At 43.4% G+C, this 144179-nt stretch overlaps 1 protein-coding gene across 1 annotated transcript; it reads right to left on the bottom strand.

The window, feature by feature from the left end:
- Nucleotides 1–16871: 16871 nt before the first annotated feature.
- LOC130283175 (uncharacterized) lies at nucleotides 16872–19675 on the bottom strand. Its single transcript, XM_056532378.1, has 3 exons — nucleotides 19633–19675; nucleotides 19225–19266; nucleotides 16872–17513 (listed from the first exon to the last, which is right to left on the bottom strand). Exons 1-3 carry the CDS (start codon nucleotides 19673–19675, stop codon nucleotides 17026–17028), a joined length of 573 nt encoding a protein of 190 aa, XP_056388353.1. The 3' UTR covers nucleotides 16872–17025.
- Nucleotides 19676–144179: the final 124504 nt, after the last annotated feature.

Genomic DNA, 144179 nt, shown 5'->3' with positions numbered 1-144179 from the left:
TATATTTTTATGTAAAAGACACACCGGAAAGATATATAAGATAGAGATACATGTATTGAGATCTTTGTCCTCATATTGTTATCAATGTGTTATTATGCATGAAAACTATTTTATAATATAAATCCCTTCCAATAAAGAGTTTTGTATTTATTCATCAAAAAGGGGTTAATAAATTATATTTATACTATAAACCCAATAAGTAATAATTTTTTTTTTGATTTTTTTTTTTAGTTGATGCTATTCTGTGCTGTAAGATGTTGCAGATGGCAGTGGTCCCACCGTCCACTTGTCTGATTCCTTCCCCACCCAAGGGACGGCTTTGGTACGTCCCATGGTCTGTGTCCCCCAATGGAGCCGATAGAGAAAAGGAGATTTTTTATGCTTACCGTAAAATCTCTTTCTCGAAGGATCCATTGGGGGACACAGCCCCCACCCTTTTTTCTGGTGTTCCTACTTCAGTTATCTGTCCGAAGGTGTGTTCAGTTGCCTTTTCTTCTGATTGCTCGGAAAGTTTGTGGTTTTCTCTTGACCTGTCGGTCTTCTCCTATTGCTCTGGGACAAAAACTGATTACCTCAGGTGCCTGTGGGCGGGTATATCCTGCTGGGAGGAGCCGACTTTTCTTGTTGCCATAGTGTCGAACCTCCTAGTGACAGCAGCATACACCCTTTAGGCGAAAAGTCTTGGAAACAATGGCTGGTCAGGGCAATGGAGACATTGCACCTACATCTCACGGCCACATGAGCCCTGTGGGGGCTTGTTGGATTTGGTCCTTCGTACCCACACGCTGGGGTCCAGGACACTCAAAGTTTGATTTAAATTTCAAATCCAAAAATGATGGCGTTGCTGGGCCTGGGTCTGGGAATTTCACATTTTCTCATAGGTAGCACCCGCTATCCAAAATCTTTTAAAAAAAAATCTGAAATGGTTGTGTTTTTTGGGGGGGATTGTGATGCCCTGCTGTATACTCGTGCATCAGCCAACTACAGGCTGTGTCATTCAGGCAATATATAGTTTTCTAATGGCGCTGCTGGGCCTGGGTCTGGGAATTTAAAATTTTCTCTTAGATAGCAACTGCTATCCAAAATCTTATTCATAAATTTCTAAAATTGTTGTGTTTTTTGGGGGAAATTGTGATGCCCTGGTGTGTACTCATGCATCAGCCAACTCCAGGCTGTGTCATTCAGGCAATATATGGTTTACTGATGCCGCTGTGGGGCCTGGGCCTGGGAATTTAACATTTTCTCATAGGTAGCACCCGCTATCCAAAATCTTTGGTTTAAATTTCTTAATTAATCTTTTAATCTTAGGAATTGTGAAGGCCTAGTGCCTACTCATGCTGCTGGCAACTCCGGGCTGTGCCAATCATCCACTATATGGTCTCTTCATGCTGCCAACACCTCCACGCTGTGTCATTCAGTCACTATATGGTCTCCTGACACTGATGCCACCACCAGGCTCTGTCATTGTGCTCATCTCTATTTAGAAAGTCCCCAGGGTGGCGGAACAAAAAAAAAAAACACATAGCATACTATTTTGGAAACTACACCCCTCAAGGAATGTATCAAGGTGTACAGTGTTAATACCTCACAGGTGTTTGACGACTTTGCGTTGAAGTTGGACGTGAAAATGGAAAATTTTATTTTTAACACTAAAATTATGGTGTTACCCCAAATTTTTCCTTTTCACTTTTCATCGCCCTAAATGTGGATGTTAAAGCGTACCCGTCAGATCCAACAACATTTTTTTAATATATATATATATATATCAATCAGTACCCAATCCTGTACATCTTGTACATCTAATTTTTATGTGTCTAGCACCTTTATTTTTTTTTTTTATTACACTTTTAATTTAGCTCACTAGTCTGAATTTCTCTCAAAGGGAGGGGGCGTGGCTTCACTGTGCAGGTCTCTGCCCCCTCCCTCAGTATACTGTCTGCTCACATCTCCCGTAGCATTAGCAAAACTACAACTCCCAGCTTGTCCTCACTGACAGTAGCGGGACACAAGCGGACAGTGGGAGGATTTTTCCTCCAGCTGTGAGCCCTGTGTTCACAGCTGTCAATCAAGGAAGTGTGTCCATGACGCATGGACACAGCAGGACTTTTGGAGTATGTGTCCAAGCAGGCAGGGGGGGCAGTTCTTTGACTGGCTTTTTCAGTATGAAATACTGAAAATTTTCTAATGAAAGCAAATGCAAAACTTATTGGTTTTGCATGCTTTACAACGTATCAAAAGTTTTTATATCTGACAGTGCCCATTAAAGTGCTCTGCTGGCGCACTACAGGTCTCAGGACAGAAGGAGCGCCACCAGACTTTTGGAGAGAGAGTTTTGCTGAAACTGAAGTCGGGGGCCAAGTGCATTTGCAAACCCCCCACATGTGAATCCATTTTGGAAACTACACCCCTTACAGAATTTAATAAGGGGTGCAGCAAGCATTTACACCCCACTGGTGTTTGACATATCTTTGGAACAGTGGGCTGTTTTTTTTCATTTTCTTGGACCACTGTTCAAAAAATCTGTCAGGGTGTAAATGCTCACTGCACCCTTATTACATTCCTTGGGGGTGTAGTTTCCAAAATGGCATCACATGTGGGGTGGGGCACTGTTCTGGCACCACGGGGCTTTGTAAACACACATGGCCTTTAATTCCAGACACATTCTCTCTCCAAAAGCCAAATGGAGCTCCTTCTCTTCTGAGCATTGTAGTTTGCCAGCAGAGCACTTTACATCCACATATGGGGCATTTCCATACTCAGAAGAAATGGGGTTACAAATTTTGGGGGGCTTCTTTCCTATTACCCCTTGTGAAAATAAAAAATTTATAACACTGCACACACTGATCTCTCATGCTGATCACTGGCGTGTATTAACACGCCTGTGATCAGTGTTATTGGCGCTTGACTGCTCCTGCCTGGATCTCAGGCACGGACTAGTCATGCGTAGATCGGACACCGAGGAGGCAGGTAAGGGCCCTCCCGGTGTCCTGTAAGCTGTTCGGGACGCCGCGATTTCACCGTGGTGGTCCTGAACAGCCCGACTGAGCAGCCAGGTCACTTTCACTTTCAAAGCTGACCGACGCGTCTGAAGGGTTAATACAGGGCATCACCGCGATCGGTGATGCCCTGTATTAGTCGCCGGGACCGACCTGATATGCGTGATCCCGCGGCATATCGCGGGAGTCGGCAGAGGACGTAAATATACATCCTTCATCGTTAAGGGGTTAATACCATCTGTCTTTGGATGCCAATAAGGCTTTTGACAGGGTGGAATGGGGCTTCCTGTTTAAGGTATTGGTAGAATTTGGCTTGGGAGAAAACTTTTATTAGAGAAGTTCGAACTATTAATAGTGAACCCACAGCTAAGATTAATATAGTGGATTGTCCCCAAGTTTTAGCCTTAGTCGAGGGACCAGACAGGGGTGCCCTTGTCATCCCTGCTTTTTGTATTATTTATGGAGCCATTGGCTGTAAAAATATGAAGTACTGATAGCTTTGAAGGATTTGGAATAAAGGAGAGTGAGGAAAAAATCCTTCTACAGGTATATGCAGATGATGGCCCTGATTTATCAAAAATGTAGGGTTGAGTTTGTTTTTTTGGTTTCAACCCGACCATCTTTTTCCCTATCAATTTATTATTGTGTCGCACGTTTTGTCGCAATCAAGTTTTTTTTTTGTCGCAGGCAGGTTTTTTTGTCTCAGCTTTCTAATTCTCGCGTTATTAGCAAATTTCCTGTCAGAAGAAATAACTAATATATTTTTTTTTAGTTTAGAAAACAATGCATAATGACTATGGACATAAGAGCATGTATCGGGGAGTTTAGAAGCCTAAAAAGGGGCGTATCCCTAACAAAACCAAGTTTTCCAACTGATTTATTAAGAAACCGACCAGACTTTTAGGGTTTCAGTATACTTTTTTTCCCACTGCTTGAAGCAGTGGTAAAAAAAGGACACTGAAACCCTAAAAGTCTGGTCGGGTTTCTTAATGAATCAGTTGGAAACCTTGGTTTTGGTCGGGAAACGCCCCTTTTACGGCTTGAAAAATCCCCGAGTCGGGTTCGTAGGAAAGGCTTGTCGCAGTTTTTCGCACGATGTCTGCGCCTTGTCGCAGACATCTTGCGCCAAAAAAATTAAATAAAATAAATGAGGGCCAATGTGTTTTGTTTGTGCACAACCCAGAAAAAGGTGTTTTAGGAGTAATGGGGCATATAGAAGAATTTGGGGGAAAGGCAGGGTTCAGAATAAATTGGAAGAAATGTGCACTTCTCCCACTGGACAAACAAATAGATACACCAATAGCCAATATTAAAATTCTGAATTTAGGAGAGAATTTTGAATACCTTGGAGTAATAGTTTCAAATAATATTCAAGAATTTGAGAAACTGAATATTTCTCCATTGAGGGAAAAATTTTAAAGAAATGCAAGATATGGAATAAGTTAGGATTATCTATTTATATCAAACTCAATGGGGTTTATTTACTAAGAGTGGAGTGTAGATTTTTTTTGGGTTTTGATTTCCGACTGGTATTTTCCCAAGGTATTTAAGGTTTCCCTACATTTTGCACTTTTCCCTACGTTTGCTTTTTTTTACAACTGTTCTGATCTGTCGGGTTTTCCGCAGCTCAAATCCACCACATTTTCTGTGGAAACCATAGTAAATATGTTGGGATTTTTCAAAACGGTTGGGGCCACGCCCCTTTTGTCGGGACCACGTCCCCTTTACCCCATGGCCACGCCCCCTTTTCATTTTTTCTTGTAAAATGGAGTTTTTTTTGGGGGGGTCAGAAATTGTCTCGCAAGGGTCGTGCAACACAATTTGGGTGCAAAACCCGATAAAAAAGAGTCGGGATCACGTTAGTAAATAAACCCCAATGTGTGTGTGTATGATTCAGCATCACGTCCAAACGGCTGTCATGATTTAACCCTTACTCACCCCATTTTTTTTTTTAAGTCCCATACAAGTCTATGAGAAATATATGTTACTGCATAACTTCCAAACGGCTGGATATATTTTGATAATACTTGGTCACATGTTACTTATATGACCACTTCCAATACAGGATAGTTAATTTAACCCTTAACTACCCCCATTTGTGAGGGTCAGGGTTTTGCAACAGCTGGAGGCACAATGGTTGGAAAATACTGAGCTAGATAACTGAAGATTTTCCAACCAGTGTGCCTCCAGCTGTTGCAAAACTACAACTCCCAACATGCACAATCTGTCAGTACATGCTGGGAGTTGTAGTTCTGAAACAGCTGGAGGTTTGCCCCCCCCCCCCATGTGAATGTACAGGGTACATTCACATGGGCAGGTTTACAGTAAGTTTTCTGCTTCAAGTTTGGTCTGCGGCAAGTTTTTAACCGCAGTACAAACTCCCAGCATGAAACTCACCGTAAACGCCTGCCAGTGTGATTGTACCCTAAAAACACTACACTACACTAACACATAATGAAGGGTAAAACACTACATATACATCCCCTTACACTGTCCCTCCCAATAAAAATGAAAAACGTATCGTACGGCAGTGTCTCCAAAACAGAGCCTCCAGCTGTTGCAAAACAACAACTCCCAGCATTTCCGGACAGCCACTGACTGTCCAGGAATGCTGGGAGTTTAGCAACAGCTGGAGGCACTCTGTTTGGGAATCACTGGTGTAGAATACCCCTATGTCCACCCCTATGCAATCCCTAATTTAGTCCTCAAATGCGCATGGCTCTCTCTCACTTTGGAGCCCTGTCGTATTTCAAGGAAACAGTTTAGGGCCACATATGGGGTATTTCCATACTCGGGAGAAATTTCACTTCAAATTTTGGGGGGCTTTTTTCCTTTTACTCCTTATGAAATGGAAAAGTTAGGGGCTACACCAGCCTGTTAGTGTAAAAAAATTACAATTTTTACACTAACATGCTGGTGTTGCCCCATACTTTTTATTTTCACAAGCGGTAAAAGCAAAAAAAAAAATAATAATAAAAAAAATTGTAACGCAATTTCTCCTGAGTACGGAAATACCCCATATGTGGGCGTAAAATGCTCTGCGGACGCACAACAAGGTTCAGGAGTGAGAGCGCACTATGTACATTTGAGGCATAAATTGGTGATTTGCACAGGGGTGGCTGATTTTACAGCAGTTCTGACATAAACGCAAAAAAATGAATACCCACATGTAACCCCATTTTGTAAACTACAACCCTCTCGGAAGGTAACAAGGGGTATAGTGAGCCTTAACACCCCAATTTTCATTAAAGTCAGACGTGAAAATGAAAAAAGAAAATGTTTTCACTAAAATGCTGGTGTTACCCTAAATTTTTCATTTTCACAAGGGAAAATAGGAAAAAAAGCCCCCCAAAATTTGTAACCCCACTTCTTCTGAGTAAGAAAATACCCCATATGCGGAGGTAAAGTGCTCTGCTGGCGCACTACAATGCTCAGAAGAGAAGGAGTGCCATTGGGATTTTGAAGAGAAAATTTGTCCGGAATTGAAGGCCACGTTTGTTTACAAAGCCCCCATAGCGCCAGATCAATGGACCCCCCCCCCCCCCACATGTGAACCTATTTTGGAAACTACACCCCTCACAGAATGTAATAAGGGGTACAATGAGCATTTACGCCCCACAGGTGTCTGACAGATTTTTGGAACAGTGATCCGTGAAAATGAAACATTTTATTTTTCATTTGCACAGCTCACTGTTCCAAAGATCTGTCAAATGCCAGTGGGGTGTAAATACTCACTGTACCCCTTATTAAATTCTCTGAGGGGTGTAGTTTCCAAAATTGAGTCACATGTGGGGGGGTCCATTGTTCTGGAACCACGGGGGCTTTGTAAACGCACATGGCCCCTGACTTCCATTCCAAACAAATTCTCTTTCAAAAAGCTCAATGGCGCTCCTCCTCTTCTGAGCATTGTAGTGTGCCAGCAGAGCACTTGACGTCCACACATGGGGTATTTCCATACTCAGAAGAAATGGGGTTACAAATTTTGGGGGTCATTTTCTCCTATTACACCTTGTAAAAATGTAAAATTTGGAGGAAAAATGCATTTTAGTGAAAAAATTTTTTTTTTTCATTTACACATCTGACTTTCACAAAAAGTCATCAAACACCTGTGGGGTGTTAAGGCTCACTGTACCCCTTGTTACATTCCTTGAGGGGTGTAGTTTCCAAAATAGTATAAAATTTGTTTGTTTGTTTTTGTTCTGGCACCATAGGGGCTTCCTAAATGCGACATGCCCCCCAAAAACCATTTCAGCAAAATTTGCTTTCCAAAAGCCAAATGTGACTCCTTCTCTTCTGAGCAGTGTAGTTCGTCCGCAGAACATTTTACGTTCTAACATGGGGTATTTATATACTCAGAAGAGATGGGGTTACAAATTTTGGGGGGCATTTCTTTTTTTTTTCATTTACACATCCGACCAAAAAGTCGTCAAACAACTGTGAGGTGTTAAGGCTCACTGGACCCCTTGTTACGTGGCTTGAGGGGTGTAGTTTCCAAAATGGTATGCCATGTGGGTTTTTTCTGCTGTTCTGGCACCATAGGGGCTTCCTAAATGTGACATGCCCCCCAAAAACCATTTCAGCAAAATTCACTCTCCAAAATCCCATTGTCCATCCATCCCTTTTGAGCCCTCTACTGCGCCCGCGGAACACTTGACATACACATATGAGGTATTTCCTTTCTCGAGAGAAATTGGGTTACACATTTTGGGGGGCTTTTTCTTCTATAACCCCTTGTAAAAATTCAAAAACTGGGTCTACAAGAACATGCGAGTGTGAGTGTAAAAAATAAATATTTTGTATTTTCTCCTTCACTTTGCTGCTATTCCTGTGAAACACTTAAAGGATTAACAAACTTTCTGAATGTCATTTTGAATACTTTGAGGGGTTTAGTTTATATAATGGGGTCATTTATGGGGTATTTTTAATAAGAAAGCCCTTCAAATCCATTTCAAAACTTAACTGGTTCCTGACAAATCCCGATTTTGAAAATTTTGTGAAAAATTGGAATATTGCTGGTGAACTTTGAAGCCCTCTAATGTCTTCCAAAAGTAAAAACATGCCAACCTTATGATGAAAATATAAAGTAGACATATTGTATATGTGAATCAAAATATAATTTATTTGGAATATCTATTTTCCTTACAAGGAGAGAGCTTCAAAGTTAGAAAAATGCTAAATGTTCTATTTTTTCATCAAATTTTGGAATTTTTCACCGAGAAATGATTCAAATATCGGCGAAAATTTACCACTAACATAAAGTAGAATATGTCGCGAAAAAATTATCTCGGAATCAGAATGAAAGGTAAAAGCATCCCAGAGTTATTAATGCTTAAAGTTACAGTGGTCAGATGTGCCAAAATGGCCGGGTCCTTAAGGTATAAATGGGCTGGGTCCTTAAGGGGTTAAAGGGTACCTCTCATCAAAAAAACTTTTGATGTATTATAGATTAATGTATGCAGAATAACTTTACAATTGCATGTTATTAAAAAATATGCTTCTTTCTATTTAATTTTCCACTTTGAAGAAATGACCACTAGGGGTCTCCCTACCAGTCCTGGCAGCAAGCATTTCAGACTCATGCTGGAGTCCTAAACACTACGAGCTGCCAGTCTGCTTTGTTCACAAAGGAGAACACTCAGAGCTGCCAGCCTGCTTTGTTCACAGCCTGTTTGGCTGTGAACAAAGCAAGCTGGCAGCTCTGAGTGTTTAGGACTCCAGCATGAGTCAGAAATGCTTGCTGACAGGACTGATCGGGAAAAATACAATAGAAAGAAGCATATTTTTCATTAACATGCTATTGGAAAGTTATTCAACATTCATTAATCTAAAATATATCAAAAGTTTATTTGATGAGAGGTACCCTTTAAGGACTCAGAGCATTTCATTTTTACGTTTAATTTTTTCCTCCTCACCTTCAAAAAGCATAACTCTTTTATATTTTCATCCACAGACTAGTATGAGGGCTTGTTTTTTGTGCACCAGTTGTCCGTTGTAATGACATCACTCACTTTACCATAAAATGTATGGCCCAACAAAAAAATAAAAAAATAAATACTATATATATATATTTTGAATATTTTGGAAGGTTTCGTTTTCACGCCGTACAATTTACGGTAAAAATCACATGTGTTCTTTATTCTTTGGGTCAATACAATTAAGATGATACCCATAATAACATACTTTACTATTATTACTGTTGTGCTTAAAAAAATTGCAAACTGTTTAACCAAATTAGTATGTTTAAAATCCCCCTATTTTGAAGACCTATAACTTTTTCATTTTTCCGTATAAGCGGCGGAATGAGGGCTCATTTTTTGCACCGTGATCTGTACTTTTTATTGATTTCATATTTGCTTATATAAAACTTTTAATACTTTTTAAATACATTTTTTGGGAATAAAATGTTATTAAAAAAAGCAGCAATCTTGGACTTTTTTTTTACGTTCACGCCGTTCACCATACGATATGATGAACATTTTATTTTAATTTTTGGGATATGTACGCACGTGGCGATACTAAATATGTATATAAAATATTTTTTTTTTACACTTTTTGGGGGTGAAATAAGGAAAATTGGACAATTTACGTTTTTATTGGGGAGGGGGTTTTCACATTTTTTTTAAACTTTTTTTTTTACTTCTTTTACTTTTACACTTTAATAGTCCCCATAGGGGACTATATATAGCAATCATTTGATTGCTAATACTGTTCAGTGCTATGCATAGGACATGGCACTGATATGCATTGTCGGTCATCTTCTGCTCTGGTCTGCTCGATCGCAGACCAGAGCAGAAGACCTGTGGAAGGCAGCGGAGGCAGGTGAGGGGACCTCCGGCTGCCATGCTGGATGATTGGATCGCCGCGGCTGCGCTGCATGCGATCCGATCATCCATTCCAAGTACCGCAATGCTGCAGATGCCTTGATCTGTATTGATCACGGCATCTGAGAGGTTAATGGCAGACATCTGCTTGATCGCGCATGTCTGCCATTACGGGCGGGTCCCTGGCTGCTATTAGAGCTGGGACCTGCTGTGCATCGGAGCGATGCTCGCGGTTAGGCATAGGACGTGAATGTACGTCCTGGAGCATTAAGTACCAGCTCACCAGGACGTACATTTACATCCTGCGTTGTTAAGGGGTTAAGGGTGACTCCAATAGTGATTAGAAATACATTTTTTGAGGAGATAGACAGGAGGATAACCGAGTTCATATGGGGCAGGAAAAAAGCCCGGCTTAAGAGCTGTTGACTTAATCCTCCAATGGAGAAAGGGGGTCTGGGTCTCCCTAATTTTTATTATCATTATGTAGTAACACAGATAATATATATTGCACAAGGTGAATTTTTGAGTAAGATTTTTAGAGAGAAAGGGATAAAAGGGGAACACATCTGGGACATTTTAAAGAGTGTGATATTAGGTAATAGATCATTTAAAAAAATAGGTTGGTATTCAAGCACTAGATCTGTGGTAGTTGAAATTTAAAAAAAATGTTGGGTGTAAGAGGGAGTTTCAAGTTCACACCAAAATGGAATAATATACACATGAAAGAATTCTTGAAAATCACAAAGTTGGAGGTGTTTGGGTATACTAATATTGTATTTGTTTGTTTTTTATGTTTATAATACGTAATAAAAATTATTAAAAGAAAAAAAAATGCCTCCACACCAGCATGATATATTGCTACTGCTAATACCATCATACTGTTATTATATAAAAACCACTATAGACAGACCAATATCACCACTAAACAAGGGATAAATACTTGACCCACACCATGATCACTACTATTACCACCATTTAGTGATGGAATAATACCACCATACTGATACTAACACTGCTATACACAGACCAGTATCAACAATAACAACACTATACAAGAGACAAATAATTCCACCACACCATGACCGCTACCATTACCACCATACAGAGACGGGATAATAGCACCATACTGATACTGAATAACACCACTATACACAGACCAGTATCACTAATAACAATATACAAGGTCAAATTATACTGCCACACAATAAGTAGGAAGCCTTTTTGGCTGTATTTGTGCGAGGGGGCGTGAATTCCCATGCCCCCCTGCACCTACAGGCGGGGCCATGCAGGAGGCACCACTATAAAACGCCCCCGCTACAGACGGGCGGGGCGTACGTGGTTCCAGACAGGCGCGTGTGGTGTTTCCAGAGAGAAGCAGCGGTGGCAGTTGCGGTAGTCCCAGGTCATCCCGGGACATTGTGCATTATTGTTCCGGTGACAGCCGGCCCCTGTCACCTATGTTCCCCCGCAAAGCGCTCCTGGAGCCGGCCGGGTGACGTTATCCACCCGCGCCGAGATGGGTCATGCGGCCGGGTCTGTCGCTTCTGGCGGCGGCCGGGCTGGGCTCCAACCCACTTCCGTGTTCACATTGCTTGTCCCCCGCAGGCATCCCGTGGCTCTCGCGGCGTGATCGGCACTCCCGTGGCCGGCAGAGACGTAGCTGCCCTGTCAGGCTATACCACCCACGTTAAGCCAGGTTGGGGGTGTCTCAGCTGGGGGTCCCCGGCGGCCTTGTCACAAGGGTGCAGCTGGGGATCAGTCCAGCCTGCCATCCGACCCCCCCCCCCGCACGGGCACGGGCATGGGCAGCGCACGTTTTCCTTCACTGTCCTGTCACACTGCAACAGCTCCCCAGCTGTGGTCGGACCACCCTGGAGCCACATGCTCTGCCTACAGCTTTCTTACACAACTGTACAATTAAGCTCATACTGGTTGTTGCAGTTGCCTTACATCAATTTTAGTACATCCATGTGATACACTAGACAGCCCATGCAGTCATTACAACTTCGTACCGTGCAGTCACCCATGGCGGCCACTTAATGCAGTCACTCATCGCTTTCATACCATGCAGTCACTCATCGCTTTCATACCGTGCAGTCACTCATAGCTTTCACACCGTGCAGTCACTCATAGTTTCCATACTGTGCAGTCACTCATAGCTTTCATACTTTGCAGTCACTAGCAGCGTTCGTGCCGTACAGTCACTCATAACACTCTTACTGTGCAGCCACTCTTAGCTTCATACTGTGCAGTCACTCATAGCATCTATACCGTCTCAGCCACCCACAGCATTCATACCGTGCAGTCACCCGTAGCATTCACACCGTCCAGCCGCTCATAGCATCATACCGGGCAGTCACTCATAGTTTCATACTGTGCAGTCACTCATAGCGTCCACACTGCGCAGTCACTCACAGCGTTTCATATTCAGTCACTAGTAGAGTTCGTGCCCTACAGTCACACATAACGTTCCATATGGCGCAGCCATCCTTAGCTCCATACGTGCAGTCACTCTTAGCATTCATACCGTCACAGTCACCCACAGCATTCATACCGTGCAGTCACTCGTAGCATTTTTACCGTGCAGTCAGTCATAGCATTCATAACATGCAGCCGCTCATAGCATCATACCGGGCAGTCGCTCATATCATCATACCGTCCAGTCACTCATAGCGTCATACTGCGCAGTCACCCATATCATTTATATCGTGCAGTCGCTCAGCACTCATACCGTGCAGTCACCCATACCACTATACTGTGCAGTCACCTATACCTATTTACACTGTGCAGTCTCCTGGCGTTCACGCCAGGCAGTTACTCTCAGCACTCATACCATGCAGTCACTCATAGAATGTAGTCCACACGTAGCTTCACACGATACATACGCTCATGGCTTCACACCGCACGCCACACGTATTCGGTGCATACACTCATAACTTTTACTGCTCTACGTTATGTCAATGCTATACCGCTCACCGCTTCATACTGCACATACGCTCAAGCTTTTACACCACACATAAACATTCACAATATTTATCCTGCATAACAGGCACTCTTGGTGGCACATGCAGGGCACACAGTTACAGTGTAGTATATAGCACACACGTCATAGTGTTTCTTGCAGTAGGTACAGCACGTCGTTTACAGTACACACATGTTCAGGGTCACATGCAGCAAGTACAGCTACATCATGGTATAGAACACACACGCTCACAGTGTCACACACATAGGGTACAGCTGTGGTATCGTGCACGGTATGTGCGCTCTTGGTATCAGTTACAGTGGGTACAGTTTGCTGTTGCATTCAATACACACGCCCAGTGTTGCACACAGTGGGTACACTTATAGTATCACACACAGTACACACGCTCATACTGGCACACACAGGGAGTACAGTCCCATTGTCGCATACAGCACACATGCCTGCAATGTTATATTCAGTGAGACAGCTTTAGTATTGTGTACAGTCCATACGATAATAGCTTCCATGCAGTGGGTATAGTTCCTTGTTGCACTCAGCACATACGCTCATCACGCCACACACTGTGAGTACAGCCATAGTACCGAACGCTCACACCATTAGCACCGCATCGTGCCCGTCACGGTCATACGACAGGGAAATTCACGGCTCAGTCAATGTTCCCCCAACACAGGTCATAGATTCACAATTCCACGACTCATAGGTGGTTATTTCACGCATTATTCTGTCTCGTCCACCCATGTCAGCGCCACACTAACAGCTATCTCTTCCACGGACATGAGGGTTACTCAAAGACCTGTCATGCCTACAGGTACGAGGTTCGAGTCAGATTGCCATCCCAGGCACAGTGGTTACGCAAAGACCTGTCACATCCACAGGCACGAGGGTATGTGAGACCTGTCAGTCTACAGGTACGATAGTCACGCAGAGGTTAGTCACGTCTGCGGACACAGTGGCTCGGTTAATGCCTGTCTGCAGGCATGATAGTCCTTAGGCTTAATTTTTACTGAGTTCTGCCGAGCCTTCAGGCATGATCAGGATGAGCCCGTCGTCTGCTGCAGGTCATTACTCCTGAGACCACATTCATGACGGTATGTTGGCAGGTTAGGATATGACTCACGGTACAGTCCAGTCATCTCTTCACATCACTTAACTAACAATGAAGGTTTTGCCACTTATAAGCAGGGACAGGAGGACAGGTTATGCCCCACAAACTTTATCGGTTCCCCTTTCTGCAAATCCCCACAGTGAGTATGTCAACATGAACGTATCAGCTAGCACATAGTCAGGTCCTGTTCCAGTGCCAGGCCGGACGCAGTAGGCTTCACCACCTATCTTCCCAGTGTCAGGTACTGCCTCATGTGGTCGCTAGCCGGCAGGCACAGCTCTCTGGTTTCTTGAGTCCAGTAAGAACAGTTTAGGGGAGATAGATAGGACTAGTTGTGGTGTTGGTTATCATGGTCAGGAATGTTGTTATTAATTCTACTTCTTGATTTTTGCCCTCTACAGGTGTGCCCTCATACGTGGTTATGGGCACAACTCAACTGCTTCGTCAGTCATTGTTATTTATATAGGTGCATAGGTTTGTATGTAGGTGCAATCTCAAGTACGGGACAACTCTAACCGCTTGGTAAGTCAATGTATGGTTTGCATAGTTGTGTATTCAGCGCTCGCTACCACAAGCTCGAATGTAAGCCCTGAGCACAACTACACATTAACACCATATACTGACAGGCTAATACTACCATAATGATACTGAATAACACCACTATACACAGACCAGTATCACTAACAATACCACTATACAAGGAAAAAATATTTGTACCACACCATGGCTATACATTACTCCCACATAGTAATGGGACATTATTGCCATACTGATACTGAATATACCACTGTACACAGATGTTAGTGACCTCAGCTCTACATAGGCTCTGAAGACCATATAAATGGCTATGTGCAGTTATATCTGGTGACGTCTATTCTAATCTGAGTCATTTACATTCCTTTTTCTTCTCCATCCAGCCCTTCCGTCATGTTGAATCTTCCATCCACAACTCATCTTCACATAACCTGCCAAACATTTTAGGTCCTGTACTTTTACAGCACTCATAGTGCTCTATACAATACAAAGGTGGATCGGGGTGGAGAAAGTAGCCCACACCCCCAATAGGTAGTTAGTTGCTGTCCCCCCCATATATTTTTTTAGCAGCCACCCACTTATAGTTGTAGCAGTCCCATTTTAGATAGTAGTAGTAGCCCCCTTTAGGTAGTACTAGTAGTAGCAACAGCCTCTTTAGGTGGTAGTAGCCCCTTTTAGGTAGTGGTAGGAGCCCCTTTAAGCAGTAGTAGCAGCCCACTTTGGCAGTAGTAGCAGCAGCCCCCTATAGGTTGTAGTAGTGTTGGGTCTATAATATCCTTTGCTAAATGGTATATGCTATTGCTAAAATATTGCAGAAGAACATTTTGTTCCTTAATTCAAAACATTTCAGCTTGCTCTTTGTCTGTAATTAAGATGAGAGCCTTGGGATGGAGTTTGAAGGTACAAGAAGTTTGGGCTTTTGTGGAAGGATGGAACAATCTCAAAATAGAGAAGTTGCAACATAAGTGACCTATGCTACGCCATGCTCAAATGACCAATCAGCATATAAAACGATGATTTGATGCAATAATTTTACCCTCCCCTTTTTGTCAATTGTAAAAACTAATGTGATTTTCTAATAAAGGGCAGAACTCCTTGGGAATCAGTGCTGAGAAGGGGATTTATACCAATATTGTCTGGTGTGAATTTGCTTATGTTGACACTCAGCAAAATAGCGCAGCGGTAGTCACTCACAGTTTAAGGCCTCGCTTTAAGGCATCCTTGACAGTAGCAGCAGCAGCCCCCTTTAGGTAGGAACTGCAGCAGCCCCCTTTAGGTAGCAGCAGCAGCCTCCTTTCGGTAAAAGCAGCAGAAGCCCATTTAGGTAGCAGCAACAGCAATCCCCTTTAGGTATCAGCAGCAGCCCCTTTAGGTATCAGCAGCAACCCCTTTTAGGTAGCAGCAGGAGCAGTCACTTTTAGGTAGTAGCAGCATCAACCCCCTTTTAGTATCAGCAGCAGCCCTTTTTAGGGAGCAGCAGAAGCCCCCATTAGGTAGCATCAGAAGCAGCCCTCGTTAGGAAGGAGTAGCAGCAGCAGCCCCCTTAAGCAATAGTAGTAGCGAAGCCCGAAGGCCCTCTTGACAATGGTTAAAAAAAAAGATACTCACTTGGCTCCTTTAGGCCGCAGTGTGTCCTCTCTTTCTTCTCCTCCAGTCTGCGCTCCGGCGCATGATGACGTCGCTTATGCGTCGGAGCCAAGAGGAAAGACACTGTCCCTCATGTGGTTACCTACATAATGTGGGCGGCCACAAGAGGGTGAGGAGCCAAAGGCTCTTTGCTCTGTCAACAGCCAAGTGGGCCGCATTTAGCTATAGACACATCTGTAAGACGCCCTTGCAGTTCAATGCATTCAGGACTGGCGGGCTCTACAGAGTGGTGATGAGTACATTGTGAGCATCATCACTCACATAGGGGGCGAGTTATGCGTGAATTCTTAGGCGGCTGCCTAACTTGCCTAATGGGAAAGCTGCCTCTGTAGCAGCTGTAGTTGACTACACTACAGACACAAAAAAAATGGTCAGAGCACAGTAGTGTTGAAAAAACAAACTCCTCCTTTTGTACTCAGCCACATGAAGGAGTCCATGCTTCTGTACACTAGGCAAACATTGTTATGTATTCATCACTTAGTTTATATTTTCATTGCTGCTAACCATCAGTACATTGGTACAATGGTTACCTGCAGGGGGCACACATTTTATGTCAGACTCAGAAAATGTATCTGAGTGACAGTATATGTCTCACTGATATTCTGATTCACTTAAAAAAAAAGAAAAACATTTGAATTTTGACCAACTGCAATTTTTGGCATCATTTAGAGCCCATCTCTAATTGTAACCTGAAGACTTTTTATTATGTTTTCTATAACTGCAGACAATAAGAAATGTTCTTCATATAACTAATAAAAGCAATCAGTCCTGATTTAGGCAGGTACTTAATTTATTTGTCAAAAATTAAGACATGTAATAGAAATTTTGATTTTTTTTGTACAGTTATTACATAATGATTTGATATTTATTTGATTATTCTTAGCATAAATGAACAGTGTTGAGTTATAGAATTTAGAAAGACTTTTCTGTGTCAAATATTCATTTCTTTACTCCACCTCCAAATCCACCTCCAAGTCCTCCTTTGGAAACCTCTCCACCATATCCTCCAATTCCATGTGAAACTTGTCCACCAAGACCTCCAGCTCCTCCCTTTCCTTCATATCCTCCTTGTGAAATTTGCCCACCGATTCCTCCAGCTCCTCCCATTCCTTCATATCCTCCTTGTAAAACTTGTCCACCGATTCCTCCAGCTCCTCCCATTCCTTCATATCCTCCTTGTGAAACTTGTCCACCGGTTCCTCCAGCTCCTCCCATTCCTCCATATCCTCCATGTGAAATCTGTGCACCAACTGCTTGTGCAGCCTGTCCACCGAATCCTCCAGCTCCTCCAATTCCTCCATGTGAAATCTGTGCACCTATTCCTCCAACTTCTCCAATTCCTCCTATTCCTCCTATTCCTCCATGTGATATTTGTGCACCTATTCCTTGACCTTGTGACTGACAAGGATCAACGACAGCACAGGGATCTAATAAAAAGAATTACAACAGAATTGTTAGTTAGTTGAATTTTGTTTCACAAAAGTACATGCTTACAAGAAGGCTGTGTATATTTCTTTAGGAAAGTACTATATGCAGATAAAAAAGGAATTAAGGAATGCATAATCTGAAAATTTTAAATCACTAAATGGTCAACTAATGCTCAAGTTATTTGACAGCCCCAATTTTTTTTTTATTTTTTCTAAATAAGAAAAGATGCTGAAACAAGCCACATCCATATTATTGGAAAAGGGAAAAAAATCTGCTTTGTCACTGATATTTAGAATTTATTATACATAATTTACTCCAGTTTTATTCACAGAGAATTCTGGGTCTCTATGACAACAATCTTATAGTTCCAAGGTAGAAATGGTCAGAAAGTGCTTTTATGTAGTGCAGCCAGGGTTATATTTACCTGTAGTCTGAATATACTGTTGTTATTTGCATCATGTATATGGCTTTTAATGAATTAATAAATTATTTGTCACTTTAATATTACCTTTACCTATATGTCTCCTTTTGTTGTATGGAGTATGGAGTTTTTCACTTCTACTGTATTTCATTTTTATACATTGTCAGCCATTAATTTATGCTGCCTCTTTCATTGCCTGCTAAAGTTATATATTCAGTATCATGTTATTTTTAGGTCTAAATTCATGCGCTGATTAATTTAAAATATACATTTAACGTGGATTGAACTAAATTTTTTCTGATACAGAGCTTCAAATCCCTTGTATAAACATAAATGTGTGCTACTTAGCTTCCAGATTAATTTATCAGGATAAGCTGTTTCATGTACATGACTGAGAGTCAAAGTTTTTTTGCTATTCTATACATAGATTTTCTAGATTTTCCCCAGATTTTCAACTGTTATTTTCTGTTGTTCCTGAGCTAGTAGGTAAAGATTATCTGCTATGATGTCTCCTATGCACTGCACACACACAAAAGAAAAGATAAGGTTCCCCTGTACCTATGTAGCACAACATGGGACATTATAGAGCAGTACTGAGCACTATATACATTGAATACACCACTGGGTGAGATATAACACTTGTTAGTACTTTTATTCCAGCCACTCCCTCTTTCTGCCCCTTCCTTCTCCATAGACTTGTAAAGGTAGTTGTAACCTGATTCTACAGATGGTTTCTAGCAGTTTTTTAAGACTGAATAATGAGTTTGGAGAGGAAAGAATCTTGACATATATAAAATATATTACAAAATGTCTTATGTTCCTTTGTACTATTAATTATGATTATTAAGTGTTGAAAAGTTAGTGGCCATTTAAATAGAACATTCTAATAACCTGTAGCCACCACTAGAGGGAACAAGGGAGCTTACAGCATAAGATCATATTATTTAATGGATAACAAGGTACAATAAGGTTTAAGCATTCAAGCTCCTGCAAAGTATATCTAGTACTAATCTGATAGATACTCTTCCTGCCAGCAGAGACTGCTGAAGGGAAGAAAAGAGAGAGGAAAATGATGGATGGATTTCTTTCCTCTCCATGAACTGAGGGGAGCTTTCTGGAACATGCCGTGTATATGACAATATTTCATATTGTGAATAATTCAAAGTACCTGCTTGACAGTGTAATGGACTATCATTTTTTAAGTGTAATATTAGTCAAAGCTTTAAATCCTAGACTGACAACCCTGATCATGTTTACTCCAAATTCTTATGCTTTATTTATGTTCATACCTTGGCATTGTACTGGTTCACATTGTTGTACTGGAGCACATGCTAAAAAGAAAAAATGGAAACATTAAAACACCCTACCTTAGTAGCAGAATGTAACAAAAATATTTCTGTTATATACCATTAAAGGCAATGCTTGACCACTTATAGGCAACCTTCAGCACTGCAGATGTTTTGGACGTCATATCCCATGATGCATGATGCTTTGTCAGCATATAGGCTATAAGAGCATCATGGGAGTCCACAACATCTGAAATGATCTAAAATAAAAATTCAATGCTGTAAACTGCCTTGATTTAAAAAATGACAAATTTTAATCCTGTTGTGTTGTGTGTGTATATAGCTTTAAAAGGACTTAAAGACAGTATGGTAGCAAAAAGAGGAAGCAGATTGAAGACAGTAACATATTACTAAGGATAGCACTGCAGAGATGGATTGCAGCCTGTAACCACATAGACACAAAGGGGAAGATTTATCAAAACCTTTCTAGAGGAAAACTTGCTCAGTTGCCCATAGCAACCAATCAGATCGCTTCTTTTTTATTTTTGAAAAGGCCTCTGAAGAATGAAAGAAGCAATCTGATTGGTTGCTATGGACAACTCAGCAACTTATTCTCTGGACAGGTTTTGATAAATCTCCCCCATAGTATTGCATAAAGCTGTTGACTTACAACACCAGCATCTTTTTTTAAAAATCATAACTATTTGTAAATTTTCTGTTTGTAAAACACTAAAAAAAATGTGTGACAATGGGGAATATTTATCAATGTTGGTGTAGGTAGATGTTTTTTGTAGATAATTTTGGTTGGCCCTAATGTTGGTGCAATTGCACCAAATCTACCATACTTGTGTTCACCACATGATACATTTTGGGTAAAGTTCTAAATCTCCACACAGTGCTAGTTGTTCACCTGAGTTGCGCCTCACATCAAAAGTGGTGTGTCCTGGACATAGGCATTTTGTTCTATTGCTTTGAGGCCATGATTCCACTAAGATTTTTTTGTCCACCAGCAAAAACACCAGAAAACTGTCACAGCTTTTTCCTGTGTTTTTTAATTTTTATTTTTTTTGTTGGTGTTTTTGCTGGTGTGTGGAAACAGTCATTTTTGTACCCTGTAGCAATTTTTTCACCTCCTTCAGGGTACCACTCCATGGGTCGGGTGCAGTGCGCCCAGCCCAAGGAGTGTAAGAAGGTAAGAGTGATGTATATCATATACATATACAGGGTGCATAGCATCACTACCTTCCTCCACTGGCTGTAGAGTATACAGAGGTGCAGAGTTCACCCATGTATACTATAGAGGAGCCCAGCAAGGAAAGAGTTAACCCACACAGCTGCTGAGCAGTGCTGGGTTAACTCTTTGTGCGCTATCCTGTATATGCAGCCATCTATAGTTAATGATGGAGGCTGTAGTTAAGCAACAGCTGGAGTCTCTCTGTTTGGGTACACACTGCCAGAAAGGCTCTGTTCCCATTATGCAAAATGCATCATGAGAAAAGTGCCATGCTTACCCCCCTGGCTTCAGGCCTGAACCTTGTAGCTATGCCCCTAATTATGCCATCACTTGGGGCGGAGCTACACAGATTGGGCCAGGCCGCCTTCCGTGTTTTTAAAGTTAAGGTCTCAGGAGGTCTCAGGAGTGAGACCCCGTGTGATCTGTCCCTCTACCCTTGGACTACTACTTCTATCATGGGACATGCTGTGTTCCATGATGGGAGTAATTGTAGTACCGTAGTGCTGTGGCCCTCTTTTGGGACTGTTAGTACTGTCCATGATGAGAGTTGTAGACCAGGGGCTGAGGGACAGATCGCTGCAATCCACATTAATTAACTTGACAAGCGGCGGCACATGCTGCTCCACTGCGCTCCCCACCAGCTCCAGGGGGAGAATATACAGCTGTCACAATAAATAATCCCTGCTGCTGGAAGATGGGAACTCTGATTGGTCAGTAGCTATTCACCAATCAGAGCTCCCATCTCCCGGTGTCGGGGATTTTGAATTGTGACACTGCAGAGCTCAGCTGTATATTCCCACCCGCAGCAGGCAGGAGGCAGTAGAGCAGCATGTGCCGCCTGCTTGTCAAGTTATTAAATGCGGGTTTCAGCGGGTCAGGAGAATGATCCGATGCCAAATGTCCCTCAGCCCCTGGACAGAGTCTGTCCATGATGGTAGTAGTAGTCCAAACAGTCAAAAAAAAGAGTACAGCAGCCGAGGGATGTACAAGAGCCGTCCCTCAGTGGTACAGTACTACTAGTGCTCCAATAATGGGACAGACTCTGTCCCATGATGGGAGTGGTTGCAGTTTAGCAGTGCTGACGGATGCTTCCTGCATCCCCCAGCTGTTTCAGTAGGGTAGTACCTTCTGACACTTTTCTATGTGTCCTGTTTGCTGTCGTAGATTTGCACAAAAAAAAAAAAAACTTTATTTCTAAATTTATAATAAATACAGCTCTACTGCAAAAAGTGGTGTAGGGCGCACCAAACAGTAGACAACTTTGAAAGATATTCTATCAAAAATGTGCACAAAATTTGCAGGGACATTAAGAACATTAAAAGTGCAAAGGCAATGGTAAGCAAGTTATGCTCTACATTTGTCATACAATGTCAAGTTCAGTCTGTAGCTTCTGTTTGTTACTGCTAATTCTGTCTATTGTTATGGGAAAGGGAAAAATGTTTTGCATGTGCCCATTGCAGTGCAAGATAATGAAAAAATAATATTAATATTTAATAAACATTCAATATCAAAGTAAGTATTGTAGTTTATAATGTCACAGCATACTAATGTTCAATATTATAGTCAATAATACATGCAGTATGTTACTCACGGTTGGATTTTCCTCCCTTGGTTGCCATAGTGGTTATTCTTGTGGTGAAGTGCCTTGCTGAAGTGTTAACCAAGATATTGTTTCTTTTGATGAAGAAGCTGTTTATATACAAAACCTGGTGCCATTCCCTGATTATTGAGTTGTATGCCAAATCTCATACACAAGCCAATGGAATTCTGCTTTGATTATTCTACACTGAGGTCCTGATTAACTGCTATTTGCATACCTAAAGGCATGGGAGTAACCAAATGTATAATGTAGATGGCATTTTATTGTTAAGCCTACGTGATATTATTTCTCATCGAAACAATGGGTGCGTCAAATGTTCTTCATATATATATATTTAGAATAAGCATTCTAAGTACAGTTACTCATTATTTCAGTTTTAATTAAGTGAATTCTCGATACTCATAGATTACTTTTTGATAAATACATTACAGATACATTATTCAGGGTGGAGATTATCTGTTGAATAGACACACAGTGATCACAACAGAAAGATCAGAGCGACCTATTTGATAGGAATTTGAAATGTCAGTTAGCAAAAATGATAAAATGAAATTATAAATTTGTAGTGAATAAGTAGTTTTCTTTTATTATCTCCATTTTTATTTTGAGACACTGAAACAGTGTAACAGTCCAGTTGAGTTGATCAACCTACAAGTAAATTTGAACATGATCTATACAATATTAGTTTAAAGGGGTCCGGGAAGTTGGATTCGCTTAGGGAGACATATAGCATGACTTAGCAACCACATGAATGTATAACGGCCCTTGTGGTATTGTGGGCAAGTCATCTCTACCAGAGTGAGACCTGTGTGATGTATTTAGGAGAAAACACAGGACATCTAGAAAAAAATTAGAGATGAGCGAACTTACAGTAAATTCGATTCGTCTCAAACTTCTCGGCTCGGCAGTTGATGACTTATCCTGCGTAAATTAGTTCAGCCTTCAGGTGCACCGGTGGGCTGGAAAAGGTGGACACATTTCTAGGAAAGAGTCTCCTAGGACTGTATCCACCTTTTCCAGCCCACCGGAGCACCGGAAAGCTGAACTAATTTATGCAGGAAAAGTCATCAACTGCCGAGCTGAGAAGTTCGTGACAAATCGAATTTACTGTAAGTTCGCTCATCTCTAAAAAAAAATATTCCTTCTCTGAAACTTTATATTTATTCCATTATCAACACTAATAAGCAATTAAACTTTTTATGAATTTCAATGAACACTGTCTGCAACCCTACAAAGACGAATTTTTTGGGTGACTATATTACTGTGTAAAAAAAAAGTGTAGATAACATGTACAATTAAGCTCTTTTACTCTTTTTTAATGCAGCAATATAGAAATATCGAAATAAAGCAATATAGAAATTCCACATATTTAGAGAACATATGGGGAAGCATTAACCCCTTAAGGACTCATAACTCTTATATTTTCATTCACAGACTAGTATGAGGCCTTTGTTTTGCGCGGCCAGTTGTCAGTTGTATTGCCATCACTCACTTTACCATAAAATGTATGGCACAACCAAAAAATACTATTTGTGTGGGGAAATTAAAAAGAAAACCAAGATTTAGCAAATTTTGGAAGGTTTCGTTTTCACGCAGCACAATTTACGGTAAAAATGACGTGTTCTTTATTCTTTGGGTCAATAAGATTAAAATGGTACCCATGATAACATACTTTTCTATTACATGTGCGCTTAAAAAAAATCACAAACTGATTAACCAAATTAATACGTTTAAAATCCCCCTATTTTGAAGACCTATAACTTTTTCATTTTTCCGTATAAGCGGCGGTAAAAGGGATAATTTTTTGCACAATGATCTGCACTTTTTAGTGATACAATATTTGCTTATATAAAACATTTAATACATTTTTTCAAAATTTTTGGGGGAATAAAATGTTACAAAAGAGCAGCTATTTTGGACCTTTTTTTTTACGTTCACGCTGTTCCCCGTATGGTGTCATTAACATTTTATTTTAATAGTTGGGATATGTACGCACGTGGCAATACCAAATATGTATATAAAATATTTTTTTTACACTTTTTGGGGGTGAAATAGGGTAAATGGGACAGTTAATGTTTTTATTGGGGGAGGGAGTTTTTATAGCAATCATTTGATTTCTAATACTGTTCAGTGCTATGCATAGGACATAGCACTGATCAGTATAATCGGTCATCTTCTGCTCTGGTTTGCTCGATCACAGACCAGAGCAGAAAACCCATGGAAGGCAGCAGAGGCAGGTGAGGGGACCTCTGGCTGCCATGCTGAATGATCGGATCACCATGGCAGCGTTGTGGGCAATCCGATCATCAATGCTTAGCGTCCACAATGCTGCAGATGCCGTGATCTGTATAGATCATGGCATCTGAGTTGTTAATGGTGGACATCCGCGCGATCGCGGATGTCCGCCATTACCGGCAGGTCCCTGGCTGCTATTAGCAGCTGGGACCTGCCGCGCATGACCCGAGCATTGCTCAGATGCTCGCGGTTATGCATAGGGCGTACATTTATGTCCTGCGTCGTTAAGGGGTTAAGTGGGTACTACAGTACTAGACAATGTATCCCCTATCCACAGGATCACAGAAGGTCTGACTGTGGGACCCCCGTTATCTTCTACCTTGTGACCCTGGCTCTCCCCATGCCCAAAAAAAGTGGTCAACACCCCCCCCCTTTATTGATCTCTATGGTAGATCCGGAGACACATGAGTCCTGTATCTCTGGCTCTCTCATACAGATGCCACACAACTCTGCTACCAGGCAGGAAATCTTCATTCCCACCTACCTTCAAGGGAACCTAAAAACATGTGTGGCATTCAGAACTTGAATTACATTGCATTGGGGACTGTTTACTACCAGAACTTGTCACTACTAAAATGTCTAGAGCTCAAAGAATGTCTCCATTTTGGGGAAGAAACAGTTTCCCTGCTCAAGAAAGGAAGTGGATGGAACTAGAGCCATCCAGAAAAGGAAGAAGGTAATTTGCTGAATGCATGAGCAGCGGGCAACAGCAAGCTGAGCACAATGAGTCATGGTATTATTTGCTCCAATGGGACCTGAGATACATTATATGACCACATTGTAGGTTACATCTTTAAGACCGTGTTGGCACTTTGAGGATTCTGATAAAGCATTCAGCTATAATATGATTCCTCAATAAGTCTGATAATTCCATTTACCGTGTGTTTGTCTCACCAAAGACAGATATTAAAAATGGATTTAAGGGAACCTATTATCAAATTTTACCTTATATAACAAGTGACATGGCGTTATATAGAGTAAATAATTTTTCCTCATCATGTGCTCTAGTTCCAAGAGTGTAAGGCTATTTGTAGTAATCACCACTTCTTTGGGCTCTAACTACTCCAACTAGACATAACTTAAAGCTTGGGCACGGCCTGTGTAGGGAGCAGAGCAGTAATGACAGAGGAGTCAGGCTGTCAATCATGCCTAGGAGGAGTGGTTACATCCCAGAACAGCGGTGACTACTACAGAAAGCCGCGCGCCCCTGGGTCTACTTTAGGATCATTAGAATACAGAGCAGGACAAGTTTAAAAGCCACTTTCTTTATGAGCGTGGACCAGCAGAAGGACTTGAGCACATGTGAGAAAGAAAATTTTGCCCTGTATAACATGTTGCCATCAATTATATAGGGTAAAATCGGATGATATATTCCCTTTAAATGCTAGGTGCATTCCCATGAAATTTAGGACCTCTCACAATTTGTAGTGTGAGTTTTCTGTTCTCAGCACATTTACTTCCACAACATCTGTCCACAGACAACTCACCTTCATACTCTAAATTAGCCTAGAAAGGAGCAAATCAGTGCCCTGATATTCAATTCTATTTTTATGTCTCAATATACAGCAACCTAAAGCACCTCTCATTGCACCTGACAAGCCTTCTCCTTCTCCCTGCTTAACATTAAGATTCCTCTATTTTAACATTTGTCATGACTATTCCCCCTAGTGGGGTAGTGAAATGCACTGGCATTCCCTTGGCACCTACAGGAACCATGCCCACAGCTATATCCTCCCCATTAGTTCACAACCTAGGAGACCTTCATCCCTGTTGTCAACTACCACAATTCATTTGGAGGGCACTGCTGGGCATCATGGCTCTCCATCTTGCAGCACATTTTATAATTAAGGAAAACCCCAGGCACTCTACCACAAATGGTAGGGAGGATATTTTTTAATATATATTTTCATTTGACTGTTTCTTATTGGAGTAATTCAACCGATAACGGTTGTCTTATTCAACACTCATGATCCCTAAATATTCAATTCAGCCATACTAAACTCTAAACTGCTCTGCTGTGTTGTGAACTACATCCACCTGTTGCAGCTACCTATTTATCCAAGATGTATAACTTACTAAAATAGTGTTGTTACTAATTGTACTGGCTTCATCATATTTTTGCTTGAATTAAAGGAAGTTGTGAAGTCCTTTTAATTTAAGTGTGCCGTTGTCTCAGCAGCTACCTGGCTCTATCCTCCCTCCCGAGATGATGCAAAATCAGACTTTAGTCCTGCTCTCTGAGCGAGTTATACACTTGTCACGTACCGGCAGGACTGGTAGTGGATCCTCTGGACCAGAGAGGCGGTGGCGCGGGTTGTACCAGAGGACCGGTTCTAAGTGGTTACTGGTTTTCACCAGAGCCCGCCGCAAGGCGGGATGGACTTGCTGCGGTGGTAACCACCAGGTCGTATCCTCCAGTAGCAACTCGACCTCTCTGGCGGCTGATATGGCGTGGTTCACAGGGAGCAGGCAGGAGCATAGTCGGACGTAGTAGAGGTCAGGACATGCGGCAAGGGTTCAAAGGCGAGTAGGTGGTAGCAACGGGTTCAGCAACAGGCAAGGCAATACACAAAATATGGAATGCTTTCTACCTGGCCGTTGGACTGAGGGTGGTATGAAGAAGAAAAGTCCAATTTGATCCCAAATTGCCCACAAAATGTCCTCCAGAACTTGGAGACAAATTGTACCCCACGATCCGAGACAATATGTTCGGGAAGGCCATGGAGACGGAAGATGTGTTGGAAGAATTGTTTGGCTAACATGGGTGCAGATGGTAGACTGGATAGAGGTACAAAGTGAGCCAGATAACAGACATGCCATGGGAGGAGGGAAGGTCTGTAACCAAGTCCATAGCAATGTGAGACCAGGGCCTTACAGGAACAGGCAGAGGCAAGAGAAGACCTGTTGGTTTCTGACAGAGTGATTTATCCCGGGCGCAAATCATACAGGAGTGGACGAAGTCCGAGACATCCTTCTCCAGAGAGGGCCACCAGTATCTTTGGGAGATCAGCTGAAGGGGTTTTTGTACCCCTAGATGCCCGGCAAAAAGAGAAGAGTGTCCCCACTTGAGGTGGTGGTACATATGATTTGCCGGGAGGAAGAAGACGCAGGTGCACGGGAGCTACGGCAATCAGGCGTTCCGGTGGGATGATATGTTGAGGTGTCAGCTCATCGCCCACCACATCAGAAGAGCGAGACAGAGCATGTTCTTGCATGCTGAACGGAAATGGATTTCAAAATGAAAGCGGGCGAAGAACAAAGACCATCGAGCTTGGCGGGGATTTAGTCTCTGGGCGGACTGGAGATAAGCCAAGTTCTTGTGGTCGGTGAAGATGTTCACAGGATGTGTGGCGCCCTCGAGTAAATGCCTCCATTGCTCCAGTGCCAATTTAATGGCCAGCAGTTCTCTGTCTCCAATCAAATAGTTTCTCTCTGCGTGGGAGAATGTTTTAGAAAAGAAGCCACAAGTTACTGTCTGGCCCCCGGGATACTTTTGGGTAAGGACAGCTCCAGCCTCCACCGAGGAGGCATCTACTTCGAGAGAGAAGGGCTTGGTGGAATTTGGCCTATAGAGAGAACAGGTGCAGAGGCAAAGGCAGCTTTCAGTGACTGGAAGGATTCTTCTGCTTGGGAAGGCCAAGATTTGGGGTTGGCTCCTTTTCTTGTTAAAGCCACGATAGGAGCCACGAGAGTGAAATACTGCGGAATAAATTGTCTGTAGTATTTATCAAAGCCCAGAAATCTTTGTATGGATCGGAGACCAGAGGGTCGTGGCCAATCCAGTACCGCAGAGAACTTTTCTGGATCCATTTGAAGTACTTGGGCTGAGATAATGTATCCCAGGAAAGGCAGGGAGTACCGTTCAAAAAGAAATTTTTCAAGTTTGGAGTATAGGCGATTGCTCCTAAGGCGGGTGAGAACCTGTCGCACATGTACCCGATGTTGAATCAAATTGGAGGAAAAGATGAGGATGTCATCCAAGTAAGTATAAGACCGCGCAGGTATAAAGTAGGTCTCTGAAGATGTCGTTGACAAATTCCTGGAAGATGGCAGGTGCATTACAAAGGCCGAAGGGCATCACCAGATATTCAAAGTGCCCGTCCCTTGTGTTGAAGGCGGTCTTCCACTCGTCCCCCTCTCGGATGCGGATCAAATTATAGGCCCCTCGTAGGTCTAATTTGGTGAAGATCTTTGCCCCTCGAAGACGATCAAATAGTTTCGAGATTAGGGGCAGAGGATAACGGTTCTTAATGGTAATCTTATTAAGTCCTCTGTAGTCAATGCAGGGACGGAGAGAAGCGTCCTTCTTAGTCACAAAGAAAAACCTGTCTCCAGCAGGGGAGGAAGACTTTCTAATAAATCCTCTCTGTAGATTCTCACGTATATAGTGGGACATGGCAAGAGTCTCAGGAGGTGAGAGAGGATAGATCCTACCCCATGGTGGGGTTGAACTGGGCACCAGGTCCATAGGACAGTCATAAGGTGTGTGAGGAGGAAGGACCTCAGCTTGCTTCTTGCAAAAGACATCCACAAAAGAATGGTACGGCTTGGGCAGACCAGGAGGCGGAGTAACTTGCGGGTACTGTTTGACAGGAGGAGGCTTGAGACAACGGTCTAAACAGGAGGGACCCCAACGCAGGATTTCACCGGTGGTCCAATTCAGGACAGGACAATGATGTTGAAGCCACGGCAGACCCAGGAGGAGTTCGGAGGAGCAAAAAGGGAGGACAAAGAACTCTAAGGTTTCAGTATGGAATATTCCAACGTCCATCAGCAGAGGCTGAGTACGGAACTGCACAGTGGTAGAGAGTTTCTCACCGTTAACTGTAGAAATGAGGAACGGCTTAGGTAGACGGGTTACTGGAATATGGTACTTGTCAACCAAGGAGGCATGAATGAAGTTGCCAGCTGAACCGGAATCCAAGAAGGCGGAAGCAGAGAAGGAGGACTTGGAAGAGATGAACAACTGCACGGGTATGATGAGACGTGGAGAGGATGAATCCACACCTAGCAACGCCTCTCCCACGTTTACTAGGTGCGAGCGTTTCCCGAATGCAGTGGACGGAGAGGACAGTCTCGTAGGAAGTGCTCAGTACTGGCGCAGTACAGACACAGGTTCTCGTCTCTGCGATGGCTTCGTTCTTGCGGAGCCAGGCATGACCGATCCACCTGCATGGCTTCCACGGCGGGAGGCCCGGAAAGAGGTTGAGGGGGACGCTGAAAAACGGGAGCCAGACAAGGGTAGCGTCGAGGTTGAGCGTTTCCTTTTTCAAGAAGAAGTTCCTCTCGTCTCTCGGCAAAACGCTTGTCGATTCTAGTGGCCAGCAAGATGAGGTCACTAAGGGTGGAAGGTAGTTCACGTGCGGCCAGATTGTCATTTACTTCACTATTAAGTCCCTTCTTGAATGTGGCACAAAGGGCATCATTGTTCCAGTTCAGTTCTGAAGCTAGGGTGCGGAACAGAATGGCGTAGTCAACCACGGTAGAGCCTCCCTCGGACAAGTTTAGTAAGGCAGTCTCTGCGGAGGTAACCCGGGCAGGTTCCTCGAAAACATTCCGGAACTCTTGGCAGAAGCTCTGGACGGGGGAGGTGGCTGGATCAGCGCGGTCCCATAATGGTGTAGCCCAGGCCAGGGCCTTTCCGGAGAGCAGACTGAGGATAAAGGCTACCTTGGCTCGCTCGGAAGGAAACTGGTCAGACAGTAGCTCGAGGTGGAGAGAGCACTGTGACAGGAACCCTCGATACCGCTTAGGATCTCCGTCATACTTGTCCGGCAGGGATAGACGGACTCTGGAACCGGTGGCAACTGCAGGCGGTGGAGATGCAGCAGATGCAGGCGGAGGAGCTGGCTGTTGATGAGATGGCAGGAGCTGCTGCAACATGGCGGTTAGCTGGGCCAGCTGCTGACCTTGCTGGGCCACAATGGAGGTGAGGTCCACTAGGCTTGGCAAAGGAACATCAGCAGTATCCATGGCCAGATCTTACTGTCACGTACCGGCAGGACTGGTAGTGGATCCTCTGGACCAGAGAGGTGATGGCACGGGTTGTACCAGAGGACCGGTTCTAAGTGGTTACTGGTTTTCACCAGAGCCCGCCGCAAGGTGGGATAGACTTGCTGCGGCGGTAACCACCAGGTTGTATCCTCCAGTAGCAACTCGACCTCTCTGGCGGCTGATATGGCATGGTACACAGGGAGAAGGCAGGAGCGTAGTCGGACGTAGCAGAGGTCAGGGCAGGCGGCAAGGGTTCAAAGGCGAGTAGGTGGTAGCAACGGGTTCAGCAACAGGCAAGGCAATACACACAATATGGAACGCTTTCTCAGAGGCACTAGGGCACAAAGATCCGGCAAGGGCAGGAAGGGGCATGTGGCCTTTTATTGGGAAGGACAGGGGAAGTGAGGAACCAGTGCACCAATTACCGGTGCGCTGGCCCTCTAAATTTACTGAAGGCGGCACGCGCGTGCCCTAGAGAGCAGGGCCGTGCATGCCGGGAGGCAGAGGTGGACGGCGCAGGGAACGGGGAGGAAGGTAAGTGGAATAGGGACGCGACGCGTGAACGGGGACCAGCCGTCACGGCAGCCGCATCCCCGACACAAGGGAACCCGGGCTCCCGGCCAGTGTGACTGACCGGGGAATGCCGGGATCCCGAGGCAGTAGGCCGAGGGAGCGGGCGCTCCGGTCCGGGGAAGGGGACCGGAGCGCATGCTGTGACAACACTATATATATATATATATATATATATATATATATTTGTATATATCTTTATTGGGACATTTAGGGAGAATACGGTGTGTTCATACCATGCTGGATTGTGCTTAAAAGTACCATTAGCAGAGGAGCGGAAAAGGAACGAATACATGAGCTGCTGACATGAGTGTTGTGGCAGAGGAATAGGAAGGTTGGGAGGACAGAGAGAAAGCAATGCATTCTGGGTTTGTAGTAATATATGGGTTTTCAGTGGTTTCAAAACTGGGGCAAGCAGGTATACAATGCTATATGCTTCTGCAGAATGTTTTTTTCTTGTGCTCAACATGATTTTGGGATGCCTTTTTAAAGTCCCCTCCTCCAATGATCAGTGCCTAAGCTCTGATTTTATTCTTAGCCTCCATTTGAATGGCTTTGCCTGTGTGAATGCTGATGCTGTTGGAACTGACAGTCCCTAGTACTACACCCTGTCCCAAATTATTATGCAAATGCTATTTAAGTGTCACAAATATTTTGTTTTTCAGTTAAACTCATTGATGGCATTGTGTCTCACAGCTCTTTTGATCACTGAAAACAATCTCAGACACGTGATATTTAGATTGCCAGTTGAGCCCAATGTAACCCCTTAAGGACCCAGCCCACTTTCACCTTAAGGACTTGGGCATATTTTTCACATCTGACCACTGTCACTTTAAGCATTAATAACTCTGAGATGGTTTTACTTTTCATTCTGATTCCAAGATTGTTTTTTGTGACATATTCTACTTTATGTTAGTGTAAAAAATTTTTTCGATTCTTGCATCATTTCTTGGTGAAAAATTCCAAAATGTGATGAAAAATTTGAAGGAAAATGGACCTCCCAAATAAATTATATATTGATTCACATATACAATATGTCTATGTTTGCATCATGAAGTTTACATGTTTTTACTTTTGGAAGACATCAGAGGGCTTCAAAGTTCAGCAGCAATTTTCCACAAAATTATCTAAATAGGAATTTTTCTGGGGCCAGTTCAGTTTTGTAGTGGATTTGAGGGGCCTTCATATTAGAAATACCCCATAAATAACCCCATTATAAAAACTGCACCGCTCAAAGTATTCACAATTACATTCAGTAAGTGTGTTAACCCTTTAGGTGTTTCACAGGAATAGCAGCAAAATGAAGGAGAAAAATTCAAAATCTTAATTTTTTACACTCGCATGTTTTTGTAGACACAGTGTTTGCATTTTTACAAGGGATAAAAGGTGAGAAATCTCCATAAAATTTGTAACCCAATCTTTCTCGAGTAATGAAATACTAGAGGGCTCAGAAGGGCAGAAGCAACAATGGGATTTTGCAGAGTGAGTTTTTCTGAAATTACTTTTGGGGGGCATGTCACATTTAGGAAGCCCCTATTCCAGAATAGCAAAAAAAAAAAAAAAAACAACACATGGCATACTATTTTGGAAACTACACCCCTCAAGGAACGTAACAAGGGGTATAGTGAGCCTTAACCCCTTAAGGACACAGCCCATTTTCACCTCTAGGACGCAGCCCTTTTTTGCACATCTGACCACTGTCACTTTAAACATTAATAACTCTGGAATGCTTTTACTTATCAATCTGATTCCGAGATTGTTTTTTCGTGACATATTCTACTTTAACATAGTGGTAAATTTTTGTGGTAACTTGCATCCTTTCTTGGTGAAAAATCCCAAAATTTGATGAAAAAATTGAAAATTTTGCATTTTTCTAACTTTGAAGCTCTCTGTTTGTAAGGGAAATGGATATTCCAAATATTATTTTTTTGGGATTCACATATACAATATGTCTATTTTATATTTTCATCATAAAATTGACAAGTGTTTACTTTTGGAAGACACCAGAGGGCTTCAAAGTTCAGCAGCAATTTTACAATTTTTCACAAAATTTTCAAACTCGCTATTTTTCATGGACCAGTTCAGGTTTGAAGTGGATTTGAAGGGTCTTCATATTAGAAATACCCCATAAATGACCCCATTACAAAAACTGCACCCCCCAAAGTATTAAAAATGACATTCAGTAAGTGTTTTAACTCTTTAGGTGTTTCACAGGAAAAGCAGCAAAGTGAAGGAGAAAATTCAAAATCTTCATTTTTTACACTTGCATGTTCTTGTAGACCCAATTTTTGAATTTTTACAAGGGGTAAAAGGATAAAATTTATACTTGAATTTGTAGCCCAATTTCTCTCGAGTAAGCACATATCTCATATGTCTATGTAAATTGTTCGGCGGGCGCAGTAGAGGGCTCAGAAGCGAAGGAGCGACAAGGGGATTTTGGAGAGTACGTTTTTCTGAAATGGTTTTTTGGGAGCATGTTGCATTTAGGAAGCCCCTATGGTGCCAAAACAGCAAATAAAAAAAACATGGCATACCATTTTGGAAACTAGACCCCTTGAGGAACGTAAAAAGGAATTAAGTGAGCCTTAATACCCCACAGGTGTTTCATGAGTTTTGCATATGTAAAAAAAAAATAATAATTTTTCACTAAAATGTGTGTTTCCCCCCAAATTTCACATTTTTGCAAGGGTTAATAGCAGAAAATACCCCCCAAAATTTGTAACCCCATCTCTTCTGAGTATGGAGGTACCCCATAAGTTGACCTGAAGTGCATTACGGGCGAACTACAATGCTCAGAAGAGAAGGAGTCATATTTGGCTTTTTGAGAGCAAATTTTGCTCGGGGGGCATGTCGCATTTAGGAAGCCCCTATGGTGCCAGGACAGCAAAAAAAAACGACATGGCATACCATTTTGGAAACTAGACTCCTTGAGGAACGTAACAAGGGATAAAGTGAACCTTAATACCCCACAGGTGTTTCACGACTTTTGCATATGTAAAAAAAATATTTTTTTTTGTACCAAAAATGCTTGGTTTAGCAAAAATTTTACATTTTTAAAAAAGGTAATAGCAGAAAATACCCCCCCAACATTTGAAGCCCAATTTCTCCCGATTCAGAAGACACCCAATATGGGGATGAAAAGTGCTCTGCTGGCGCACTACAGGTCTCAGAAGAGAAGGAGTCACATTTGGCTTTTTGGAAGCAAATTTTGCTCTGGGGGCATGCCGCATTTAGGAAGCACCTATGGTGCCAGGACAGAAAAAAAAAACCACATGGCATACCATTTTGGAAACTAGACCCCTTGGGGAACGTAACAAAGGGTAAAGTGAACCTTAATACCCCACAGGTGTTTCACGACTTTTGCATATGTAAAAAAAAAAATATTTTTTTTACACTAAAATGCTTGTTTTCCCCCAAATTTTACATTTTTACAAGGGATAATAACAGAAAATACCCCCCCAAATTTGTAACCCCATCTCTTCTGAGTATGGAAATACCCAATAAGTGGACGTGAAGTGCACTGGGGGCGAACTACAATGCTCAGAAGAGAAGGAGCATCATTGAGCTTTTGGAGAGAGAATTTGGCCATGTGCATTTCCAAAGCCCCCCGTGGTGCCAGAACAGTGGACCCCCCACATGTGACCCCATTTTTAAAACTATACCCCTCACGGAAGGTAATAAGGGGTGCAGGGAGAATTTACACCCCACTGGCATTTGACGGATCTTTGGAACAGTGGGCTGTGTAAATTAAAAATGTTATTTTTCATTTTCACAGACCCCTGTTTCAAAGATCTGTCAGACACCTGTGGGGTGTAAATGCTCACTGTACCCCTTATTACATTCCGTGAGGGGTGTAGTTTCCAAAATGGGGTCATATGTGGGTATTTATTGTTTTGCACTTATGTCAGAACCGCTGTAAAATCAGCCACCCCTGTGCAAATCACCAATTTAGACCTCAAATTTACATGGTGCACTCTCCCTTCTGAGCCTTGTTGTGCGTCCCCAGAACACTTTGCGCCCACATATGGGGTATCTCCGTACTCAGGAGAAATTGCGTTACAAATTTTGGAGGCTTTTTTTCTTTTACCGCTTGTGAAATGTTAAAGTATGGGGCAACACCAGTATGTTAGTGTACAAAAATGTTTTTTTTTTACACTAACATGCTGGTGTAGACCCCAACTTTACCTTTTCATAAGGGGTAAAAGGAGAAAAAGCCCCCCAAAATTTGTTAGGCAATTTCTCCCGAGTACGGCGATACCCCATATGTGGCCCTAAACTGTTGCCTTGAAATACGCCAGGGCTCCAAAGTGAGAGCGCCATGCGCATTTGAGGCCTAAATTAGGGATTTGCATAGGGGTGGACATAGGGGTATTTTACACCAGTGATTCTCAAACAGGGTGCCTCCAGCTGTTGCTAAACTCCCAGCATGCTTGGACAGTCAATGGCTGTCCGGAACTGCTGGGAGTTTTTGTTTTGCAACAGCTGGAGGCTCCGTTTTGGAAACACTGCTGTAGGATACGTTTTTCATTTTTATTGGGGGGGAAGGGGTGGTGTTGGTGGGGGGGCAGTGTACATGTGTATATGTGGTGTTTTACTCTTTATTTTATGTTAGTGTAATGTAGTGTTTTTAGGTTACATTCACACTGACGGTGGATTACACTGAGTCTCCCGCTAGGAGTTTGAGCTGCGGCTGCTGCAGCTCAAACCTGAAGCAGGGAATTCACTGTAATCCGCCGCCAGTGTGAATGTAACCTATACATTCACATGGGAGGGGGGGGGGGCAAAACTACAACTCCCAGCATGCACTGACAGAACGTGCATGCTGGAAGTTGTAGTTTTGCAACAGCTGGAGGCACACTGGTTGGAAAATACTGAGTTAGGTAATAGAACCTATTACCTAACTCGGTATTTCCCAACCAGTGTGCCTCCAGCTGTTGCAGAACTACAACTCTCAGCATGTACTGATTGCCAAAGAGAATGCTGGGAGATGTAGTTATGCAACAGCTGGAGGCACGCAAGTACAACTCCCAGCATGCCGAGACAGCCATTTGCTGTTCCTGAATGCTGGGAGTTGTAGTTTTGCAAGATTTAGAGGGGTTCAGGCTGGAGATCACTGACAGTGGTCTCTAAACTGTGGCCCTCCAGATGTTGCAAAACTACAGATCTCAGCATGCTAAGACAGCAAACTGCTGTCTGAGCATGCTGGGAGTTGTAGTTTTGTAATATCTGGAGGGCTACAGTTTAGAGACCACTGTCAGTGATCTCTAGCCTGAACCCCTCTAAATCTTGCAAAACTACAACTCCCAGCATGCCAACACAGCAAACAGCTGTCAAGGCATGGTGGGAGTTGTAGTTTTGCAACATCTGGAGGGCGACAGTTTAGAGACCACTCTCTAAACTGTCGCCCTGCAGATGTTGCTAGGCAACAGACTATGGACACGCGGAGTCATACTCACCTCCACCGCCGCCGTGATCACAGCTGCCGCCGCCGGGTAAGTGATCGCCGCCGCCGCCGCTACTGCACGGTTCCCCCCGCTGTGCCCGGACACCGATGGGCGGGCATAGCACGGGGAACCGAACTTTAACCCCCCCGCCCCCAGTCTGCTATTGGTCGGCCGCTCCGCCGATCAATAGCAGGGATAGGAGGGGTGGCAACCCTGCCACCTCACTCCTATCTCTTCAAGGGGGATCAAGGGTGTCTTGGACACCCCCGATCTCCCTTATTTTATCGCGGCACCGCGATTGATGGGCAGGGGGAGAGCGCTCCCCCTGCAAACACCATAGATGCCGTGATCAGACTGATCACGGCATCTATGGGGTTAATGCTGCCGGGACCGGCGCGATCGCGGCCCCGGCAGCTGCGGTGGGACTCCGGCTGTGATTGACAGCTGAATCCCACCCGCGATCTCCTGCGCTGCCCGCGGCAGAGCAGGAGATCGCTTGGACGTATGCATACGTCCATTTGCACGAACGTGTAATTCGCCTGGACGTATGCATACGTCCAATAGCGGGAAGGGGTTAAAGGGGTACTCCGGTGAAAAAGTTTTTTTTTTTTTTAATCCACTGGTGCCAGAGAGTTAAACAGATTTATAAATTACTTCTATTAAAAAATCTTAATCCTTCCCATACTTATTAGCTGCTGAATACTACTATTTTCTTTTTGAAACACAGAACTGTCTGCTGACATCACGAGCACAGTGCTCTCTGCTGACATCTCTGTCCATTTTATGAACTGTCCAGAGCAACATATGTTTGCTATGGGGATTTCCTTTTACCTTGGACAGTACCTAAAATGGACAGAGATGTCAGCAGAGAGCACTGTGCTCATGATGTCAGCAAACAGCTCTGTGTTTCAAACGGAAAAGAATTTCCACTGTAGTATTCAGCAGCTAATAAGTACAGGAAGGATTAAGATTTTTTAATGGAAGTAATTTACAAATCTGTTTAACTTTCTGGCACCAGTTGATTTAAAAAAAAAAAGGTTTTCACCAGAGTACTTCTTAAGGACCCGTGCTTTTTCCGTTTTTTCATTTTCAATTTTTCCTCCTTAACTTTAAAAAGTCATAACTCTTTAAAATTTTCACCTAAAATTCTATATGATGGCTTATTTTTTGCATCACTAATTCTACTTTGTAGTGAAATTAGTCATTTTACCCAAAAATTTACGGTGAAACGGAAAAAAGAATTAATGTGCAACAAAATTGATGAAAAAACACTGTTTTGTAAGTTTTAGTGGCTTCTGTTTTTACGCAGTACATTTTTCGGAACAAATGACACCTTATCTTTATTCTGTAGGTCCATACGGTTAAAATGATACCCTATTTGTGTAGGTTTGATTTTGTATCACTTCAGAAAAAAAACATGAATACATGCAGGAAAATGTATACGTTTAAAATGGTCATATTCTGACCCCTATAACTTTTTTACTTTTCTGTGTTCAGTGCGCGATGAGGGCTCATTTTTTGCGCCGTGATCTGAAGTTTTTAGTGATAAAATTTTTGTTCTGATCAGACTTTTTGATCACTTTTTATTCAAAGTGAAAAGTGATCAAAAATGCGCTATTTTGGACTTTGGAATAATTTTTTTTGTGCATACGCCATTGAATGTGTGGTTTAAAAAGTGGTATATTTTTATAAATCAGACATTTCTGCACGCGGTGATACCACATATGGTTATTTTTATTTTTATTTACACTGTGTTTTTTTTATTCTTGGAAATGCCGGGTGATTCAAACTTTTATTAGGGGAAGGGATAATTGAAAGGGTTATTGATTTTTTTACACTTTTCTTATGCAATATTATAGCTCCTATAGGGGGGGCTATAACATTGCATTAACTTATCTTTTACACTGATTGATCCATCTCCATAGGAATGGGTCAATCAGTGTTTTCGGCGATTGAATGCTCAAGCCTGGATCTCAGGCTTGAAGCATTCATTTGGCGATCGGACAGCGCAGGAGAAGGTAAGAAGACCTCCTCCTGTGCTACAGCTGTTTGGGATGCCGCGATTATACCGTGGCGATCCCGAACAGTTCCTTGAGGTAGCTGGGCACTTTTACTTTCATTTTTAGCCGCGCACTATTAACGGCGGGTCCCGGCATCACTATGATGCCGGGCCCATCGTGATATAATGCGGGGTCACCGTGTGACCCCGCATTATATCGCAGGATCGGGACCCAGGACGTACCCATACGTCCTGGGTCCTTAAGAGGTTAACACCCTACAGGTGTTTGATGCCCTTTGTTAAAGTTGGATGTGTAAATGATATATTTTTTTCACTAAAATGCTGGTTTGCCCCAAAATTTTAAATTTTTACAAGGGGTAATAGGAGAAAATACCCCCCCCCCCAAAAAAAAATAAAAAAAATTTGTAACCCCATCTCTTCCGAGTATGGAAATACCCCATGTGTGGACGTCAAGTGCACTGCGGGCGCACTAAAATGCTCAGAAGAGAAGGAGTCACATTTGGCTTTTGGAAAGCAAATTTAGCTGAAATGGTTTTTGGGGGGCATATCAGATTTAGGAAGCCCCTATGGTGCTAGAACAGCAAAAAAAAAAAAAAAAAACACATGGCATACTAATTTGTAAACTACACCCCTCAAGGAATGTAACAACCAGTACAGTGAGCCTTAACACCCCACAGGTTTGATAAATGTTCATTAACCCCTTCCCACAAATGGACGTCCATTTTTTCTGTGACTTAACGCAAATGGACGTGTATACAAGTCCAATACATTTTCTATCACCATGTCCGTTGGCATGGTGATAGAAACGTCATCTCAGCTGTCCTGGACAGCTAACCGATGACACTATGCAGCTGGGGACCAATCAGACTGGTCCCCTGCTGCAGATCATTGTCATTAGTCAGTCAGTTAGTTACTGATTAATGACAAGGACTTGCAGGGTTCCGGGCTGATCGGGTCTCTGGTGACCTGATCGCCCGGAAAATAACGATGATCGGAGCAGTCAGAGACCGCTCCGATCAGAGCGGGGGAAAGATGGCGGAGGGTCCCGGGACCAGCGATCATGTCCCGGGGCCAGCGATCGCAGCGGGACCCGCGGCGGTACCGGACAGACAGCGCGGGAACGGCGCAGGCAGCGGCGGACGGAGCTGTGAAGATCAGCGGTAAGTGATCTTCACTCTTGCATTCCAGGAGTTGCCAAACTACAACTCCCAGCAAGCCTGGGAGTTGCAGTTTTGCAACATCTGGAGGCCCACAGTTTGGAGACCACTGTGCAGTGGTGTCCAAACTGTGCTCTTACAGATGTTGCAAAACTACAACTCCCAGCATGCCCAGACAGTCCAGGCATGCTGGGAATTGTAGTTCTGTAACATGTGCCCCTTCAGATTTTGCAGCACTACAACTCCCAGCATGCCTGGACAGTCTGGGCATGCTTGGAGTTGAAGTTTTGCAACATTTGGAGGGCTACAGCTTGGACACCACTGCACAGTGGTCACCAAACTGTGACCCTCCAGATGTTGCAAAACTAACTCCCAACATGCCTTTCGGCGGTCTGGGCATGCTAGGAGTTGTAGTTTTGCAACAGCTGGAGGCACCCTTTTTGGGAAACACTGAGTTAAGTAACAAACTCAGTGTTTTGCAACCAGTGTGCCTCCAGCTGTTGCATAACTACAACCCCCAGCATGCACGGACAGCCAGAGGGCATGCTGGGAGTGTTAGTAGTATGCCTCCAGCTGTTGCATAACTACAAGTCCCAGCATGCCCTCAGTTGTCACTGCATGCTGAGAGTTGTAGTTTTTGCAACGGCTGAAGAATCACTGGTTGCGAAGTTTGTTACCTAACTCAGTGTTTTGCAACCAGTGTGTCTCCAGCTGTTTCAAACTACAACTCCCAGCATGCACTGATAGACTGTACATGCAGGGAGTTGTAGTTCTGCAGCAGCTGGAGGCACACTGGTTGCGAAACACTGAGTTAAGTAACAAACTGTGTTTTGCAACCAGTGTGCCTTCAGCTGTTGCAGAACTTCAACCCCCAGCATGCACGGAAAGCCAAAGGGCATGCTGGTTGTGGTAGTTTTGCAACAGCGGGAGGTTTGACCCCCCCCCCATGTGAATGTACAGGGTACATTCACACAGGCGGGGGTCTACAGAGAACTTCATGATACAAGTTTGAGATGCAGCAAGTTTTCCGCCGCAGCTCAAACTCTCAGCGGAAAGCTCGCTGTAGACCCCCGGCCGTGTGAGTGTACCCTAAAAACACCACACTATACTACATTACACAAAATAAAAAGTGAAACACTACATATACACATACCCCTACACAGCCCCCCTTCACCCCCCCCCCCCCCCCCAATAAGAATAAAAAATTTCTCGCATGACACTGTTTCCAAAACGGAGAATCCAGCTGTTGCAAGACAACTCTCAGTATTGCCGGACAGCGATTGACTTTCCAGGCATGCTGGAAGTTTTGCAACAGCTGGAGGCACCCTGTTTGGGACACCCTGCCATAGGGTATTTTTGGTATCGGAGGCAAGTGTAATTCTTGCATCCGGTTCCGTCCTCATGCAAATCCCTTATTTAGTCCTCAAATGCGCATGGCCCTCTCTCACTTCGGAGCCCTGTCGTATTTCAAGGAAATAGTTTAGGGCCACTTATGGGGTATTTTCGTACTCAGGAGAAATTGCCTAACAAATTTTGGGGGGCTTTTTCTCCTTTTACCCCTTATGAAAAGGTGAAGTTGGGGTCTATACCAGCTGTCTTTGTAAAAATGTTTTTACATTTTTTACACTAACATGCTGGGGTTGCCCCATACTTTTAATTTTCACAAGAGGTAAAAGAAAAAAAAGACCCCCAAAATGTGTAACACAATTTCTCCTGAGTATGGAAATACCCCATATGTGGACATAAAATGCTCTACGGGCGCATAACAAGGCTCAGGAGTGAGAGCGCCGTGTACATTTGAAGTGATTTGCACAGGGGTGGCTGATCGTTACAGCGGTTCTGACATAAACACAAAAAAAAACACCCACATTTGACCCCATTTTGAAAACTACACCCCTCATGTAATGTAATAAGGGGTACAGTGAGCATCTACGTCCCACAGGTGTCTGACAGATTTTTTGAACAGTTGTCCGCAAAAATGAAAAATCTAATTTTTCATTTGCACAACCCACTGTTCCAAAGATCTGTCAAAGGCCAGTGGGGTGTAAATGCTCACTGCACCCCTTATTACATTCCTTGAAGGGTGTAGTTTCCGAAATAGGGTCACATGTGGGGGGGTCCACTGTTCTGGCACCACAGGGGGCTTTGTAAAGCACATGACCCCCGACCTTCATTCCAAACAAATTCTCTCTCCAAAATCCCAATGGCGCTCCTTCTCTTCTGAGCATTGTAGTTCGCCCACAGAGCACTTTACATCCACATATGGGGTATTTCCATACACAGAAGAAACGGGGTTACAAATTTTGTGGGGCATTGTCTCCTATTACCTCTTGTAAAAATGGTAAGTTTGGGAAAAAAAACTGCATTTCAGTGAAAAAAAATTATTTTTCATTTACACATCCTCAGACTTTAATGAAAAGTCATCAAACACCTGTGGGGTGTTAAGGCTCACTGGACCCCTTGTTACGTTCATTGAGGGGTGTAGTTTCCAAAATAGCTGCCATGTGAGTTGCTGTTCTGGCACCATAAGGGCTTCTTAAATGTGACATGCCCCCCAAAAACCATTTCAGAAAAATTCACTCTCCAAAATCCCATAGTCACTCCTTCCCTTCTGAGCTCTCTACTGCGCCCGCCGAACACTTGACATACACATATGAGGTATTTCCTTACTCGAGAGAAATTGTGTTACACATTTTGGGGGGATTTCTCTACTTTTACCCCTTATAAAGATTCAAAAACTGGGTCTACAATAACATACGAGTGTAAAAAATGCAGATTTTGAATTTTCTCCTTCACTTTGCTGCTATTCCTGTGAAATACCTAAAGGGTTAACTTCCTTACTGATTGTCATTTTAAATACGTTGAGGGTTACAGTTTTTATAATGGGGTAATTTATGGGGTATTTCTAATAGGAAGGCCCTTCAAATCCACTTCAAAACTGAACTGGTCCCTGAAAAATTCAGATTTAGAAAATTTTGTGAAAAATTAGAAAATTGCTGCTATAGTTTGAAGCCCTCTGATGTCTTCCAAAAGTAAAAACATGTCAACTTTATGATGCAAGCATAAAGTAGACATATTGTATATGTGAATCAAAATATAATTTATTTGGAATGCCTATTTTCCTTACAAGCAGAGAGCTTCAAAGTTTGAAAATTGCAAAATTTTCAATTTTTTCATGAAATTTTTGAATTTTTCACCATTTTTCACTATGTTAAAGTAAAATATGTCACGAAAAAACAATCTCGGAATCAAATTCAAGAGTAAAAGCATCCCAGAGTTATTAATGCTTAAAGTGACAGTGGTCAGATGTGCAAAAAACGCTCTGGTCCTTAAGGTGAAAATGGGCTTGGTCCTTAAGGGGTTAAAGTGGGATGTGAAATGGAAAGATTTTATTTTTTACACTAAAATTTCACAAGTGTAACAGGAGAAAATGTAACCGTAAATTTTGGGGCAAGTGTCACACTGAGAGGTGGTACAGATCCAAACCAATTTCCTCCAAAATGGGCAGAGTCAAAGAGGCGCTTGAAACCAAGGTGAGAGTAAAGCTTCTACTTTATTCCCATAATGCAACGCGTTTCGCGGGGGTTCCGCTTCATCAGGCATGAGAACTAGAACATGGTGTGCAGTTTATATAGGGAAGATCCTTAACCCTTTCAAGGGCGGAAAAGGATTAACCCCTTACAATTTACACTTAGACTGATATTATATCATTGCAAAAATTGACACTAAAATCACATACTAAAATCAAACAAAGATATACATATGTCGGTAAGACGAAAGGTCATACAAAAAAAATATATATACATATATATCAAAAATATAAAAGAAATGTATATATAAAAAGATAAATAAAAATGTATATATACAAAAAACGTGTAACTATAACTTATAAAAAACAACCATAAAAATAAACCAGAAAAATATGTCTCAACGGGCATTTTCTAATGTTTCATTAATACCATCTGGAGCTAACGTGGAAAGAATGAAAATCCAAAAAGCCTCCCTATTATTTAATCTTTGGATTCGATTAGGAAAATTATAAGGGATGGTTTCAAGTATGGTTAACTTTAGTTTATTGATAGACCTGTCATGTTTAAATGACAAGTGTCTGGACACACCATGTAATAGGAATCCATTTTTGATGTTAAACCTATGTTTATTCATATGCGACCGCACAGTCTGAACTGTGTGGCCGACGTATTGAAGTCCACAATCACATGTCAAGAGATGCACAGCAAACAAACTATCATAAGTATGATATCCCTTAATAGAAAAAAGTTTTTTGGTGACATTAGAAATAAAAGACATCGTCGGACCACCAATAAGGGAGCAACACATGCAATGGGCACATCCACATGGAAAAGTGCCCGATTACTTAGGGCAACCAAATTTCTCAAATTGGAAGAACTATGGAATGTTACTCCTGGTTTGGGAGGCAAAACATCTTTCATAATAGGATCATTCCTCAAAATTAACCAATGTTTGGAAATAATATTTTTGATATTATTTGCTGCACAATTGTAATCTGTAATAAAATTTAACTTATATGTGTTATCAATAGTTTTATTTCCTGATTTTGGTCTCTCATTTACTAGATCACCCTGAGACATATTTTTTCACCCTATTGAAAGCCTGTGATAACATTTTCTTTGGATAACCTTTCTCAGAAAAGCAGTTTTGAAGTATCTTTGCTTGTTTTAAAAAATCGCAGTCGTTCGTACAATTTTTATATGATACTTCAAAACCGCTTTTCTGAGAAAGGTTATCCAAAGAAAATGTTATCACAGGCTTTCAATAGGGTGAAAAAATATGTCTCAGGGTGATCTAGTAAATGAGAGACCAAAATCAGGAAATAAAACTATTGATAACACATATAAGTTTAATTTTATTACAGATTACCATTGTGCAGCAAATAATATCAAAAATATTATCTCCAAACATTGGTTAATTTTGAGGAACTGTGGGTAACACCACACATGACATCTTTATGTTTTGCCAGGGTCAGATCTTGTGAATTTGTTTTTATTTATAGGTGTGTGAGCGCTTGTTTTCTTGCAGGATAATTTCGATTTTTCAATCATACAATTTTATGGAATGTATAACTTTTTTTGTTTTTTTGTTGAGAGAATGTAATTTTGAGTCAATCAACAAAAAAAGAAAATGACACAGGTGCAAAAATGTGTGAAAACAGTTACTGATTGAGTGCTTGCTAACAGTAGGTATTTCACTCTCATTGCACCTTCACATGGGCACAACGGTCACTGCAGACGTATCAGTCCACTTGGACAATATCAGTTTCAGCTACTGGTCTCTAACAGACTAGTAAATATGTTTTCCGTATTTAATTTCAGACATCTAGGGTAATTCGATATGGATCTGCATCAGCAGAGAGGAATAATGATCACCTTGGCACTCTCCCGGTAAGGATTGGTAAAATTACCAAAACGGACAGGTGGTAATAAAATAAAACAACATATATTCAAAACGAGCTCTGGACTACGTGTTTCAAGGGGCGGGACCCCTCTTCGTCAGGTCCTCTGATTGGCACAAATGTCAGCGTGTCACATTTATATGAAAAAAGCCCGCAAAATCATTAGCGGGTTGGTATACAATAACAGTACATAAACAGTTGAAAACATAGCGTACATAAAAACATTATTTAATAAAATAATCACTGGTAAAACAATCCATAAAAAAAAAAAATATATATATATATATATATATATATATATATATATATATATATATATATATTAAACATTTTTAAAGTGCATTAGAAAAATCAGGTGTAATTTTCTTTCGGCAGAGACATCCCTCTTTTTACAGATATGGGCAGTGTGTATAGAGTAGATGGATTATCCACAGGTACCTGGAACAAAAACACACAGTTGGCACTAGGGCTCAGGAAAAATATGGGAAACCACCAGCTGCTTTAATAGGGGGTCAAGAGAAATCTCACCAGACAAATCATCACTGTTAAAGGTATCAGAAATATATTCCGACTAAATCATTTAGCTGTATATGAATAGAAGCAAAAATGTACTGTATTTATCGGTGTATAACACGCACTTTTTAGGCTAAATTTTTTAGCCTAAAGTCTGTGTGCGTGTTATACGCCGATACACCCCCAGGAAAGGCAGGGGAGAGAGGCCGTCGCTGCCCGCTTCTCTCCCCCTGCCTTTCCTGGGGTCTAGAGCGCTGCTGTCGGCCCTTTTCACCCCCTGGTTATCGGCGCCGCTGCCCGTTCTGTCCCCCTGACTATCGGTGCCGGCGCCGATTGCCAGGGAGAGAGAATCGGCGCCGACAGCCAGGGGGAGAGAAGGGGCAGCGGCACCCATTGCCGGCGCCGCTGCCCCGTTGCCTCCCCCCATCCCCGGTGGCATAATTACCTGAGTCCGGTTCGCGCTGCTCCAGGCCTCCATCGTGCGTCCCCGGCGTCATTGCTATGCGCTGAACGGCGCGGCGCTCTGACGTCATGCGCCGCGCCGTTCAGTGCATAGCAACGATGCTGGGGACGCACGACGGAGGCCTGGAGCAGCGCGGACCGGACTCAGGTAATTATGCCACCGGGGATGGGGGGAGGCAACGGGGCAGCGGCGCCGGCAATGGGTGCCGCTGCCCCTTCTCTCCCCCTGGCTATCGGCGCCGGCACCGATAGTCAGGGGGACAAAACGGGCAGCGGCGCCGATAACCAGGGGGTGAAAAAGGCCGACAGCAGCGCTCTAGACCCCAGGAAAGGCAGGGGGAGAGAAGCGGGCAGCGACGGCCTCTCTCCCCCTGCCTTTCCTGGGGGTATATCGGGGTATACACGCGCACACACGCACCCTCATTTTTTCATGGATATTTGGGTAAAAAACTTTTTTTACCCAAATATCCTTGGTAAAATGAGGGTGCGTGTTATAGGCCGGTGCGTGGTATACCCCGATAAATACGGTACATAAAAGTGAAAGCTAATGTGCTGGTTTTTGTAGTGTCCATCATTATAGCTGACAGTCTGGGAGTAGCTGGAGGAAAAAAAAAACTGAACAGCTAGACGAAAAGCTGATATCTTGAGTTTTTTGAGCATCTACCAATGTAGATGGCAACAATTAAATAGCGGACAAAGCCACTCAGGCAAATTGTTAAATTCAGGGGATAGTGTATTAGATAGATAACTTATTATTTATCCATCTTATCAAGGTGGATAATTAGGTGCACTGCAGACACCAGCAATTGCAGCTTTCATATCAAGTGTGGCACCAACATTTACAGGGAGGAGACGATACCCCAGTACAGAATGGTCTGGCGACAACTCTTCTGGTTTATCATCTGCTGCTCCTTTTTTAGGAGGGGACCATCGGGAACCCAAACGGGGACCCATACCCAATAAGAACCAGAGAACCCAGACAATAAATGACGAAGAGGAAGGTTCCCTACAGGATATTAACCTTGGTCGTCGTCTGTCATTTGTTCCCACGGTGGCCTTTGATAGATTCAATTGGACCAAGGTCCTTCATTTGTTTGCGCCAAAAATTGAATGGCACAAATTCCATAAGATATAAGATAGGAAACAGTGTCAAAAATTAGAGATTGGCCTAAATGAACTCCCGGCAGTGCGAGACTTGTCCTCTCTACTTGATGATAACTCTAGAAATAGAGGTGAGGGCCCCTTTACCACATGTAAACTGAAGAATAAATGTTACACCGAGCGCACCGGGTCCCTGCTCCTCCCCGGAGCGCTCACGGCGTTCTCCTCTCTGCACTGACACTGCCGGCGGGGATGCGATCCTTATAGCGGGCCGCGCCCGCTCGCGGGTCGCATCCCAATCTTCTTACATGTCCCGGTCCCCGGCTGTCACGTCCTGGCGTGCGCGGCTCCGCTCTCTAGGGCACGCGTGCGCCAGCTCTCTAAGATTTAAAGGGCCAGTGCACCGCTAATTGGTGCCTGGCCCAATCAGTGTAATTAGCTCACCTGCTCCAGGCCTATATTACCTCACTTCCCTTTCCCTGCATTGCCGGATCTTGTTGCCTTGTGCCTAGAGAAAGCGTTCCTGTGATTGCCTTACCAGGGTTACCAGACCTTCTGCCGTTACCCTTGACTACGAACCTTGCCGTCTGCCTTGACCTTCTGCTACGTCTGACCTCGCCTCTGTCTAGTCCTCCTGTCCCACGCCACTCTCAGCAGTCAGCGAGGTTGAGCCGTTACTGGTGGATACGACCTGGTTGCTACCGCCGCAGCAAGACCATCCCGCTTTGCGGCAGGCTCTGATGAATACCAGTAGCAACTTAGAACCGGTCCACCGGTACGGTCCACGCCAATCCCTCGCTGACACAGAGGATCCACCTCCAGCCTGCCGAATCCTAACAATAAATCTTTTCCACCGGTGGTTGAAGCATCATGTATAAATGTTTTCCTTGAGCTAGTTACTAAGGATATAAGAACGATAGAGGTGCCTTCCTTGTCTGCATCCAGGATGAACTTTTCACAGGATGAAAAGAAAGCCATACAACAACTTAAAAAAAATTAACATCTAATTGTTAAGGCCATGGACAAGGGAGGCAACATTCTAGTCCTTGATCGTCTACATTATGTAAACATGTGCAATAGAATACTTGATGACAGGTCTACATATGAAATCCTATCTGGTGATCCCACGAATAAATATGAACAAGAATTAGTGACGATACTGACACGTGCCAAGTCGAGTAAATTGATAAGTGATCAAGAATGTGAATTTTTGCTTCCTAAAACCCCTATTTTCCCCACCTTCTATGCCCTGACAAAGGTTCACAAGGGGGCTCCCCCCTCAAGGGATGGCCTATAGTGGCAGGGATAGGAGGTGTGGGACAAAATATAGGGATCTACATGGATCAAATTTTGAGGGATTTTGATTGGCTTAATATTTACATATGAATGTCACTTCACCTCACTATCCTTTCTTGACATTGATATTCATAAAAACAATGATTGGAGTCTTTGTACATCAGTACCTAGAAAGACCACCGCTACGTACAGTCTCCTGAGGTGGGAGAGCCTCCACCCAGGACCCCTAAAAAGGGGTATTCCAAGGGGGCTGTATCTCTGCCTCAGGTGGAATTGCTCTGAGAGGGGAGACTTTAACAAGAGGCACAGGATTTAAGGAAATGCTTCAGTAGTAGGGGCTATCCACAATACGTACTACGGTCAGCATATCAGCATGCTCTAAAAACTCCAAGAGAATCCCTTCTTACACCCAAACCTTGTGTTACGGCTAACACCTCCATGCCAGTGATCGCTACCTATGATAATGGAGTATCCTCCATGCGGGAAGTCCTCAAACGACATTGGGGGATTCTACACATGGACCTTGACTTAAGGGATGCAATTCCAGAAGATCCACAGATCACCTTTAGAAGGGAACGATTTATAGGAGATATGGTAACTCATAGTCATCTATCCCCCATGACATCGGATCATGTGACCTGGCTGGACAGAGCTCCCCGACCAATGGGCAATCACCCCTGTGGACACTGTAAAGTGTGTCCACATATCCTGAGACCTAATATCTAAAAAATACATTGGGAAGACTTACAGAGTTTAAAAAGCGAATCTTGGAACATTTAGGAGATATTAGACATGACCATGATACCTCGCTAGCCCGGCATATGAACCTATGTCATAGGGATGCCATTAATAATTTAAAATTTATCGGAATAGAAAAGATTAACCCTTCATCTAGAGGAGAGAATCTTGATCGGATTTTATTACAGAAGGAATGCCGCTGGATCTACGAGTTAGGGACAACCCCCTTAGGGGTTAAATGACCAACTCAATTATGCATGTTTTTTATGACGTGGCTCTCTCTTTAGCATGGTGATATTTAGGCAGATAGAGGAGACCCTAGAGGGTCTGGAGTTAGAATCACCATTAGTTTAGGGGAGAGAGATAGGCCATGTAGGAGGCACGAGAGCGGGGCCACCCTTAATAGGGTGTCCACCCTTCCTAGCAGTGGGTGACCCAGTTGGAACAGGGACAGTATAGGTACCCTAGGCCCCCGCAAATATCCCTCCGCATAGTAGATCAGGGAGGCTCACCCCAAGAGGAGACCATATAATATGTAACTTATTGACAATCTTGCCCTACTTGGCACCGTGAGGTGCTATTAGGTACTATAGTTTGTCCACATGGATTCCGCATAACCAACTAAATGTAACTTGAATGGAATTTAAATAAGATGTAATAATAGATTGCTGTGAGTTATATACCCCACTACTGATGCCTCCGATATCTACCTCAATCTCCCCCCTCGGAGAGTATGCCATATAATCCCTATATTAGCACTAAGTACATGAGATCAGTTCTGCATTTAATATACATACTTATCTTTAGCATACCTGAAAGATTAGTAGGGTATGAATACGTTATTTATTATCTAGATAAGGGTATTGATGCATCTGGGATGCGCGAGAGGGGGAGGTACTTTGACACCTACGCAGGTGGGACTAGGTGCCGCACTGATAATAGGGCACATTGTCAGCCAGCTCCTCCCTCCTTCCCTGTGTCTTACATGCATCAGACCCACACAAACATAAGAATTCATGATCTTTTAGCCACTATATTTTCAGAGTCACCCATTGTATATCCCCTTGGGGGAGGAGGGTTTTTCCGTTTTTGCACTTTCATTTTTTCCTCCTTACTTTTGAAAAATCATAACCCTTTCAATTTTGCACCTCAAAATCCATATGATGGCTTATTTTTTGTGCCATCAATTCAACTTTGTAATGACATCAGTCATTTTACTCAAAATTCTACGGCGAAATGGAAAAAAAATCATTGTGTGACAAAATTGAGGAAAAAACACAATTTTTTTTACTTATGGGGGCTTCCGTTTCTACGCAGTAAATTTTTAGGTAAAAATGAAACCTTCTCTTTACTCTGTAGATCCATATGATTAAAATGAGACCCTACTGATGTAGGTTTGATTTTGTGGTACTTCTAGAAAAAATCATAACTACATTCAGGAAAATGTATATGTTTAAAATTGTCATCTTCTGACCCTTTTAGCTGTCCATTTTTGTATTGATAAGACTTTTTGGTCGCTTTTTATTCATTTTTTCTTGAAATAAAAAAATTACCAAAAATATGTTATTTTGGATTTTTTGTGTGCGTACACCATTGACTGTGTGGTTTAATTAACAATATATTTTAATAATTTGGACATTTCCACACAATATCACATATGTTTATTTTTATTGACATAGTTTTTTTTTTAAAATGAGAAGAGGAGGGTGATTCAAACTTTTATTAGGGAAGGGGTTAAATGATCTTTATTGACTTTTTTTTCACTTTTTTTTGCAGTGTTATAGCTCCCATAGGGGGGCTATAACACTGCACACACTGATCTCTTACATTAATCATTGGTTTCTCATAGGAAACCATTGATCAATGATTCTGCCGTTTGACTGCTCATGCCTGGATCTCAGGCACTGAGCAGTCGTTCGGCGATCGGACATCGAGGAGGGAGGTAGGGGGACCCTCCTGCTGTCCTACAGCTGTTCGGGATGCCGCAATTTCACCACAGCGATCCCATATATCCCACTGAGCTAGCCGGGAGCAGTTTGCTTTCATTTCACTAAAGGGTTAATAGCTATTTGCCACAGGTCCCGGCCGTAGTTAGAGGCCAGGCCCGACCGGCTAGAGAGGGAGTGGGCGGAGGGCATACAGGTACGCCCTCCGTCCCCAACAGGATATATGGCGAATTGCGTTTTTCTATTACTGCTGTTACTAGGGAAACCACTAGTCATACTGAGCACCGCCTTCTGCAGACGTCAAAGAAGGTGGGCAATGACGTGGCTCCCCAACAACAGGATATGATGTCAGACGCCGGCAGATCTTCAGTGTGCGCTCAAAAGCCACCAGTTACAGACGGCAACCCACCACTGCGGGTTACCGCAACCACCGAAATCCGGAACCGGAAGTGAAGCGGCGGGAGTGTGAGTAAACATGCTGGTGCAAGCTGCACTTTTGCTTTCTAGGTACCGGCTGTTGCCCTATATTTATGGGGTCCCATTTTTTTTCTTTAGGTATCCTGTTTTTCAGGTTGCCTATAAGGGATCAACTCACAGCCTGGACCGCTGTCACTCTGTTGCATAATATTATAGGGGTGTGCACTGTATATCAGGTGCTTCCCCTCTATACATTTATTTCTGGTGTACCAATATTTATTTTAGTAGTGCAGTGAACCATAATTATAGATAGAATGGCAGAGTTATCATTGCCCTCCACTTTAGATCTACTGTTCCCCTGATGACGCCATGAAATTGTGGTAGAAACACGTTGGGAGATTGTTGCTAAATTTGGCCATAGGCGAATGGTGATCTTGTAAATCCACATGATAATGTGGTGACTACATTTTTTGTTTTTTGCATTTATGGTTTGGTGCTGGTTAATTAGAGCACAATCACGAGTATTGGTGAAATTTATGTATTTCCAATAAAAGCTATATTTTCTATATATTCCCCTATTTCAACACATAAAGCTTTGTTGATAATAATACATATTTATGCTGGGAATATCTGGCCCCTATGTAGGCTGTTTTTGATTGCTGTATGCATATCCTTTGAAAGCACCAACCTTTACATTTAGCATTAAGCATCCCCTTACTGTATTTAAACACTGACTAGTTAAAAGGAATTGGCCAGTGTCCACCTTCACTATGAAGAGACAGTTCCAAAAGTTCTGACCAAACCAATGTTCTATTGGTTCGGTTTGCTCAATACTATTAACAGTGAAGGAAAAATTGATTTAATTTTGTACACATGCCCACTGACAAAGAAATGATCAGTCCACAATGGTGAACTATTCAGAGCTTCAATGTCAAACTTCACACATGTATATATACTGAATGTGCTTTTTTAGATAGGGGAACCTTGTGGGCACTACTTACAGCCCTTCACAGCGTACTGTGTTAACAATTGTTTTCTAGGTGACTATGGTGCCAGCTGCTTTGAGGTCATTGACAAGATCCTTCTGTGTTATTCTGGGCTGATTCCTCACTGTTCTCATGATCATTGAAACTCCACAAGGAGTCCCTAAACAAGATAGATTAACAGCTATTTTGTGTTTCCTCCATATGCGAATAACCACACCAACCTCTCACCAACTTGCTTGGCGATATGCTAGTAGCCCATTCCCGCGTTATGTAGGTAACAAGCAGAGATTTTTAAGAAAGTGCTCTTTATCTCAGCTCGTTACCTGTATAAAAGACACGTCGGAGCCAGAAATCTTACTGATTGCTAAAAGATCAAATTGGGGGTTAAGGGCATTCCGGTGGGAAAAAAAATGTTTTCAAATGAACTGGTGCCTGAAAGTTAAACAGATTTGTATCAGCTGATGTATACTACAGATATTCTACAGAGAAATTGGTGTAGTTCTTTCCAGTCTGACCACAGTACTCTCTGCAGTACACCTCTGTCCGTGTCCGTAACTGTTCAGAGCAAGAGAGGTTTTCTATGGGCATGTGCCTCCAATCTGGACAGTTCCTGGCACGGGCAGAGGTGTCAGCAGAGGGCACTGTTGTCAGACTGGAAAGAACTACACAATTTTCTCTGCAGTATACAGCATCTGATAAGTACTGGAAGGATTCAGATTTAAATTAGAAGTAATTTACAAATCTGTTTAAATTTCTGGCACCAGTTGATTTGAAAACATTTATTTTCCACTTATTTCCACAGGAGTTCCCCTTTAACCCCTTCCTGCTATAGGACGTATGCACACGTCCAATCATCAGACACGTTCGCTCAATTGGACTTATGCATACGTCCTAGCAATCTCCGGCACTGCTGTGGGCAGCGCAGGGGATTGGTGATGGGACCCAGCTGTCAATCACAACCGGAGTCCCGCCACAGGTGCTGGAGCCGCAATTGCGCCGGTTCTGGCAGCATTAACCCAATAGATGCCGTGATCAATCCTGATCACGGCATCTATGGTGTTGACAGGGGGAGCACTCTCCCCCTGTTCTCCAACGGCGCCGCCGTGATACGATCTAGGGTCGCCGTTGGTTGCTATGGCAGCAGGAGGTCAGATCATGACCTCCTGTATGCCTGCTACGGAAGCCTGTGGATCGCACAGGCTGTGGTGTGTGCAGCTCATCAGGTCATACTGTGCTGCAGTACAAATGTATTGCAGCATAGTATAACCTGTAAAAAGTCTAAAAAATTAAATAAAAAGTTCTTCAATAAAAGTATTAAGTGTAAAAAAAAAAATGCCCCTTTCCCAATAAAAGCCCTGTATTATCACCAAAAAGATCAAAAACACAAATCATATACATCATAGGTATTGCCGCATCGGTAATAATGTGTACTATAATGAAAATTATCCCGCACAGTGAACGCCGTAAAAAAAAAAACATTAAAAAAAGCGCAAAATTCGCCAATTTTTGTGCAAATAGCGGAATAAAAAAGATAAAACGGTAGCATGTAGGAAAAAAATAATACCAATAACAGTACAGCTCATTCCGCAAAAAATAAGCCCTTACTCAATGGCATCGGACGAAAAAAAAAGTTATGGCTGTTGAAAAATGAATGGCAGAAAAATAATTTTGCTTAGAAAAAGAAAAAGAACATAGAAAGCTATATAAAATGGGTATCACCATAATCGTGCTGACCCACAGAATACATATAACATCACTTTTACCACACAGTGTACACCATAAAAAATAAAAATAAAAATTCCGGTTTTTCACAATATTTTGAAGTTTTTCACAAAATATGTTGCATGAGTCAACAAAAATGCACCACTTATAAAAAGTACAATATGTCAAGAAAAAACAATCTCAGAATCGCTCTGCTCAGAAAAAGCGTTCTAAAGTTATTACCATTTAAAGAGATACATGTCCAAAAAAAAAAAAAGAGCCTGATCATTGAGGTAAAAAATGGGTCCGTCCTTAAGGGGTTAAAATGCAAATCAGAAAGCTTTTCTGGATTTTTTTTGTTGTCATTCAGTCTTTCACTGTACAAATAAACCTAACATTAAAAGTCTAGATTGATAATTTCTTTGTCAGTAGCAAAACGTACAAAATCAGCAGGGGATCAAATATTTTTCCCTCCTTTGTACAAGTTTTAACTACAAATCATTCATCAACCATGCCACTTCATATGCTACCACAGTTAAAAATATAAACATAAATTTGTTCTGCCCGAAACCACTCTTCATGACACATGTAGATAGTTTCCTACTTATCAAATTATCTTTATATAATTTTGCAGAATATCAATGGTACATATTCATACAGGCAATGCATATTATAATGTGGATCAACTAGTTTGTTAATTTCATTTAAACATTCTAGACTCATCATAATTCAAATGACTTGCATGCTGTGACTTGGTGCTATTATGCAACAACATTTGGGAAACCCTACAAGAGTGTTGTGGTCAAAATGAATTTCTTTTGCAGTGATTTTGAGCAAATGCAAGCAATATTTACAATTTGATATAGCTTATGAACTCCCAACTTTGCATTTACTTCCAAGCAGATTGAGAGAGGTGCAAGAGAGAGAGGTGTTTTTTTCTTTTTTTTTGGTATCCTTAAAAGCAAACAAACTAAGACCAGGTTCACACTTTGGAATTTCGAGTGCGGCCAATTGAATCAGATAGCGCTAGGACCATGCAGCCATTGCCATCCCCATAGACTGCAATGTCTGCGGACTGGATTCCGCCAGAACATTGAGCAGGTTCAATGTTCTGGTGAAATTTTTTTGATCAGAACTTCCTGTCAGAAATATCGACCAGAAAATTCTGCAGGTTCATGGAAAACCCATTTACCTGCATGTTAAAGGGATACTCCAATGCCTTAGCGTTCAGAACATTTTGTTCCAAATGCTGAGTGCAGGTGCTGGGGCTCATGACATCATGGCCACGTCCCCTCATGATGTAACACCACAACCTCTCAATACAAGTCTATGGGAGGGGGCGTGGTGATGTCACAAGGGGGTGTGGTCATGATGTTACAAGCCCCGGCTCCCGCAGTGAAGCACCACCTTAAAGCTTCATGCAGTGCAATTTCCAACCGAAATTCCTGAGCGGAATTCCAGTTGGAAATTCTGTAGTGTAAACCCGACCTTATTGATTGTGTGAGCTTGCAGTGTGTCATTCATACAAGTGTGTGAGTATAAAAGTGTGGGGACTTGAGATTAAGGGACTTTAGAAGGGAGTTTAATTGTATTATAAACTGTTTTTGTCTGTTTATCTGTGCAATCCCTAATACCACAATGTTCTCAGTGTTTGAAAGTGCAGTCCGGTGTACATCTTGCTTGATGTATGCACTCCTTCGAACAGCAGTTCGAGGGTGCATATAGTTGTGCAAGATGTGTGCGAGTTGTTCATTTGGAAGCTCAGATCCTGGATCAAGAGGAGCAACTGGCAACACTGAAATGAATGGTCAACTTGGAGAGAAGTCTCCTGCTCAGTGAGCAAGCATCTCTGGGGTAGAGGTGGGGAGGATAGCGGAATGAAGGTGCAGGACAGTCAGGCAGCTTGCTGGGTTACAGTTAGAAAATGGGGTAGAGAGAAAAGTGTCAAGGAGGCTAGTCCTGATCTAACACACCCCAACAAGTTTCCCGGTTGGAATATGAGGGGGATGTTAGTTCAGAGTTACCACTCTGACAGACAGGGGGTGTCTGTTCTAGTAAGGAGGGAAAGAGGAGCGCAGGGTAGGCCAGACAGATGCTGAAAGTGAGGACTTAATTATTGGGGGACAAACAGGATGATCTATCACAAAAAATGAGATAATTAATCAGTGTGTTATCAGCCTGATGCTTGAGTTTGGTACATTGCAGATCGGGTTGATAGATTACTGGGAGGGGCTGGAGATGACCAAGCGATCATTGTGGACATTGGCACCCATAGTAAGAGGTAGGTGGAGTGTCCTTAAAAATGATTTCAGGGATTTAGGCAGCAAGCTAAAGGCAATGACCTACAAGGTAATTTTTTTAAATACCACCATGTTTCACACCAGAGAGGCAGTAGGACATTAGGGAGGTAAAGAAGTAGCTCAGAAGCTGGTGTCAGAAAGAGGGGTTTGGGTTCATGGAGAACTGGGCTGGCTTATCTGTCAGATACAGGTTCTACAGTAGAGACAGGCTGCACCTCAATGGGGATGGTGCAGCTGTGCTTGGGGAGAAGATGTTCAGAAGGGTGGAGGAGTGTTTAAACTAGGGACTGGGGGAGGGAATTACAATATAGAAGCGGAAGGGGGAGCTGGAATTTATTAATGTACCTGGGGGTGGAGTGGAGGGAGGGGTTAGAATAGTTAATAGACTTCAAAGGAAAAAAACTCAAACCCCACTAAATTGCATGATGACTAATGTCAGAAGTCTGATCAATAAAACTAAAGAACTGGAGATGAGAATGTCTGGGGAAAATTATGACATAGCGGGTATAACAGAGACTTGGTTGTATGATAGCTGTGACTGTGCAGTAAACATACAGGGTTATAGTCTATTGTTTAAGGGCAAATTATAATGAGGAGTGGTTATATTTAGAAATATATGGAGATAAAATCCTTGTATACACTGGGAGATTGAGACCTGTTAATCTAATAAAGAACACAGGTTTCTGACTATAGCTAAAGATTATTATCTTTCCGAAATGCAAAACCCGAGCAGAGGGGGCACCCTACTGGACTAAAACTTAAAGGGGTACGCTAGAAATTTTTTTTTTTTTATCAACTGGTGGCACAAAGTTATACAGATTTATAAATTTCTTCTTATTGAAAAAATCTTAATCCTTCCAGCTGCTGTATACTACAGAGGAAGTTATTTTCTTTTTGAATATCCTTTCTGTCTGACCACAAGTGCTCTCTGCTGGCACCTCTGTCCATGTCAGGAACTGTCCAGAGCAAGAGAGGTTTGCTATGGGGATTTGCTCTTACTCTGGACAGTTCCTAAAATGAACAGAGGTGTCAGCAGAGAGCACTGTGATCAGGCAGAAAATAAATTCAAAAATTAAAGAACTTCCTGTGGAGCCTACAGCAGCTCATGAGCACTGGAAGGATTAAGATTTTTAAATAGAAGTAATTTACAAATCAATATAGAAAAATTGGGGCTCAGAGTCATGCATATTAGATACAAAGTAATTTATTGATAATAAGATGTTCGTAATATTTGTGTCTTTTGACCCACAAGGCCCTTGTGGGTCAGCAGAAATACACTTATATATTTAATAGTCTATACATAAAATATTCAATGCATAAAATATGGAAAATATTATTTAAAACTAATAAAATACATAAAATGAAAAAACTTTAAAATTGTTCGCTAAGTGTCCACACAGTCTGTAGAAATGATGCAGGTAGATAATTTGAATAAATATCTCAGTTGCGGCAATAAATCCAGATGATTTAAATTCAATTATGGTGTCTGTAGATATTGGGGGAGATTTATCAAAACCTGTGCAGAGGAAAAGTTGCCCAGTTGCCCATAGCAACCAATCAGATCGCTTCTTTCAGTTTTAACAAGGCCTCTGCAAAATGAAAGAAGCAATCTGATTGGTTGCTATAGGCAACTGGGCATTTTTTCCTCTGCACAGGCTTTGATAAATCTCCCCCATTGTCTCTAACGGATACGGCGATTGATACAATAGTAACTGGGCAACAGATGAAACAACTTATAACCTTATATGAGGTTATGATTCTAGTTCTCTGCACCGCACTCTACTAGAGACTTGGTGGTCTCAAAAATGTGAAGCAGTGGTAATTATTTTCGGTTGCTACTAATTGAGCTGCTGAAGAAAGGTCCTATGGAGGACCTGAAACGCGTCCAGCCTTAAACTACTATTTATCCTTGTCATCCACCAAAATCCCACAAGGATACAGTGATACACAAAGACCCACGGCACCTGCCAATCATCACAGGACACTAAGTGCCATCCACACCACGAGAACATCGCTGGCTTTCCATTTTTCTTGCTTAAAGGAGAACTGCTGCAGTACCCTCAGATCGAACCCACCACTGCCGCTGTACAAACTGAGACGGCCAAGTCTCTAACGGCGCACCCTCTGCCCAGGGATTGTGACCGGCTGACGATCAAGACAACACAATAGAGGTACCAACTAAAAAATTATTTATCATGTGAGAAGCGCTTCCACTATACACCATCTCCGCTGCATACCTGTGAGACAGCCGTGTATCTAGCAGCGCTGTTACTGCTTGGGAAACCGGGACCCGTCAGCCGCTGCACATTTTTGAGACCGCCAAGTCTCTAGTAGAATCATAACCTCATATAAGTTTACAAGTTGTTTCATCTGTTGCCCAGTTACTATTGTATCAATCGCTGTATCCTTTAGAGACAATATCTACAGACATCATAATTGAAGTTAAAGCATCTGGACTTATGTTAACGTTTTTTCATTTGATGTATTTTATTAGTTTTAAATAATATTTGCCATATTTTATGCATTGCATATTTTATGTATAGACTATTTAATATATCAGTGTATTTCTGATGACCCACAAGGGCCCTGTGGGTCAAAAGACATAAATATTATAAATATCTTATTATCAATAAATTAATTTGTATCTAATATTCATGACTCTGAGACCCAATTTTTCTATATATTTTGTATAATTTTTGGCGCCTTGGGTGTTACAGGTGTTATTTGGGCAGCCTGAGTCACAGGTTGTCTGGGAGATAAGAGCCTCTCTAATATTTCTTAATTTACAAATCTGTTTTACTTTCTGGCACCAGTTGATTTAAAAAAAATATAATTTTTCACCGGAGTACACCTTTAACCAACAGACCTGACAGAATAACTAATGTGCAAGTAGGGAGACACCTGGGAAATAGTGATCACAATATAATACATTATAACTTGTCCTTTAATAGGGGGACCTCTCAAGGAGCCACAAGAACAATATAAATTGGGATCATGTCCTCAAAAAATAAGAATACTGATGCTAAATGGGGGAGTTTTAAAAATGTCCTAAATTCTCACTGTGAGAAGTATATACCTTATGGAAATAAAATGTCAAGAACAAGAGAAAACCAATGTGGATAAATAAAAATGTGAAGAGGGCAATAAATAAAAAAAAAGTATTTAAGCTACTAATACAGGAAGGGAGTGAAGGAGCATTAAAAAGCTATAGAGAAAAAAGTAAAATATGTAAAATACAGATAAAAGCTGCAAAAGTGTTGACAGAAAGACTCATTGCCAAAGATAGTAAAATTTATCCCATAGTGTTCTTTAACTATATAAATAGTTAAAAAAAAGTTAAACATTAAAGTCTTTCCCTTTAAAAAGCGATGATGGAGAAATTATAGACGGGGATCAAGAAAAAGCTAATATATTAAACAAATTCTTCTCCACTGTGTTCACCGAGGAAAATAATTCCAGATGAAATACAGAGAGATAAGGTAAACTCCCCAGTACAGGTCACCTGTCTAACCCAGGAAGAAGTACAGCACCGCCTACAAAAAATCTAAATAGATGAATCACCAGGTCCAGATGGCATTCACCCCCGTGTTCTAAGAAAGTTAAGTTATGTAATAGACAGACCCTAATGCTAATATGTAAGGACTCTATACTAACAGGGTATGTTTCGCAGGAACAAGGAACTCTTCAAAGAGCCAGGATCCCTTAGGACTCCAAACAACAGTATTTAAAGGGGTATTCTGCTGGAAAACATTTTTTTATTTATTATCAACTGGTACCAGAAAGTTAAACAGATTTGTAAATTACTTCTATTATTCTAAAAAAATCTTAATCCTTCCAGTATTCATGAGCTGCTGTATGCTCCACAGGAAGTTCTTTTCTTTTTGAATTTCCTTTCTGTCTGACCACAGTGCTCTCTGCTGACACCTCTTTCCATTTTAAGAACTGTCCAGAATAGGCGCAAATCCCCATTGCAAACCTATTTTGCTATGGACAGTTCCTGACATGGACAGAGGTGTCAGCAGAGAGCACTTGTGGTCAGACAGAAAGGAAATTCAAAAAGTAAAGAACTTCCTCTGTAGTATACAGCAGCTGATAAGTACTGAAAGGATTAAGATTTTTTTTAATAGACGTAATATACAAATCTGTTTAACTTTCAGGCACCAGTTGATTTAAAAGAAAATGTTTTCCAGGGGAGTACCCCTTTAACACAAAAACTTTTATTCCAGCTTCTTAACCACCTAAGGACCCAGGGCATACCTGTACGCCCTGAGTCGCTCCCTTTCTATAACGCGGGGCCACGGCGTCATAGCGGGTCGGGCCCGGCCTCTAACAACTGCCGGGACCCATGGCTAATAGCACGCTGCACTGATCGCCGCATCTAAAGTGAAAGTAAACTACTTCCGCCTAGCTCAGTGGGCTGTTTGGGACCAGTGTTGATAGGCTGGAGGACACAAGGAGGGTCCATACCTTCCTCCTGTATGTCCGATCGCTCCGTACCTGAAATCAAGGCATGAGCAGTCAAGCTGCAGAATCATTGATCAATATAATATTGCAAAAAGAAGTTAATAAAGATCATTTAACCCCTTCCCTTATAAAAGTTTGAATCAGCCCCTTTTTCCCATTTAAAAAAAAAACTGTGTGAATAAAAATAAACATATGTGGTATCGCCGCGTGCAAAAATGCTACCAATTATAAAAAAATATTGTTAATTAAACTGCACGGTCAATGGCGTCAATGGCACAAATGCCAAACAAAGTCCAAAATAGAGTATTTTTGGCCACTTTTTATATTATATCAGGATAAAATGAATAAAAAGCAGTCAAAAAGTCTGATCAAAACAAAAATGATACAGCTAAAAACGGCGCAAAAAATTAGCCCTCAGACCCCCCTGTTTGCGGAAAAATAAAAAGTTACAGGGGTCAGAAGATGACAATTTTAAATGTATACATTTACCTGAATGTATTTATGATTATAATAAGTAGGGTATCATTTTAATCATATGGACCTACAGAATAAAGAGAAAGTGTCATTTTTACCCAAAAATTTACTGTGTAGAAACAGAAGCCCCCAAAAGTTAAAAAATTTTGTTTTTTTCTTACATTTTTCGCACAATGATTTTTTCTTCTGTTGCGCCATAGATTTTTGGGTAAAAGGACTGATGTCATTACAAAGTAGAATTGGTGGCGCAAAAAATAAGCCATCATATGGATTTTTAGGTGCAAAATTGAAAGAACTATGATTTTTTTAAAGGTAAGGAGGAAAAACAAAAGTGCAAAAACGGAAAAACCCCGGTCCTTAACCCATTCCCGACCCAGGACATAGTGGTACGTCCTGGGTCCTTTCCCTTTCTTTAACACGGGCAATGCTGTCATAGTGGGCCATGCGTCATAGTGGGTCAGGCCCGGCACCTAGCAATGGCTGGGTCCCATGGCTAATAGTGCGTGGCAATGATCAGTGCTGCGTGCTATTAACTCTTTAGACACAGTGTTCAAAGTTGATCGCCGCGTCTAAAGTGAAAGCTAATAAGTGCCGGTTAGCTCAGTGGGCTGCTCGTGACCGCTGCCGCAAAATCGTGGCATCCCGAATAGCTGGAGGACACAAGGAGGTGCCTTACCTTCCTCCTCCATGTCCTATCGCCGAATGACTGCTCTGTGCCTGAGATCTAGTGATGTCGCAAACATAAAATTTTCGGTTCGCGAACGGCGAACGTGAACTTCCGCAAATGTTCGCGAACCAGGCGAACCGCCATTGACTTCAATGGGCAGACGAATTTTAAAACCCACAGGGACCCTTTCTGGCTACAATAGTGATTTAAAAGTTGTTTCAAGGGGACTAATGAACTGTGGTGTGCTGGAGGAAGATCCATGGCAAAACTCCCATGGAAAATTACATAGTTGATGCAGAGTCTGGTTTTAATCCATAAAGGGCATAAATCACCTATTATTCCTAAATTCTTTGGAATAACGTGCTTTAGTCCCCTTTAGTCAGCACATAGAGCCCCCCTTTAGGCATCACATAGTTAGATCCCCCCTTTAGGCAGCACATAGATTCCACCATATTAGGCAGCACATAGGTAGAGCCTCCCTCTAGGCAGCACATAGAGCCCCCTTTAGGCAGCACATAGTTAGATCCCCCCCTTTAGGCATCACATGGTTAGATCCCCCTTTAGGCAGCACATAGAGCCCCCCTTTAGGCAGCACATAGTTAGAGCCTCCCTTTAGGCAGCACATAGAGCCCCCTTTAGGCAGCACATATTTAGATCCCCCCTTTAGGCAGCACATAGATTCCCCCATATTAGGCAGCACATAGTTAGAGCCCCCTTTAGGCAGCACTGGTTGTATTTCACAGCCAAAAAAGGTATATTTTTTTTATTTATTTGAGCAACTGTCACACCAAATGTGATTTGCACTAGTGTGGCAATGAGCAAAAAAGGTTGCCAGCGTTCCAGAGTTCCCCTTTTAAGTAGAGGTCCCCAACCAGGGTGCCTCCAGCAGTTGCAAGACACACGGACTGAACTTATAGCCCTTTTAATACTGTAGTTAGTTACTTGAAGGAAATTAAGTTTTACACCGGAGTACCCCTTTTAACCAGCGGTTCCCTCCCAACCAGGGTGCCTCCAGCTGTTGCAAGACACAAGGACTGAACTTATATCCCTTTTAATACTGTAGTTAGTTGCTTGAAGGAAATTAAGTTTTACACTGGAGTACCCCTTTTAACCAGCAGTTCCCTCCAAACCAGGGTGCCTTCTAGCTGTTGCAAGACACACGGACTGATATTTGAGCCCTAAAAAGGCTTTTTTGGGTGCTGTCCTTAAAGCAGATGTTAGACTAGTGCTTCAGGAGTAAAGTGGACCCTTAATACACCACCAAGCAGCAACCTAGTTATCGCTTTCCCTATTACAGCAGGAGCAGCTTCTCTGTCCCTCCACTTTCTAAGCCTGCAGCATGCCGAATGAAGGTAAAATGGCGTCCGTGCAGGAGGTAGGAGGGTCTGGAAGGAAGGGACTGCTGCTGATTGGCTGTAATGTGTGTGCTGACTCTCAGGGTCAAAGTTTACCACAATGTTAAAGTATAGGGGGTGAATCAAACTTCACATATGTTCGCCCAGCGATGCGAACGCGAACATGCTATGTTCGCCTGGAATTATTCGCTGGCGAACAATTCGCGACATCTCTACTGAGATCCAGACAAGAGCAGTCAAACGGCAGAAACACTGATCAATGCTATGCTATGACATAGCATTGAACAGTATGAGAGATCAATGTAGTGCATGTTATAATCCCCTATGGGAGCTATAACATTGCAAAAGAAAAGTGAAAAAATAAAAGTTAATAAAGATCATTTAAACCCTTCCCTAATAAAAGTTTGAATCAACCCCCTTTTCCCATCTAAACAAAAGAACTGTATAAAAATAAAATAAAAATAAACATATGTGATAAGGCCGCGTGCGGAAATGTCCAAAATATAAAGATACATTGTTAATTAAACCGCATGGTTAATGGTGTATGAAATCGCGGCATCCCGAACAGCTTACAAGACAGCTGGAGGATCCCTACCTGCCTCCTCGCTGTCCGATCGCCGAATGACTGCTCAGTGCCTGAGATCCAGGCATGAGCAGTTAAGCGGCAGAATCATCGATCACTGGTTTCCTAAGAGAAACCAGTGATCAATGATAAAGATCAGTGTGTGCAGTGTTATAGGTCCCTATGGGAGCTATAACACTGCAAAAAAAAAGTGGAGAAAAAAAAAGTGAATAAAGATCATTTAACCCCTCCCCAATTAAAAGTTTGAATCACCCCCCTTTTCCCATAAAAAAAAAAAACACAGTGTAAATAAAAATAAAAACAAACATCTTTGGTATCGCCGCGTGCGGAAATGTCTGAACTATAAAAATATATCGTTAATTAAACCGCGCGGTCAATGGCATACACGCAAAAAAAAATTTAAAGTCCAAAATAGTGCATTTTTGGTCACTTTTTATATCATGAAAAAATGAATAAAAAGCGATCAATAAGTCCTATCAATGATACTTCAGATCACGGCGCAAAAAATGAGCCCTCATACCGCAATTTTCCTGCATGCAGTTATGATTTTTTCCAGAAGTACGACAAAATCAAACCTATATAAGTAGGGTATCATTTTAATCGTATGGACCTACAGAATAAAGATAAGATGTCATTTTTACCGAAAGATTTACTACATAGAAACGGAAGCACCCAAAATTTACAAAATTGTTTTTTTTTTTCCAATTTTGTCTCACAATGATTTTTTTTCCATTTTGTCGTAGAGTTTTGGGCAAAATGACTGATGTCATTACAAAGTAGAATTGGTGGCGCAAAAAATAAGCCATCATATGGATTTTTAGGTGCAAAATTGAAAGAGTTATGATTTTTTAAAGGCAAGGAGGAAAAAACGAAAATGCAAAAACGGAAAAAACCCTGGTCCTTAAGGGGTTAAAAGCGATCAAAAAGTGCAATCAATACAAAACTACTGCTAAAAACTTCAGATCACCATTCAAAAAATTTGTCCTCATACTGCCCAGTACACGGAAAAGTAAAAAAGTTATAGGGGTTAAAAGCGTGGAATTATGATTTTTTTCAGGAGTACGACAAAATCAAACCTATATAAGTAGGGTATCATTTTTATCATATGGACCTACAGAATAAAGAAAAGGTGTCATTTTTCCGAAAAACTTACTGTGTAGAAACGGAGGCCCCCAAAATTTACAAAATGGTGTTTTTTCTTCAATTTTGTCGCACAATAATTTTTTTTTCCATTTCGCCGTCGATTTTTGGGTAAAATTACTGATGTCATTATAAAGCAGAATTGGTGGCACAAAAAATAAGCCATCATATGGATTTTTACGTGAAAAATTGAAAGAGTTATGATTTTTTAAAGGTAAGGAGAAAAAAAGCGAAAGTGAAAAAATGGAAAAACTGCGGGTCATGAAGGGGTTAAGGGGTTAAGAGCTTCAGGAGATAAAAAAAAAAGTAAAAACAGACTGACACATGTCGGAAAGAAGCCTTTCTCAAGGTCTACTAACAAGTGAAAAATGTAGCCAAATAAATACAAGTGCATGATATTAAACCCTCCCCTTTCATTCACATCACTTCCTGACCAAACTTTAACCCTATACTCTACTGAGGATCTTAAATCACATATAACTCATATTACAAAAAACAAACAAAAAAGAACAAGAAAGTAATGATAACATATTTGATTCACATCAAATTATTAAACATGTATGTAGAACAAATAAATTGCAGTACTCCATTGGTAAATCCCATAAAAGAGCAATGTGTCCAGTGCTCTTGTAGCTATTTTCATGAAAAAATCTGAAAAAACTAGGGGAAATTCTATTACCAATGGTGGTGTTTCTCTTGGCAACGCACCTCCATCCTGATTTTAATATTGCATCCAGTAGGGGATCCTGTTTTAACATGGGAAAATTATTTTGAATTATTATTTTTATTTGCACAAATTGGTTTTAATATACCGTAGAAAACCGGTAGAAAAAAATGACGTGTTAACAGAAAACATGAACTTCCAGTATGTACTGTTGTAAAACGGGTGAATAATTGCTATACCTCCTGAGGTGATGTGCAAGGGCAAATTTGCCTACCTCCAATATTTTAGACAGTTTCCCCAATATCTGTTGGGTAGGATCAAATTGCAAAATCCTATAAGTTCCAGGATCATTGATCCTTTTTTATACCTCCTGTCTGTATAATTCACGGTCCTAAATCACCAATGAGCCACCTTTATCTGACAAATTGACAAATCTGGCAAACCTTTAAAAAATTTGATTCAGCCGTTTCGCCGCATTTTAAGAATTTTTTAGTTTTGGGTCAAATTTATGCTCTGCAAATCTATACCGTACATAAGCCAAGTTTTTCAGCACTATTTTTCATGCTGAAAACGCCCCCCTCGGCTTATACTCGAGTGAACTCTACACCTGTCAATCCCTTCATCAGTGGTCTTCAACCTGCAGACCTCCAGATGTTGCAAAACTACAACTCCCAGCATGCCCGGACAGCTTAGTCGTTCCAGGCTGTCCTTTTTCACCGAGGGGACCCCAGCCTAGTGGCGTTGCATTGACGACAATGCACAGGGACGTTCACACTCAGCCTCCCTGCGCATGAACGTCCCCGTGAGTCGTCGTCAACATCACATCACCTCAGGAGGAATAGCAATTATTCAACCTTACTGGAAGTTACTGTTTTTTTGTTAACACGTCATTTTTTCTACCGGTTTTCTACGGTATATTCAAACCAATTTGTGCAAATAAAAATAATAATTTGAAATAATTTTCCCATGTTAAAACAGATCCCCTACTGGATGCAATATTAAAATCAGGATGGAGGTGCGTTGCCAAGAGAAACACCACCATTGGTAATAGAATTTCCCCTAGTTTTTTCAGTAGGGACATCAACCCCAGACTGAAGATTCAGACATGGTTAAAATACATAGGTAGTGTACAGTGTAGCAGAGCACATTGTTCCACATGCCATTTCATGGTTGAATCCAGCCAAATAATTTCTGACATGAATGGCTGTGTTTTAACCCCTTAAGGACTCAGCCCATTTTGGCCTTAAGGACTCAGACAATTTAATTTTTACGTTTTCATTTTTTCCTCCTCGCCTTCTAAAAATCATAACTCTTTTATATTTTCATCCACAGACTAGTATGAGGGCTTATTTTTTGCGCAACCAGTTGTCCTTTGTAATGACATCACTCATTATATCATAAAATGTATGGCGCAACCAAAAAACACTATTTTTGTGGGGAAATTAAAATGAAAAACGCAATTTTGCTAATTTTGGAAGGTTTTGTTTTCACGCCGTACAATTTATGGTAAAAATGACATGTGTTCTTTATTCTGAGGGTCAATACTATTAAAATGATACCCATTATTATATACTTTTATATTATTGTTGCGCTTAAAAAAAATCACAAACTTTTTAACCAAATTAGTACGTTTATAATCCCTTTATTTTGATGACCTTTAACTTTTTTATTTTTCCGTATAAGTGGCGGTATGGGGGCTCATTTTTTGCGCCATGATCTGTACTTTTTTTGATACCACATTTGCATAAAAAAACTTTTAATACATTTTTTATAATTTTTTTTTTAATAAAATGTATTAAAAAAAGTAGGAATTTTGGACTTTTTTAATTTTTTTTTTCGTTCACGCCGTTCACCGTACGGGATCATTAACATTTTATTTTAATAGATCGGACATTTACGCACGCAGTGATACCAAATATGTCTATAAAAAAATTTTTTTACGCTTTTTGGGGGTAAAATAGGAAAAAACTGACGTTTTACTTTTTTATTGGGGGAGGGGATTTTTCACTTTTTTTTTACTTTTACTTTTACATTTTTTTACATTTTTTTTTTACACTTGAATAGTCCCCATAGGGGACTATTCATAGCAATACCATGATTGCTAATACTGATCTGTTCTATGTATAGGACATAGAACAGATCAGTATTATCGGTCATCTCCTGCTCTGGTCTGCTCGATCACAGACCAGAGCAGGAGACGCCGGGAGCCGCACGGAGGAAGGAGAGGGGACCTCCGTGCGGCATTATGAATGATCGGATCCCCGCAGCAGCGCTGCGGGCGATCCGATCGTTCATTTAAATCGCGAACTGCCGCAGATGCCGGGATCTGTATTGATCCCGGCACCTGAGGGGTTAATGGCGGACGCCCGCGAGATTGCAGGCGTTGGCCATTGCCGGCGGGTCCCTGGCTGCGATCAGCAGCCGGGATCAGCCGCGCATGACACGGGCATCGCTCCGATGCCCGCGGTTATGCTTAGGACGTAAATGTACGTCCTGGTGCGTTAAGTACCACCTCACCAGGACGTACATTTACGTCCTGCGTCCTTAAGGGGTTAAAGAGGCACTGTCATTGTTAAAAAACTTTTCATATATTACAGGACTCAATTTAATATGACATTTCACAATATATGCCTGTTAAAAAACAATGTAAATTTTCACCTGAAATTCAAGCTCAAAATAGCTACCACTAGGGTTTGCCTGTCTTTTAGCCAGACAGACTAGTCTAGATTTTACAGCATACTGGATACTGGCTGTGAAGCATACCAGTATCCAGTATAGGAGATTTCTATTGTGTATCCAAAACTACAGATAAAGGATGTGCGGACATGATGGGAGCTGTAGTTTTAACCCCTTCCCGACCTATGACATACCTGTACGTCATGAGTGGCAAGGTGTTCCCGACCCATGACATATAGGTACGTCATGAACATTTTTGCCGCTACTCGCGGCATCCCGCAGCGCCCTGTAAGATGGTGGCTATCACTGATAGCCTGCCATCTTACTATGTGACCACGGGGGGTTTCATCCCAAACCCCCCCCCCCCCAGCAATCGCTGCTATCAGCTAGTCAAATCTGACTGGCTGATAGCAGCGTTTCGCTATGAGCTATAATACTTAGCAGCGCGGTGTGTGAGTGACGATCAAGGGGATCGGGACACACACCGCTCTGCTAAGTGTCCCTTACCCGTCCCCCAGCGTCACTTACCCTGCCATGCGGTGTCCCGAGCGGTCCCGGCGCGAGCGGTGTTCTCCAGGCGGTTCCGGTGGTGGTGCATCCCGGTGAGGAGTTTCCGGCAGCAGGGCGGCATCTTCATTGGCAGCAGTGAGATCGCCGTAAAGCAATCTCACCGCTGCCTCTGGGAGTTTCAAAACTGCATCTCCCAGCATGCCCAGACAGCCTTTGGCTTTCTGTGTATGCTGGGAGTTGCAGTTTTGCAACATCTGGAGGTCCACAGTTTGGAGACCACTGTATAATGGTCTCCAATCTGTGCTCTTCCAGATGTTGCAAAACTACAAATCTCAGCATGCTCAGTCTGTCCAGGCATGCTGGGAGTTGTAGTTCTGTAACATCTGGAAGAGCACAGATTGGAGACCATTATACAGTGGTCTCCAAACTGTGGACCTCCAGATGTTGCAAAATTACAACTCCCAGCATACCAGACTGCCCAAGCATGCTGGAAGTTGTAGTTCGGCAACATCTGATCCTTCAGATATTGCCGAACTACAACTTCCAGCATGCCTGGGCAGTCTGGGCATGCTGGGAGTTGTAGTTTTGCAACAACTGGAGGCACACTAGTTGGGAAACATTGTCCGTTTTCTACCTCAGTGCCTCCAGCTGTTGCAATTGTTGCAAAACTATAACTCCCAGCATGCACTGACAGACCATGCATGCTGGGAGTTGTAGTTTTGCAACAGCTGGAGGCACACTGGTTTGGAAACACTAAGTTTGGTTGCAAAACACTTGAAAGTTTATTACTTAACTGTTGCAAAACTACAACCCCCAGCATGCACGGACAGCCAAAGGACATGCTCGGAGTTTGCAACAGCTGGATGTTTGCCCCCTCCCCCCAATATGAATGTACAGGGTACACTCACATGGGCGGAGGTTTACAGTGAGTGCTGCAAGTTTGAGATGGCGCAAATTTTGCGCTGCAGCTCAAACTTCCAGCGGCAAACTTGCTGTGAACCTCTGCCCATGTGACTGTACCCTAAAAACACTACATTACACTAACACTAACCTAAAATAAAAAGTAAAAAACACTACATATACACATACCCCTACACAGTCCCCCTCCCCCAAAAAAAAGAAAAACGTCTGGTACGCTACTGTTTCCAAAACGGAGCCTCCAGCTGTTGCAAAATAACAACTCCCAGTATTGCCAGACAGCCAATGACTGTCCAGGCATGCTGGGAGTTTTGCAACAGCTGGAGGCACCCTGTTTGGGAATCATTGGCATAGAATACCCCTATGTCCACCCCTATGCAAATCCCTAATTTAGGCCTCAAATGCGCATGGCGCTCTCTCACTTTGGAGCCCTGTCGTATTTCAGGGCAACAGTTTTGGGACACATATGGGGTATCGCCGTACTCGGGAGAAATTGCCTAACAAATTTTGGGGGGCTTTTTCTTCTTTAACCCCTTATGAAAAGGTGAAGTTGGGGTCTACACCAGCATGTTAGTGTAAAAAAATAAATTTTTTACACTGACATGCTGGTGTTGCCCTATACTTTTCATTTTCACAAGAGGTAAAAGGGAAAAAAGACCGTCTAAATTTGTAATGCAATTTCTCCCGAGTACGGAAATACCCCATATGTGGGCGCAAAGTGCTCTGGGGGCGCACAACAAAGCTCAGAAGGGAGAGTGCACCATGTACATTTGAGGTGATTTGCACAGGGGTGGCTGATTGTTACAGCAGTTCTGACATAAACACAAAACAATAAATATCCATATATGACCCCATTTTGGAAACTACACCCCTCACGGAATGTAATGAGGGGTACAGTGAGAATTTACACCCCACTGGCGTATGACAGATTTTTGGAACATTGGTCTGTGAAAATGAAAAATAAAATTTTTCATTTGCACAGTCCACTGTTTCAAATATCTGTTAAACGCCAGTGGGGTGTAAATGCTCACTGCACCCCTTATTAAATTACATGAGGGGTGTAGTTTCCAAAATGGGGTCACATGTGGGGGGGTCCACTGTTCTGGCACCATAGGGGCTTCCTAAATGGGACATGCCCCCCAAAAACCCTTTCAGAAAAACTCACTCTCCATAATCCCATTGTCGCTCCTTCCCTTCTGAGCCCTCTACTGCGCCCGCCGAACACTTTACATACGCATATGAGGTATTTCTTTACTCGAGAGAAATTGGGTTACAAATTTTAGGGTGATTTCTCTCCTTTTACCCCTTGTAAAAATTCAAAAATGGGGTCTACAAGAACATGCGAGTGTAAAAAATTAGATAGATAAAGATTTAGAATTTTCTCCTTCACTTTGCTGCTATTCCTGTGAAACACCTAAAGGGTTAAAACACTTACTGAATGTTATTTTGAATACTTTGGGGGGTGCAGTTTTTATAATGGGGTCATTTATGGGGTATTTCTAATATGAAGACTTAAAATCCACTTCCAACTTGAACTGGGCCCTGAAAAAGTTCGATTTTGAAAATCTTGAGAAAAATTGGAAAATTGCTGCTGAACTTTGAAGCCCTAGGGTGTCTTCCAAAAGTAAAAACTTGTCAATTTTTTGATACAAACATAAAGTAGACATATTGTATATGTGAGTCAATATGTAATTTAATTGGAATATCCATTTTCCTTTCAAGCAGAGACTTTCAACGTTAGAAAAATGCTAAATTTTCAAAATTTTCATGAAAATATCAGTGAAATTTTACCAATAACATAAAGTAGAATATGTCATGAAAAAACAGTCTCGGAATCAGAATGATAAGTAAAAGCATCCCAGAGTTATTAATGTTTAAAGTGACAGTGGTCAGATTTTCAAAAAATGCCCAGGTCCTGAAGGTGAAAATGGGCTGGGTCATGAAGGGGTTAAAGGGGTATTCCAGGCCAAAACTTTTTTTTTTTATATATATATATATATCATCTGGCTCCAGAAAATTAAACAGATTTGTAAATTACTTCTATTAAAAAATCTTAATCCTTCCAATAGTTATTAGCTTCTGAGGTTGAGTTGTTGTTTTCTGTCTAACTGCTCAATGATGACTCACGTCCCGGGAGCTGTGCAGTTCCTATTGGGATATTCTACCATCATGCACAGCTCCGGGGACGTGACATCATCATTGAGCAGTTAGACAGAAAACTTCAGAAGCTAATAACTATTGGAAGGATTAAGATTAGGATTTTTTAATAGAAGTAATTTACAAATCTGTTTATCTTTCCGGAGCCAGTTGATATATATATATATATATATATATATATATATAAAAAGGTTTTGCCTGGATAACCCCTTTAACCCCTTAACGACGCAGGACGTATATTTACATCCTGCGCCGGCTCCCGCGATATGAAGCTTCTAAAGTGAAAGTGAAAGTGACCCGGCTGCTCAGTCGGGCTGTTTGGGACCGCCGCGGTGAAATCGCGGCGTCCTGAACAGCTTGCAGGACACCGGGAGGGCCCTTACCTGCCTCCTCGGTGTCCGATCGGCGAATGACTGCTCCGTGCCTGAGATCCAGGCAGGAGCAGTCAAGCGCCGATAACACTGATCACAGGCGTGTTAATACACGCCTGTGATCTGTGTAGAAGATCAGTGTGTGCAGTGTTATAGGTCCCTATGGGACCTATAACACTGCAAAAAAAAAAGTAAAAAAAAAGTGTTAATAAAGGTCATTTAACCACTTCCCTAATAAAAGTTTGAATCACCCCCCTTTTCCCATAAAAAAAATAAAACAGTGTAAAAAAATAATATATAAACATGTGGTATCGCCGCGTGCGTAAATGTCCGAACTATAAAAATCTATAATTAATTAAACCGCACGGTCAATGGCGTACGCGCAAAAAAATTCCAAAGTCCAAAAGAGCGCATTTTTGGTCACTTTTTATACCATTAAAAAATGAATAAAAAGTGATCAAAAAGTCAGATCAAAACAAAAAAATCATACTGATAAAAACTTCAGATCACGGCACAAAAAATGAGTCATCAAACTGCCCTGTACATGGAAAAATAAAAAAGTTATAGGGGTAAGAAGATGACATTTTTAAACGTATAAATTTTCCTGCATGTAGTTATGATTTTTTCCAGAAGTGAGACAAAATCAAACCTATATAAGTAGGGTATCATTTTAACCGTATGGACATACAGAATAATGATAAGGTGTAATTTTTACCGAAAAATGCACTGCGTAGAAACGGAAGCCCCCAAAAGTTACAAAATGGCATTTTTTCTTCGATTTTGTCGCACAATGATTCTTTTTTCTATTTCGCCGTGCATTTTTGGGTAAAATTACTGATGTCACTGCAAAGTAGAATTGGCGACGCAAAAAATAAGCCATAGTATGGATTTTTAGGTGGAAAATTTAAAGGGTTATGATTTTTACAAGGTAAGGAGGAAACAATGAAAGTGCAAAAACGGAAAAACCCTGAGTCCTTAAGGGGTTAGGTGCAAATCCACTTCACATTGTGACAATTATCAAAAATATACATAATATTTCATAGATCAGATTCATATATTCATAAATAAATAAAGTTCATGAATACCATTTAAGTGATACAGTGCATAAGTGTATAAAAAGGTATGAAATGTTAAAAGACCGCTTGAAAATCATACTTTTCCATCAATTACACATAATTACAAAAGATGCAGACACATGTGGACATATAATAATTAAAGAAAAACTAATACTTTGAAATAGGGAGGAGACATCTACCACCTCCGTTTAATTAATCATGTGACTCCATAGCGCACCTGACCAGTTGCTCCAGCAACCACCGATGCTACACGCGTGGCAGTGCGTGGAGATCACAGGGCAGGGGAGTATAGAGCCGCATGCAATCTGAATAAGTTCCTAGCAGGCTCCAAACTAAAAATCTGTGCTTAACAACCACAAAATGCAGGTAGCATATAAATATGTATGAGTGCACTAAGACCCAACAGAGGTAGGTTTTTTGATGAAAATAATAATGTTAAAGTAATGAAATAATAATAATAGAAAAAAAACATTAAAACTATGAATAAAATAATGATAAATCAAAAATGAAAAACAATGTAATAAAAAAACTAAGAATTTTTTTTTTTTAAATGAGATAAAAATTAAATAAAAAAGTAATATCTGACTCCCACAAATCAAGGGTCATGATATCATTGCACATATTGGCTCATAACTTGTACCACTCAGGACAGGTTACTGCCCTGATCTAAAGTAGGCCAAGGTGTTCAATGTCAAAGGGGGGACCACTATGTTCGGGACTGTTAGGTCCCCACCCTACTTGGGTCACCCCACCATAGCTGCTTACCAAGAGCGCCCGCTTTCCAGCAGCGCTAACCCCTCTTTTTTCTGCCTAAAGGCATTAAATAAACAGAGAAAAAGGAAAAAAATAAAAAAATTATAACAAATAAAATAAAAAATAATAATAAAATAAAAAAGAAAAATGTAAAGTATAATAAAAGTATTCAAACTATTCACCTAAAAACCTCTGTGTGAGTCCAGCACCCCCTATGTAAACAATACCACACATCTTGTGCATATGTGCAAACTTTATTTGGGCCTGTCAAAACAAACAATAATAAAGAACACACAATAAATATAAAAATGTTCACTCTATATATCTAGGAGTAGAAGATGTCTCCTCGCCCATACATATAAGCATCAAGATCTGAAAAACATAAAAAAATATAATTATCAACATGTTAGATCGTGTGTATCACATCACATGCAGATTAAAGGCCTGTATCTAAATCACATTACATTCTACATTAAGACCAAATGGGTGCAATGTCTTCAATTTATGGATCCACCATAATTTGCGTTTTCTGAGCAATGCCAACCTGTCACCCTCTGCCACAGGGTTCAGGATATGGTCAATCGCCATAAAACGAAGTTCTTTCTCCAAGTGTCCAAATTCAGAATTTTTTTTAGATTTTTTTTTTTTACGTATACTAAATCTATGATTATTAATATGTGTCTTTAACCCCTTAAGGACAATGGACGTACTCCTACGCCCCCGTTTCTGAGTCCTTAAGGACCGAGGACGTAGGAGTACGTCCTGTCCATTCCCGGCCCCCCGCCGCTAGCCGGAGGGGAGCCGGTGCCCGTTGCCTGCTGAAAATGTTCAGCAGGCATCGCGGCATATCGCCCAGGGGGGTCATTATGCCCCCCCATGTCGGCGATGGCCACAGATCGCTGGACAATTCAGTCCAGCAATCTGCGGCGATTCCGGGTCAATCGGGTCTCCAGTGACCCGATGACCTGGAATTACTGTGACCCGGAAATATAGCCATAGACAGCAGGGGTGAGGGGGCACTGGTGCCACCTCACGATCGCACTGATTCGTCGGCCGGTTTACCGGCCGACCAATCAGGGCGCCTGCTGCGGGTGTCACTCCCGCAACCCGCTTCGCCCCTCTTCCGGAGGACGTGAGCGCGTGCGGGACGTGCACCCCGGGTGCTGGGGACCCTGATCCCCAGCGTTAATGTTGGGATCGGGGCCCCAGGAGCGGTGACGGCAGCAGCGAGGGACTGACCTGATGCGGCGTGGAGCAGCAGCAGGAGGTGAGGGACAGCCTCTGCAAATTTTCTGCACTACACTACCAAAAAATTAAATAAAAAGTAAAAAACACTACATATGCACATACCCCTACACAGCCCCCTTCCCAATAAAAATGAAAAACGTCTGGTACGCCACTGTTTCCAAAACGGAGCCTCCAGCTGTTGCAAAACAACTACTCCCAGTATTGCCGGACAGCCGTTGACTGTCCAGGCATGCTGGGAGTTTTGAAACAGCTGGAGGCACCCTGTTTGGGAATCACTGGCGTAGAATACCCCTATGTCCACCCCTATGCAAGTCCCTAATTTAGGCCTCAAAGCGCATGGCACTCTCACTTTGGAACCCTGTCATCTTTGAAGACAACAGTTTAGGGTCAGATATGGGGTATCGCCGTACTCGGGAGAAATTGTGTTACAAATTTTGGGGGGTATTTTCTGCTATTACCCTTTTTAAAAATTTAAAATTTTTGGGAAACCAAGCATTTTAGGTAAAAATATTAAGGTTCACATTACCCCTTGTTACGTTCCCCGAGGGGTCTAATTTCCAAAATGGTATGCCATGTGGGTTTTTTTTTGCTGTCCTGGCACCATAGGGGCTTCCTAAATGCGGCATGCCCCCAGAGCAAAATTTGCTTTCAAAAAGCCAAATGTGACTCCTCCTCTTCTGAGACCTGTAGTGCGCCATCAGAGCACTTTTCACCCCCATATGGGGTGTTTTCTGAATCGGGAGAAATTGGGCTTCAAATTTTGGGGGGTATTTTCCGCTATTACCCTTTTTAAAAATGTAAAAATTTTGGGAAACCAAGCATTTTAGGTACATTTTTTTTTTTTTTTACATATGCAAAAGTCGTGAAACACCTGTAGGCTATTAAGGTTCACATTACCCCTTGTTACGTTCCCCGAGGGGTCTAGTTTCCAAAATGGTATGCTATGTGTTTTTTTTTTTTTTTGCTGTTCTGGCACCATAGGGGCTTCCTAAATGCGGCATGCCCCCAGAGAAAAATTTGCTTTCAAAAAGCCAAATGTGACTCCTTCTCTTCTGAGACCTGTAGTGCACCAGCAGAGCAATTTTCACCCCCATATGGGGTGTTTTCTGAATCGGGAGAAATTGGGCTTGAAATTTTGGGGGGTATTTTCTGCTATTATCCTTTTTAAAAATGTAAAATTTTTGGGAAACCAAGCATTTTAGGTAATTTTTTTTTTTTTACATATGCAAAAGTTGTTAATCACCTGTTGGGTATTAAGGTTCACTTTACCCCTTGTTACGTTCCCCGAGGGGTCTAGTTTCCAAAATGGTATGCCGTGTGTTTTTTTTTTGCTGTCCTGGCACCGTAGGGGCTTCCTAAAGGTGACATGCCCCCCAAAAACCATTTGTCGCTCCTTCCCTTCTGAGCCCTCTACTGCGCCCGCCGAACAATTAACATAGACATATGAGGTATATGCTTACTTGAGAAAAATTGGGTTTCAAATACAAGTAAAAATTTTCTCCTTTTTACCCCTTGGGGGTGTAGTTTTTATAATGGGGTCTTTTATGGGGTATTTCTAATATGAAGACCCTTCAAATCCACTTCAAACCTGAACTGGTCCATGAAAAATAGCGAGTTTGAAAATTTTGTGAAATCTAGGAGTAGAAGATGTCTCCTCGCCCATACATATAAGCATCAAGATCTGAAAAACATAAAAAAATATAATTATCAACATGTTAGATCGTGTGTATCACATCACATGCAGATTAAAGGCCTGTATCTAAATCACATTACATTCTACATTAAGACCAAATGGGTGCAATGTCTTCAATTTATGGATCCACCATAATTTGCGTTTTCTGAGCAATGCCAACCTGTCACCCTCTGCCACAGGGTTCAGGATATGATCAATCGCCATAAAACGAAGTTCTTTCTCCAAGTGTCCAAATTCAGAATTTTTTTTAGATTTTTTTTTTTACGTATACTAAATCTATGATTATTAATATGTGTCTTTAACCCCTTAAGGACAATGGACGTACTCCTACGCCCCCGTTTCTGAGTCCTTAAGGACCGAGGACGTAGGAGTACGTCCTGTCCATTCCCGGCCCCCCGCCGCTAGCCGGAGGGGAGCCGGTGCCCGTTGCCTGCTGAAAATGTTCAGCAGGCATCGCGGCATATCGCCCAGGGGGATCATTATGCCCCCCCATGTCGGCGATGGCCGCAGATCGCTGGACAATTCAGTCCAGCAATCTGCGGCAATTCCGGGTCAATCGGGTCTCCAGTGACCCGATGACCTGGAATTACTGTGACCCGGAAATATAGCCATAGACAGCAGGGGTGAGGTGGCACTGGTGCCACCTCACGATCGCACTGATTCGTCGGCCGGTTTACCGGCCGACCAATCAGGGCGCCTGCTGCGGGTGTCACTCCCGCAACCCGCTTCGCCCCTCTTCCGGAGGACGTGAGCGCGTGCGGGACGTGCACCCCGGGTGCTGGGGACCCTGATCCCCAGCGTTAATGTTGGGATCGGGGCCCCAGGAGCGGTGACGGCAGCAGCGAGGGACTGACCTGATGCGGCGTGGAGCAGCAGCAGGAGGTGAGGGACAGCCTCCTGCTGTTGCTTAGCAACAGCTCCCAGCATGAAAAAAGGGCATGCTGGGAGCTGTAGTTATGCAACAGCAGGAGGCAGACCATCACAACTCCCAGCATTCCCTTATGGGCATGCTGGGACCTATAGTTTTGCAACAGCTGGAGGCACATTTTTTCTATGGAAAAGTGTACCTTCAGCTGTTGTATAACTACAACTCCCAGCTTGCACAATCAGCTAAAGTGTATGCTGGGAGTTGAAGTGGTGCATCTGCTGGTTGCATAACTACAACTCCCAGCATGCCTGTTGGCTGTCGGTGACTGCTGAGAGTTGTAGTTTTGCAACAGCCGAAGCCACACTGAGTTAAGTAGCAAACCAGTGTGTCTTCAGCTGTTGCATAACTACAATCCCCAGCATCCCCAGCCAAAGTAGTATGCCTCCAGCTGTTGCATAACTATAAGACCCAGCATGCCCTTCTGCTGTCCGTACATGCTAGGGGTTGTAGCTTTTGCAACAGCTGAAGGCACACTGGTTGCAAAACACTGAGTTTGTTACCAAACTCGGTGTTTCACAACCAGTGTGCCTCCAGCTGTTGCAAAATTACAACTCCCAGCATGCACTGATAGACCGTACATGCTGGGAGTTGTAGTTTTGCAACAGCTGGATGTTCCACCCCAATGTGAATGTACAGGGTACACTCACATGGGCGGAGGTTTACAATAAGTATCCGGCTGCAAGTTTGAGCTGCGGCAAATTTTCTGCCGCAGCTCAAACTGCCAGCGAGAAACTACTGTGAACCCCCGCCCGTGTGACTGTACCCTAAAAACACTACACTACACTAACACTAAATAAAATAAAAAGTAAAAAACACTACATATACACATACCCCTACACAGCCCCCCTCCCCTCCCCAATAAAAATGAAAAATGTCTGGTACGCCACTGTTTCCAAAACAGAGCCTCCAGCTGTTGCAAAACTACAACTGATGCACTGATAGACTGTACATGCTGGGAGTTGTAGTTTTGCAACAGCTGGATGTTCCCCCCCCCCCCCCCAATGTGAATGTACAGGGTACACTCACATGGGCGGAGGTTTACAATAAGTATCCGGCTGCAAGTTTGAGCTGCGGCAAATTTTCTGCACTACACTACCAAAAAATTAAATAAAAAGTAAAAAACACTACATATGCACATACCCCTACACAGCCCCCTTCCCAATAAAAATGAAAAACGTCTGGTACGCCACTGTTTCCAAAACGGAGCCTCCAGCTGTTGCAAAACAACTACTCCCAGTATTGCCGGACAGCCGTTGACTGTCCAGGCATGCTGGGAATTTTGAAACAGCTGGAGGCACCCTGTTTGGGAATCACTGGCGTAGAATACCCCTATGTCCACCCCTATGCAAGTCCCTAATTTAGGCCTCAAAGCGCATGGCACTCTCACTTTGGAGCCCTGTCATCTTTGAAGACAACAGTTTAGGGTCAGATATGGGGTATCGCCGTACTCGGGAGAAATTGTGTTACAAATTTTGGGGGGTATTTTCTGCTATTACCCTTTTTAAAAATGTAAAATTTTTGGGAAACCAAGCATTTTAGGTAAAAATATTAAGGTTCACATTACCCCTTGTTACGTTCCCCGAGGGGTCTAATTTCCAAAATGGTATGCCATGTGGGGTTTTTTTTTGCTGTCCTGGCACCATAGGGGCTTCCTAAATGCGGCATGCCCCCAGAGCAAAATTTGCTTTCAAAAAGCCAAATGTGACTCCTCCTCTTCTGAGACCTGTAGTGCGCCATCAGAGCACTTTTCACCCCCATATGGGGTGTTTTCTGAATCGGGAGAAATTGGGCTTCAAATTTTGGGGGGTATTTTCTGCTATTACCCTTTTTAAAAATGTAAAAATTTTGGGAAACCAAGCATTTTAGGTACATTTTTTTTTTTTTTTTACATATGCAAAAGTCGTGAAACACCTGTAGGCTATTAAGGTTCACATTACCCCTTGTTACGTTCCCCGGGGGGTCTAGTTTCCAAAATGGTATGCTATGTGTTTTTTTTTTTTGCTGTTCTGGCACCATAGGGGCTTCCTAAATGCGGCATGCCCCCAGAGAAAAATTTGCTTTCAAAAAGCCAAATGTGACTCCTTCTCTTCTGAGACCTGTAGTGCACCAGCAGAGCAATTTTCACCCCCATATGGGGTGTTTTCTGAATCGGGAGAAATTGGGCTTCAAATTTTGGGGGGTATTTTCTGCTATTATCCTTTTTAAAAATGTAAAATTTTTGGGAAACCAAGCATTTTAGGTAATTTTTTTTTTTTTTTACATATGCAAAAGTTGTTAATCACCTGTTGGGTATTAAGGTTCACTTTACCCCTTGTTACGTTCCCCGAGGGGTCTAGTTTCCAAAATGGTATGCCGTGTGTTTTTTTTTTGCTGTCCTGGCACCACAGGGGCTTCCTAAAGGTGACATGCCCCCCAAAAACCATTTGTCGCTCCTTCCCTTCTGAGCCCTCTACTGCGCCCGCCGAACAATTAACATAGACATATGAGGTATATGCTTACTTGAGAAAAATTGGGTTTCAAATACAAGTAAAAATTTTCTCCTTTTTACCCCTCGGGGGTGTAGTTTTTATAATGGGGTCTTTTATGGGGTATTTCTAATATGAAGACCCTTCAAATCCTCTTCAAACCTGAACTGGTCCATGAAAAATAGCGAGTTTGAAAATTTTGTGAAAAATTTCAAAATTGCTGCTGAACTTTGAAGCCCTCTGGTGTCTTCCAAAAGTAAAAACTCATAAATTTTATGATGCAAACATAAAGTAGACATATTGCATGTGTGAACCAAATTTTTTTTATTTTGAATATCCATTTTCCTTACAAGCAGAGAGCTTCAAAGTTAGAAAAATGCAAAATTTTCATTTTTTTCATCAAATTTGGGGATTTTTCACCAAGAAAGGATGCAAGTTACCATAAAATTTTACCACTAAGTTAAAGTAGAATATGTCACAAAAAAACAGTCTCGGAATCAGAATGATAACTAAAAGCATTCCAGAGTTATTAATGTTTAAAATGACAGTGGTCAGAATTGCAAAAAACGCTCTGGTCCTTTAGGTGTAAAATGGTCTGGTCCTTAAGGGGTTAAATTCCAAGTTGTTTGTCCTACATAGATAAGATTACATGGACATGTAAGTAAATAAACTACCCAAGTGGAATCACATGTAAGATAAAACTTTAAAGGATATTCTACATTTGTAGCGGGTAGTACAAAGCTCAATCATTTGATCATGAATCTACAGTCAATACATGATAAATTAGGGAAAGAACCTGTTCTTCGTCTACTCAAGAGGATTTGTCTAGTTTTTTGTGATGATTTAATTGCTGACTTCACCAGCCTATCTCTCAAGTTCCTATAATACAAAAGAGTATAGCCTGTGAATTCCTCAATATTGTCAAAACTTGTTTGTAGGATAGGCCTGTGTTTATTTGAAACGTTAGCAATCTTGCCGCTGTGTACATTATACACAGAAGTGAATGTAATTCTCTTCTGTTTTTGTGTTTTGGCTACCCTTGTCAAGGCCGATTGCCTGTCTTTGGCCTGCACTTTTTCTTTCTGTCTCTCAACTATTTTCCTTGGATACCCTCTTTCAAGAAAAATGGAAGCCATGGTATCCAAACTAGAACTTAGTATTGATTCATTGCTCACTATACGCTTTACTCTGAGTAATTGGCCAAAAGAAAGTGACTCAATCATTTTTCTCGGGTGGCAACTTCTGAAATGTAGTAATGTATTTTTGTCCGTCTGTTTGTAAGTATCCATCCTTCCAGCTCACCCAGACAACAAGAAAACTCACCCCTTCCATAGAATATGTCATGGTGAATGAAATATTGGGATCAATTTCATTCAAAAAAGATTGAAACAACCTCAGTTCTTCAACCGAGCCCTCCCACAAGAGGAAGATGTCATCTATAAAGCTCCACCATGTCAGACAATGTCTGGCATCGGGGGGGACAGGTATATGACATCTTCCTTCAGGGCTGCAACATATAGATTTGCATACATAGGCGCGACATTCGTCCCCATGTCGGTCGCGACTAACTGTGAATAAAAAATGTCTTTGAACATAAAATAATTATTGGTGAGTATCAACTCCAATAACTGTAACATAAACTCTCTGGCCACCATGGGGAACTCAGATGTTGTCAACACTTTAGAAATAGCTGTCAAACCTGTCTCATGACTAATCGAGGTGTAGAGACTTGTTATATCAAATGACACCAAAATGTTGTGTTCTCAAGTCTGTACCTCTTGAATTTTAGTCAGAAAATTGGTAGTGTCTTGGATGTAGTATTTTGTGCGGAAGACAAAATGTCTTAAAACTTTATCAAAGAAAATGGAGGCATTGCTAAGGAGGGAGTTACGGCCAGAGGGTTATCTAAATATTTATGAATTTTAGGAAGAACATAAATAATCAGGATTTTTTTTTTACTATAAGGAATTCTCTAAATTGTTCATCAATTACACCATCTGTGTAAGCCTGTCCCACTATTGATGTCAATTTCACCAATATTTCTCTTTTGGGATCAAAATCTAATCTTCTGTATGTCTGTGCATCTAACAATTGCCTATGCACTTCCTTTTTATAATCGTCAGTGTCCATAACCACAACCCCACCTCCTTTGTCAGCGGGTTTAATGGTGAGGTCATGGTTATGGACAAGCAATTCAAAGGCTTCCTTTTCTTCTTTCGAAAGATTATGTTTTGTCATGCCAGTTTGTGATGTCCTCTCTTTAATAACTCTATGTCCCTCCGCACCAGTGTGATATAAGTTTCTAGTGGGTGAGAGACAAGAGTTGGATTAAAAGTGCCTTTGTTGTACAAATCAAATTGTTTCAATTGCAATGGTCTATTAGCTCTTCCTATTATACAAGTCTCTGTTACGCCGAGCGCTCCGGGTCCCCGCTCCTCCCCGGAGCGCTCGCAACATCCTCGCAATTGCAGCGCCCCGGTCAGACCTGCTGACCGGGTGCGCTGCAATATCTCTCTCAGCCGGGATGCGATTCGCGATGCGGGAGGCGCCCGCTCGCGATGCGCATCCCGGCTCCCGTACCTGACCCGTTCCCCGTCGGTCTTGTCCCGGCGCGCGCGGCCCCGCTCCTTAGGGCTCGCGCGCGCCGGGTCTCTGCAATTTAAAGGGCCACTGCGCCACTGATTGGCGCAGCAGGCTTAATTAGTGTGTTCACCTGTGCACTCCCTACTTATACCTCACTTCCCCTGCACTCCCTCGCCGGATCTTGTTGCCATTGTGCCAGTGAAAGCGTTTCCTTGTGTGTTCCTAGCCTGTGTTCCAGACCTCCTGCCGTTGCCCCTGACTACGATCCTTGCTGCCTGCCCTGACCTTCTGCTACGTCCGACCTTGCTCTTGTCTACTCCCTTGTACCGCGCCTATCTTCAGCAGTCAGAGAGGTTGAGCCGTTGCTGGTGGATACGACCTGGTTGCTACCGCCGCTGCAAGACCATCCCGCTTTGCGGCGGGCTCTGGTGAATACCAGTAGCAACTTAGAACCGGTCCACCAACACGGTCCACGCCAATCCCTCTCTGGCACAGAGGATCTGTCACGATTCGGCTTCCAGGTAGTGGATCCTCTGTGTCAGCGAGGGATTGGCGTGGACCGTGCTAGTGGACCGGTTCTAAGAGGCTACTGGTATTCACCAGAGCCCGCCGCAAAGCGGGATGGTCTTGCTGCGGCAGTAGCAACCAGGTCGTATCCACTAGCAACGGCTCTACCTCGCTGACTGCTGAGAAGGGGTGGGACAGAAGGACTAGGCAGAGGCAAGGTCAGACGTAGCAGAAGGTCGGGGGCAGGCGGCAAGGTTCGTAGTCAGGATGGGTAGCAGAAGTTCAGGTACACAGGCTTTGGACACACTAAACGCTTTCACTGGCACAAGGCAACAAGATCCGGCAAGGGAGTGCATGGGAGGAGGTCAGATATAGTCAGGGACCAGGTGGAAGCCAATTAAGCTAATTGGACCAGGCACCAATCATTGGTGCACTGGCCCTTTAAGTCTCAGAGAGCTGGCGCGCGCGCGCGCCAGCACATGACAGCAGGGGACCGGGACGGGTAAGTGACCTGGGGTGCGATTCGCGAGCGGGCGCGTCCCGCTGTGCGAATCGCATCCCCGACAGCCATGACAGTGCAGCGCTCCCGGTCAGCGGGACTGACCGGGGAGCTGCAGGGAGAAAGACGCCGTGAGCGCTCCGGGGAGGAGCGGGGACCCGGAGCGCTAGGCGTAACAGTACCCCCCCCCTTAGGTCTCCCCTTTTTTTTTTCCGGTGACTGCCTCCCCTGGGATGAGGACACCGGGAAAGAATGGATGGTTTCCTCAATGGCAGGCAGTACAGCAGGAGTAGGAATGGGGAGGGGGGGCAGAGGGTGAAGCTTGGCACGGGGCAGGGAGACACAAGGACGGGAGCCATGAGGAGGCACAGAGGCTTGCCAGACGGGACTGGGAGGGGGGGAGAGACACTTCCTGTGGCAGGCAGAGTCCCAGTACTTGATCTCCCCGGTGGTCCAATCAAGGGTGGGCGAATGAAGCCGGAGCCATGGCAGACCGAGGAGGACCTCAGAGGTACAGCCGGGGAGAACGAATAGCTCAATCCTCTCGAGGTGGGGTCCAATAGACATGAGGAGGGGCTCTGTGCGGTAACGCACGGTGCAGTCCAATCTGGCTCCGTTGACCGCGGAAATGTAGAGCGGCTTGACGAGACGGGTCACCGGGATGCTGAATTTATTAACAAACGACTCCAAAATAAAATTTCCAGAGGCACCGGAGTCCAAGCAGGCCACGGCTGAGAGGGAGGAGTTGGCTGAAGAAGAAATCCGCACGGGTACCGTGAGACGTGGAGGAGCAGACTTGGAACCAAGAGACGCCACACCCACGTGAGCTGGGTGCGTGCGTGCGTTTCCCAGGCGTGGAGGACGGATAGGGCAATCCACCAAGAAATGCTCGGTACTGGCACAGTAAAGACAGAGATTTTCTTCCCTACGGCGATTCCTCTCTTCCTGGGTCAGGCGAGACTTATCCACTTGCATGGCCTCCTCGGCGGGAGGCCCAGGCGTAGATTGCAACGGATACTGTGGGAGAGGTGCCCAGAGATCTAAGTCTTTTTCCTGGCGGAGCTCTTGGTGTCGCTCAGAAAAACGCATGTCAATGCGGGTAGCTAGATGGATGAGTTCTTGCAGATTGGCAGGAATCTCTCGTGCGGCCAGCACATCCTTGATGCGACTGGATAGGCCTTTTTTAAAGGTCGCGCAGAGAGCCTCGTTATTCCATGATAACTCGGAAGCAAGAGTACGAAATTGGATGGCGTACTCGCCCACTGAAGAATTACCCTGGACCAGGTTCAACAGGGCAGTCTCGGCAGAAGAAGCTCGGGCTGGCTCCTCGAAGACACTCCGGAGTTCAGCGAAGAAGGCCTGGACTGTGGCTGTGGCAGGATCATTGCGGTCCCAGAGCGGTGTGGCCCAAGACAAGGCCTTTCCTGAAAGAAGGCTTACTACGAACGCCACCTTAGACCGTTCTGAAGGAAACAAGTCCGACAACATCTCCATATGCAGGGAACACTGAGACAAAAATCCACGGCAGAGTTTAGAGTCCCCATCAAATTTGTCCGGCAGGGACAAGCGGAGGTTAGGAGCGGCCACTCGCTGCGGAGTAGGTGCAGGAGCTGGCGGAGGAGATGGTTGCTGCTGTAGCAGAGGCAGAAGTTGCTGTAACATGGCGGTCAACTGCAACAGCTGCTGTCCTTGTTGGGCAATCTGCTGCGATTGCTGAGCGACCACCGTGGGAAGATCAGCGAGACTTGGCAGCGGCACCTCAGCGGGATCCATGGCCGGATCTACTGTCACGATTCGGCTTCCAGGTAGTGGATCCTCTGTGTCAGCGAGGGATTGGCGTGGACCGTGCTAGTGGACCGGTTCTAAGAGGCTACTGGTATTCACCAGAGCCCGCCGCAAAGCGGGATGGTCTTGCTGCGGCAGTAGCAACCAGGTCGTATCCACTAGCAATGGCTCTACCTCGCTGACTGCTGAGAAGGCGTGGGACAGAAGGACTAGGCAGAGGCAAGGTCAGACGTAGCAGAAGGTCGGGGGCAGGCGGCAAGGTTCGTAGTCAGGATGGGTAGCAGAAGTTCAGGTACACAGGCTTTGGACACACTAAACGCTTTCACTGGCACAAGGCAACAAGATCCGGCAAGGGAGTGCATGGGAGGAGGTCAGATATAGTCAGGGACCAGGTGGAAGCCAATTAAGCTAATTGGACCAGGCACCAATCATTGGTGCACTGGCCCTTTAAGTCTCAGAGAGCTGGCGCGCGCGCGCGCTAGAGAGCGGAGCCGCGCGCGCCAGCACATGACAGCAGGGGACCGGGACGGGTAAGTGACCTGGGGTGCGATTCGCGAGCGGGCGCGTCCCGCTGTGCGAATCGCATCCCCGACGGCCATGACAGTGCAGCGCTCCCGGTCAGCGGGACTGACCGGGGAGCTGCAGGGAGAAAGACGCCGTGAGCGCTCCGGGGAGGAGCGGGGACCCGGAGCGCTAGGCGTAACAGGATCCACCTCCAGCCAGCCGAATCGTGACAGTAGATCCGGCCATGGATCCCGCTGAAGTCCCACTGCCAGTTGTCGCCGACCTCACCACGGTGGTCGCCCAGCAGTCGCAACAGATAGCGCAACAAGGCCACCAGCTGTCTCAACTGACCGTGATGCTACAGCAGCTACTACCACAACTCCAGCCAGCTCCTGCACCTCCTCCGCAGCGAGTGGCCGCTTCCGGCCTACGATTATCCTTGCCAGATAAATTTGATGGGGACTCTAAGTTTTGCCGTGGCTTTCTTTCGCAATGTTCCCTGCACTTGGAGATGATGTCGGACCAGTTTCCTACTGAAAGGTCTAAGGTGGCTTTCGTAGTCAGCCTTCTGTCTGGGAAAGCTCTGTCATGGGCCACACCGCTCTGGGACCGCAATGACCCTGTCACTGCCTCTGTACACTCCTTCTTCACGGAGATTCGAAGTGTCTTTGAGGAACCTGCCCGAGCCTCTTCTGCTGAGACTGCCCTGCTGAACCTGGTCCAGGGTAATTCTTCTGTTGGCGAGTACGCCATCCAATTCCGTACTCTTGCCTCCGAATTATCCTGGAATAATGAGGCCCTCTGCGCGACCTTTAAAAAGGCCTATCCAGCAACATTAAAGATGTGCTGGCCGCACGAGATATTCCTGCTAACCTGCATGAACTTATTCATCTGGCCACCCGCATTGACATGCGTTTTTCCGAAAGGCGTCAGGAGCTCCGCCAGGATATGGACTTTGTTCGCACGAGGCGTTTTTTCTCCCCGGCTCCTCTCTCCTCTGGTCCTCTGCAATCCGTTCCTGTGCCTCCCGCCGTGGAGGCTATGCAAGTTGACCGGTCTCGCTTGACACCTCAAGAGAGGACACGACGCCGCATGGAGAATCTGTGCCTGTACTGTGCTAGTACCGAACACTTCTTGAAGGATTGTCCTATCCGTCCTCCCCGCCTGGAAAGACGTACGCTGACTCCGCACAAAGGTGAGACAGTTCTTGATGTCAACTCTGCTTCTCCACGCCTTATTGTGCCTGTGCGGATATCTTCCTCTACCTTCTCCTTCTCTGCTATGGCCTTCTTGGATTCCGGATCTGCAGGAAATTTTATTTTGGCCTCTCTCATCAACAGGTTCAACATCCCGGTGACCAGTCTCGCCAGACCCCTCTACATCAATTCTGTTAACAATGAAAGATTGGACTGTACCGTGCGTTACCGCACGGAACCTCTCCTAATGTGCATCGGACCTCATCACGAAAAAATTGAATTTTTTGTACTCTCCAACTGCACTTCCGAAATTCTTCTTGGATTACCGTGGCTTCAATGCCATTCCCCAACCCTTGATTGGTCCACAGGAGAAATCAAGAACTGGGGTACTTCTTGTCTCAAGGACTGTCTTAAACCGGTTCCCAGTACTCCCTGCCGTGACCCTGTGGTTCCCCCTGTACCCGGTCTTCCTAAGGCTTATATGGACTATGCTGACGTGTTTTGCAAAAAGCAAGCTGAGACTTTACCTCCTCACAGGCCTTATGACTGTCCTATTGACCTCCTCCCGGGTACTACTCCACCCCGGGGCAGAATCTATCCTCTGTCTGCTCCAGAGACTCTTGCCATGTCAGAGTACATCCAGGAAAATTTGAAAAAGGGGTTTATCCGCAAATCCTCCTCTCCTGCCGGAGCTGGATTTTTTTTTTTGTGTCCAAAAAAGATGGCTCCCTATGTCCTTGCATTGATTACCGCGGACTTAATAAAATCACGGTAAAAAAACGCTACCCCTTACCTCTTATCTCGGAACTCTTTGATTGCCTACAAGGTGCCCACATCTTTACCAAACTGGACTTAAGAGGTGCTTATAATCTCATCCGCATCAGGGAGGGGGACGAATGGAAGACTGCATTTAACACCAGAGATGGACACTTTGAGTATCTGGTCATGCCCTTTGGCCTGTGCAACGCCTGTGCCGTCTTCCAAGACTTTGTTAATGAAATTTTTCGTGATCTCTTATATTCCTGTGTTGTGGTTTATCTGGACGATATTCTGATTTTTTCTGCCAACTTAGAAGAACACCGCCAGCATGTCCGCATGGTTCTTCAGAGACTTCGAGACAATCAACTTTATGCCAAAATGGAGAAATGTCTCTTTGAATGTCAATCTCTTCCTTTCCTAGGATACTTGGTCTCTGGCCAGGGACTACAAATGGACCCAGATAAGCTAGCTGCTGTATTAGATTGGCCACGCCCCTCCGGACTCCGTGCTATCCAACGTTTTTTGGGGTTCAACAATTATTACAGACAATTTATTCCACACTTTTCCACTATTGTGGCTCCTATCGAGGCTTTAACCAAGAAAAATGCCAATCCCAAGTCCTGGTCTCCCCAAGCGGAAGACGCATTTAAACATCTCAAGTCTGCCTTTTCTTCTGCTCCCGTGCTCTCCAGACCTGACCCATCTAAACCCTTCCTATTGGAGGTAGATGCCTCCTCAGTGGGAGCTGGAGCTGTCCTTCTACAAAAAAATTATTCCGGGCATGCTGTTACTTGTGGTTTTTTTTCTAGGACCTTCTCTCCGGCGGAGAGAAACTACTCCATCAGGGATCGAGAACTACTGGCCATTAAATTGGCACTTGAGGAATGGAGGCATCTGCTGGAGGGATCAAAATTTCCAGTTATCATATACACTGATCACAAGAATCTCTCCTATCTCCAGTCTGCCCAACGACTGAACCCTCGCCAGGCCAGGTGGTCGTTGTTCTTTGCCCGTTTTAACTTTGAAATTCATTTTCGCCCTGCCGACAAGAACATTAGGGCCGATGCCCTCTCTCGTTCCTCGGATGCCTCTGAAGTAGAGCTCTCTCCGCAACACATCATTCCTCCTGACTGTCTGATCTCCACTTCTCCAGCCTCCATCAGGCAAACTCCTCCAGGGAAGACCTTCGTTTCTCGGGATTCTCAAATGGGGACACTCCTCCCACCTCGCAGGCCATGCAGGCATCAAAAAATCCTTGTTACTCATCTCTCGTTTTTATTGGTGGCCGACTCTGGAGACGGATGTTGTTGATTTTGTGCGGGCCTGTATTGTCTGTGCCCGGGATAAGACTCCTCGCCAGAAGCCTGCTGGCCTCCTTCATCCTCTGCCTGTCCCCGAACAGCCTTGGTCACTGATTGGTTTGGACTTTATTACAGACTTGCCCTCATCCCGTGGCAACACAGTTGTTTGGGTGGTCGTTGATCGATTTTCCAAGATGGCACATTTTATTCCTCTTCCTGGTCTTCCTTCAGCGCCTCAGTTGGCAAAGCAATTTTTTGTACACATTTTTCGCCTTCACGGTTTGCCCACGCAGATCGTCTCGGATAGAGGCGTCCAATTCGTGTCTAAATTCTGGAGGGCCCTCTGTAAACAGCTCAAGATTAAATTAAACTTCTCTTCTTCTTATCATCCCCAATCCAATGGGCAAGTAGAAAGAATTAATCAGGTCCTGGGTGACTATTTACGGCATTTTGTTTCCTCCCGCCAGGATGACTGGGCAGATCTTCTACCATGGGCCGAATTCTCATACAACTTCAGAATCTCCGAATCTTCTGCTAAGTCCCCATTTTTCGTGGTGTACGGCCGTCACCCTCTTCCCCCCCTCCCTACCCCCTTGCCCTCTGGTTTGCCCGCTGTGGATGAAGTGACTCGTGATCTTTCCACCATATGAAAAGAGACCCAAAATTCTCTTTTACAGGCTTCATCCCGGATGAAAAGATTTGCCGATAAGAAAAGAAGAACTCCCCCCATTTTTGCTCCCGGAGACAAGGTATGGCTCTCCGCTAAATATGTCCGCTTTCGTGTCCCCAGTTACAAACTGGGACCACGCTATCTTGGTCCTTTCAAAGTCTTGTGCCAGATTAACCCTGTCTCTTACAAACTCCTTCTTCCTCCTTCTCTTCGTATTCCCAATGCCTTCCATGTCTCTCTCCTTAAACCACTCATCATTAACCGCTTCTCTCCCAAACTTGTTTCTCCCACTCCTGTTTCCGGTTCTTCTGACGTCTTCTCCGTGAAGGAGATCCTGGCCTCCAACACGGTCAGAGGAAAAAAAAAAATTTGGTGGATTGGGAAGGCTGTGGCCCAGAAGAGAGATCCTGGGAACCTGAGGACAACATCCTAGACAAAAGTCTTATCCTCAGGTTCTCAGGCTCCAAGAAGAGGGGGAGACCCAAGGGGGGGGTACTGTTACGCCGAGCGCTCCGGGTCCCCGCTCCTCCCCGGAGCGCTCGCAACATCCTCGCAATTGCAGCGCCCCGGTCAGACCTGCTGACCGGGTGCGCTGCAATATCTCTCTCAGCCGGGATGCGATTCGCGATGCGGGAGGCGCCAGCTCGCGATGCGCATCCCGGCTCCCGTACCTGACCCGTTCCCCGTCGGTCTTGTCCCGGCGCGCGCGGCCCCGCTCCTTAGGGCGCGCGCGCGCCGGGTCTCTGCAATTTAAAGGGCCACTGCGCCACTGATTGGCGCAGCAGGCTTAATTAGTGTGTTCACCTGTGCACTCCCTACTTATACCTCACTTCCCCTGCACTCCCTCGCCGGATCTTGTTGCCATTGTGCCAGTGAAAGCGTTTCCTTGTGTGTTCCTAGCCTGTGTTCCAGACCTCCTGCCGTTGCCCCTGACTACGATCCTTGCTGCCTGCCCTGACCTTCTGCTAAGTCCGACCTTGCTCTTGTCTACTCCCTTGTACCGCGCCTATCTTCAGCAGTCAGAGAGGTTGAGCCGTTGCTGGTGGATACGACCTGGTTGCTACCGCCGCTGCAAGACCATCCCGCTTTGCGGCGGGCTCTGGTGAATACCAGTAGCAACTTAGAACCGGTCCACCAACACGGTCCACTCCAATCCCTCTCTGGCACAGAGGATCCACCTCCAGCCAGCCGAATCGTGACAGTCTCCTCCTGTTTCTTTTGTTCACAAAACCATACTTTGAGTTTAATCTGCCAAAAAAATCCTGCATATCACACTCTAAGTCAAACCAATTAACTGTAGAAATAGGGCAAAATGATAATCCCTCTGCTAGTAAAGACAATTCTACATTTGTAAGTACATGATAGGATATATTTACCACAGTATCAATAGACCTTAAGTCTTCTTCCTGTTGTCCTGCAGTTGGGCTGATGTTAATTCCCCTTGTTTTTGTCTGCGGATTTTTCCTTGTCCGGTTTCTTTTTTGGCCGCCTCTTCTTGTAGGTTTCTTGTAGAAATATTCACAGATGGTCCCGCTCCTAAAAAATCTGTGGAAGATGTAGAATTTTTAGTCACATTCTTAGGAAACATTTTGTTGGGATTACTCCGTCGGGGGGTGGGGGGATGTTGGGGGAATTGACTGTCCATATTATTAGACCATTCTTGATTCCACGTATATACTCTGTCCTTGGTGTAGTCCATCTGATCTCTATACCATTTCCTCTTTTTGACATCCATAACTTCATTCCTGAATTTATTCAAATAATTTTTAATTCCTTCCTTTTAATTTAATGTAGTGCATTTATTCATAGACAACATCCTAGCAAGATTTTGCTCCAACTCAATCACTCTCAATTGTACACTGGTCAATACGCTCTGAAGATAATCCAGATTCAAAAGAATAATGTCCAGAGCATATGTGTCTGAAATCTCTTCAAACCTCCTCTTAAAGTCCATATTGTCTGTGTATACTGAAGGTCGTAAACGTGACCTCATCCCTCTGGGAATACGTTTGCATTTATAGTACTCCCCCAAAGTAGTTAAATGTAATTCCATGTTAATCAATCACTTAGATTCTTATTCAAAACTTTACTTGACATCAATGGTAGTTGGCGTAACTAAAAAGGCGGAGTCCCCTTTATGGCCTCCCAAAATTCTATTGACCTCTGATGGGTCTTATTGCACTCATACATGTTTATATGCCACCTGCATTTTGTGGTTATGTGCAGATTTTTTTGTATGGAGCCTGCTAGGAACTTATTCAGATTGCAGGTTGCTCTATGCGCCCCTGCCCTGTGATCTCCGTGCACTGCCACGCATGTAGCATTGGTGGTTGCCAGGGCAGCGGGTCAGGTGCTCTGTGGAGTCACATGATTCTGATCATGATCACGGAAGCGCGTACGGCATTTACATGCAGGCGCACTAATTACATGCCCCTGCTCACATAGCCATTATACAGAGGTGGTAGATGTCTCCTCCCTATTTCAAAGTATGTATTAGTTTTTCTTTAATTATTATATGTTCACATGTTTCTGCATCTTTTGTAATTATGTGTAATTGATGGAAAAGTATGATTTTCCAGCAATCATTTAACTTTTGATATATTTTATACACTTATGCACTGTATCATTTATATGGTACTTATGCACTTTATTTATTTATGAATATATGAATCTGATCTATGAAAAATTATATATATTTTTGATAATTGTCACAATGTGAAGAGGATTTGCACTTAATGAAGTATATGGGTATAAAAACCCTCTATTTGTGTTACACTCTGTGCTCCTGCCACAAACTCCAGCCGTGAGTGCAGTGTCCCTGTGTCCCCGTCTGCCGGCAGGGTTGGGATTCGCATCGCGGGTCGCGCCCGCATGCGAATCCCAGCCTGTCACTAACTATGCTCCGCTTCCGTCTCCTCCTCTGTGTCTCAGCTCCGGCGCGCGCAGCCCCATCTCCTAGGCTGCGCGCTTGCCGGAGCTCTGAAATTTAAAGGGCCAGTGCGCCCATAATTAGTTGTTGCACCTGACACTACATTATAAAGTCCCTGCATCTCCCAAAACTCCCTGCCGGATCTTCAGTGCCCCTAGCCTGAGATTAAGCTTTCCATATTGCCTGTTTGCCTTACCCGTGTATCCAGACCTTCCCGCAACGTTATTTGACTTCGCACCTTTGCCGCCTGCCTTGACCTTCTGCTAAGTTTGACTACGCTACTGCCTTATTCTTCGGTACCTCGCCTTGCCCAGTTACCTGTGTAGTTGAGCCGTGTCGAGGGTAGCGATCTGGGTGTCGCCTGCCGCAGCAAACCCATCCTGCCTTGCGGCGGGCTCTGGTGAAGACCAGTGGCACCTTAGACTCCGCTCCCCAATACAGTCCGAGTCATCAGCCACATAGGTAAGAGGATCCACATCCAGCTCCGTAACAATTTGTGTGGGTCACTATGCTTGAAAATGGCTCCATGAGGAGTTGAAACATTGTAATGCTTACATGAGAAAATAAATCAGTCAGTTGGAGTGCTGCGCTTTGCTCTGGTTGTTATCTATGGATGGACTTTGATCGGGTCTTGTACAGCGCTGGCACCATTTATATAAAGGGAAGATAAGTAGTGCTGCATTTTTTCTGGTTACTATATATGTCACATAAGGATGCCTGAAATGTGTCAATATTTTGTGTGTTGAATATTATTTTCCAGCAGTACCTTAACCCCTTCCCGACTCATGACATACATGTACGTCATGACCGGAAAGGTTTTCCCGACCTATGACGTACATGTACGTCATGCAGATACCGGCCGCCACTCGCGGCATCCTGGCTATGAGATAGCCAGCCATCTTGCCTCGGGACCTAGGGGGGGGTTTCGTCCCCCCCCCCCCTCACAGCGATCGCTCCTATCAGCTAGTCAAATCTGACTAGCTGATGGCAGCAATTTGCACAGAAAAATCCATTCTGTGTGTCTTGATAACAGGGATCGGGAAGACACACTGCTCTGCTAGGAGACCCCAGTGTCCCCTACCTATCCCCCTCCCCCGGTGTCCCTTACCTGTCCCGAGCTGCCGACGCTGTGCCAAAAGGCATGCTTTAGTTTCACTTTCATTTTTTTTTGTAAAGGAACTGTTTAGTTGTACAACAGCTCCCCTTAGTGTCCTAAACCTGTTACTGCATGTTTAGTGCACTATACACTAGGGGGGAGCTGTTGTACAGAAGTAAAAAAAAAAATATACATATATATATATATATATATATATATATATATATAGATAGATAGATAGATAGATAGATAGATATAGATATAGATATATAGATATAGATATGGATATATATATATATATATATATATATATATATATACAGTAAAGACCAAAAGTTTGGACACACCTTCTCATTCAAAGAGTTTTCTTTATTTTCATGACTATGAAAATTGCAGATTCACACTGAAGGCATCAAAACTATGAATGAACACATGTAAAATTATAGAAATAACAAAAAAGCTGAAAATATGTCATATTCTAGGTGGAAAGTGTCCCCAAGTGCAGTCACAAAACCCATCAAGAGCTACAAAGAAACTGGCTCACATGTGGACCGCCCCAGGAAAGGAAGACCAAGAGTCATCTCTGCTGCGGAGGATAAGTTCATCCGAGTCACCAGCCTCAGAAATCGCAGGTTAACAGCAGCTCAGATTAGAGACCAGGTCAATGCCACACAGAGTTCTAGCAGCAGACACATCTCTAGAACAACTGTTAAAGGGGTACTCCACCCCTAGACATCTTATCCCCTATCCAAATTTTATTGTTCCCAAAAAAAAATTAGATTTTGAACTTTTGTACAAAATTTGAAAAAATGCTTATAATAATGTCGTAAAAAGTAAAAGAATGTTTAACAAATGATGCCAGCATAAAGTTGACCTGTTGTGGATGTGAATTAATAACTAAATTTATTTGGCATGTCTATTTCTCTTACAAGGAGAGCGTTTCAAACATAAAGAAATGAACATTTTTCAAATTTTTCACAATATTTTAGAGTTTTTCCCAAAAATCTCTTCATGTATAAACAAAAATTTACCACTAATATAAAGTACAATATATGTCGAAAAAACTTTCTCTGAATCACTTTGCCAGGTAAAAGCAGTTCTAAGTTATTAACACTTAAAGAGGCACATGTCAGATTTGAGAAAATGGACTGGGTCATGAAGGCCAAAACTAGCTGGGTCATGAAGGGGTTAAAGGAGTACTCCAGTGGAAAACAAATGTTTTAAAATCAACTGGTGCCAAAAAGTTTATCGGTTTTGTAAATACAGTAACTTCTTTTTTTAAATATTATTCCTTCCGGTACTTGTGCTCCAGAGGAAGTTGTATAGTGCTTTTCTACCTGACCACTGTGCTATCTGCTGACACCTTTGTCTGCAAAAGGAAATGTCCAGAGCAGGAGAGGTTTGGTATGGGGATTTGCTCTTGCTTTGGAAAGTTCCTGACACGGACAGAGGTGTCAACAGAAAGCACTGTGGTCACACAGAAAAGAACTATATAACTTCCTCTGGGGCATACAGCAGCTATACAATACAGGAATTTAGGTGCACTACTGTGGTAAATGTATACAGTGGCACTGATGTTAAAATTGAGACATTCGCCAGTATATCCTTATATGAAGGACATACCAGAGCCCGTACACCAACACGAAGGTTTTTCAAATGGCAAGGGACCTAGCGCTAAACCTACCAGTGTGTGATAAGCAAAACAGGGGCCAGTGAGCAATTACGGTAGCATTAGGTCGGCTCACAGAGTCCTCCCAGGTACCCTCCAGCGTGGCTAAGCACACATACAATGGGATGAGGGAGGCAAACTGCAAGCCCCACCTGAGTTGGCTAATATAGGTGCATGGCCTCACAGGTGCTACCATAATGCTGCCTAGAAAATGTTCAAGGCACATTACATATGGAGTTTACACACCTCCAAGTATAAAAATGTAAACAACAACAAATAACGTGGTCTAAAATGGCTGGAGGTGCTCAACCCCAAATGCGGTTGTGCATTTATACTGGGGGAGCAGAGCCTGCCCTTGTAGTCCGTTGCTAGGGGCGATCCCCAGCATAAAAATGCATACAATGGAGGATGCCTGCAGTGGACTACAAGTGCCACAATAGAATCCTACACCAGATAGACGGTGTGGATGTGTAACAATTAGAACAATACAATACAGGAATTTAGGTGCACTACTGTGGTAGATGTATACAGCGACATTGGCTATCCCTCAACACTGATGTTAAAATTGAGACATTCGCCAGTATATCCTTATATGAAGGACATACCAGAGCCCGCACACCCACGCCAAGGTTTCTCAAATGGCACGGGACCTAGCGCTAAACCTACCTGTGCGTGATAAGCAAAACAGGGGCCAGTGGGCAATTACGGTAGCATTAGGTTGGCATACAGCAGCTAATAAGTACTGGAAGGATTGAGATTTTTAAATAGAAGTAATTTACAAATCGTTTAGTTTCGCTAAGTTCGAGGAGGAATTTTTTGTAGCAATTAGAAAAATTAATTTAAAAAAACACTTTGCAACAATGGAAAAGCTTTATCCAAATAAATTTATGAGCATAGAATCTAGACCGCAGTTGGAGGGTGAACAGCCATGCAAAATTGGACCACTTGGTTTTACAGTAATCCCAGGGTTTAATGCTTCAGATTATGCAGCTGTGCATGATTTATTGGAATTACCTGGAGATGAAAGGGAATGGGAGGAGAGCATAATTTTCTCTACTCCACATGCTACCCCTTTTTTCTCAGGAGGTAACCCCTCCACTTTTAACCCTCCCATCTCTCCAGGTACTCCTCTAGATATCTTTCATAGTACAGTACTTAAAGAAGTTAAATCGCTGCTATATCCAGAAGCAGTCGCCAACCTTAATAAAGAGGAATGGGAGGCTCTAAATTGGCTAGGATCCAGAGATGATATTCAGATTTCACGGGCCGACAAGGGAGGAGGGATTTTAGTGTGGCATACAGTTGATTACGAAAAGGAAATCAATAGGCAACTAGGAGATGTCCAAGTATATGAAAAAATAGCCTTTGATCCCACAAGTAAAATTATGGATGCAGTTAGAAATTTTCTGCGCAAGTCCGTTCAGAACGGTGTTCTATCGGAATCTGCTGCAGAAAAACTACTGCCCAACAATCCAAGTAAACCACACATATACATCCTGCCAAAAACACACAAAAATGTTTTACCCCCCCCAGGTCGCCCAATTGTCGCTGGAATAGGCACCCCTACAGCCTATCTTTCCAGCTACATTGACTGGCTCCTGTCCCCACTCCTTTCCTCTATCCCTACTTACCTCAAGGACTCAGGGGATTTGATTAGATCCCTGGACAACTTTGAGTGGCAAGATAATTTCCAACTAGCCAGCATTGATGTAGAAAGTCTGTATACCCGCATTCCACATAATGCGGGTATACAGACTCTAAAAAACTTTCTCCAACTTACAGAAAAATCTGATTCATTTATATCATTCGTTACTGAAGCCGTGTCACTTATTCTCAATAACAACTTTTTTCAACATAAAGGTCAATGGTTCAAGCAACGGTTCGGAACCGCAATGGGGACACCCGTCTCTTGTCTATATGCCAACATATTCTTGGCCATATTTGAGCAATGTTATATTTTTTCCCCACTGAATCCATTTATCGGACATATTAAATTATTATTCCGATATGTGGACGATATACTTATAATTTGGGATGCCTCCGAACACCTATTTAAGGAATTTATATCGTATCTAAATGAGATTAATGTCATGAACATGCTGTTTACTTATGTGTTCGGAGGCAACCATCTTGATTTTTTGGATATATCCATTACTATCAATAATAATGTAATTACTACATCTGGCTTCAGAAAACCCTCCTCTAAAAATGCATTGTTACATTATGGGTCATCTCATCCAAGGAAAATGAAAGACAGCATCCCATTTAGTCAAATGGCTCGTCTAAAACGTATAAATAGTGACCATAATACGTATGAAGAACAATTAAAAGACCTTAGTCAGAGATTTATTGAACGAGGGTATCCAACACACGTGATACACCAGGCACAGAATAAAGTTAACAAATTATCCCGCAACTCCCTTCTTAGTCCAAAAACCAAACAAGAGAAAAAAATCTACTGATAGGTTCTGTCTCCCATTCACGAATACTCCTATGAATACAATTATCAGCAAACCCATACATAACAATTGGTTTATCTTACAAAAAGACACAGAGTTGAAAAACTTTGTTGCAGATAGACCAATTGTAACATTTAAACGTAATAGAACAATTGGTGACTTCCTGAAAAAGAAACAGCAACATAATAATAACAAAGTATCGTGGCTTACCGACACTAGACCTACAGGTATGTTTCGCTGTGGTAGCTGCTCTTTTTGTAATACATGCATCAAAGGAAAAGTTCTACAATTAGGTGCACACACAATACACATAAAACAGCCCATTACCTGCAGGTCCAAATATGTAGTTTATTGCCTGGTATGTGCATGCGGCCTATATTATATAGGCAAAACGATACGGCCATTATTCCATAGGATCCGAGAGCACACCAGATCCCTACGAACAGGCAAAGGAGTTCCTAGATTCATTTCACACATGGCCGAATGTCACAATTCTGATCCCAATATGTTCAGATTTTCCGGTATTGAGAGGGTAGAAACCAATTTTAGAGGTAAAAATAGAGACCAAACCCTATTGGCTAAAGAGGCACGGTGGATTCTCCGGCTGGAGGCCACCGGTGCAATAGGTCTGAATGATAAGAATGAACTCAGTGTTCTACTATAATCATAATTCCTCTGTTACATAATGATTTGTTGCTCGCAATCAAGTTTAAGATTTTCTGTACTCTATTTGTTTTTAATTCACTGGGTTACACGTTTTTTGTAACAGTTTGTTTGTATCACTATGGTAACAAAAAAACAGATAAGACAGGATCTGACGTCAGACGCGGTAGGGGCCTGACGAAGTGCTTTGATAGCACGATACGGACCGTGGCCCGCCGTTGTCTGCTACTCCCCCACCGTGACATCTGCCCCCCGTGGCTTGCATCTATGTCTGCACGATATGCAATAAAGTAAAGATTTTGCTACTGCCTCTCGGGTCTTGGGTGAGTTGCTCCTATTCATTTACCTTCTTTTGTCATTGCCATTTGGACTATACCGCACAGTGTGAGCACCACCCGCAGCAGGCACATTGCTTCCTACGCCTTTTCCACAATATATAGGAACATATACATACTTCTCCAGCCTATACTACTAGTGCCAGGCTTCTTTGCTTCTACTACATTGACTGTCTTAATTTACAAATCTGTTTAACCTTCTGGCACCAGTTGATTTAAAAAAAAAAATTTTCACACTGGAGTACCCCATTAAGCCTCTTGAACATGGAGTGCACCAGAGCTTCACAGGTTACCATTGGAATCCTCTACCACTCCTCCAGGACAACATAAGGGAGCTAGTGGATGTTAGAGACCTTGTGTTTCCCTATCTTGGAGCCTATATTTTTCCAGACACCTTCTCCCCATTCAATGCAAGGGGTTCACTCACTTGTGAGATATTGTATGTCAATGTGATATTTTTATATTCCTTTTCTATGACTTAGTAAAGCTTTCTAACATTCTGTTTTTACTTTCTACAGTTCAAAATAAGAAGTGTTTACTCAGGGTATTTGACTTTTCAATACCCTCATTGGAGCTTTATTAATGTACAGGTAAAGTTTTCTTGCACTATGATTGTTTGTTTTATTAACCACACTCTTTATACCTGAAAAATAGAAGCCTATGGAATATAAGCATTAAGCATAGTAAAAAGCAGAAAAATAAGCAGTATTTGTATAAATCATCTAAAGGTTTATATGTAGTATACCAAGTAAATATTATATCGTAAGCCAATACTAACAGAAAAAACAAGTATTTTAAGTACTCTTACTCAGACCTCAAATCATCAAAGTCAAAGGGAGGCAATTAATTTTAAATGGGTGTGGAGATGCAAAGATCAAGCTGATACATTTGTTAGCTTTCAGCGTTCCATATTCTGACATGTCATTTTAATATGACTAACTCTTCTGTGTCATTATTTCGCTTTATTTGCAATATTAATTCATGTTTGTTCTTTGATGGAAATGCATAGTATAAATGCAAAATGTATTTCAAACCACAGTGCACAGAAATCCAGAATTAAGTTAAAGGGGTATTCCAGGATATTTTCTTATTTGACTATGCTACAGGGGCTGTAAAGTTAGTGTAGTTCATAATATAGTGTCTGTACCTGTGTGTGACGGTTTTCTTGCAATTCTTCTATGATTTTCACCCCAATATTTATTTTTGACAACATACAAAATGACTGTTGTCTCGATGTGGCCGAGATCTGAATCACTAGTCAGCTGATAATAGGGAGCCCGTCTGCTTTAATGGGTGGAGCGATCACTTGGTGGGAGAGAGATTAATCTGCAACTAATGCAACAGCTGTAGGCACCCTGATTGAAAACCACAGATCTTTTGAATGGATGCAGCTCATTTAGGTTTCAATGGGTGGGGTGGCTGATGTGTGGGAGGGAGGAATGGAATGGAATCATGGAATTTGTAGGCAAAAAAGAAAAACTCAAACAGGAAATACCAGTTCACAAAAAGCTAGCCACAATGCTATGGTGGACTCACAACATAGCCAATTAGCCCCAAGACAAGCGCAGATCCTTCCTAAGTATGTCCATTCCTGTCTGGCAGGTACATACTTAAATCACCTGAATGTGAATAATCCCTTTAACCTAAAAAGACACATATATATGTAATATATCCAGTATATGCAGCTTTAAAGAGTACCAGTCATCAAACCATATTTTATAAATTAACTCAGATTATATTCCTTAGCTACTCCTAAAGCTCTGTATCATACCTTTGTCCATGCTCACATTGTGTGAGCTCCTGGCAGGAGAAAGTGGGCGTTCCCCACCAGGCGCAACATCACTGAAGCCTGCGAGAGCTGTGCCTCTCCATGCCCTTCATGCACTTCCTGAGTTTGGTCTCCTGCCAGGCCAGGAAGAGACCAAACAAACTGTTTGACTTGCACAGGCAACAGAACAGAGCCACCTAGTGGATGTTTTTTCAATCACATCAAAAAATATAAAGGTTGAGAATTTTAACAGCAAGTGAAGAGCAAAGTGTCTTATAATTACAAAAGGAACAATATATTAAAAGTTTAGTTTGGTGACAGGTACTCTTTAAGGCAACATAGGTATACAACAGTTTACTACATATAATATCATCATACGCTATACCTCTAAATAGTAGTTATGCCAAATAATACCAATATGCAAGGACTAAATATTATCGCCATATATATTATCGTCATACTGTTACTGACTGAACACAGTAAACTGAGACAAAAAATACCAATAATAATAATTTATACTAGCAGACCCTAGGCACTACCATTATGGCCATAGAATGACTCTAAAATATCACCATAATGTTACTGAGTAAAGCCACTAAACACAGGCCAGCGTTACCAATTTCACTAGTATAAAAGGGCCAAATAATACTGATACACCAGGGACATACATTATCATCACATAGTGACTGACTAAAACACAATACTATTAGTGAATTAAATCACTGTACATAGACCAGTACTCTCCCCAAATAGTGCTCACAGGTGACATCTTCTCTGATCTCAGTCATCCCATTTCCATTAATTCTACACCTTGCTCACACCGTCATGAAGAATTCTTCCAGCTAAAACTCATCTCTTCTGCATCTGCAGAACAACATTTTAGACTCTGATTTTTCCAGTACCCTCCCCAGCCCTGCTCAATCTTCCCATCTATAGTCCCGCAAGCTGTAATTATGCCTCTCCTTTATGTCCCCGTATATCCCACACAGTAGTCAGGTAGTTTCCCCATTAGGTAGGTATGTCTTTAGGTAGATAGTCCTTCCCCCATAAGCAGGTATGTCCTCAGGTTGGTAGTCCCCCCCCCCAATAGGTAGGCACATCCTTATACATGTAGTTTCCCCCAATAGGTTGGTCCATAATTATAGAGAGATAGTCTCCCCGCAGTAGGTAAGTATGTCATTAGATAGGTATCCCCCCAGCAAGAAGACATGTCCCTAAGTACGTACCTTCTCAGAAGCCAGGTAAGTCCTTAGTCAGCAAGCAGCCTCCCATTTCTGCCAATATAAGAAAAGTAAAATAAATGATCTTATCATTTCATACAGTGATCTCCGGCATAGTACTGCTTGGCCATGTCCTTACTTCTCCATAGTGCAGGCGTTGATAACAGGTCTGGACTGGCCTACCGGGATACTGGGAAAATTATGGTAGGCCGCTTCCCTCATGGGCCGGCTGGTAGGGCTGTGTAAGTAATATTGGGTTTGTGTAAGAGCCGAAGGCAGAGGCCAAAGCTGCTCTGTCTCTGGCTTTGATCCATTGTGCCAACCTGGCACACTTACCCGGGCTGTTCATGCAATTTACACACCTCTGGCTACTGGCCAGAGGCCCCTTCCTCAGATGATGAGCAGTGCAGCTTCCTTACAGTTATGGTGGCCACGTAATGACAGGGCCGGCGTCACTACGCAGGCCCGGCACCGAGGAGGGCATAAAATCACTTGCCACTTGCCAGGCTGGGACACTGCGTGTTGCGCCGTGCAGCCTTTACCCACGTGGGAACATGGCAGTCAGTAAGTGTGGGGAAGTCCGGGTAACTGGCGCTGCTGCGGCCCCTAACCATTTCACCCTCCGATTCCCTCCTGAGCCGCACGGCCAGCGCTGCAGTGGCACGGGCGGATGCTTCATGCAGGTGAGGAGGTCAGGTATTTATGTATGATGTGTTTGTATGATGTGTGTGTATGTATGTATTATATGATAGATGTGTGTAAGCTAGATGTAGATATGTATGTTTAATGTGTGAGGATATGTATTGTGTGTATGAACACTGCTCAAAAAATAAAGGGAACAGCACAATGTAACTCCAAGTCAATCACACTTCTGTGAAATCACACTCAGGAAGCAACACTGATTGACAATCAATTTCACATGCTGTTGTGCAAATGGAACAGACAACCGGTGGAAATTATAGGTAATTAGCAAGTCACCCCCATAAAGGAGTGGTACTGCTGGTGGTGGCCACAGACCACTTCTCAGTTCCTATGCTTCCTGGCTGATGTTTTTTCAATTTTAAATGCTGGCGGTGCTTTCACTCTAGAGGTAGCATGAGGTTTGATGGTGGGCCAGAGGTAGCCTGACTGCTACCGAAATGAGATCCTCAGACCCCTTGTGAGACCATATGCTGGTTTAGTTGGCCCTGAGTTCCTCCTAATGCAAGAAAATGCTAGACCTCATGTGGCTGGAGTTTGTCAGCAGTTCCAGCAAGAGCAAGGCATTGATGCTATGGACTTGCCCGCCCGTTCCCCAGACCTGAATCCGATTCAGCACATCTGGGACATCATGTCTCACTCCATCCACCCACGCCATGTTGCACCACAGGCGAGAGTTGGCAGACGCTTTAGTCCAGGTCTGGGACGTCACACTACTGAGCCTCATTTTTATTGTTTTCAGGACATTACATTAAAGTTGGATCAGCCTGTAGTGTGGTTTTTCACTTTGATTTTGAGTGAGACTCCATATCCAGGTTGATAAATTTGATTTCCATTGATAATTTTTTTGTGATTTTGTTGTCAGCTTATTCCATTGTGTAAAGATGAAAGTATTTCATATGATTAGTTCATTCATTCATATCTAGGATGTGTTATCTTAGTGTTCCCTTTATTTTTTTGAGAAGTGAATTATTGCATGTGTATATATGATGCATGTGTTTGTATGATGTGTGTATGTGTCTATGTAGGATGTATGTATGTAATGTATGATGTGGGGGGCGGCAGTGGGTGTATGTATGAATGGTTTGTGTGTGGGTATATCCCTCTACAGGACGTATGCATACATCCTGCTCTGCCACGCGCAGGTTAGGAGATCGGCAGTGAGGCTCGGATGTTAATTACATCCAGGGTCCCGGCAGCATTAACCTGATAAATGCTGTGATCAATCCTGATCACAGCATCTATGGTATTGACAGTGCTCCCCCTGTTCACCAACGTCAAAGCATTGTCAATTAACTCCATATAGATAGTTCATTTCAACCTATATTAATCTTTTCTGCTCCATCCCTTGATCAATGTTCATAAATCCCCATAAATCTAGTATCCATAACCTGTAATATTATATTTTTCTAGAAAAACATGCAGGCCCCCCTCAAACTTTCTGAGTCAGCTATTTCAACATCATGTGGCATAGTGTTCCATAGTCTCACTGCTCTTACAGTAAAGAATCCACATCTGTAATGATGGTGAAACCTTCTTTCCACTAGACACAGAGGATGCCCCCTTGTCATGGTAACTGGCCTAGGTATAAAACGATCCCTAGAAAGATCTCTGTACTGTACATTCATATATTTGTACATTGTGATCAGATCCCCCCTAAGATATCTTTTTTTTTTTTTTTTTTAATGAACTGGTGCCAGAAAGTTAAACAGATTTGTAAATGAATTCTATTGCACAATATTTATCCTTCCAGTACTTATTAGCAGCTGCATGCTACAGAGGAAATTCTTTGCTTTTTGAATTTCTTTTTTTTTTTGTCTTGTCCATAGTGCTCTCTACTGACACCTCTGTCCGTGTCAGAAACTTTCCAGAGTAGCATAGGTTTGCTATGAGGATTTTCTCCTGCTCTGGACAGTTCCTGATACGGGCATCAGGTCTCAGAAGAGAGCACTGTGGACAAGACAAAAAAGATCTCTTCCACCATTACTCCCAAATTATTTCTCAGGGGGCCAAGATTTTCAGTTTTAAGGTTCTTATTACTTATGATGGATAGTTTTTGGATTCTTTTTACTTTCAATGACAACCATTCTCTCTTTTGCAATTTTTTCTCATTTTTATTGTTTTTCACAGATTTCTTTCTTTTACTTTCCACTTATCACTTATCACATCCCTAACTGTTTTGGTTGACCTCATTGGTTATGATCTAATGTGACCGCAGTGCCGGCTGCCTGTTTAAGAACTGCAGCACTGTTGCGGCTACTTTCAATCAGTGAACTGCTGTAGCTGCGTGCAATGATAAGTGATGTCCCACCCCTGAGCGGGAGGAAGTTGGACCCACTGAGATGCTGAACCCCTGCATCGGAGCCTGCCGTAGTGCATTGAGGATCACTGGAATTAAAATGGCACAGGGGTGATAAGGGGGGGGGGGGGGTTAAAATGACAAGTGAGGGATTAAAGGGGAAATAAAATGGCACAGGGGGATAAAGGAAGAAAATAAAAGGGGGATAAAGAGGGTAATAAAATTACATGGGGGGGTCAGAGGGAGGGAATGATGTAGCACAGGGGGTAATAAAAGAGGGAATTGAAATGGCACAGGGGGGATGAAGGGGGAACGGGAATGGCATGGGGGATAATGGGAACAAAATGGCAGAAGGGGGATCACAGGGGGGAATGATGTGGCACAATTGGTGATAAAGGGGGAATTGAAATTGCCCGGGGGGGGGGGATAAAGGGGGGAATAAAATGGCATGGGGGTGTAAAAGGGAGAATTGAAATGGCACAGGGGATAAAGAGGCACAGTGGATCATAAATGGAGAGATAAAATGGCACAGGGGGTATGAAGGGTATGATGAAGAGGCACAGGGGGTGATGAATGGGGTGATAAAAGTTACCTATTGGGGGGGCAGTGCTACCTAATAAGGAAACTAACTGATGTGGGACATAGAATTAAAACTTTAACCCTTTAGAGATGCAGGGATTTTTCACTTTTGCTTGTTCTTTTATTCCTCCTTTCCTTCTAATAATGCTCTTAATTTTCCCCCTATAGACCCACTTGAAGTCTTGGTTTTTGCCTCACCAATTGTATTTGGAATAACCTCACTCATTTGGTGAAACAAACAAAAAAAATATGATGCAAAATTGAAAAAAACAAAAAACTATTGAGGGGTTTCATTTCTACGCATTGCATTTTCTCAGTATAAATGATGCATTATAATTATTCTGAAGATTCATACGATTACAGTGACACACAAAAATATTTGAGCATGCATAAGGAATGTTAACTTCATCCAACTTGTGCACAAAACTCACAGCATAAATGGAGCACAACTGACAGCGAGCAGGACTTTCTACAGACATCACGGCGCAAGGTGCCCATGTTAGTGAACTTCTTACTGACTATCATACCGATCTGGTTATCATGTTTCTTATTTGATGGGTTCATCCTAGGTTTATTTAAACTCCAGTTTTGTCCCTTAAAGACCCATGTACCTTTTGGGTGGAACACCTTGGGACAGCATTACATTCTTTGTATGATTAGTTAACCTGTACTTGTTAAGACTTGTCTTTTGGTACTGGGTGATCCAATTTGGTGATTTTTTGGGGGGACCTTCAGTAGTGATGATTTAGGTACTCATTTTGGACATAAGATGTAGGCCATGTATGGCTTATGAACCCTTAGTTGATAGTTTTAATTCATTTTTTATTTACATTGGGACATTATTTTTATCTTATTACAATAAAAGTTACATTTTTGTACTGTTGCTTCAGTGATAATTTTTTCTTCTTGAACAGCATTTCTTATATGGTATCTCCTTATCTATAATTCTGTGATTTATATTACTACTTTTAAAAATTATAACTTTTTGTGAGAAAATGTATATGATTTAAATTGTCTTCTTTACTTTATTTTACTATTTTACTATATATGGGGCTGTATGAGGGTTCATTTTTTGAGCGGTGATTTCTAGTGGCACCATTTTTGATTTGATGTTTATTAACTTTTTTCTGTTACATGAAGTGACCAAATATCATCAATTTGGGATTTTGGTATTATTTTACATTTACACAATTCACTCTGCATGTTCATTAACATTATATTTTAGGGCTGGAGTCTGAGGACTCTGAGCAAGCCAGAGAAAACGGGTGGGTGCCATTTTATGAGTCCAGGGATGCAGACACCTTATAAAAGTCTGTGAGTTCATGGAGCTTGGCTTCCTCTTTCACCCTTTATCTGTGTCTGGAGGACATCACAGAGGGCAAATGGTGAAGGGAAGAGTGCTTAGGCAGGTAAGTCCTTCTAGTTGCTGTGTGAGCATGGAGCTCTCTGATCAAGCGGTCATCTTTGGCAAACACCAAGCCGTGCCCCTGAACATACCACTACTGATGCTTCACCAAATTGTTACTTGCAGAAACAGATGGATAGGAAAACAGTGCACACTTCATTCTCCGCCATTCTTTCCCTCTGGCCCTGTCGTTTAAGGAAACCCACTCCCTTATGAAGGTGGCCCCAACCATGGTGGTGGTACCTCTAATTTCTAGTGCAGATTAACACAAAATCTGTGTGTGTGTGTGTGTGTGTCTGTTGGGGGGAGGGGGGGTTGTGGTATCTCTAGCAGAGTCTGAAGGAACCTGCACAAGCTATGCTAATTATTCCTCAAACACCCAGTCAATATGGCAGTCTGAGCCGGAGAAAGAAGAAAAGGAAATAGGATGACTCCTGTGAGTCACTAGATATGACTGTAATCACTTATATGGTCAGCAGACTCTGTGTATAGCTGGTACCTTTGGTAAATGTATATGGGAATATTAGTCTTTTGTATGGTAAACTTTATTCAGTAATTATTTTGTGGTATAAGTTGTCAGTAGTAATGGTAGTGGTAGTCATAGTCATGTGGTATTACTTGTCCACTTACTGGTAACAAGAAAAACTTGTAGTGTTCACCTGTGAAGGTATTTAATTTTGTTTGAAGGTGCTGACAATTTTAGTTTTTTTGTACTATCTACAGTGATAATAGTCATAGTATAATGGTAGTTATGCTAATATTGGTTTCAGAATACATGATTTGGTCAGTAACCGTATGATGGTAATGTGTATGGTGATAATACTTTCTTTTGTACTGGTATTATTGGTAAAATTGGTCTCAGCATACATAATTTGGTCAGTTAAAGTATGATGGTAATATGTATGGTGTTAATATTCCTCCTTGTATACTGGTATTATTGGTCTTAGTATACAGGATTTGGTCAAAAACAGTATGATGGTGATAGGTTGGTGATAATATTCCTCCTTGTATACTGGTGTTATTGGTCTCAGTATACAGGATTTGGTCAGAAACAGTATGATGGTAATATATTGGCATCTGAACTAATGTTTATACATTTTTGCTATTGATGGATTTGAAATTTCCTTTATTCTTCCCTTCATCTAGTAACACCAATAAAGTTCCAAACATCTTGTTCAGAAAAGAACTGTTCGCAAGTTAATAAGGGTGCAAAGCTTCTGGGCACTGGACCAACCCCTCCAAGGTAATTCATATAATCTTCAGGTGAAGCAGCACTTTAGGGCTAAATTATCTGATGGATTTTATTCGCCCAATTTAGCAATAGAGTTTTTTTCACAATATGCAGTGACTCAGATGTCACCATGTATCTGACGCTTGCTACTCCTTGTCATTGTACCCACTAAATGATGGCCTATGGCCAATTTTTTCTTTTCATCTAAAGTGCATAAACTGAAGTTTATTTTTAGTTAACACCTGCAATATAATTGGTCTGTTGCATGCTAGCTATTTATGTGCTTTATGCATAACCCACTGCCTATTTCTATTCCCTTAACCCCTTAAGGACTCAGCCCATTTGAGCCTTAAGGACTCAGATAATTTTATTTTTACGTTTTCGTTTTTTCCTCCTAGCCTTCAAAAATCATGACTCTTTTATATATTCATCCACAGACTAGTATGAGGGCTTGTTTTTTGCACAACAAGTTGTCCGTTGTAATGCCTTCACTCACTTTACCATAAAATGTATGGTGCAACCAAAAAAAATACTATTTGTGTGGGCAAATTAAAAAGAAAACCGCAATTTTGCAATTTTTGGAAGGTTTCGTTTTCACGCCGTACAATTTATGGTAAAAATGACATGTGATCTTTATTCTTTGGGTCAATACGATTAAAATGAAACCCATGATAATACACTTTTCTATTACTGTTGCGCTTAACCTGTGGGGGGCGAAGGGCGTATGCATACGCCCTTGCGTCCTGGTACTTAAAGACGAAGGGCGTATCCATACGCACGTGGGAATTTTGGTCCACGCCGCGCGCGATCAGCAGGCACCCCGCGCAAATGCCCAGGGGGGTCATCAGACCCCCCAATGTCGGCGATCGGCGCAAATCGCAAGTGAATACACACTTGCGATTTGCGCCAATTCCGGGTCATGCGGGTCTATGGTGACCCAGAATATAAGGGGGATCGCGGTTGTCTAAGACACCTACAATCCCACTGATAGGATAGGAGTGAGGAGGCAGAGGTGCCACCCCTCCTATCCCTGCTATTGGTGGTCTAGATGCGACCACCAATAGCAGATCGGGGGCAGGGGGGGGGTAACTTTTGTTTTCCCCTTCCTGCCCACCCACAATAGGCGGGGCAGGACGGGGAAACTGGCAGGGACCGGCGCCGAGATTCACTTACCGATCCGGAGGCTGCGGGTGACGGTGATCGGCGGGCGGCGATGACGCGCGGCAGAAGAGGACGGCTCCCTGGATCCTACGGAAGCAGGTAAGTTGCCTAGCAACATCTGGAGGGCTACAGTTTGAGACCATTATACAGTGGTCTCTAAACTGTATCCCTCCAGATCTTGCAAAACTACAACTTCTAGCATGCTCAAACAGCTGTTTGCTGTCTGGGCATGCTGGGATTTGTAGTTTTGCAACATCTGGAGGGTCACAGCTTGGAGATCACTGTGCAGTGGTCTATAAACTGTAGCCCTCCAGATGTTGCAAAACTGCAAATCCCAGCATGCCCAAACAGCATGCTGGGAATTGTAGTTAAGTACCTCCAGCTGTTGCATAACTACATCTCCCAGCATGCCCTTCAGCAATCAGTACATGCTGGGAGTTGTAGTTTTGCAACAGCTGGAGGTACACTGGTTGGAAAATACTGAGTTAGGTAACAGAACCTAATTGAAGGTTTTCCAACCAGTGTGCCTCCAGCTGTTGCAAAAGTACATCTCCCAGCATGCACAGTCTGTCAGTGCATGCTGGGAGTTGTAGTTTTGCAACAGTTGGAGGCACAATGGTTGGAAAATACTCAGTTAGGTAACAGAACCTAATTGAAGGTTTTCCAACCAGTGTGCCTCCAGCTGTTGCAAAAGTACAACTCCCAGCATGCACGGTCTGTCAGTACATGCTGGGAGTTGTAGTTTTGAAACAGCTGGATGTTTGCCCCCCCTCCCATGTGAACGTACAGGGTACATTCACACGGGCAGGTTTACAGTAAGTTTCCTGCTTCAAGTTTGGGCTGCGGCAAATTTTTCGCTGCTGCACAAACTCCTAGCGGGATACTCACCGTAAACATTTGTAAAACGGAGCCTCCAGCTGTTGCAAAACAACAACTCCCAGCATTTCTGGACAGCCACTGACTGTCCAGGCATGCTGGGAGTTTAGCAACAGCTGGAGGCACTCTGTTATGGAATCACTGGTGTAGAATACCCCTATGTCCACTCCTATGCAATCCCTAATTTAGTCCTCAAATGCGCAATGCGCTCTCTCACTTCGGAGCCCTGTCGTATTTCAAGGAAACAGTTTAGGGCCACATATGGGGTATTTCCGTACTACAAATTTTGGGGGGCTTTTTCTACTTTTACCCCTTATGAAAAGGAAATGTTGGGGGCAACACCAGCCTGTTAGTGTAAAATGTTTTATTTTTTTTACACTAACAGGCTGGTGTTGCCCCATACTTTTTATTTTCACAAGCAGTAAAAGGAAAAAAAGACCCCCAAAATTTGTAACGCAATTTCTCCTGAGTACAGAAATACCCCATATGTGGGCGTATAAAGCTCTGCGGATGCACAATAAGGCTCAGGATTGAGAGCGGACCATGTACATTTGAGGCCCAAATTGGTGATTTGCCCAGGGGTGGCTGATTTTACAGCGGTTCTGACATAAACGCAAAAACATAAATGTGACCCCATTTTGGAAACTACTCCCCTCACGGAACGTAACAACGGGTATAGTGAGCCTTAACACCCCACATGTGTTTGAGGAATTTTCATTAAAATTGGATGGGAAAATAAAAAATAAAAATTAAAATGTCACTAAAATGCTGGTGTTACCCTAAATTTTTTATGTTCACAAGGGAAAATAGGAAAAAAGCCCCCCAAAAGTTGTAACCCCATTTCTTATGAGTAAGAAAATACCCAATATGTGGATGTAAAGTGCTCTGCGGGCAAACTACAATGCTCAGAAGAGAAGGAGCGCTGTTGGGATTTTGAAGAGAAAATTTGTCCGAAATTGAAGGCCATGTTTACAAAGCCCCCATAGTGTCAGAACAATGGACCCCCCACATATGACCCCATTTTGGAAACTACACCCCTCATGTAATGTATTAAGGGGTGCAGTGAGCATTTACATTTAACATTTTTCATTTGCACAGCCCACTGTTCCAAAGATCTGTCAAACGCCAGTGGGGTGTAAATACTCACTGCACCCCTTATTAAATTCTGTGAGGGGTGTAGTTTCCAAAATGGGGTCACATGTGGGGGGGTCCACTGTTCTGGCACCACGGGGGGCTTTGTAAATGCACATGGCCCCTGACTACCGTTCCAAACGAATTCTCTTTCCAAAAGCTCAATGGCGCTCCTTCTCTTCTGAGCATTGTAGTTCGCCCGCAGAGCATTTTACGTCCTAACATGGGGTATTTCCATACTCAGAAAAGATGGTAAATTTGGGAAAAAACTGCACTTCAGTAAAAGATTTTTTTTTCATTTACACATTCGATTTTAACGAAAAGTTGTCAAACACCTGTGGGGTGTTAAGGCTAATTGTTGGGCTTTTTCTCCTATTACCACTTGTAAAAATTCTAAAACTGAGTCTACAAGAACATGTGAGTGTAAAAAATGAAGATTTAGAATTTTCTCCTTCACTTTGCTGCTATTCCTGTGAAACACCTAAAGGGTTAACACACTTAATGAATGTTATTTTGGATATTTTGAGGGGTGCAGTTTTTATAATGGGGTCATTTGTGGGGTATTTCTAATAAGAAGGTCCTTCAAATCCACTTCAAAACTGAACTGGTCCCTGAAAAATTCCGATTTTGATAATTTTGAGAAAAATTGGAAAATTGCTGTGAACTTTGAAGCCCTCTGATGTCTTCCAAAAGTTAAAACATGTCAACTTTATGATGAAAATGTAAAGTAGACATATTGTATATGTGAATCAATGTATAATTTATTTGGAATGTCTATTTTCCTTACAAGCAGAGAGCTTCAAAGTTAGAAAAATGCAAAATTTTAAAATTTTTCATAAAATTTTTGAATTTTTCACTAAGAAATGATGCAAGTAACGACAAAAATTTACCACTACCATAAAGTAGAATATGTCACGAAAAAACCTTCTCGGAATCAAATTTATAAGTAAAAGCATCCCAGAGTTATTAATGCTTAAAGTGACAGTGGTCAGATTAGCAAAAAATGCTCCCGTCCTTAGGGTTATAATTGGCTCCGTCCCCAAGGGGTTAAAAAACAATTGCAAGCTGTTTAACCAAATAGGTACGTTTAAAATCCCCCTATTTTGAAGACCTATAACTTTTTCATTTTTCCGTATAAGCGGCGTTAATTAGGGCTACATTTTTGCGCGGTGATCTGTACTTTTTATTGATACCGTATTTTCTTATATAAAACTTTTAATATTTTTTTATACATTTGTTTTGGAATAAAATGTTATAAAAAAGCAGCTATTTTGGACTTTTTTTTTTACATTTACGCCGTTCACCGTAGGGTATCATTAACATTTTATAGTTGGGATATTTACGCATGCGGCGATACCAAATATGTATACAAATTTTTTTTTTACACTTTTTGGGGGTGAAATAGGGAAAATAGGACAATTCACGTTTTTATTGGGGAGGGGGTTTTTCACATTTTTTTTACTTACATTTTTTGCTTTTTTTACTTTTATTTTTACACTTTAATAGTCCCCATAGAGGACTATCTATAGCAATCATTCGATCGCTAATACTGTTCAGTGCTATGCATGGGACATAGCACTGAGCATTATTATAGGTCATCTTCTGCACTGGTCTGCTCGATCGCAGACCCCGGAGACCCCCGAAGACCCCGGGAGACGGCCGGAGCAAGGTGAGGGGAATTCTGGCAGCCGTGCTGGATGATCGGATCGTCGCGGCAGCGCTGAGGCCAATCCGATCATCCATTCAAAGTACTGCGATGCTGCAGATGCCGTGATCTGTATTGATCACGGCATCTGAGGGGTTAATGGCGGACATCCGAGCGATTGCGGCATTTGTCCACTATCAGCAGCCGGGACTCTCCGCGATGCTCGCGGTTATGCCTAGGACGTAAATGTACGTCCTGGTGCGTTAAGTACCAGCTCACCAGGAAGTACATTTACGTCCTGCGTCGTTAAGGGGTTATAGGGGTACTCTGGTGGAAAACATTTTTTTATTTTTTTTTTATTAACTGGTGCCAGAAAGTTAAACAGATTTGTAGGTTACTCCTATTTAAAAATCACAATCCTTACAGTACTTATCAGCTGCTGTATGCTCCATGGGAAGTTCTATTTCTTACTGGAATTCTTTTCAGTCTGACCACAGTGCTCTCTGCTGACACCTCTGTCCGTATCAGGAAATGTCCAAAGCAGGAGAGGTTTGCTATGGGGATTTGCTCCTACCCTGAACAGTTCCTGAAATGGACAGAGGTGTCAGCAGAGAGCACTGTGGTCAGACTGAAAAGAATTCCAAAAAGGAATACAACTTACTGTGGAGCATACAGCAGCTGATAAGTACTGGAAAGATTGATAATTTTAAATAGAAGTAATTTACAAATCTGTTTAACTTTCTGGCACCAGTTTATTTTAAAAACTTGCTTTCCACCGGAGTACTCCTTTAACCCCTTAAGGACCAGGCCATTTTACACCTTAAGGACCGGAGCGTTTTTTGCAATTCTGACCACTGTCACTTTAAACATTAATAACTCTGGAATGCTTTTAGTTATCATTCTGATTCCGAGATTGTTTTTTCGGGACATATTCTACTTTAACTTAGTGGTAAAATTTTATAGTAACTTGCATCCTTTCATGGTGAAAAATCCCAAAATTTGATGAAAAAAATGAAAATTTTGCATTTTTCTAACTTTGAAGCTCTCTGCTTGTAAGGAAAATGGATATTCAAAATATATTTTTTTTGGGTTCACATATACAATATGTCTACTTTATGTTTGCATCATAAAATTTATGAGTTTTTACTTTTGGAAGACACCAGAGGGCTTCAAAGTTCAGCAGCAATTTTGAAAATTTTCACAAAATTTTCAAACTCACTATTTTTCAGGGACCAGTTCAGATTTGAAGTGGATTTGAAGGGTCTTCATATTAGAAATACCCCATAAAAGACCCCATTATAAAAACTAAACCCCCCAAAGTATTCAAAATGACATTCAGTAAGTGTATTAACCCTTTAGGTGTTTCACAGGAATAGCAGCAAAGTGAAGGAGAAAATTCAAAATCTTCATTTTTTACACTCGCATGTTCTTGTAGACCCAATTTTTTTTATTTTTGCAAGGGGTAAAAAGGAGAAAATTTTTACTTGTATTTGAAACTCAATTTCTCTCGAGTAAGGACATACCTCATATGTCTATGTTAATTGTTCAGCGGGCGCAGTAGAGGGCTCAGAAAGGAAGGAGCGACAAATGGTTTTTGGGGGGCATGCCGCATTTAGGAAGCCCCTATGGTGCCAGGACAGCAAAAAAAAAACACATGGCATACCATTTTGGAAACTAGACCCCTCAGGGAACGTAACAAGGGGTAAAGTGAACCTTAATACCCCACAGGTGAATCACGACTTTTGCATATGTAAAAAAAAATATATATATTTTTTTTACCTAAAATGCTTGGTTTCCCAAAAATTTAACATTTTTAAAAAGGGTAACAGCAGAAAATACCCCCCAAAATTTGAATCCCAATTTCTCCCGATACAGAAAACACCCCATATGGGGGTGAAAAGTGCTCTGCTGGCGCACTACAGGTCTCAGAAGAGAAGGAGTCACATTTGGCTTTTTGAAAGCAAATTTTGCTCTGGGGGTATGCCGCATTTAGGAAGCCCCTATGGTGCCAGAACAGCAAAAAAAAAAACATATGGCATACCATTTTGGAAACTAGACCCCTCGGGGAACGTAACAAGGGGTAATGTGAACCTTAATACCCTACAGGTGTTTCACCACTTTTGCATATGTAAAAAAAAAAAAAAAATTTTTACCTAAAATGCTTGTTTTCCCAAAATGTTTACATTTAAAAAAATGGTAATAGCGGAAAATACCCCCCAAAATTTGAAGCCCAATTTCTCCCGATTCAGAAAACTCCCCATATGGGGGTGAAAAGTGCTCTGCTGGCGCACTACAGGTCTCAGAAGAGAAGGAGTCACATTTGGCTTTTTGAAAGCAAATTTTGCTCTGGGGGAATGCCGCATTTAGGAAGCCCCTATGGTGCCAGGACAGCAAAAAAAAAAAAACACATGGCATTACATTTTGGAAATTAGACCCCTCGGGGAACGTAACAAGGGGTAATTTGAACCTTAATACCCTACAGGTGTTTCACGACTTTTGCATATGTAAAAAAAAATATTTTTTTTTTACCTAAAATGCTTGTTTTCCCAAAAATGTTACATTTTAAAAAAAGAGTAATAGCAGAAAATACCCCTAAAAATTTGTTAGGCAATTTCTCCCAAGTACGGCGATACCCCATATGTGACCCTAAACTGTAGCCTTGAAATATGACAGGGCTTCAAAGTGAGAGCGCCATGCGCATTTGATGCCTAAATTAGGGACTTGCATAGGGGTGGACATAGGGGTATTCTACGCCAGTGATTCCCAAACAGGGTGCCTCCAGCTGTTGTAAAACTCCCAGCATGCCTAGACAGTCAACGGCTATCTGGCAATACTGGGAGTAGTTGTTTTGCAACAGCTGGAGGCTCCGTTTTGGAAACAGTGGCGTACCAGACGTTTTTCATTTTTATTGGGGAGGGGAGGGGGGTTGTATAGGGGTATGTGTATATGTAGTGTTTTTTACTTTTTATTTTATTGTGTGTTAGTGTAGTGTAGTGTTTTTAGAGTACAGTCACACGGGCGGGGGGTTCACAGTAGTTCCTCGCTGGCAGTTTGAGCTGCGGCAGAAATTTTGCCGCACCTCAAACTTGCAGCCGGATACTTACTGTAATCCTCCGCTCATGTGAGTGAACCCTGTACATTCACATTGGGTGGGGGGGACATCCAGCTGTTGCAAAACTACCACTCCCAGCATGTACGGTCTATCAGTGCATGCTGGGAGTTGTAGTTTTGCAACAGCTGGAGGCACACTGGTTGTGAAACACCGAGTTTATTAACAAACTCAGTGTTTTGCAACCAGTGTACCCTGTACGTTAAAAATGGGGGGGGGGGGACATCCAGCTGTTGCAAAACTACAACTCCCAGCATGTACGGTCTATCAGTGCATGCTGGGAGTTGTAGTTTTGCAACCGCTGGAGGCTCCGTTTTGGAAACAGTGGCGTACCAGACGTTTTTCATTTTTATTGGGGAGGGGGGCTGTGTAGGGGTATGTGTATACGTAGTGTTTTTTACTTTTTATTTTATTGTGTGTTAGTGTAGTGTAGTGTTTTTAGGGTACAGTCGCACGGGCGGGGGGTTCACAGTAGTTTCTCGCTGGCAGTTTGAGCTGCGGCAGAAATTTTGCCGCACCTCAAACTTGCAGCCGGATACTTACTGTAATCCTCCGCCCATGTGAGTGAACCCTGTACATTCACATTGGGGGGGGGGGGGCATCCAGCTGTTGCAAAACTACCACTCCCAGCATGTACGGTCTATCAGTGCATGCTGGGAGTTGTAGTTTTGCAACAGCTGGAGGCACACTGGTTGTGAAACACCGAGTTTATTAACAAACTCAGTGTTTTGCAACCAGTGTGCCTTCAGCTGTTGCAAAAGCTACAACCCCCAGCATGTACGGACAGCGGAAGGGCATGCTGGGTCTTGTAGTTATGCAACAGCTGGAGGCATACTACTTTGGCTGGGGATGCTGGGGATTGTAGTTATGCAACAGCTGGAGACACACTGGTTTGCTACTTAACTCAGTGTGCCTTCAGCTGTTGCAAAACTACAACTCCCAGCAGTCACCGACAGCCAACGGGCATGCTGGGAGTTGTAGTTATGCAACCACCAGATGCACCATTACAACTCCCAGCATGCACTTTAGCTGATTATGCAAGCTGGGAGTTGTAGTTATACAACAGCTGAAGGTACACTTTTCCATAGAAAGAATGTGCCTCCAGCTGTTGCAAAACTACAAGTCCCAGCATGCCCATAAGGGAATGCTGGGAGTTGTGGTGGTCTGCCTTCTGCTGTTGCATAACTACAGCTCCCAGCATGCCCTTTTTGCATGCTGGGAGCTGTTGCTAAGCAACAGCAGGAGGCTGTCACTCACCTCCAATGATCCAGCCGCACAGGTCAGTCCCTCGTCGTCGCCGCCGCCGTCGCTGCTCCTGGGGCCCCGATCCCAACAGGGACGCCGGGGATCGGGGTCCCCAGCACCCGGGGTGCACGTCCCGCACCCACTCATGTCCTCCGGAAGAGGGGCGGAGCGGGTTGCGGGAGTGACACCCGCAGCAGGCGCCCTGATTGGTCGGCCGGTAATCCGGCCGACGAATCAGGGCGATCGTGAGGTGGCACCAGTGCCACCTCACCCCTGCTGGCTATGGCTGTACGGGGCTGTCTCTGACAGCCCCGATCAGCCAATAATTCTGTGTCACCCGGTCACTGGAGACCCGATTGACCCGGAATCCGCCGCAGATCGCTGGACTGAATTGTCCAGCGATCTGCGGCCATCGCCGACATGGGGGGTCATCATGACCCCCCTGGGCAATATGCCCCGATGCCTGCTGAACGATTTCAGCAGGCATCGGGCACCGGCTCCGCTCCAGATGGTTGCGGGGGGCCGGTAAAACACATGACGTTCTCATATGTCATGTGTCCTTAAGGACTCGGAAATGGAGACGTATGAGAACGTCATGTGTCCTTAAGGGGTTAAGGTCTCACATCCAGCATTTGCATTAGTTGAAAAAAAAAGTATCTTGGATTACCCCTTTAACCACATAGGGACCCAGGGCGTACAGGCACGCCTTCGGTCCCTGGTACTTAAGTAACTGTACGCCCGTGGGAATTTCGTTCCCCGCCGCGCGCCGGGTGGGGACCGGACCGTGGTGACTGCTGATATCGCGCAAAAAGGTTGTTAGTGGATCCAGCATGTCGCCCAGCCTGAGGTGAGTGAATGTTAGGGTCCCATTCTATATGAGGCCACCTCCACATGGTGGATGGGGGGACACGTTTTGATCAAAAAGTGTGCTAAATGCCTCCCTTTTGTTGACCAAGTGTGCTGCTACCATTTTCTTTTTTTACACGTCTTGTACTTGCCACAGCAGTGTGCACCCGTGTATTGGGTTTAGGTGCTGGCTACATTTTTGTTTTATTTTGTTTTTGCTGTGTAATGTGGGAGGAGTGGCTCCCTCTGTAGCCATGCATCCCCTTTTCTCCCCTATTTCATAGGAGGTGGTTTTAGGTTGTTAGTGGATCCAGTTAGTGGCTACATTTTTGTTTTATCTTGTTTTTGCTGTGCACCCCGCGCAAATACCCAGGAGGGTCATCAGTTAGCGATCGGCGCAAATAACAAATTAATTCACACCTGCGATTTGCGCAGATTCCGGGTCATACGGGTCTATGGTGACCCGGTGACCTGGAATATATGGGGGATCACAGTTGTCCAAGACACCCACGGTCCCCCTGAAAGGATAGGAGTGGAGTGGCAGGGGTGCCACCCCTCCTATCCCTGCTATTGGTTGTCAAGAAGATCCAATTACACATCCGGAGGCTACAGGCGACGGGGATCGGTGGGCGGCGATGGGGTGCGGCTGGCTCCCAGGATCCTACAGAAGTCGATGAGTTGCCTAGCAACATCTGGAGGGCTACAGTCTGAGACCACTGTACAGTGGTCTCTAAACTGTAGCCCTTCAGATGTTGCAAAACTACAATTCCCAGAATACTGGGATTTGTAGTTTTGCAACAGCTGGAGGGCTGCAGTTTGGAGGTCACTATGCAGTGATCTCTAAATTGTGGCCCTCTAAATCTTGCAAAACTACAACTCCTAGCATGCCCACACAGCAGTTTGCTCTCTGGGCATGCTGGGATTTGTAGTTTTGCAACATCTGGAAGGCCACCGTTTGGAGATCACTGTGCAGTGGTCTCTAAATTGTAGCCCTGCAGATGTAGCAAAACTGGAAATCCCTGCATGCCCAAACAGCAAACAGCTGTCTCAGCATGCTGGGAGTTGTAGTTACGTATCTCCAGCTGTTGCATAACTACATCTCCCAGCATCCCCTTCGGCGATCAGTACATGCCGGAAGTTGAAGTTTTGCAACAGCTGGAGGCACAATGGTTGGAAAATACTGAATTAGGTAACTGAAAGTTTTCCAACCAGTGTGCCTCCAGCTGTTGCAAAAGTACAACTTCCAGCATGCACGGTCTGTCAGTACATGCTGGGAGTTGTAGTTTTGAAACAGCTGGAGGTTTGCCCCCCCATGTGAATGTACAGGGTACATTCACACGGGCGAGTTTACAGTTAGTTTTCTGCTTCAAGTTTGGGCTGCAGCCAATTTTTCGCCGCAGCGCAAACTCATAGCGGGAAACTCACCGTAAACCTGCGCCAGTGCGAATGTACCCTAAAAACACTACACTACACTAACACTACATATACACCCCTTACACTGCCCCCCCCCCATAAAAATGAAAAACGTATCGTACGGCAGTGTTTCCAAAACGGAGCCTCCAGCTGTTGCAAAACAACAACTCCCAGCATTTCCGGACAGCCACTGACTGTCCAGGCATGCTGGAAGTTTAGCAACAGCTGTAGGCACCCTGTTTGGGAATCACTGGCAAAGAATAACCCTATGTCCACCCCCATGCAATCCTTACTTTAGTCCTCAAATGCGCATGGCACTCTCTCACTTCAGAGCCCTGTCGTATTTCAAGGAAACAGTTTAGGGCCACATATGGGGTATTACCATACTCGGTAGAAATTGCACTACAAATTTTGGGGGGCTTTTTCTCCTTTTACCCCTTATGAAAAGGAAAAGTTGGGGACTACACCAGCCTGTTAGTGTAAAAAAAATTTATTTTTTTACACTAACATGCTGCTGTTGCCCCATACTTTTTATTTTCACAAGTGGTAAAAGCTAAAAAAAAGACCCCCAAAATTTTTAACGCAATTTCTTCTGAGTACAGAAATATCCCATATGTGGATGTAAAATGCTGTGCGGACGCACAACAAGGCTCAGGAATGAGAGTGCATTTTGTACATTTGAGGCCTAAATTGGTGATTTGCACAGGGGTGGCTGATTTTACAGCGAATCTGACATAAACACAAAAAAAAAATACCCACATGTGACCGCATTTTGGAAACTACCCCCCTCACAGAACGTAATAAGGGGTATAGTGAACTTCAACACCCCACAGTTTTTTGACAAATTTTCATTAAAGTTGGATGGGAAAATGAAAAAAACAACAACTTTTTTTCACTAAAATGCTGGTGTTACCCTAGATTTTTCATTTTCACAAGGGAAAAAAGGAAAAAAAGCCCCCCCCCAAAAAAAATTTGTAACACCATTTCTTGCATACCCCATATGTGGATATCTCACATCCCGCATATGTGGTTGTAAATGGCTCTGCGGGCAAACTACGATGCTCAGAAGAGAAGGAGCGACATTGGGATTTTGGAGAGAAAATTTGTCCGGAATTGAAGGCCACGTGTGCTTATAAAGCCCCCATAGTGCCAGAACAATGGACCCCCCCCACATGTGACCCCATTTTGGAAACTACACCCCTCACGTAATGTAATAAGGGGTGCAGTGAGCATTTATGCCCCACAGGTGTCTGACAGATTTTTGGAACAGTGATCCGTGAAAATGAAAAATTTTGTTTTTCATTTGCACAGCCCATTGTACCAAAGATCTGTCAAACGACAGTGGGGTGTAAATACTCACTGCACCCCTTATTAAATTCTGTGAGGGGTGTAGTTTCCAAAATGGGGTCACATGTGGGGGGTCCACTGTTCTGGCACCACGGTGGGCTTTGTAAACGCACATGACCCCCGACTTCCATTCCAAACAAATTCTCTTTTAAAAAGCTCAATGGTGCTCCTTCTTTTCTGAGCATTGTAGTGCGCCAGCAGAGCCATTGATGTCCACACATGGGGTATTTCCATACTCAGAAGAAATTAGGTTACAAATGTTGGGGGTAATTTTCTCCTAGTACCCCTTGTAAAAATGTAAAATTTGGGGAAAAACAGCATTTTAGTGAAATTTTTTTTTTCATTTACACATCCAACTTTCACAAAAAGTCGTCAAACACCTGTGGGGTGTTAAGGCTCACTGTACCCCTTTTCATGTTCCTTGAGAGGGGTAGCTTCCAAAATAGTATGCCATGTGTTTTTTTTTTTTTGCTGTTCTGGCACCATAGGGGCTTCCTAAATGCGACATGCCCCCTTCCCCCCTCCAAAAAAAAAAAAAAAAAACATTTCAGCAAAATTTGCTTTCCAAAAGCCAAATGTGGCTCCTTCTCTTCTGAGCATTGTAGTTCGCCCACAGAGCATTTTACGTCCTAACATTGGGTATTTATATACTCAGAAGAGATGGGGTTACAAATACTGGGAGGCATTTACTCCCATTACCCTTTGTAAAATGGTAAATTCGGGGAAATTAGCTTTTTTCATTTACACATCCGACTTTAACGAAAAGTCATCAAACACCTGTGGGGTGTTAAGGCTCTCTGGACCCCCTTGTTACGTTCCTTGAGGGGTGTAGTTTCAAAAATGGTATGCCATGTGGGGGTTTTCTGCTGTTCTGGCACCATAGGGGCTTCCTAAATGTGACATGCCCCCCAAACACCATTTCAGCAAAATTCACTCTCCAAAATCCCATTGTCGCTCCTTCCCTTCTGAGCCCTCTACTGCCCCCCAAGAACTCTTGACATACACATATGAGGTATTTCCTTACTCAAGAGAAATTGGGTTACACGTTTTGGGGGGATTTTTCTCCTATTACCACTTGTAAAAATTCAAAAACTGGGTCTACAAGAACATGCAAGTGTAAAAAATTAAGATTTTCAATTCTCTCCTTCACTTTGCTGCTATTCCTGTGAAACAACTAAAGGGTTAACAAACTTTCTGAATGTCATTTTGAATACTTTGAGGGGTGCAGTTTGTATAATAGGGTCATTTCTGGGGTATTTTTTTAAATCCACTTCAAACCTGAACTGGTCTCTGAAAAATTCAGATTTTGAAAATTTTGTGAAAAATTGGAAAATTGCTGCTGAACTTTGAAGCCCTCTGATGTCGTCCAAAAGTAAAAACATGTCAACTTTATGATGAAAATATAAAGTAGAAATATTGTATATGTGAATCAAAGTATAATTTATTTGGTATGTCTGTTTTCCATACAAGCAGAGAGCTTCAAAGTTAGAAAAATGCAAAATTTTCTATTTTTTCATCAAATTTGGGAATTTTTCATCAAGAAATGATTCAAGTATCGGCGAAAATTTACCACTAACATAAAGTAGAATATGTCACGAAAAAAAATTCTTAGAATCAGAATGAAAAGTAAAAGCATCCCAGAGTTATTAATGCTTAAAGTGACAGTGGTCAGATGTGCAAAAAATGGCCGGATCCTTAAGGTGAAAAAGGGCTGGGTCTTTAAGGGGTTAACCTTTAATCCTGTCATATTGTTTGCTATATTTTGGTTTGTATCACCAGAGGCTTAGTTTGAATAAGTTCCAAGTGATCCTACAATTCAATAAACCTAAAAGTGTGTATAACACTGCCTAAGAGCTCTAAAGCCCTGTATTAAACTGTTAGGTTACCTAGGAATGTATATAAAAAAAAAAAACTGTAGGGACCCTCCTTGCGCCCTCTCAGCAGATCAGGACAGCGGTGGTCCCAATCACCGCGGTAGATGCCTGCCGGTGTTAAAGGGGTTATCCACCATAAGGTGATTTTAATACTTACTTGCCAGACAGTAATGGACATGCTTAGGAAAGATCCATGCTTGTCTTGGGGTTAAATGGCTATGTTGTGATTCCACTGTAACGAGGAGAGAAAAAAAGAGACCCCCACGAGGCGCCTAGTGCATTATCCCAGATAATTAGATAGGATGAGCGGGTAGCAGTATGCTCACCTGGAGCGCAAAAATGATGCGCATATAACCCAAAGCAATGGGTACAGATGTTCTCTGGATCTCTGGAGATGTTGCGAGGCCGTGGGGAGGTGGATATTGGCTGGCGTCCGTCCACACTTGATGAGGCAAAGAACAGTGGAAAATTCCCCCTCTAGATGCAAAGTTCTCCAAACAGAATCAGGCAGAGTGATGTATTTAAAAGAAAGTATTTTATTTAAACCAATGACACATTTCGGGTACACAACCTTCCTCAGATTGGCATAACAAAGAAATGTTCATAGAGGATATATATACACTCAAAAAGACCGCCAAAAGTAGGCGGGTAAAATCACAAAAATACACAAAAGGATATAGAATAAGCTTGATAGTATAGATTAAAATACATAAGATACTTTAAAATGTGTTGTAACATAAACAAAAAAAAAAAAAACAAAAAAAAAAAAAACAAAAAAAAAAAATATATATATATATATATATATATATATATATATAAACATTAATAAATGTATTTGAACTTTCTCGGAAAAACGGAAGTATATTTCGGATTAAAGTGAGGCTTGGCCCGCAGGTGGATTGATTGACATGAGGAATTTGGGAATGAGGCCAAGTTTCTGGGACACAACTTTCCCAGATACGGATATGCAAAAGATACAGCAAAGAACACAAAACTATTGTTAGTATAACATAGCAATATTATTCCTGGCGCTGTGATGGTTGGATGTTAAAAACAATTAAATGATTTGGTGTTGCACAATAAAATAGTGTGAGGTATATTAAACATGTACTATAGTAAATAGCAGTAACAGTGTATTGCTGGAGAAATTTATGAATGAATGGTCACGGAGTACCTGATCGGCCAATAGGAGAGGGGTACAGTGTCTGAAGCGAATATACTGATGTATAACTATGCGCAAATGCTGGTGAATTGATAGTTTGACATACATATTGGGACTACAGTGGGTGATCGAGCTGAAAGGGGGTCGGGGTTCAAATGGAATAGATTTGACCGACGGATGATCCGTAACACCGGAGTTGGGTGCAAGTAATGCGGTTGCTGATGGCAACCTTGTGTATGTTTGGAGTACCTGCGGACTGGAAACAGAGGGTTCAGGTACTAAAGTAGACAGGAAATCGGTGTCAGAGCGGCGACAAAGGTAAGTAATATTATCTGCGGATATTATACAAATAATGGAGTACATTTCGTAGTGTAAAATTAATAGTTATTCTAAGTCATGATTTTTTCTCAAATGTAGTTTTTTATAGAACATGATTTATCTAAATGGGGAAATATGCTAAGGATGCCGGTGATTCCACCAAAATACTGCTAATATTTTTAGTGAAATGGCCTTTTCCTCTTGGATTTTCTTCCCTCCAAGTCCCATGATCCCTTGTATGTAAGGGTGAGGTCACTTTTTTCCATCCCACTCATCAACCACCCCACCTATTGAACCACAGGTCAGGTGACTTTCATGCTGTGCTGTTATCAATAGACCAGTGTTTTCTAACCAGGATACCCCCAGCTGTTGCAAATCTACAATTTACTGCAGAATTACCTCCTTGCCACCCAGCAGTTGCTCCTCCCATTGAAGCAGACAGGGTGATTTGAACACCTGGCTAGTTTTGTAGTATCTCGGGCCGCACTGCAACCTGGGAATTCCTGAGATAACACTCATTTTTATGCTGTTAAAAAGAAACATCTGGGCAAAGATAAGAATTCTCATATAAGAATTGCAAAACCATCATCAAACACAGGTACAGACACTATTTTATGAACCACACTCTGAGACTTTTATCATTGTTGCTTTGGTAAGCGAGCTCTGCAGGCATTTTCTTTCTTGCTTTTGGGTTTGCTTATGTATGACATATTTAAATATATATATATATATATATATATATATATATATATATATATATATATATATATATATGTGTGTGTGTTTATTACATTTTTTTACCACTTTTTTCCCCCTAAATGTACTTACTCATTTTCTGTTGTCACGCACCTGGATGTAGGCTTTCAAGAAGCTGGAAGTGGTTCCTCCACCTGTGTGGCAGATTATTCGGACCGTATCGTGGAGCAGAGTCTAAGGTGCCGCTGGTTTTCACTAGAGCCCGCCGCAAGGCAGGATGGGCTTGCTACAACAGGTGTCACCCAGGTCGTTACCCCTGACATGGCTCGACCGCATATGTAACTAGGCAAGGCGAGGTACCAAAGGATGAGGCTGTAGCGTAGTCAAATGTAGCAGAAGGTCTAGGCAGGCGGCAAAGGTTAGTTGTCAAAAAACGTAGCAGGAAGGTCTGGATACACGGGAATGGCAAAACAGGCAATGGGAACGCTTTCTCTCAGGTAAATGGCACTGAAGATCCGGCAGGGGTGTGTGGGAGGTGCAACAACTTATAATGTGCTGTCAGGTGCTTTTACTAATTATGAGCGTATTGGCCTTTTAAATTTGAAAGCTCCGGCGTGCGTGCACCCTAAGAGACGGGGACGCGCGTGCCGGAGCTGAGAGAGTGTGGAAGCTGCAGGAGCTGGACTGGGTGAGTGACGGGCCGGGATTCGCATGCAGGCGCGTCCCACGATGCAAATCCTGGCCCCTCTGGCAGTCAGGGACACGGGGACACTACCGATGCTGATCTAAGATGTTATGCTGATCCTGATCTAGATCCTGATCTAAGATGTTATCCTGTGGTTCCCAAGACCTCTCCTCTGGTCCGATCCCCTCCCAATCTACAAGAAAGAAACATTTTCCTCTGATGAGTTGGGAGTCTAGAATTTCTTTGACCGAATATACGGTACATCTGAGGTAGCCGAGATGGGAGCATGTGAAACGTCCTTTTTTGAGAAGCAGTTATAGATGATGGGTTTCAAGAAGGAGACGTAAAAAGAATTTGGGATCTGAAGGGAGGAAGGGAGATGAAGAGAATAAGCCACTGGATTTTGGCGTTTCTTGACTTTGTAAGGACCCAAATAGTGTGGACCCAGTTTGTAACAGGGTACATTGAAGCAGATGTATTTAGATGACAACCACACTTTGTCCCAGCGTGAGTATTCGGGAGGAGGACACCTTTTCTTGTCTGCTTGAAACTTCATATGGGTCATAGCATGAAGAAGGGAGAGACAAGTCTTTTTCCAGATGGAGGAGAAGTTCTGTACAAGTCCCCGCCATGGGGACACCGGAGGGAGAAGAAAAGGGCATAGGTGGACGAGGATGGAGTCCATAGACTACAAAGAAAGGTGAAGATCCTGTGGATTCGACATTCTTATGGTTGTATGAAAACTCTGCCCAGGTTAGTAGATCAGCCCAGTCGTCTTGACGGGCAGAAACAAAGTGGCAAAGGTAATCTCCCAAGACCTGATTCACCCTCTCAACTTGACCATTAGATTGGGGATGATAGGCAGAGGAGAAATCTAGTTTAACTCGAAGATGTGAGCAGAGTGCCCTTGAAAATTTGGAAATGAACTGGACTCCCCTGTCAGAAATAATGTGTCGGTAATCCATGGAGATGGAAGATATGGGAAAGGAACTGTTTTACAAGTTGAGGAGCAGATGGTAGACCAGGCAAGGGGACAAAGTGAGCCATCTTAGAAAATCGATCCACAATTACCAAAATGACCGTGTTGCCAATAGAAGAAGGAAGGTCTGTAATAAAGTCCATAGCAATGTTAGTCCAGGGCAGGTCAGGAACAGGTAAAGGATGTAGAAGACCGGCTGGCTTGGCACGTGGTGTTTTGTCCCAGGCACAGACAGGGCAGGAACAAACAAAGTCTGTGATATCCCATTTCTGAGTGGGCCACCAATACTGTCGGGATATTAGTTGCAAGGATTTACGGAAACCGGCATGACCAGCCAACAGAGTGGATTGACCCCATTTTAAGACTCGGAGTCTCAAGTGAGGAGATACATAAGTCTTCCCAGGGGACAGATGCTGAATACTTGCTGGTGCTGTGGAAATAAGACGATCAGGAGGAACAATATGTTGAAGATGTGATTCCAGGTCTTGTACTTCAGAAGATCTTGATAGAGCGTCAGCTCGAAGATTCTTCTCTGCTGGATGGAAATGAATAAAAAAGTTAAACCTGGAGAAGAATAGGGACCAGCGAGCCTGACGAGGGTTGAGATGTTGAGCAGACTGAAGATAGAGTAGATTCTTGTGATCCATGTAGATGGAAATAGGATGCACAGAGCCCCCTAAGAGGGCCATTCTTCCAAGGCCAACTTAATAGCCAGGAGCTCATGATCTCCTATAGTATAATTTCTCTCCGCTGGAGAGAAAGTATTAGAGAAAAATCCGCAAGTCACAGTCCTGCCCTTGGAAGATCTTTGTGTCAAGACTTCTCCTGCACCAACTGAAGAAACATCCACCTCCAAAGTAAACGGCTTGTCCGGATCCAGTCTAGACAACACTAGAGCAGAAGCGAAGGCAGACTTTAAGTGCTTGAAGGCTTCCTCGGCTTCTGGAGTCTAGGCCTTCGGATTGGCAGTTTTCTTGGTAAGAGACACGATGGGGGCAACCAAGGTGGAATAGTGGGGAATAAACTGCCGGTAATAATTGGCAAAGCTGAATCGGTTTCAGACCAGAAGGTTGAGGCCACTCCAGTACAGCGGATAATTTGTTAGGATCCATTTTAAGTCTTTGACTGGTAACAATGTACCCCAGAAATGGTAGACTGGTCTTTTCAAAAGTACACTTTTCAAGTTTTGCATAGAGTTGGTTGTCTCAGAGACACTGTAAAACTTGACAGAGATGGAGATGATGAGTGTGATGATTGGGCGAATAGATGAGAATCTCATCCAAATAGACCACGACACAGGAGTAGAGAAGGTCATGAAAAATGTCATTGACAAACTCCTGGAAGACTGCTGGAGCATTAAATAGTCTGAATGGCATTACAAGGAACTCAAAATGTCCGTCTCTAGTATTGAACGCAGTCTTTTACTCGTCCCCTTCTCTTATACAGATCAAATTATAGGCACCACGGAGATCCAGTTTGGAGAAAATCTTGGCACCTCTCAGCCGATCAAACAATTCCGAGATTAAAGGAAGGGGATAATGATTTTTTACTGTAATTTTATTCAGTCCTCGGTAGTCGATGCAAGGACGCAACGACCCATCCTTTTTTTCCACGAAGAAGAACCCTGCTCCGGCAGGAGAAGAGGATTTCCTGATGAATCCCTTCTGAAGATTCTCCTGTATGTAAGTTGACATAGCCTGGGTTTCAGGAACTGATAAGGGGTAGATTTGGCCCTGGAAGGTGTGGGGCCAGGCAGTAAATGTGCCAGGCAGTAAATCAGTGGGACAATCGTTTGGACGATGTGGAGGCAAGACTTCAGCTTGCTTTTCACTGAAGACCTCAGCAGAGTCCTGGAGGAGCGAAGGTAAACCTGGCGGAAGACTAGACGAAGATTTCAACTTGGTCACACTTATATGTATACAATGGTTGTTTCATTATGGGCCCCAGCTAAGAACTTCTCCAGTTTTCCAATCAAGCTGCGGAGCATGGAGTTGCAACCATGGCAGGCCAAGCAATAGAGGAGAAGTGCAGTCTGGGAGAACGTAGAAAGACAAGTTCTTACTATGGGAGATTCCGACTTGCATAGATAATGGTTCTGTGCGATATAGCTCCGTACAATCCAGTCTTTCTCCATTGACCGTAGAGATATACAGAGGTTTTTAGAGGCGGGACACCGGCAGATGATACCTATGTACTAGGGAGGCATCTATAAAGTTTTCCGCTGAGCCAGAGTCAAGGAAAGCAAAAACGGAGATGTTCTCTTTAGAAGGAAGATGAAGCTGGACCATCAGATTTAAGCGTGGAGAGGTGGAATTCACACCTAGGGAGGCCTCTCCAACAAACCCTAGGTGCGAGCGTTTCCCTGTGGCTGAGGATGCAGAGGACAGTCCTTGAGGAAGTGGTCTGCACTGGCGCAGTATAGGCAGAGATTTTCGGTTCGTCGGCGAGTTCTTTCCTGCAGGGTCAGGCGAGACCGATCCACTTGCATAGCCTCCACTGCGAGAGGCAACATAGAAGGTTGCGGTGGTTGCTGGAAGATTGGTGCCAGACGAGGAAAGCACCGAGGTCGTGCAGATTCCCTTTCTTGTCGAAGTTCCCGTCGTCGCTCAGAGAAACGGATATCAAACCGGGAAGCCAATTGTATAAGTTCATACAGGTTAGATGGCAAATCACGGGCAGCGAGGACATCCTTAATTTGACTTGATAGCCCTCTCCTGAAAGTGGCGCAGCGAGCTTCATTATTACAAGACAACTCTAATGCCAGGGTCTTGAACCGGATGGCATACTCGCCCACCGTGGAGTTGCCCTGGGAAAGACTCAACAAAGCCATCTCAGCGGAGGAGGTTCTTCAAAGACTGCGAAATTCCATCAGGAATGCCTGGAGATTGGTGGTGATAGCATAATTGCGATCCCACAGCGGAGTTGCCCAGGCCAAGGCCCTATCAGACAGGAGACTGATGACGAAGGCTACCTTTGCTCGTTCCGAGGAGAACTGGTCCACCATGAGCTCAATGTACATGGAGCACTGCATCACGAAAGCAGGACTTGGGATCCCCCTCAAACTTTTCCAGAAGTGACAAACGGAGCTTGGTTCCAGAGGAAACTGCAGCTGCGGGAGGCTGTACTGGATCTGGAGGAGGCTGTGGCTGTGGCAGGTGCTGCTTGGCAGATAGCAACTGCTGCATCATAGTGGATAGTTGGTTAAGCTGCTGTGCTTGCTGGGCCAACTGCTGGGCCAACTGCTGAGACTGAAGCGCCACAATAGATGCACCTAGATGTAGGCCGTCACAAAGCTGGAAGTGGAGTCTAAGGTGCTGCTGGTTTTCCCCAGAGCCCGCCACAAGGCAGGATGGGCTTGCTGCGGCAGGTGACACCCAGGTCACTACCCCCGACATGGCTCAACCACAAAGGTAACTGGGCAAGGCGAGGTACCAAAGGATGAGGCTGTAGCGTAGTCAAATGTAGCAGAAGGCCTAGGCAGGTGGTAAAGGTTCGTAGTAGAAAAATGTAGCAGGAAGGTCTGGATACACGGGAATGGCAAAACAGGTAATGGGAACGCTTTCTCTCAGGCAAATGGAACTGAAGATCTGGCAGGGGTGTGTGGGAGATGCAATAATTTATAATGTGCTGTCAGGTGCGTTTACTAATTATGGGTGTACTGGCCCTTTAAATTTGAAAGCTCTGGAGCGTGCACGTACTAAGCTGAGAGATTGAGGAAGCTGCAGGAGCAGGACTAGGTGAGTGACAGGCCATGTCCCGCCATGCGACTTCCAGCCCCGGCGGCGGTCGGGGACACGGGGACACTGCGCTCCCGGACTGTGCTTGCGGCCGGGACACAATGTGTAACATTTGTTTTTTACTTCTCATTTCGGATCCATGTATCCTGTGGATTACTTTAGACGTGGAGGAGTACAGTGACCAGCGTTTTTTTTTTTGTGGTTTAATGTTAATAAAAATGGTTAACAAGGGCTTGTGTGGGAGTGTTTTTTTGGGATTCATTTTTTTTTTTTAAACGTGTTGTGTTTTTTAAATTTTATTTACTTGACAGGCTTAGTATTTTAAGCTATCTTATAGACGGAGTCCATTACTAAGCCGGGCTTAGCTTTATCACCAAAATCAGCGCTAACCCCCAATTATTACCCCGGTACCCACCGCCACAAGGGTGCAGGGAAGAGCAGGTACCAACAGGCCCAGAGCATCAAATATGGAACTCATGTGCCCAGGCGGTAACAGGCTGGCATTATTTAGGCTGGGGAGGGCCAGTAACAATGATCCTAGCCCACCTGGTAAGGTCCGGCCGTTGCTGCTTGGTTGGTATTTGGCTGAGAATAAAATTAGGGAGAACCTTATGCTTTTTTTTGCATAAATAATTAAATATAAAAAAGCACAAAAAAAAAAAAAACGCATTGGGTTCCCCTAATTTTATTTTCAGCCAAATACCAACCAAGTAGCAACAGCCTGACGTTACCAGGGTGGGCAAGGCCCATTGTTACTGGCCCTCCCCAGCCTAAATAATGCCAGCCTGTTACCGCCTAGGCCCAGCAGCGCCATTTTTCACCCACCGGGCCTGTTGGTACTGGCTCTCCCAGCACTCCTGTGGTGGTGGGCACTGGGGTAATAATTGGGGGTTTGCGCTAGCTGTTTTTGGGGCTAACGCTAAGCCCGGCTTAATAATGGACTCCGTCTATTAGACAGCTTCCAATACTAAGCCTGTCAAGTAAATACATAATTCGCAGTCCACCAAATCCAAAGTAGTCCACAGGGTACACGGATCTGAAATTAGAAGAAAAACTAAATAAAACAAGAAATATAGGTTAATACATTTCTTGTCACCCACCCGCGTATCTCCCGTGCCGCACGACCACAACTCCCAGCATGCCCTTACAGTAAGGACATGCTGGGAGTTGTAGTCATGTGGTGCGTGAGAGTGGCTAGCTTGTCACTTATCCCCTGCTGCACGACTACAACTCCCAGAATACCCATGCAGTAAGGACATGCTGGGAGTTGTAGTTGTGCGGCAGGGGGCGGGTGAAAAGGTTGTCACCCGCCCCTACTGCACAACTACAACTCCCAGCATGCTCTTACAGTAAGGGAATGCTGGGAGTTGTAGTTGTGCAGCAGAGGGCAGGTAACAAGCTTGTCACTCGCCCCTCCTACAACTCCCAGCGTGGCCTAACAGTAAAGACATGCTGGGTGTTGTAGTTGTGGGGCCGGTGAAAAGCTTGTCACCTGCCCTCTGCTGCACAACTACAACTCCCAGCATGCCCTTACAGTAAGGGCCTGCTGGGAGTGGTAGTGGTCGGCAGGAGGCAGGTGACAAGCTTGTTACCCACCCCTGCTGCACAACTAAAACTCCCAGCATGTTCTTACAGTAAGGGTATGCTGGGAGTTGTAGTTGTGCAGCAGAGGGCAGGTGACAAGCTTGTCACCTGCCCCACAACTGCAGCTCCCAGCATGCTCTTACAGTAAGGGAATGCTAGGAGTTGTAGTTGTGCAGCAGAGGGTAGGTGACAAGTTTGTCACCTGCCCCACAACTACAACTCCCAGAATGGGCATGGGAGTTGTAGATGTGAAAGCCAGGGAAGTATTGCACTCCGCTCCCTGGCCGGGGGTGATAAGAAAATCACTGTCATTTTATATTTCCCACCGGGTCCCGTGACAGGGAACCCGGCGGGAAATTTGAAATTACAGTAAAGTCCACCGCGCCGTGGTAAGGAGCCCGGGCTGACATAACTCTGCAGCTACCCGGAACATGTGCAGGAGCCGTCCCTGCCATCTCTCAGCTTGTACCCCAGTGCTGAGGGATGACAGGGATGGCTCCTTCACATCTCCCCACCCAGGCAGCTGCAGAGTTATATCAGCCTGGGCTCCTTACCACGGCGCCGTGGGAATAATATATGATAAAGTCCCGGGCGTCTGCAGAGTGATGCCAGCCCGGGCTCCTTTTAACATATAACAGAGCCGCAGAGTTTTTAGTCCCTACTGTCAGATCAAATTTCCCGCTTGGTCCCGTGATTGTCTGCTCGGTCCCGGCCAATCACAGGACCCAGCGGGAAATATAAAATTACAGAATGGGATACAGAAACTCCGCAGCGCTGAGGTATGTTAAAAGTAGCCCAGGCTGACATTACTCTGCAGCTGCCCGGGCTCTATCTGATTCTAACCTCGCTTCCCTAACATAAGGACAGGGACACTGCTTTACATCCCTCCTTGTCTCCTGCCCGCACATATCCTACCTGCTACAAGACTACAATTCCCAGCATGCCCTCACTGTAAGGGCATGCTGGGAGTTGTAGTCTTGCAACAGGTAGCAGACAGATGGGAGATGTGCTGCGTGGGCAGGTGGGAGACAAGGGGGATGTGAATCAGTGTCCCCATCATTATGTTAGCGTAGCGGGGTTAGAATCAGATAGAGCCTGGGCAGCTGCAGAGTGATGTCAGACTGGGCTCCGTTATAGGTAGAGATGAGGGCACTTTTCAAAAATTCGATTCGGCCGATTCGCCGAATTTTCTCGAAAAGTTTGTTTCGATCCGAATTTATTTGCGGCGAATCGATGTTAAAAAAGGCTATTTCTAGCCTACATACAACCTCTATAGGGGTATAGAGCAATTTGCTGTGTCCTAAAACGCATATGGAGTGTGCTGGGGTAGTGAAATAATACTGTTATTTAGAATAGCATGCAGATTACCGGCATCGCTCTTAGAATCACTGCCGCACAGCAGCACAATGACAGAGCCTGGTGGTGGCATCAGTGTCAGGAGACCATATAGTGACTGAATGACATAGCGTGGACATGTTGGCAGCAAGAGGAGATCATTTAGTGGCTGAATGGCACAGCGTGGAGTTGGCTGATGCACTAGTACACTACAAACCAGGGCTTCACAATCCCCCCCAAAAAACAACACAATATATGGAAATTTTGACAAAGATTTCTCATTGGTAGCACCCGCTATCCAAAAATTAGAAATTTCCAGACCCAGGCCCCATTTCTGCGGCATCAGTAACCGATATATTGCCTGTAGGACACAGCCTGGAGTTGGCTGATGCACCAGTACACACCAGGGCTTCACAATCCCCCCTCCAAAATCAACACAATGAGAAATTTTTGTCAAAGATTTCCCATTGGTAGCACCCGCTATCCAAAAATTTAAAATTTCCAGAACCAGGCCCCACCCCTGTGGCATCAGTAATCCATATATTGCCTGCATGACACAACCTGGAGTTGGCTGATGCAAGAGTACACACCAGGGCTTCACAATCCCCCCCCCCCCCCCCCGCCAAAAAAAACAAAAAAAAAAACAACACAATATATGACATTTTTGTCAAAGATTTCTCATTGGTAGCACCCGCTATCCAAAAATTAGAAATTTCCAGAACCAGGCCCCACCCCTGCGGCATCAGTAACCCATATATTGCCTGCATGACACAGCCTGGAGTTGGCTGATGCAAGAGTACACACCAGGGCTTCACAATCCAACCGAAAAACCAACACAATATATGACATTTTTGTCAAAGATTTCTCATTGGTAGCACCCGCTATCCAAAAATTTGAAATTTACAGAACCAGGCCCCACCCCTGCGGCATCAGTAACCCATATATTGCCTCCATGACACAGCCTGGAGTTGGCTGATGCAAGAGTACACACCAGGGCTTCACAATCCCCCCCAAAAATCAACACAATATATGACATTTTTGTCAAAGATTTCTCATTGGTATCACCCGCTATCCAAAAATGTGAAATTTCAAGACCCAGGCCCCACCTCTGCGGCATCAGGAACCCATATATTGCCTGAAGGACAGAGCCTGGAGTTGGCTGATGCACCAGTACACACCCAGGCTTCACAATCCCCTCCAAAAAACAACAACATTTTAGAAATGTTTTAAAGAAATACCTTTGTGTAAGAATAATCACATATCCAACAGTTCACAAGACTCTATAATGCAGGACGGTGGACCACCCAAAGACATTCTTCTCAAAAATAATAAACCACACAATGTTTGAATTTTTTTTACAAAAACGAATTCAATATGTGTGTAAGCGCATCTGTCTCCAAAAGATCAGATCACCAAAGGACTTTTTTCGCTCAAAATGATGAAGCAGAGTTAATCCCTGTCCGTATTTTTTATTTATTTTTTCATTAAAAAAATCACACGCAACAAGCGTTCCGTTGTGTAACCATTAGCATTCTGGAAAATTCAATTTTATTACTGATAAAATTATCAGTAAATAAAAAAAAAAACACTACCCAAGAGTGTTTAATTACCCCATACATTGCACCAGGAGTAGTCAAGAGTAGGCCTCAGCAGTACCCAAGAGGCTTTAATAACCCCCTACCTTTGCACGATCAATTGCGAGATTGAGCAATACCAGGTGTGTTATGCCCTCTGATTTCTGGGGCCGCAGGCGCGCTCCACTGAACGGATTAGCGTGTTTCTATCTTTCATCGACCGGTGCTGGTAAACCGCTAACTCCCGGAAAGGTAAGCTGCCGCGAGGCAGGTGGTCTCCCCCGGGCATGTTTGGCTCCAGAATTTCCACTACTGCCACACCACGCTGACTGCCAACCGTGCTACCGCCTTGCTGACTCAAGGGCAACCTGCAACTCTCTTCTCCCGATGATGAACCCCCTTCTCCTGAGATCGAGCAATAACAGGTGTGTTATGCCCTCAGATGTCCGGGGCCGCCGGCGCACTCCACTGAACGGATTAGGGTGTGTCCATCTTTTTTTGTAGCACCTGCAATCCAAAAATTTCCAGACCCAGGCCCCACCTCTGCGGCATCAGGAACCCATTTATTGCCTGAAGGACAAAGCCTGGAGTTGGCTGATGCACCAGTACACACAGGGCTTCACAATCTGCCCCAAAATCAAAAAAAATTGTATACATTTTTTTTTTTTATTTACAACTTTGTGTAAGCACAAGTGCATATCCAACATTTCAGAAGACTCTATAAGGCAGGACGGTGGACCACCCAAATACTTTCTTCTCAAAAATAATGAACCACACAATTGTTGAATTTTTTTTTAAAAAAATTGAAATTCCAAGACCCAGGCCCCACCTCAGCTGCATCAGTAACCCATAGATTGCCTGAAAGACACAGCCTGGAGTTGGCTGATGCACGAGTACATACCCGGGCTTCACAATTCACCCCAAAAAACTGCAATTTTTTTTTTAAATTGTCTGACAAAATACCTTTTTGTTAAAACAAGCGCATATACAGCAGTTCAGAAGACTCTATAATGCAGGACGGTGGACCACCTAAAGACATTCTTCTATAATATAATAAACCACACAATATGTTCAATTTTTTTAAATAATTGAAATTCCAAGACCAAGGCCCCACCTCTGCTGTATCAGTAACCCATATATTGCCTAACGGACACAGACTGGAGTTGACTGATGCACGAGTACACACTACACACCCATCACCCGGGCTTCACAATCCACCCCCAAAAAAACACAAACGTTTTTCAAAATTGTTTGACAAAATACCTTTTTGTTAAAACAAGCGCATATACATCAGTTCAGAAGACTCTATAATGCAGGATGGTGAACCACCCAAAGACATTCTTCTCAAAAGTAATAAACCACACAATGTTTGAAATTTGGTTAAAAAAATTACTACATGTGTGTAAGTGCATCTGTCTCCCAAAAATCAGATGGCAAAAGGATTCTATTCGCCAAAAATGATTAAGCAGAGTTAATCCCTCTCCATCTATTTTTTTTTCCATAAAAAAATCACACGCAACAGGCGTTCCGTTGTGTAAGGGTTAGCATTCTGCACAATTCAATTTTATTACTGATAAAATTACCAGTAAATTTAACAATAACACTACCCAAGAGTGTTTAATTACCCCATACATTGCACCAGGAGCAGTCAGGAGTAGGCCTCAGCAGTACCCAAGAGGCTTTAATAACCCCTTACCTTGCCCGATCAATTGCGAGATCGAGCAATAACAGGTGTGTTATGGCCTCAGATGTCCTGGGCCACACTAGCGCTCCACTGAACGGATTAGCGTCTCTCTATCTTTCAAGGACAGGTGCGTGTTGCACGCTGAAACCAGATTGTGATAGGGATCTGAAATAAAAAAAGCACAAACGGATGCGCTCCGTAGTGTAACACCAAAGGTGAGTTGGTAACGCTAAGTGTGAATTGCGCTTACCACATGAAATTGTACTAAAACAAGTACAACAATGGAACATTGCATATCATCAAAGGGTCTCTGCAGCTTCGTCCCGCTGAAATAGAATCAAGATAAAAACGAGCAATCTCCAGGTAGCAGAGCGGGATCAATGGAAGCGCTGAGACCAGATAAGAAGTTAAAAGGATTTATTTCCCATAATGCAACGCGTTTCACGGTCACCCGCCTGAGGAAGCGGGTGACCGTGAAAAGCGTTGCATTATGGGAAATAAATCCTTTTAACTTCTTATCTGGTCTCAGCGCTTCCATTGATCCCGCTCTGCTACCTGGAGATTGCTTGTTTTCATCGTGATAGGGATCTGTGATTGCAATTATTTAATCTTAAAACGAGGAATTACCAGTAAGTGAGGGTCATAAACTGGCGTTTATTAAGTCCCTGCCCTTTGTACACACCGCCCGTCGCTATAAGCGATTGGATTACTTAGTGAGTTGGTTAGTGAGGTCCTTGGATCGGCCCAGGCGGGGTAGGAGAAGGCCCTGGCAGAGCGCCGAGAATTTAACGATCATTGTTGAAATTTGCATTAAGCATGTATTTAGCTACTGCTAAACATCCAAAAATGTAAGGCCCAAGGCCAGAGGCACCAGGGAGGCAAGTAGTTCCTGAAAGACACAGAATGAGTATGAAGCATGCATTTGCAGTACCCAAGAGGTTTTCATAACCCCTTACATTTAAAGATCAATGTTTACATTTGCATTAAGCATGTATTTAGCTACTGCTAAACTTCAAAAAATTATAGGCCCAAGGCCTGAGGCACCAGGGAGGCAAGTAGTTTGTGAAAGACACAGAATGAGTCTGGAGCAGTCATTCGCAGTACCCAAGAGGGTTTCATAACCCCTTACATTTAAAGATCGATGTTGACATTTGCATTAAGCATGTATTTAGCTACTGCTAAACATCAAAAAAGTATAGGCCCAAAGCCAGAAGCTTCAGTTTTCCCCATATTAGGAACATAGTTGTCCCCCAGAGTAGGCAGCATAGATGTCCCCCAGATTAGGAGCATATTTGTCCCCCAGATTAGGCAGCATAGATGTCCCCCAGATTAGGGGCATACTTGTCCCCAAGATTAGGCAGCATAGATGTCCCCCAGATTAGGCAGCATAGATGTCACCCAGATTAAGCAGCATAGATGTTCCCAGATTAGGCAGCATAGATGTCCACCAGATTAGGAGCATAGTTGTCCCCCAGATTAGGCAGCATAGATGTCCCCCAGGTTAGGCAGCATAGATGTCCCCCAGATTAGGCAGCATAGATGTCCCCCAGATTAGGCAGCATAGATGTCCCCCAGATTAGGCAGCATGGATGTCCTCCAGATTAGGAAGCATAGATGTCCCCCAGATTAGGCAGCATAGTTGTCCCCCAATCAGCGTGGGCCGGTCAGAGCCAATCAGCGGGCCGTACAATGCCCAGGTCTGCCCCAGAGGGTTTCATAACCAACCACAATAGAGAACATTTTGTTGTAGGAGCATAGTCAATCTACTCAGACCCATCTGTCATGGGTGGCTGGAAATCCTGGCTGATCCATCCCTGATTCATCTTGACAAACGTCAGTCTCTCCACATTTTTAGTGGACAGACGAGTTCGCCTTGGGGTGACTATGGCCCCGGCCGCACTAAACACCGCTCTGATGGTATACTACTGGCCGGGCAGGACAGCTTTTCCAGGGCAAACTCCGCTAGTTGCGGCCATAAATCGAGTTTGGCTGCCCAGAAGTCCAGCGGATCTTCAACGGTTGTTGGCAGGGTCATGTCGAGGTTAGCCACCACCTGCTGGTTCAGGTCCTGCTCCATGTCCACCTGCTGCTGATGAGTAGCTTCACTATGCGGCTGAAGGAAGCTACTCATCAGCGACTGTAGACTCAGGCTGCTGCTGATTGAGCCGGTACTACTCCTGCCACCCCTCCCCTCCCCAGCAGCCGTGGCAGTGGAAGGTGAGCGCAGAGGGCCTGCGAGTCAGACCTGTGAGTGGATGGACCATGTGGCTGATCAACCGACTACGTAGAAGCTCCCTGAAGTAGGTCAGTTTGTCCTCCCCCACAGTGGGTGTAAAAAAGGCCCCCATTCTGGGCTGGTAGCGAGGGTTTAATAAAGTGGAGATCCAGAAGTCATCGCGCTGACGAATTTTGACAATTCAGGGATCACTACGCAAGCAATTCAGCATGAATCGTGCCATTTGTGACAGTGACTCGCTGGGACTACCTGCCTCCATCTCCACTGCATACTGCCATGGTGTGTCTGGGTCCTCTGTCTCGCCTCCCTCGTAATAACCCTCCAGCTCCTCTGGCTGCTCTTGCTCCTCCTCTCCTGTCCAATGACCAGAAACACCGGCCATCTCATCCACCGTAAACTGTGCTCCGCTCTGCCCCTCATCATCCTCCTCCAGTTCATCCCCCACAGGACTCATGTAGCCTTCTGATGTAGGCGCAACATCTCCATTGCCGTGAAAAGCCATGTTTTCAATATTTTTTTGGGAGTAAATGTAGGAGTGGAATTACGTTGTTCATGGCGTAATTCGAGCGACTAACAAAAAATGTGGCTTCCTCAAAGAGCCTCAGCAAACGGCAGGTGTCACGTATGAGCTGCCACTCGTTCACATTGAAGTTACACAGGGGAGTACTCCTATCTGCTTGTATCATCAAAAAATCTGTGATGGCTTTTCTTTGTTCGTATAGTCTGTCCAACATATGAAGGCTGGAATTCCAACGTGTGGCAACGTCACCAATTAGAATATGTTGTGGGATACCGTTCTGACGCTGCAGCTCAAGCAAAGTGTGCTTGGCGGTGTACGAGTGGCTGAAGTGCATGCACAGTTTCCTTGCCATTGTCAGGACGTCTTGCAAATGGGGTGAAGACTTGATGAACTTCTTGACAACCAGATTCAACGCGTGTGCCATGCAGGGCAAATGGTTCACACTTCCTTGTCGCAGCGCGGCCACAATGTTCTTCCCATTGTCGGTCACCATGCTTCCCATTTCCAGATTTCGTGGAGTAAGCCATACTCGGATTTCTTCCCTAATGAACTTTAGCAGTTCCTCCCCTGTGTGACTCCGTTCACCAAGGCAAACCATGTGAAGGACGGCTTGACACCGCTGTGCCCTACACACGTGGTACGATGAAGGGCCACCGAGATTTGGATGTGCAGTGGAGGCCGAGGACACGGAGGAGGAGGAGGAGGCGCACACTGTAAAAGGACCAACTGCCTGGGAGCCAGAGCGTGGAGGAGGAAGCGGTGTGACCTGTCCAAGTTGCTGCTGTGGCTGTGCAGGAACAACATTTATCCAGTGGGCCGTAAAAGACATGTATTGTCCCTGCCCGTAGTTACAGCTCCACACGTCGGCGCTGCCGTGCACTTTGAACACATCGACAGGCTCAAGGACTGGCCCACCTTCTCTTGTACAAACTTATGCAGGGCTGGTACTGCCTTCTTCGCAAAGAAATGACGGCTTGGGACTCTCCACCTCGGCTCGGCACAAGCCAACAATTCCCTGAAAGCTGCAGAGTCCACCAGTTGGAAAGGGAGGGACTGCAACACCAGCAACTTGGACAGGAGCACATTCAACTTCTGTGCCGTTGGAGTGGGTGCATACTGTTGTCTCTTGGACATGGCTTCACTGATCGATTGTTGGCGGAATGGCTGACTATGAGCGGAAGAAACAGGAGCGCAAGAAGGAGGGTTTGACACAATGCTCCCTTCGGCTGAGGTGGTGGAGCCTTGGCTGGATGACGGAGGGAGCGGATGGGCACTGGGTGATGCAGCAGGCTGGACCACTACCTCGGAGCCACAGTTATCCCAGGCCGCTTTATGGTGGCAAATCATGTGTTGAAGCAGGGCCGTGGTGCCGAGATTGGGACCCTGGCCATGCTTCACTTTCTGCCCACAGATTTTGCATGTGACTACGCTAAGGTCCTCCGGATTCTTTATGAAGAACAACCACACCGCAGAGCTGATTTTCCCACCCGCAGTTCGCACTATTTCACTGCTATTGGCACCGTCTCCAGGAACCCAAGTTCCACTACCTCCCTGAATGGTAGCTTGCCGCAAAGCAGGTGGTCTCCCATTGGCACGTTTGGCTCCTGAATTTCCACTACTGCCACCACCACGCTGATTGCCAACTGTTCTACCGCCTTGCTGTCTCATAGACAAAGAGCAAATCTCTTCTCCTGATGATGACGAAGCCCCGGCTTCTGCACCCGGCTCCCAAATGCGATCGGCTTCATCATCATCAAAAGACGTGTGCATGTCACTCATGTCCTCCTCGTGTTCCACAACAGTGTCTGCCTCAGGACTCTGAACAATTGAAACACCGCCTCCCACGTCACTCTCCGCATCAATACTTGCCAGCCTTGCGGAGCAAGGGACACATGTCTCCTCACATTCTTGGCTGCCCTTTAGATGCTGACTGTCCTCTATTACATCGTCCTCACTAAATAGTGGAGCTGAACCCAAAACATGAGATACTTCTTTGGTAGAGGGAACAGCATAGGACAAAGGCAATGGGATTACGGGGACTGCTCCCGGGCCATGCCAACTGAGGGTTGTGTCTGAGGAACCCACCGACTCTTGACTGGGGTTGTCAGATGTCGCTTGTGATGATGGGGATGAGTGTGCAAACCAATTGACGAGGAGAGATGGGTCAACGACACGACCGCTGGGTGTTAACGGGAGCTCAGGCCTATTGCTGCGACTCCTGCGGCCACTCGCCGCAAGTCTGCTGCCAACTCTGCCTGACGTATGTAGGCCTCTGCCCCTTCTCTGTGCACGTCCTAGCACTTCCCTGCCTGACATACTTAGTGCATTTATGAGGGTATAGAACAGCAGCAGGCGATTACTTATGGCTGTCCTTTCAAACTATATAGGCCCTAGACAGAATAACAGTTACTAAAAAGTACACTCCTTTGTTGTATGTATGCCCTTTGCAATGATGAGCGCACTGGTATGCGTATTTCTACGCAGAAAAAACACTTTTTTTTTTAAATACACCAGCAGGTGTATACTAATGTGTGTAATAGCACTGAATTTAGCACAGAGACAGAATAACAGGTAGTAAATAGTACACTACTTGGTTCCATGTATGCCCTTTGCAATGATGAGCGCACTGTTAAGCGTATTTATACTCAGAAAAAAACTATTTTTTTGTTGTATACACCAGCCAGTGTATACTAATGTGTGGAATAGCACTGAATTTAGCACCGAGACAGAAATATAGGTACTAAATAGTACACTACTTGGTTGTATGTATGCCCTTTGCAATGATGAGCACACTGTTAAGCGTATTTGTACTCAGGAAAAAACTTTTTTTTTGCTTTAATACACCGGCAGGTGTATAACGTGTGGTATAACACTTAATTTAGCAGAGACAGAAAAAAGGTGGTGTATGGTACGCTATTTGCTTGAATTTAGGCCCTTTGCAATGATAAGGCCACTGTTAAGCATATTTTTACGCAGGAAAACCTTTTTTTTCTTTAATACACCAGCAGGTGTATAACGTGTGGTATAACACTTAATTTAGCACAGAGACAGAAAAAAAGGTGGTATATGGTAGGCTATTTGCTTGAATTTAGGCCCTTTGAAATGATAAGGCCCCTGTTAAGCTTATTTTTATGAAGGAAACCCTTTTTTTCTCTTTAATACACCGTCAGGTGTATAACGTGTGGTATAACACTTAATTTAGCACAGAAACAGAAAAAAAGGTGGTATATGGTACGCTATTTGCTTGTATGTAGGCCCTTTGCAATGATAAGGCCACTGTTAAGCATATTTGTACTCAGGAAAAAAATGTTTTTCTTTAATACACCGGCAGGTGTATAACGTGTGGTATAACACTGAATTTAGCACAGAGACAGAAAAAAAGGTGGTATATGGTATGCTATTTGCTTGTATGTAGGCCCTTTGCATTGATAAGGCCACTGTTTAGCGTATTTGTACTCAGGAAAAACTTTATTTTTTTTAATACACCGGCAGGTATATAACGTGTGGTATTACACTTAATTTAGCACAGAGACAGAAAAAAAGGTAGTATATGGTACGCTATTTGCTTGAATTTAGGCCCTTTGCAATGATAAGGCCACTGTTAAGCGTATTTTTACTCAGGAAACCTTTTTTTTCTTTAATACACCGGCAGGTGTATAACGTGTGGTATAACACTTAATTTAGCACAGAGACAGAAAAAAAGGTAGTATATGGTACACTATTTGCTTGAATTTAGGCCCTTTGCAATGATAAGGCCACTGTTAAGCGTATTTTTACGCAGGAAAACTTATTTTTTTCTTTAATACCCCGGCAGGTGTATAACGTGTGGTATAACACTTAATTTAGCACAGAAACAGAAAAAAAGGTGGTATATGGTACGCTATTTGCTTGAATTTAGGCCATTTGCAATGATAAGGCCACTGTTAAGCGTATTTTTATGCAGGAAAACCTTTTTTTTCTTTAATAATAAATTAATTTCTTTATAACGTGTGGTATAACACTTAATTTAGCACAGAGACAGAAAAAAAAGGTGGTATATGGTACGCCATATTTTTGAATTTAGGCCCTTTGCAATGATAAGGCCACTGTTAAGCGTATTTTTACGCAGGAAAACTTTTTTTTTCTTTAATACACGAGCAGGTGTATAACGTGTGGTATAACACTTGATTTAGCACAGAGACAGAAAAAAGGGTGGTATATTGTACGTTATTTGCTTGTATGTAGGCCCTTTGCAATGATAAGGCAACTGTTAAGCGTATTTGTACTCAGGAAAAAAATGTTTTTCTTTAATACACCGG

Source organism: Hyla sarda, chromosome 7, assembly GCF_029499605.1.
Source record: "Hyla sarda isolate aHylSar1 chromosome 7, aHylSar1.hap1, whole genome shotgun sequence".
In the NCBI taxonomy this organism is placed as follows: Eukaryota; Metazoa; Chordata; class Amphibia; order Anura; family Hylidae; genus Hyla; species Hyla sarda.
This window is presented reverse-complemented; position numbering and strand designations above follow the sequence as displayed.

Excerpts from the sequence above, each read along its gene's own strand:
- LOC130283175 (XM_056532378.1), bottom strand. The coding sequence starts at position 19,675 with ATGTGGTTACAGGCTGCAATCCATCTCTGCAGTGCTATCCTTA. Across the intron at positions 19,267-19,632 it reads TCTCTGCAGTGCTATCCTTA|CATGTGCTCCAGTACAACAA; the intron begins GTAATATGTTAC and ends TTTTCTTTTTAG. Across the intron at positions 17,514-19,224 it reads TGAACCAGTACAATGCCAAG|ATCCCTGTGCTGTCGTTGAT; the intron begins GTATGAACATAA and ends TCTTTTTATTAG.